This window comes from Melozone crissalis, unplaced genomic scaffold (genome assembly GCF_028551555.1).
Source record: "Melozone crissalis strain CALT ecotype California unplaced genomic scaffold, PUWL_Pcris_2 ptg000005l_1, whole genome shotgun sequence".
Taxonomy (NCBI): Eukaryota; Metazoa; Chordata; class Aves; order Passeriformes; family Passerellidae; genus Melozone; species Melozone crissalis.
In genome coordinates, this window is record NW_026535783.1 from 28,670,658 (window position 1) to 28,814,836 (window position 144,179).

Sequence of the window (144,179 nt, forward strand, 5' to 3'; positions counted from 1 at the left end):
ATTTTCTCTCTTCAAACAGGTGAAGTCTGTGCTGTAGATCTTTCTAATTCAGTCTGACTACAGAGAAGCCACTCACAGACCAGTGCAGAGAAAGAAAATTACCTGATGAGATTTCTCTATAAAGTCAGAGATCCTTGACAAATGGGTCATTGAGTTTCTCTTGCTAAGGACTTCTTTCTGCGTGCAAGGTGAATCAAAGTAGTAACCAGGAGGACATGCATTAGGTAGATATGTTGATAATATTTGCTTGTTAATTGCCAGACATTCAGGCCTTGACCATGTCTGACAGAGTACATGGATTTATCATCCAGACAGTATGTGTTTGAAATGTTGTGTAACATCAAGAATTAAGATGCAGCACCTTGATTCCATTGGGAGAATAACTGATATAAAAACCAAGAGTGATATATATCCCAAGAAGAGCAGTAAAACCAAGGAAACACAGATGATATTTTTGTCACAGCACATCAGGAAGGAAGGGATTTTCTTCAAGAAAGGCAGAAGGACTGGGATTGGAAGTGGCTTTCTTTCACAGGTATAGAGGCAGAAATAGAGCAGAGTCTCTCCTGCAGAAGGGTGATAGATATACAGCCAGCCTGATGTTTACTTATGGTCATTGGATGGAATTCAGGGCTCTTGTGGTTTTATTTTCTGTGAAAGAGTCATGTTTAAAGTACTTTGAAGGATTTGCATATGACAAAGTCTTCAAGGTATGCCTCAAAAGAACAAGAGCTGTGGTCTGGCTGGAGTTCAGAGGAATTGGCTGCCAGGACTGTACGTACACTGGCCATTAATTCCTCTAATTCTTCCAAATACATGGCACTCTAGAGAGCTGAATATTGTGGGATTGACTTCTCATCTTTAATATAGGCAATGGTTTTATCTCTAAGTGTACTTTTCTCCCACATAATTTTATCATTCGCATTCCAGCACTCAGATATATATTTAAGAATGTAGTACTTCTATGTGGGGAGGGAGCGCCCCTAGGGCCCTTCTTACAAAAAGAGACAGCAAGGCCAAATAGAGCAAAACTACTAATCTAAAACAGGTAAATGATGCCTGGATGAGCAGGAATCTGATCAAAGTACTCCAATTTCCCACTTTAGTGTTTTAATCACATAACTTTTTTGTTCAAGAGAGAACAAGACGACAAACAGAACAAGACAGAGTACAAAGATAGAAAACAGTGAGGATGTACTGAAGACTTAGTAACAACTTTGCCACATCCACTTAGAGTGTGCATATTTCCACCCTGGGTAGCACTGCTTCACAGTGAAAAAAAAGCAGTGTGAAAAAAAAATACAACAAAGGAAAAAACCAGGAAATTTTAAGAAGGCAGATAAGAGTTTTCTTTCAAATCACCATTCAGTCAGGACTGGCCAGATATGAACAATGGTGAGAAGAATAAGAAGACATAACCACCACTTAAAATGAGGCAGAAATATATTTGTACTGCTGACTGAAATAATTCTGAAATAGGAAGCCTGTAGCTATGTACCTAGGCTAGTTTTCCTAAAGCCTCAAGGCTGTTTCCTTTTGCATGATGAGTATCAGGTTCTGAAGTACATGAGCAACATCTAGTGTTAGCTGAGGCATACTGCACATCCGTGGATGGTTGAACATTGGATTATGGACAATCAATGACTATACAAGCATTTCCTTGAAAACTCTTGGCCAGGTCAAGAGGATACGTCCTAGAGATCAGACAAGTATTACCACAAAAGGCACACATCATGTGTTTGCTTCCCTTGTCCCAATGCCTGACTGCTATAAGTGGTCTGTTCTGTTGGTGTCCATTTTAGACTTACTAATAAACACTTTGGACCCTGAGAAAGCAGGTTAAAGGTACAGTACCAATTCAGAAGCGATGTGTTTTAGACCAACAAGTTTCTAATCCACAGGTTATCCCTGTATTTGCTCCCGGAGTCATCCAGCAGCCATGCTTCCTGCAAGCTATAGATCATTCACAAGCCACAACTAAGCTAAAAAAAAAAAAAAAGACGCTGTAATTTTCTTCCACTGGGCTCAGTGCAAGGTGCTGGTGGCTGCTGCTGCACCATGAGGTCAGACAAGATATTAGATCGAGGTGTCATGCTAGCCCTTTTAACTGCATAACCTACAGTTTTTCTTTCCATGCTGGATTTTCAATGATAGCAATATAATAATTTAATTATAATATAATTAAAATATAATATAATTATGCTTCTTGGGTTTAGCAACATAGAGCTGGTTTCAGCAAAGGAAGCTTTAATATGAGTTTGATACTCTCTTTGCCCTGGCCTGTACTATTCTCAACTCAAATCCAAGTTGCCAACAATAAAAATCTCTTGTCTTTTTGTCATCCTACTGGGAAAATATCTTGTGCTATAGGCATATGAAAGTAAGAGCATCTGTCCTTGATTAAGCTTAATCAAGGACCTATTCAGTGCAAAAGGGAAAATAAATGAGAGGGGAAGTGATAAGGGAGAACACTAAAAGACAAACTGGATAGACAACAGGTAAGAGAGATGATGCCAAGGATTAAAAGTTTCTAGTTACTAATTGATGGATGATTTAAAGAAACTCCCAGACCCAGCTTTGGAGATGGCCACCTTCATAACTAATAAGAAAAGGGGGAAAAAAGAGGATTGTGAGGATTTGAGATGTTCAAGGGGAGAGGTGTAGTGACTAATAAAAATTTACACAAGAATGTTTAGTGAAAGGGGACAGGGGAGAAACAAGGAAAGGGAGTAGACAGGAAGGGGTAAAAAACAGCCTGGTTTGCTGGTCACTACACTTGTCTGAACACACCCTGTGCCTGATCAATAAAGTTGCTTCTATCTTGTTTTTTAAATCTTTCCTTAAATACAGTGGGTGGTGGTCTTGGCCACCAGCCACCATGACAAGAACAGTGGGCATCCTGAAAAACAGCAGCTGTGAGGGAGAACAAAGCAGGTGAGGGGCTCAGCTCCAGCAGCTGCACTGAGACCTCAAGCCACAGGCACAGGTGCATGGCACCATTTGCCATGTGCACAAGAGGGTCTGTGTCTTCTGCCAAGCCACTGAGTGCAGATGTGGGGGGCAAACCTCAGCCTGCAGCTGTCAGCAAGCAGAAGGTGCTGGGTCCAAGCAGAGGTACCAAGTAGGCAGAGGAGCAGGGCTGGTTACCTGATGGCACCTGTGACTGTATGGGACCCGTGAGATGAGCGTGTGAGTTCTGGATCTGTTAACTGTACAAAATGGTGAGTAGGAGCCTTGTGAAGCATGCAAAAGGATTCAGGATCCTGGCGGGAGTGGTGGGTAGACAGACAGACGGATGGGCCATGCCAGTACAAGCTGATTGTGTGCAGCAAGGCAGAGGTGCTACAGAGACCTCTAACGTGCTATGGTTTACCACATACAGAACAGACATAAACACCTCCAGTTGTACAGCACACTTACTCTGCATTAAAAAAAAAAAAAAATCAGAACTGATGCATTAAGAAATGCAGTTGGCATATTGCAAACATGAAGAACTTTTAAAAGAAATCTGAGTTTTAATGAAATTAAGGCGCAAGAAATTCCATGTAAAGGCTGAACACAATAATAGAGAAGGCAGACGAGACAAAGCAGATAAATTCAGTAAAGCACTGGGCATTTGAAGAATATTCAGCTTCTTTTTAGCAGTGACCACTGAAATTTTGGAAAGGTTTTTTCGTCAATTTTTAGGCTGTAAACCAATCTCTGTACTGTACTTCATCATTGACATCCTAATTCTTAGGCAATTTATTTTGTATTCATTCACAGTGGTACACCTAAACACTTCATGGATTATCAGTTTCCATTCCTGCTGACTAGGTGATGAATTGTTAAGACATTATTTGCCAGCTCTTCTGCAAACTGCTCTACTTGCCTAATTTCCTTTATAGCTAATCAGTCCTTGGGCTCAGAAAAAAAAGGCTTTTTCAGAATTCTGAAACCCAACTGCTTTTCCTCAAATATGCGTCTCACCATGGAAAACAACTCTAACATTACAGCTTTACCTCCCAAGCAGACAATGGACAAGTATACCCACAATAATAAATAAATAAACAATGCAGTTAATTCTCCTGAGTGTAGTACTTTTAGTGTGTGTAAGCTTCCACACATCCAGACAATTTAGGCATCAAGCTTGAAAAAGCTTGAACAAATTTGAAGAGGCTCTTCTGTCAGCCCAAGATCCTTTGGCAAAATACGACTGCAACCTAGGCAATGTTTGGTGATTTCTATTGCAAAGACTCTGTATTTTCTTTTATCACTGTTAATATGAACAAACTTCACTAGAGTGACAGCGGTCCCAAGTCACCTTCTAGAGAATAAGTTCCTTTGCCAAGTAGTACTTTGATTACTATGGTCTAGTTCCACGAGTAGCAGTGCAGCCTAACAACACTGCAAAAAACCCCAGTAGCACTGTGTGGCATTTAAGGAGCTGGCACTTGTGTTGAGGGGAAAGCAGACTGTGTGCGTGCACAGGAGCCGGGGTGTGGGATGTCTGTGTAGTGATGAAGTTCCCCAGCATGGCTGGGGTGTTTGCACAGCAGCAAAGTCCTTGGAAACATTAAGTCCCCCAGGCAGACAGAGGGCTGCTGTACTTGTGTTGCACATATTTTTGCCTTCCATTCCAGGGCAGGAGACTGATATTTAAGATTATTGTTGCTTATAGCATTTCTTCTCCAGCATTTTTAATGGCCTTTGTCCATTTTATCTACTTAAGTGTGAGTTTATATCCTTGAAGCTATACTGGCAAATAATTATCCAGTTTGCTGCAAAAGTCCAGCACAAAACTTCACGTGCCTTCCACATGTAACTGACGCCCAAACCCACCATTGGAAGGTGTCAGAGAACAGTTCTGCTTGCTACCAAGCTTGGGGATGGGCCAAGTGAGTTTATACAACATTCCACTATGTTAAAACCAGACACCTGAAATCAGGCACCAAATAGCCAGGTGGAAAATCACAATGATATAATGTGTGACTACATGCAGCTGCATATCTGCTGCAATGCAACTTGAAAAGACAGTGTCCTATTTATTTTACTTCTAATCTGAACATAATCCAAATATCTGATTATTACCATTTCTTTAGAAAAGGCCACCTCCATACATAGGATGTCCTCCTAACCAACTTTTCAGCAGCAGGTAAGAGGCCACCAGGAGGAGCTCTGGCTCCAAATCGCCTCTAGCAGAGAGCTGAAAACATGTCTTGGCCAACATTTTTGTCTCAGAGCTACCTCAGAGCAAAAAGGCTCTGCTCCATTTTTTCTTGGGACTCCAGAAGCAGTTCCTCCACTGGGTGTCCATGTGTGGAAAGCTGGACTCTGACCTCCTGCTGGTACTACCCAGCGGCTACTGGGGTGGGGGGAGGCAGAGAGGACAACCAGAGGACTGGTCTGGAAGGAAAAGTAGGGACTGGAACCACTAGTTCAGTTCACAGTTATCAACCCAAGTCCATAAGACCCTCAAAAACATCTTTATTTGACTACTTTGCAGAAAGACTCCCAGGATGCAGCATCCGTAGGCACACTATCCATCACAGTTTGAGTATATTTCTATTTCTCTGACAGTCAGGCAGTTGGAAACAGGGTTCAAAATGAGTTACACCACCAGAACTGAATTATCCACAGTGTTAGTGTGGGTCTCTGTTATTTCAAAGTATTTTCAAACCATCTTTCCTCATTCCAACCTAAGAAAAACATTGATGGCTGTTTCACTCAACCCAGTTACCCCACAGAGATGAAGCTCAGGAGCCACCCTGGAGGAGAAAATAAAGAGAAAAGGCAGCCTGAGGCTGTTTTACACAGCAGCCTTGTAATGGAAAAAAGAAATGAAAACTCTGCTTCAACCACTTTCTCCCAGTGCTTGCAGTGCTCTTTCAACCTGTGCCACAGCAATGAGACAAACTCCTAAGGTCCTTTCCAAACCAAACCACCCAAACCAAACCATTCTATGATCCCATGTGCCCAATTTGTCAGGCCTGAAGTGCATTTTTGTAAGTAACCTACACTTCATACAATCTGCTCCTTTCAGGTCACATTCAGGTCAAGGAAAACAAGCTCCAGGCCTATCCAGGCATATGACCAGTGAAAGACCTACCAGAGGGAGAGACAGGGGACCCTGGCTGCTATGAAAGCCAAGGAAGACAGAATGCATTCAGGTACTCAAAGTCTTGCAGTATTACGTGTGACAAGGAATTCACAATGAGGTGGTGCTGTCTTCTACTCTAGCCCAGACACATTTAATTCCCCACAATGCTGTTGCTCACTGTGACACTTAGCCTCTCCTTTCTGTTTTCCTCAGCAAACAGAGGCTGTGTTCAGGCTCAGCCCTTCTGGAAATGGACTGAAATTTTGAGATCAAGAGATGAAAAGCCTGTTAGGAAAGCTGGAACCTTTGTTGTTCCTCCTCTGATGTTCTATAGAAAGCTATGAAAAAGATCTACTTTTTGCAATCAATGGAAAAAGCAGTGAAGTAGGTGTAAAGGCATAGGGAAAGGAAACCTGAAGGTTTTTGTCTTACTGGGGCAGATGATTACTATCTTTCCCAGTTACTAAGCTCCACACAGTGGCTCTAATTCATCCACGGGTGAAACTTCAGAGATCTTCCCAGGCAATGAAACCCTGGGGTTTCATTGATGGGGGTGAAATATTGCTCACAAATTAAGTGTGATCACAAGAGAATGTCCTGTACAAATACAGAAAATTCATCACCACTTCCAAGCTTCTTTACATTCAACAGTCAACAACACATCTACTTCACACAGACAGCAAAGGACTTAATTTGGAAAGTAATGAACTTAGTAGAAAACTTGAAAGGATTTTCTAGAATTAAGTCGTAATTGTGCAAATCACCTCTTGAGAACCTATTTTGGGGGACTCCAACATTGTGATTTGTGAAGTTCCCACAGAATTGTTTTTTTCTTAAATGTACATTAGTTTGCACTTATGACACTTGCCCAGCCACTAGAGGTTCAGGGGGACCCATCTTAAATAGCACCAAACAGAGAGCAGACACGTTCTGTTCACAAGTGTTCACTGTTTTATTCTACTGTAGGTGTTGCCATGAACCTTTATATGTAATCTGGAGCCCTAACAAGCAAGAATTAAAAGCATTACCAGTAGAGACATAAAATACCAACTCTCTTTCCCAGCTGTGCTCATAGGATCAAAATGTTCTTTTCTAATAAACAAGTCAGTGGTGTGTAAATCTTTTTACAAGGCAATGAAGGTGAAAAATATGTACTTTAGTTGGGCTCAAACAGCTAAACAACAGCTATGTTATAGCAGCATTATAATCTCCCCAAAGTATTATGGGATAACATGAAATAATTCTTCTGCAAGAGAAGGATAAATAACACTTTCATTAAAATATCTTCTCCTCTATTGGGAAGGTCAAACCAGTTAACAGAGTTAATGATCTGGACTCAAGAAAAGGAGGCAGTTTAAGAACACCCCAAAGAATAGGTGTCCCACTCATAGTCTTCTATTTCTTTTTTGCATAAACTTCTTTTTTTGATTTTTAAGGCAAGAGGCTTGCAGCTTGGATCCTCCTGTGTTTCAATGAAGCATTATCTTACACAAAGTCAAAGCCAGCAGCGGAAGGCAGAGGGAATGGGGAATCTGGTGAGCGCTGCTGGCGTCTGCGCGAGCGCGGCTGGGCCGCCCGTGGCCCCGGGGCTGGGGCTCGACCGTGATGTAGCCATTGATGATGCGGATCCGTGGAGGAGGATCAGTAGCACTGCAAGGCAAGAGAAGAACATCAGTCCTGATCCAGCCCACAGCTGCCCAACAGCCACAGAGCAGGAGGTGGTCAGACTCTGTGACCCCCTGTCAGTTTGCTGGGTCCATCCGAATGGTCTCTTGTACAAGTTACACACTGACCAAAAGTCTGTGCCTCCTAAATGGCAGAGTGCTGTTTAGTCCCTTCCTCACACATGTGGACAGCTCCCACACCAGCCCACAAGGATGAGGTGCTACCTAGCCAAACTGTGAGGTTGACATGAAGGGGAACAGTGAAGAGACTGAGGAGGGTGATGACAGCACCAAAATACTGGCCCTGTCTCAAGTCTACCCAGCCTGCTCATTGGTCCCATACAGTCAGTCGGGTGGGTAAGATGACCATATTCCTAACCTCTGTCAGCTAAGCAGAAAATAGATAAGAACAAAACAAGTGTTGATGCAGAGGAGTGTCACTGCTGGGGCACTTGTTGAGCACAGCTGGAGTGAGGCACCTGTTTTCTGAGTACATCTTCCTCAGCCATGCTCCATGCACCACACTCCATAGGGGCCCACCTTGTTCCTATACTGTATGATCTCTTCCACAGGTCAGGAATTACAAAAATATTTACATGACATACTTCAAGCAGAGAAGAATGGCTTCCAGAAACACATCCTAGATCACCACATTTCAGAGTATCTCCCAGTGGTAGTACTCTGACATCGTGATGAACAAGAACTGAATTAGAGCATACATAAGCTGTACTCCCATAGTGGTAATACATGATGGAGGAGAGAAATTTGTATGCTCCAGGCTGCTAAGGCAAACTGAACCTGATCTGGGGGAGATCACACACCACAGCAGGCCAGGAGTCAGAAGGGTCAGACACTACACAGGTTGTAGTTCTCTTTGGTAATGGACTGAAAGCAATGCTTGACACCACAGCTGTGCGACTCACATACCCCCCAGGACTGCAGGGTGCTGTGTAGAACCTGAAGACAAATCTGGAAAAAACTAAAAGCAAGTCCACCTGGCAAATACAAACCCAAGTAATTTCTTCTGCAGCCAATCCCCAGGCGCTGTGCACCATTCTTATTTCAGTCCACTAAGCAAAAATGCTTTGGGAAATTAAAGGCAATTACTATCCTTTTTTAAAACACTCTACTCTTCCTTACCCAAAGATCTGAACAATGGCCAGAGAGAAGCCAGCTGGCAGCACATCAAGGAAATACAGCCAGCAGCTGATGCATACAGGGGCACGAACCAAGGCCATTCTGACAAGTGCACTACAACACTACTAAATCACTTCAGCTGCACCTTTCACATTTTCAGGCTCACAGGAGGAATCATAGAATTATGTAGGTTGGAAATAACCTTTAAGGTCATCAAGCCCATCTGTAAACCTGAAAGCTGTGAATGGCTCATTCGTAAGAAACCCAACAGCTTTACTGGTGTCTGCACACTCTGAGCAATGTTTGGAGCGAGGGCTGAGACTCCCAGGCATACAGGCCCTGGAGCCCAGACGTGCTGGATTTCGCTGGGAAGGGATGCGTAGCCCAGCCCGGCAGCGGCACGGGCGCTGTGGCAGAGCCCAGCAGACAGCCAGGGCTTTACAGGAGCCCAGTGCACGGGTGGGGCTCCTGCCTGAGGGACAGCTGCCTTCCCTCCCTCGGCACATGGGCACAGCAATCTCCCAGGCATCCTTTGTCTTTCCGAACATTGCCATGCAACATCTCCATCTCCAGATGTTTAAGCTCCTCTCTGCTGCTAAGGAGTCACCCCTACAAAGCGTTTGTCATGTAGCACCAGGGTAAGCTTCTAGCACAAAGGACATCTTAAATAGTAGAGGAAGAAAGGAAACATAAAAAGAAGAAAAGAAAAGCAGCTTTTCCTGCTCCCATACTTATGCAAAAGTTTCCTAGACTGCCATCATTTGCTTTGCTTTTGCCTCACTACTGCCTGGCAGTACTTCAAATCTATGCAGCCCTAACATGCCTTCAATTTGGTCACAGTAGCACATCTTTTCATTTTCCCTCTTCTTCTAAAGGCTTGATACTGCAAGGGCACAGGCGTCTTAGAGTCACTGCCCTCTGACTTCCTGATCTTTGTGGGAGCAACTGCATGTGAAACACTGAACATGGCACTGTGGAGGCACAGTGGGAGATTAAGACAGACATTTGTTAGCATTTTGACTAAACAGACTATCAACATAAACTCCAAAAATCCATTCACAATCAGCTAGTATAAACTACATTAACAGGAAGTAAATAGTACACTAAGAGACAAAATCATGTGTGATCAGTATAGGATTTGTTATATTGGTGAATCTTGGACTGTGTGTAGGTCTGTCAGAGGACATGTTACATGAGCATTCGTCTCCCAAATAGCTAATATTAAGGCTGAAGGAAGGAGCAAAGAAGGAAATGTGGTCTAAAAGATCTGACAATGGCTGAATGCCTCAAAGAGAACAACTGCTGCAGCCACTTGGGGCCAGCCTGAGCCATGTATCACTCATAGCAGTGGTACAATTAGGATACAGGGACATGAAAGGAAAAGCATGGAAAGGAGAACTCTGCTATACTGAATAATGTGGGGAGCAGGAAGAAGTATTCTTCAGAGGGGAAAAAACCCAAATAATGTACAGGCTTCATTTCAAGAACTGTCAGACTTTTTCCATTACCCCCACCTGTCTGGTTGTTTATGGTATCACAAAAATTTAATGCCTTCAGGCTGAGTATAGCAGAGATACAAACACACAAAGTACAAAAGAAAGCATATTTGGGCATGTGTGTTATCTGACAGGAGGGAAACGTTAAGGTATACATTCAGTCACAGGCCTTATTATAGGTAATGAGAGAAATTGGCCTTTTTTGTTTTCCTGTGGATTGCCGTAGTTCTGGTAAGTAAGCTTTTCTGGATGAAAAGTAAGGGATATGTGTGAACATCTGCCCCACAACACACTCATTTTTTATATAAATTCTGCCATCCATTAGGCTGTCATGCTTTTTCAGACTGAAATATACAGAGACTGAAAATACCGCATGAATATTGCCCAAGTACAAGGAGAACATATGTCAGGAATGATAGTTTCCTCATATGCAGCAGCTTTTGTTTAATGGTCCAAGGCTTTGATCTGTACCATCTACCACCGGACCCAGCCTTCCATGAAAGAGAGGACTGCCATATGCTCACAATCCCTCAAGCCCAAATGGAGAATGATCTAGACAAGACTTCCACTTGTTTTATGCCTAGTTTTCCAAAAATCTAGCTATGCAAAGAAAAAAAAAAAGAAAGCTTTTTTTTTTTTTGCCACTAAACGCACAAGAAACCTCATGCAAATGCTTCAGAAAGAATCACAGCAGTGGAGAAGGTCAGATCCTGTCCACAGGATATATCTACCCCTGCAGAAGTTTGAGGGTCTGTATGAAACCATCCAAGGTAAAGCCCAGTTTGAAAAGCCATCCTCCCCCTCCCCAGCCATTAGATACCTTTCTTCAAGGCGAACCCAGAGGTCGTTAAATTGTCGCAGTTTTTGCTTCTTCTGCTGCTTTTTCTTCTTCTTTTTGTACTTCCTGTCTACTTTCATGAGCACATCAATTCTGTCAGGGAATAGCAGGTGAGGCAGGAACTCTCCCTCCTCCTCTTCCTCCTCCTTCTGGAGGTGTAGTGGGAGCTCATGGGACATGACATAGGGACTGTGTGATGATGAAAAGGCTAACAAGGTTTTGGGAGATTTTTGGCTGGAAGAAAGAGAGAACACAGATAGCATTTAAAAGGGCTTTGAGGCAAAATCCTGTATCAAGGCACATACATATAAAATAGATGTTTCTGCCTGGATGCTGATGTCTCTGCTGTGTATTCCTGCTCTCTCTTCCTTAAGCCAATATTGATTTTATCATCAAAATAGTACTCTTTAGCAAAAAAAAACCTTTGGAAAAGAGGCAGTCTGTGTCAGAGGAAAGAATGCAGTCTGGATAAGGGCGGAGTAACTCTTGGTAATAAGCGTGCACATCTAGAGACAAATCCCTTTTAAGTCAGAGTCAAACCACACTCCTCTAATCTGATGTGCTGCAGAACACAGACCAGATATTTCTTTCAACATTCCTGCCCAGAACAAACTAACCTGGGGGACAAAGGGAAGGGCAAACAACACAACTAAAGCACACCAGCTGATGAAACCAGGTCTGGATCAGCACCTCTCACTGGTGGAGAAGGTAAGAAACAAGCTAGCTCACAGACCGTGACCATGGCGACAGAAACACATCTTGAAAATTACCGCCTTTGAAGGGAAAGGCTCAGTATACCATTAACAGTAACATGGCTGCATGCTGGACCCAGAGAAGGCTGAGGTTCTCAATGACCACTATGTGTCAGTGCTCAATGGCAAGCGTTCCAGCCAAGCTGCCCAAGTCAGGAAAGGCAAATGGGAGTATCAAGGCCCTAAGAACAATGTAGGAGAGAATCAGGTTTGAGACCATCTAAAGAGCCTGAATGTGCACAAGTGAGTGGGGCCTGATGAGATTCATCTGTGGGTTCTAAGGAAGCTGGCAGATAAGTTGCTAAGCTACTACTAAATAATTTCTGAAAACTTGTGGCACTCAGGTAAAATTCCCAACACCTAGGAAAAGGGAAAAATAACCCTCATTTTTGAAAAGGAGAAAGTAAAAGTCTCACCTCTTGTGTGAGGCAAGATCATGGAGCAGATTCTCCTGAAGACAAAAACAAACATGGAAAACAAAGAGGTGATTGGAAGCAGCCAACATGGCTTTACCAAGGGCAAACAATGCCTGTTAAGTTCGATTATCTTCTCTGATGGGGCAGCAGCACTGATGGACATGGCAGAGCAACTGCCATCGTCTGCCTGGACATAGGCAAAGTATTTGACACTGTCTGACATGATATCCTTGTCTCCAAACTAGATAGACACACATTTGATGGATGGATTGCTTGGTGGATAAAGAACTGGTCAGAAGGCCGCACACAAACAATTGTGGTCAACAGCTCCTTGTCCACATGGAAATCAGTGATGAGGGGTCTCCCTCCGGGGTCAGTCCTGGCACCACTGCTGTTCAAGATCAGCGGCATGGACAGTGGGATCAAGGGCACCCTCAGCAAGTCTGGCATCAGCACCAAGATCTATGGAGCAGCTAACACACTTGGCAGGCAGCAATGCCATCCAGAGGGGCCTGGACAGGCTGGAGAGGTGGGTCTGTGCAAACCCCATGAAGTCCAACAAGGCAAAGTGCAGGGTCCTGTCCCTGGGTTGTGGCAATCCCAGACACAGCCACGTGTTGAGTGGAGATTGACAGCAGCCCTGAGGAGAAGGACTTGGGGGTGATGATTGAAGAAAACTTTAACCTGACCCAGCCATGAGCACTCATAGCCCAGAAAGGCAATGGGACCCTGGGCTGCATCCAGAGCAGCGTGGGCAGCAGGGCCAGGGAGGGGATTCTGCCCCTCTGCTCTGGTGAGACCTCACTCAGAACCCTGCATCCAGCTCTGGGGTCCTCAGCATGAGAAGGACATGGTGGAACTGCTGGATCAAGTCCAGAGGAGGCCACAACATTAATAAGAGGACTGAAGCACCTCCCTGTGAAGACAGACTGAAGAAGTTGGGCCTGTTCATCCTGGAGAAGAGAAGGCTGTATGGGGACCTCCTTGCAATTTCCCAGTATCTGAAGTGTCCTACTGGGAAGCTGGAGAGGGACTCTGTCAGGAATTGTAGTGACAGAAGTAACAAACACTCCTGTCTGTTACTGAAGAAGGGATGTATTTAGGACAGGTATTGGGAAGAAATTCTTTACTGTGAGGGTGGTGAAATACTGGAAGAGGTTGTCCAGGGAGCTTGTGGGGCCCCAACCCTGGCATTTTCCAAAGCCAGATTGCATAAGACCTTGCAATCTGGTCTAGTGGGAAGTGTCCCTGCCCATGGCAGGGGGATTAGGACTAGATGATCTTTGAAGTCCTTTCCAATCCCTTAGCATTCTATGATTCTATGATTAAAGAATCCTTTGAGCCATCTAGTCTGCATCAACTGAAAGCAGATTAATTTTGGCATCACCAAGTTCACTCTCTTCTCATTTTCTTTTTGACGAAAAGATAGTACAAAGCAGTGGATTCACAGCCTTTACAAAAGATCACATCAGAGAACATGTCTGACACATAAGAGACCAGAGCTCAGCACACAGTTGTGATATTGGCTTCTAGGGTTGAATGCAAAAGGGTGTAATGCTGTTCTGCCACTCAGATAAAGCACACCAAGGAGCATGAAATGGTGGTCTTAGTGGGTTTTATGGACAAGTATGGAGGTCTACATGAAGGGGAGGAAACTGAGAAATTGCATCTCTCATGAACAGAACTGAGCTTTGCACACATTTATAGGACGTAATGACGGAGTGGGAGTCAGACCTTAACCTCCCAGCGGCCCAGATCCTGCATTAGGCTGGTAGCACTATTGGGAATTTCAAAGGAGCTCCAGTGAGATATGTACTGAGACTTTGGGCATGTACAAACTGTCCTATACAAGACAAATCTTGGAAACCCCAAGTAGAGCTCCCAGAAAAAGCTCTCAGGGCTATGACTACTCAGCTTCCTGCAAAGATGATAAATTGAAAAAAACAACAATCAGCTTCACTATGATTACTGAAGCTGTTTCTTTATTTTTAGAGCAAGCAACATCTCATCTATACTCTAAGACAGGCAGTCTGCAGTATCCTATTCATTCATGGCTTTGCTGGGCCACATTTCTCATTGTTTAGAACAAATTTCCCTCATTACTTGTTTATGAGCATCTTGGACAAAACCACAAACTCAAACCACTCTGTGGGTACACAGAACCTAACAGGAATATCTGACTGATCTTCATGGCTACTTCATAAAGAGAAGAAATGCAATAGTCTTTTGTAACAAAAGTGCACACTGGCTCGGGCTGAAATTCAGGAAAGTAACAGGAAACCACAGACCACCGAGCAGAAACCTGCCTTTAATCAATGGAACTTCCCTAAAACTGTGTTCCTTTTTCAGCTTCCAATGACATGAAAAGGAGGTGGTCTGGAAGGAGGCATATTTCAGCATGGGTACACTTTTAAAGCTAGCCTATCACTGTATGCACACTTATTTGACAGCAAATACAGGGTAGCTCCTGGAGAAGGGGAAATGAAGTTGTGGACTAGAACATTGAGAGAGTAGATGGAAAACAAAGATAATTTGTCCTATTTGCTGCAAGGAAAATCAGAGTGATCACATGTTTTTTGAGAGAGTCTGCCGCAGAATGGACCCTAGCTATCAATCTCATTCAAAATCATTGCAGTGTCACACATTGTCACTGCCTCTGGACTGGCATCACCCTTCAGCTCTCCTCCTCAGCTGCTTCACATCATCCACTCTTTAAGCAGATTAAATCAGGTTGCTAGAAAGAGCTAATGAGAGTTCATCCACCTTGCAGAGTGATGAACTCTCATTAGCTCTCTCCAGCAACCCGATTTAATCTGTTTCAAGATCTTATGCCCACGAGTCCCTTTTCCACCATTTCTCTTCACTGTTTTGTTCCTTAACTAAGTCATAGAGCAGGTAGGACCCCACCCCTGTGGATCAGAGTGCCATGCTGCCTGCAGCCTTCCCTTCTGAGCCCATAGCCACACCATGCTGTAGCTCAGCACTGCTACAAGTAGAACATGACCTGCATACTGCATGGCCAGACATTTATTCTGATAGATGCAACCTCAGACACGTCCATATTCCAAACCTCCTTTCCAACACTTCCTGCAGGCAATTCTTCTAGAGACCACTGGAAAAGGAACAGATTCAAAAGCCCATCCTTCTTTCCCCCAGGCCAATTTCCCATCACAGCAGCTAAGAGAGAGTCAGCAAGCACCTTAATTATGGCTGTGACTGTGCTGAATATTTTACAATATATTATTATATTCTAAAATCAGGAACAAGAGTTAAAGACCAAAGTGAGTCAGAAGGAGCTTGACTAAACTTGTGGTACTATTTAGAAACTGTTCTTTGCAATACTGCCTGCTTGGGGCACCTCTTTTGCCTTCCCTGCCTGGGAGAGACCAGGGAGAAGGAACCTTTCTGTCTCCATCTAGGGACATCCACCCCATTTGCTCTGCAGATGGAAAGTACACCTCAGGCAGTCCTGCCTACTACAGGAAAATGAGCATGACTAACCTGCATCCTTATTGGTTCCTACACACAGATATCTACAACATATCTCACAAGGAACTTTTTGTTTAGCCAGAGCACAGGAAGCAGCAGACTGTGCTGCTACAGCGAAACATCATGTTGCAGGGAAAGCAGATGACTGCAGCCTTCCCCCTCCTTGTATTTGAGGATATCTCAGCTAATATACCTACTGAGTCTTGACACCAGAGCAGTCATTTAAACTCTCTGTCTCAGTTCAACCACTTGCCTTTTTACCCTGTCTCAGTCACGAAGAGTGAAATAGTCCACAGGTACTGACTGGACTGCGTGCAGCACTACACAGGACAACAGCTGGATACAGCTCCACATTTACGTGAGCAGCGCTGGGTTTGCTGTCTAGGCTGCTCTGCTATTTGCCCCTAGAACAAGCCCTGGATAGCAAATAAGTGAAATCTTCCTTCCAAGCCCTAGGACTCTGACAAACTCTTGCCACAGGTCCTTTCCCTCATCTTAAATACTCTTTTCCTTTGAACCCACATTTTTCTTAAAATGCATTTAATATTTTAAAATCTGTTTCCAAGTCATCCAGAAATGCTAACAGTGAAGTGCCATCTTGTTACTCAGGTTTAGTATCAAGTCTCCAGGGAAGATGTTCTGTCCAATAGTCCTAATAAGAGGTTTAAGATGCAACTGATGCCAAACTGAGGGCTTTCAAAGGAACAAGAGGCTGAAAAATGAACTCCCACTATGTGGTTATGGAACTGGGTGCCCAGCTACTCCAAGTAACCTTGATACCAGCCTTCCTGATAAGTGAAAACCTACCCCTCCTTTATTCAGTTGTCTGCCCTTAAATCTTTACAGAGCAGCATCAGATCTTGTTTATCCTCAGGTACCTATTAAGCTATCTTTCTTTAAGCTTTAAGAAGCTGCTGTAGCTGTTTTTAGGAATACCTAAGCTAAGAATGAAAAAAGCAACATGAAAATATCAGTGCAGGCTGTTTTGGGTTTTTCTTTGTTTGTTTGTTAGCTTTTAATCATCCTTACAAACACTGATTATCTAGCACAACTCCAGTGTCACAGAATCATTAAGTCTTGTGCTTAAGGACAGGTGCTTCTCCTTGTCAGACCACATGCCCAATGGCAGAAACAGGGTTAGGGACTGGCATTCATATAATCATGGGCTAAGTCTTGAATCAGTTTTTTTCAGTGCATGTAGAGTTAATGATGTATGTCCATATTAAGAATCATTGCAGAAACATGACTTGCCAGAATTTCAATATCATGTTTTCAGACAACAGCAAAGGTGGTATAAAGAGGAAAATGAAGCAATCAGAGCATGAGAAAAACAGCTGTTACTAACTTGCACCACACCTGTAGAGTCCTTGGCACAGACCAAGACCCAACACTGTGCCCTCTGCACAAATCCTATCAAAAGGCAGTAGTCCTGCCTGAGGGTCCCACATCAGAAATGTGGGGAAGGAGGGACAGAGATGCAAACAGGGACACTATGGCCAGCACAGAGGACAAAAGGAAAATAGTACTGTAATTGGGACCAATTTCCAATTTTCTCCTTTGCGGTTTTTAGCAGTGAAGAGCGAGTATGTCTGACAGCTACATGTTTGGTAAGAGTGTGGAGAAGGGCAAAGCAAAGATTGCAGACCCTAAGCTGGTGGCAAGAATTCCAGGAAGAGGTGAGTCAAAGCACAAGTAATTCTCAGTAGAGAGAGGAGGAGGAGATTATCTGGCATTCTCTAGTTACTGAAACCATGGAGGTGGATAAAAGCATCCAGTGCAAGATAAAAAGAAGCAGGGAGGGTATATCCCAAAGGACAGCTGCAGGATGAACCAGAACAACAAGTACCTTAGCTTAAAAATGCAGAAGAAAAGAGGGGACATGAGAGCAATCAGTCATAGAGACAGCTTGCAAAGACTCTGGGCAATCAGATTCCAGACTGGGAGAGAGTAAACAGAAATAATAAAAAATAGCAGTATAAAAGATGGGCATTATTAAAAGGCAGGGGAGTCAAACATAGAAGAGAGGAAAGAGAAACCTGGGAGTCTGTATGATACAAGACAGCATCCAGATCTGATGAACCAAGCATGCATACTCTGTGGCTGTTCATTTAAGATTTAAAAACTTACAAGGCTAGAAATTTTATTAACAGAACAATAAAAAACAAACAAAAAAATACAACCCCCCCCAAAAAAAAAAACAAACACAAAAAACCCCAAACCCACCAAAAAACCACCACAAAACCAACAACAACAAACCAACAAAGCAAAGAGCACCAACCCCAACAACAAAACCCCAAAACCAAACAAAATAAACAGACAAAACAGCCCCACCAAAACAAAACCAAATAAAATCCCCTTTCCAAACTAGCTCATGGAAGAGAAAAGCAAACTGCTGGGAAGGAGAGAAAAAGCCTAGCTCCCTCTTAGTTATAATTCCAGCTACCATTCCTACTTCATAATTGTTTACAAACTCCCACCAATGGCTGCTCAGCTAGGTAAAAGCATGCATTACTTGTTGATGGCTTGTCCAGCTGGAGTGTGTTCTACTTCATACCCTTCTCTCCTCAAAACATCAATCACTGTGTTGTTGCCCATGAAATGACCTGTAGTTAAAAGAAAAATGACATCAGAACTCACCAACCACATGGAATGAGGGAGAAAACAACAAAGTCCTTCCTCATCACAGGAGGTGTGCCACACTCAAGGTGGCAGGGCTTTATCACTCCCCATCAACATGCACCAGAAACAGAGGATCTCTAATTAGTGATTGCTGAACTTTCCCAAGGTCACTCCAATTACTACATTCTGCCTCTCCAAAATGCAGATGTGATTGCAATTACTCTGGTCCCACAGGTTGTTGCATAATGGGCTGCCCAGGGAGGTGGTGGAGTCACCATCCCTGGAAGTGTTTAAGGAAAGAGTGAATGCATCACTTAGAGCCATGGTCTAGTTGGCATGGTGGTGGTTGATCAAAGGTTGGATTTTATCATCTCAGACATTTTTTTCAACCTAACTGACTCTGTGATTATCAGGCCATTGTGGATTACTTGAGGGAATAAGAGATGAGGTTTGGACACCTCTGTTCAAGAGCAGCAGTGAGTCTACTACTGGTGGTGATGCAAAGAAGGTCAGAATCCTGCCAACACTCTCCACTCTGAAAGCCAATGACTTAGACCATCAAACGGACCAACTTCTTCATTATATGCCACTGGGGCCAGAAACTTGACCTCAGCCATGCTGATGAAAGGACTCCGTTTTAGAAGGACTTAGATAGCTCTTCCCTCATTCTGTGATTTACATCTCTACTCCATTTTCAGACAGCTGTCGTGGCTGGTCAGATTGTATTTTGGCATCATAGTGAATAAATGACTACTCAAAGACTGCAGGAGCTTTCCTGACTGTATGCTCTGATCACAGAATAGCTTCCACCATCACTCTAATCTGTCATCAGACCAGGCTGCTGAGAAGCAGAAGCAAGAGAGAACAAAGAGAGAACAAAGGCCTTGCACATGCCCTCATAGATCCAGATTTCATAAAACATTTCTTCATTTAACAGCCTACATAAATTAAAATTGGCCTTTGGGAAATTACTAATTGGAGTGATTCCTTGCTTCTGTAGATGTACACAGAGCTAAAACTGATAGGTAACTCTAGAAGAACTGTTTTCTGATAATACTGTTCATAAATTCATGGCAATAGAACCAACAGAATTATTCTAGTAGCCAGGGAAAGCAAGAAGTCATAAAGAGAATTCTAATAGAGCTGAGACTATCAGGATACTAAACATAAGGGATTAATGACTTTTCATTCCAAAAGGGGTTGAATGAACTGGAGTACTAAAATACCAGTTTGTCATGCCACAACAGGAAACTGCTTTTGATGTACCAGCTGAAGGCATGAGTTGGATGGTACCATTTGAGCACAAGATGAGCTTTCCCCTGGAGCCTAAAAGCATAAACCAATCTAGCTCAAATGAAACCTTTCAACTGAACACTGCAATGCACACCCATTGGGTACCATATTTTCTCACACAGTAAATGGATTTTGCCCCACCTCCTCAGATTAAATTTTGTCTTCAGAAGGAGCAAAGCTTATGTACTATTATGTTGACCTAACCTAGTACTGATGGTATCTGTTGCTTCAGGATGGCTCAGCTCCAGGTACAGCAAAGCAAGAATTCCACCATGTCAGCAAAAAAGACCAGGTGCAGCAGGGAACAGGAATGACTGCAATGAAATATGGTAATTGAGTAAAATTAGCTACTGTAAAACAAACATTAGGTATATAAGATGCCAGACCTAGCTTCTGTCTCTCACCTTCAACACAGAGGAGAGGTATGTGCAAAGAGAAGGGGAGAGGGATTAATTCCTCCTTCCCTACCTCCACACAGCAGATGAAGGTGTGCTTCCAAAGGATGATGCATTCTTTCAAATGACAGGCAGGTTGGTCAACTTGGACTTGTAGAGAAGTACCTCTCAACTGACAAGGATAGGGGCAGTGTATATTCCAAGTTCAGATGAGGCATTCACCTCATGCAGGCAACAATGCATGAGCCAAATCTCATCTTCAGAAGTGAAAAGCAGGGCCAAGTCTCTGAACTCATATTTTCCTAATCCAAATCTTTCAGAAGAAACGGGACAAGACATAAAGATAAGCAATCTATGGGGCAATGTATGGTCTTAAAATAATTTTCCTTGAGCCAGTTTAAGAGCTTACAGTTACATGGATTTCATGTGTGAGTGAGCTACTGAATAGCTGCTCATGCCACGCCATTAAACATTCTACTCCTCCATCAATCTTCAGTCATCCTTGCTCAGAGCAGTGATTTAGACTGGAATGTAGGAAATCACTGTAGCACATGGATGAATCCCATTTCAATAAGTCGACTTGCTTGAGTGATTTTCTGTAGCTGGGCTCTTTATTTTAAATTTAATTTAATGCAGTGATACTAATGTATTTTTTATCACAGTTATCTGTACATACAAAGGAGTGCCTTTGCTCACTGTTGCCAAGGCAATGAACTGTGTCTGCATGTGAGAGAAAAATGATGAGCTAATATTGTGCAAAAGAGAACAGACCAGTTGAATAAATATGTGTGAAAGAGATGCACACAAATACAAACAGGCATGAGATATTAGATTTTTCACAAGATATGATCAATCAGGAGCCACTTAGGATAGGAACATAAAGGGCTGGGTGATGCAGTATTCACTATCTGAAAGGTGGGCCACCCACTTTTCATGAGACAGAGCTTGTTTGTGGCCCAGAGGATCTACAGGTTCAACTGAGTGAGATGCAAGATTTGAAAAGCAGCAGAAAAGTGAGGGTTTGAGGTACAGGACTCTATCAGGAGCTTCTCTAGGCTCAGAACTTTTGACTCATTACTGGGGACCATCACAAAAAGCACTCAGTGGTGTATGAGAGATCAGATTGTCAAAAACAGCAGTAAGAAACACAAGAAAGAGTCACTCCCCAAGGTTTAAGATGAAGCAGCTATTGCTGCAAGGGAGACTTAGACGATAAGTCATATGACAGGGTGCAGGCCTCTTTCACCTGTTTTCTATTTTAGCCTAACACACTTGAATGCTCCCCAAAAAGAAAGGCCCTGGGCTCTGTCCTATCAGAAAGCTTGCTCTTTTCTTTCTGTACATAGCCCTGCATTATCCTCACACCACTAGGTGAAGAGATGCCTCCAAGAGGTCAATTTACTCTGGCAGGGGGTGGGGAGTCATGAATCTTTATTCTTCTATGTTCAAGCTCAAAGAGAAACTAAGAAGCTGTTGTGTGGACCAGCTCAGCCTTGCGCTCTACTGGAGAGTAAATAAGACCCAGGGCTTTAATCTGCACTTAAAGGAGATGGCATGCAGGGACCCCAACAGGCAATATGCTCAAAGAACAATGCAGTTGGACCAATGTGCACTTGCAGACTTGACCAGGCATTGTGTGCTTCTGACCTTCCTCAACAGCCATACTCAATCCTGCAGAACACAGGCTCCTACTGCCCCGAAACCTGTGTCTCCTGCTTGCAGCTTTTACTGTCAGCGCTTGCAGAGCTGCTTCTGTAACCATGACAGTTTGGGTAAGTTTTATCTAGATGACTGGGTTTCAGCAGAGATTGTTGAACCCAAATTTGAGCCATTGTGAGTCTGAAATATTTCTGTGTCTAGCAAAAGGAGTTAGGAAATACTGCAAAACAAAGTTTCTGTTTCTGTTAATAAATTTTAATTTTTAACCAAAACCAAGTCTGTAACACTAATGAAAACTATACTACTCTCTGAATTTCAATAAAATTGACTATTCCAAGCAGATAAATAAAGTTCTTTGACCTCTTAGAGTTGTGTAAAAGGAAATCCCCAAGTATACATAATTCTGTGTTTTCTTTAGTAGAAAGATGGCACTTCCCATCCGCCCCAAATGCATGTCAAGACCTCACCATTTACAAACATCCCAAGACAATGAATCACTGGACATACATGTAAAGACACCAAACTGTTTGTTAGGAAACCTGATCTTGACTGCTGACTTCCAAGATGTTGTGGGAACAACTAAAGCACAGAATTCTAGCACTGCAATCACAAAACAGCACAAATTAGTCCAGCCACTGGGGATATCATAAAGCGGGAAGTTTATTTGGACTACAAGCACTCGAATGGACTTTTGGGGCCAGAGACTCTATGCATCACTGAAAAAAATACTTTCAAGAAAGTTTCAGAGGTATGGATCTTCCAATTATTTAGAAACTTCCTGGAAATGCTTATGGTAATTATCATCTGCATTCATTCTTCATAACTTTGCCTTTAACATAAACACAGACTTCTTAAGTACACACTGGGATGCAGAACTTGGGAGTAATTTCAACCCAGCTAGTACAATTATGGAAGAAAAAAGCTATGCAAAGTATTTTTTATGATCCAAAGCAAAGGAAGGAAACCAGGTGATGTGATCAATTAAATTACAAATCAGTTTCCTTCATACATATGCTTTCTGTACACACTTTTCAAGAGGAAGACGCTCTTTTCAAGCATGAGTATGATACACCCAGGTGTAGCAAGCTCACACTTATCACTTCTCCCAGAATCAGGAGGAGGAAATTTTGCACAGTTGCATTAGATAATCCAAGCAACATATGGAAAACAGAGCCACCAGACAAGTGGCTGGAATTCCAAATCTGTCATGTAAGTGTATCAAATGCAAAACATGTAATACTAAATCCAGTAAATTCTTGCTTCTCACAGTATTTCCAAGTCCCGAAAAGCCCAGGTACCACAACAGAGACCAAAGGACAAAGAGCATGGTATTCTCACAAGTACTGCAGGGAGAAGGAAATGACAAAGATTGAAAGGGATGAGGTGGCACCAGTGATGCTGTAAGTCAACTTAAAGAATCCCTGAATTCACATTAGGTGTAGCAGTATAAGGATGTTGCATTAAAACACTTCTGCAGGCTTGCAGGTCAAATCTCATACAAACAGCCCTCTCATGCCTTCCTGTATTTTTCATACTGCACACCTCCAAACAAAATCCTTACTTTGATTACCTACAAGATGAAATATTAATGAAATACTACTCCATAAACTTTGAACCAAGGTTTTATCCTATTAAGGCCATGATAAGTGTTTGTCCACAAAACCATGATTTTGTGGAAATCTTTAATTACTACAAAGTCTTAGTGGATCATACTTCACTACTCTTGAACAAAACAGGAAAATCTGGTGGGTACAATTGCGGAACAGTGGTGTGTCTGTGCTCAAGAAAGTACATTCCCTAGACATGGAAGGGCTTAAATCAAGTGCCTCAAACTTAAATTCACTCAGGAGGAAAAAATATAATCTTCCATTTCTTCAAAAGTGATGTGGTTTGCTAATCAACTCATCCACATAACTTCTCAAAGTAGTAGATGTTGTGCAAGTGGCCTTGTACAACATGGCAAATACCATGGAAAAGAAGCATGAGGAGTTACAATTTGAATGAGCCAAAATGAAGGCATTTTTCTTGAGAAAGATAAGAAGATATTAATCTACCTGTTTCTGTTGAAAATTAGGCCTCTTAAATGTAAGGCGTGAGTGTTTTTTACGTCAGAGATTCCCATTTTTACCCTTAGGCAAGTCAAACACCCTAACAATCCCCCAAAAATAGTGAGAAAAAGCTTTTTCACTGATTATGAGACTGAATTTTTGGCTAAATTAACAGAGAAGGAAAGTTTACATGCCCATATTGCTTGTTTTGTTAAAAAAAACATTTAAGAGAAACAGTTTATATGCAGGCAGCCTTGGCTAGTGGGTGTCCATTCACTGAGAGTTTTCCTTAGGTCATGAGACAAGAAGACCCTTACAGAGGTGCTACGCTAGCAGCCAGCACTATGTTACCAGTAAGGGAAGGAATTACCAGTGTAATACCTGATCTACACTACTCACACGCACCTCTGCCACTGAACCTGCTCCCATTACACACCACTCCTTCCTTTCCTGCAAAAAAGTTATCAAGGACTTGAAATTCCCATAGCTCAAAACGCACATTACATGATGGAAGTTTTCCCACCTTAGTTGCCCAGTAAAGGCAGCAATGGGCAAACCCAGCACTGATAAGAAGACCATCAGTATCTGAGCAGAAACAGCACAGTATTTTGACCAGGCTGATTTTGACAGCTGTTCTAATATATTAGAACAGAGGTTACTGCCTCTAATGGAGAAATGCAAAGCTTTCTTCATTTCAGTGTCAGAGATGTCAGGCGTAGTGCCCTTCATGTGAACCCTGCGGCGCTGGATGTGGGTCCTGCCTCCACACAACATTATCTTTCCCCTTCAGGGGTTGTTGTTCTAATAAACCCTGTCATTAGCATTCTGGAGACTCAAAGAGCCTGCTAAGGAAAACAGTCTCAAAGCTGCTGGGTTGTATCTGGCATTCTCAGATTACAGAGGTACAGGCACACCTTCAGGCACTCAGCCTTTCCTCCCATCCAAGGAAGTTAAAATGCTGCTGCATTCCAGAGACAGAAGCATGCAGGCAATCAGCAAGCCCTTTGAGCCCAGGGAGAAGTGAGGTGGCCCCACAGGACTCATTTAATCTGTTTTTTAAATCTATTTTATCATTTCATTGTCTTCCTGCTCCTCCCACCAGCTTTTTTTAAACTCTTCCAGGTTCCACAAATATTCACCCTCTTACAGACTTTTCATGAACTTACTCATTAAACATTTCAAATCTTTAACATAAGGCATAAGTAAATCTACATTCCCTGTGGAGCCCATTTCTCCAATTCCAAATATACTGATGGCAGCTTCAAATTTTCCATGGTGGATTCTGAATTTCCACCAAACTTCAAAGTAATATCTCATTTCCCTGAGCAATTTTGTATTCCCATGGGAAGTTTTTGTTTGGTTTTGTTTTATGTGTATAAACACCCATAGAAGTTGGACAGACACATCCTGGACTTTTACATCATTGACTGCTTTTTGCACTCACTGCTGACAGATCCTTTCTCCCATCTTTTTTTACCCAGAGACAAAAAATCTTGGTCTTCCTGCATAATTTCACATCTAAAGATTCCAGATGGAACAGCAAACGTCAAGAAGTAAGACTGAACAACTCTACACAGAAACAGCACCACCTAACACATCACTCAGATTCAGCACACTTGCCCCTGGAATTTTTGTTTTGTTTTGGTTTTTTTGTTGTTGTTGTTGTGGGGGGTTTTTTTGTGTTTTTTTGCGTTTTGTTTTGTTGGGGTTTTTTTTGTTTGTTTTTGGTTTTTTTTCTTGTTGTTATTGGGTTTTTTTGTTTCTTTGTTTTTAGTTTTTTCTTTTTATGACATAAGGATTGATGGAAAAGAGTTTAGACAAGCCTATGTGGCACCTAAGGCTGACACAAAACTGACCTCTCATATCACAAGTATTGCCTCAAAACCTGGAGAAGCTGAAGGAAGCCATTTGGTGGACTACAGCAGACTGGGATAACCATTGGTGGTAACACATTCTGTCTGGGAAAAAAAACAGTCAGTCCCTGGAGATTTGACTCCATACAGTGACTAATGCCAAATAAACACATTTGTTATTTCCTTTAGTAATTAGAAGAAATGGTAGCTGAAGATATCGATATCCTTTTTTTATTTGTGTTAATGGTGGCTTACCAACATCCAATATACTTTAAAGCCTCAAAATGATGTTTGTTTTCAGGAGCAAGGAAAAATAGCTCTAAGGGAAAAAGGAATTTTCCAGTGTTCTCAAGATTAAGAGAACCAGCTTCTGAGGTTGTCAAATCAGCCAGCTTCTCTCACTGAAGTCAGTAATTTCTTCCATAGGGATATAAGGAATCTTAGATCCCTCTGTACTTCTTATTCATGAACTGACACTTTGGAGTTTCTCAACCGTTCAAAGAGGCAGGAGAGACTAGAGGGAATTTAAAATTGGCTCCTAGAAACCTGGCTTCAGCAGAGGTCTTGTCTGTCAAAATAAAGTCAAGATCTCAAGCCATTAAGTATGCTTCCTCCTACAAAATGAAAACCCCAACACTTTTTTTTTTTTCTGTCTTATTCTTCAGCTCCTCCAAGAGAAACCATAAGTAAGCTAAATGAATAAAATGGAATAAAATTACCATGCTGAAGAAAAATCCATCTAGATTTGAATCTGGTTAGAAACATCAAGGGGAACATGGAATGCCTCTACTGGCACGTCAGCAGTAAACTGTAGACTAGATAAATATAATCTAAGCACCGAAGGGGCAGAAGACCTGACGACAAAGAATGTGGAAAAGGCCAAGTACTAAATGTCTCTGTTACTTTATTTAGTGGTCAAACCTACCTTCAGGAATCTCAGGTTCCCATGACTAGGGTGAAAGTCTAGAGCAAAGAAGATTCACTAGGGGTGGAGAAGGATCAGGTTATGGAATATTCAAATAGACCAGCCCCTATAGGATACAAGTCTCTGTAGGACACATCCAGAGAAACTCTGTTAGCTTGCTTAATGACACTAGAGGCCACTCTTAATTACCTTCAAAAGGTCATGGCAAGTGGGGAAGGTCCCTGAGGACTCAAAGAAAGCAAGGGTAACTCTTGTCTTCAAGAAGCACAGGAAGAAGGATCTGGGGAATTAAAAACTGCTCAGCAACACCTCTGCTCCTGTGGGGGGTGGTGGGGCAGATCAGCCTGCAAATTATTTCCAAATGTGTCAGCGATAAGCAAATGGTTGGGAGGGGTCAGTATGGATTTATGATGAGAGAAAGCTCAGTTCATAAAGTTCAGCAAATCAAGTTCTGCACCTGGGCAGGAATAGCTTCAGGCACCATGACAGGCTGAGCACCAGCTGGCTGAAGACTAGTTTGGCAGAAAAGGATGTGGTGTCTTGGTGGTCATCAAGCAGGACTTAAGACAGCAAGGTGTCCTTGTGGCAAAGGCAGCCAATGGCCCCCTGGGCTGTGTGAGGGGAAGTGCTGCCAGCAGATTGAGGAGGGCGATCCTTTCCTGCTCCTCAGCCCTGGTAACACATAGCTGGGTCCATCCAGTGTCTAGATGGATGCTTCCCAGTACAAAAGAGATGAGGACATACGGGAGAGAGTGCTGCTAATGGCCACAAAGATAATGAAACAATTAGAACATAATTGTGTGTAATTCTAGGAGAGACTGAGACTATTCTGTCTGGACAAGAGAAGGCTGGGGGTCCATAACTTATGCATAAATACCTCATAGGAGGTTGCAAAACAGAGCAGAACTTTTCCCAGTAGTAATGTTCCATGAAAGGACAAGAGGCAATGGACAAAAAGTGATATTCAGGAAGTCCGACTTACACATAAGAAAAAGCATCTTCAGTGCTTAAACACTAGAAGAGATTACTCAGAGAGATTCTGGAATCTTCATCCTTGCCCATACTCCAGTCCTAGGAAAACTGTGTGCTCTATATGATCCTGCTCTGAGCACAGGGATGAATCAAACAATTTCCAGAGCTCTCTGCCAGTATCAACTATCCCTTGACTCTGGGTAGGTTTAGCGAGCATGTAGCACCCTTGTAAAACCTGGACAAGTGGTAAAACTCTCCACAGTACAGCAGGACAATGCAGTTCTCACTTTGACAGTGTTCCCTTCCTAGATAAACCAGAAACCTACAGCATTACCTGTCTGGCATTACACGGAATCATGTGTGCCATCACTCACATTGGCTTAGCATCCAGAGCCTGAACATGCCGCTCCAGAATGCAGTGAAATTAGAAATGCATTGGGAAGGAAGACTGCTGGTGAAAGATTATAGCTGGCTTGCTTGAAGAACTTGCTTCACAAGTTCTACCACTGGCAAAAGGGAGTAGGCCTGGCTCATAACCCTGCTGCTGCCATACATAAAGGCCTGTCCACAATTAAGACAAATTTTTACTGAACATAGTGGAATGCTGCTGGCATTGCCAGCCCTCTCTTCCCGGGCTTTCCTCTAATTCCCTCGAAGAGACTTACTTTGGCTTGAAACTTTCCTTGTTTGCACTCTGGCCAGAAGCAAAGTGTTTTGGATCTTTTCAGCAAAATCTGCTGGTTTTTAGTTCTCCACTTTGGTGCAAATTACTTCCAAACAAAAATAGTTCCAGAAATGAGCTCTGACTGTGAAGTATTTTTGACCAAATATAGGGAGAGTCTGCCTCATTGTTTTTTAAAAAGGCATAAAATGTAATTAATCTAATGATCAAATTGATTATGGCCCAAATTACCACAAATAATTCAATAACATAACATCTATAGTCATGCAGCTATATCAAGACCTGAAAAGGGAGAAGACTTCTTTTGCACAATTTGTTACACCTCTCTAAATCCTATCAATCCAGTTAGCATATAAAATAAATCAGTATTTTCTTATTTTCCTCTGTTTAAAATAAAAATATCAAGAGTACTTTAAATAACAAGAAAAGGTATATGTAATACCACAGTCACCCACAAACCATGACCTTGCTTGCATATAATTGATGATAAAAGTTGTTTTTTCAATGGTGTTTTGTTAATTAAAAGACTGAACTTTCCTTACAAAAAGCCTAGCTGTTTTTTTGAAAAACAATCTGTAAAGAAAAAAAATCTGTAAAGAAAACAACTGAAAGTCTTTTCTACTGACTGGGAGACCCTTAAATATCCTGCTACCATTTTAATACAACCTTGTCCTGCAGGTTATAAGCTACTGCTAGGAGATACTTTCTTCATTGGTGGTCAGAAGAAGGCAAGCCACCACGCCATCATGATTTATTTCCATTCATATAGCCTTTTTTTCTGCTTCTCTTTTCCTACTACTCATTCTAACCTGCCTTGTATGAGGACTTTTCTGGAACCTTTTCACAGTAATTAACAGCAGTAAAATTCCAAACAATGCTTAAAACTGATCACAAGATATTTGTTCATCTTCACAGCTTGCTGGCATAAAAATAACTCTTCCACATAATTATCTATCACATACAGCAATCTGCATAAGCAAACGGCTGAATTAGCTTGCTGGAAAACAATGAAAGACTGCATTCATAATTGCAATATGCACTCAGGAAACCTCAGAAATCTGTAAAAATTGATCTGCTTTCTGCAATATATCCTGTGATGCTAATTCTCGTTTAGATGCTTAATAAGAAACAAATGAAACAAATAAACAAATGAACAAAAACCCACCAAAAAACCTCATGCAGTCAAACAAGGGTGTAATCAAGAATTGTGCTGCTAAATGTGGGAGGCTGGCACTATCCTTTGAACAGAATTACTTGGAAGAGCAGATGAGAACAGAGTACAGACTGGTACCAAAGCCAGAGAGTAATTAGAGACAATTTCAAAATCAGTCCAAAGTCCCCAGAGAAGACAGGGAAGCTGTCTGGGTTCAAAAGTATGATGGAAAAGCATGAGAAGAGCACACCGGGTTTTTGGAGATCAAGCCATGTACACATAGCCAAAGATCGAGGGTGTTCATTTAGGCACAAGGCTCCTGGGAGTGCTGCAGTATAGAAATATTGGCAATCAGGACACAGAAAAGGGAACTGGGAAAATAACATTAAAAAGAAAAGCAAGATTCCAGCAAGCCTGGGAAAGGATTTTAGTACTGCCATGAAAGCTGAGAACAAGAAAGCTGAGAAATTAAGAAGGAAAGGGATCTGTCCTGCTCCTGCAGTGCTTCTGGGCTCTGAGGCAGTGCTGTGCACACCTGTGACATCGAAGACAGTCTGTGCAGAGGGGTAGGAACAGAAAGAAATTGATGGAAGGGAAAACAAATGACACAAAACCATCTAAAGAAGTGGTTTGCAGCTGCTGGGATTCAGAGAGTCTGCAGGGAGGGGAAGAAGCTCTCTCCTATCAAAGGATCTTGCTCTTGGGACATGTCAGAGCAACACATATGTCTGCTTTTGTGGGCTGCTCATCACTCAAGCTGTGATGCACTAACCAAAGCCCAAATATCAGCAACTGACCTCCTGACAGAAGAGTAGCTACCTGCAACAGATGGAACTTGGACCTGGGGCTGGTGCATGCTTTTGTCAGAAACATCAGTGCAGCAGGTGCAAATGTGGTCAGAACTTCAGCAATGGAGTGCAGCAATGCCCTGGTCTTAGCCTACAGAATATACAATACACAACCAGGGCCTGCTTCATTGCTCCTTGTCACAGCAAGTTGCACAGAGCACTGATATTGCAGGAAGACTGCAAGTTACAATCTTCACACACATCTGAACAAACATGGTCAGCTACGCTTCCTGACACCTCAGCTCTCACACATTTGGCCCTTGTTAGGGTAAATTTGTAACCACAACTCCCTGATGCCAACACAGAAATTCTCACAGACTCTGAATACAAATGCCTTTTGTGTTTAAGTAAGTATTCTCCTTGCCTGGTCTAGATCTTTCATCCTCACTAAAGCAATATGCACTGAGACTAGAAAACCACACATGGATGCTGACACCAGTCTCAGTTTTCCCTCTTTCCCAAAGGCCATATGGCTCATGGTGGAGGGGATGTGATACTTCTCTGGGAATTACCACCCATCTTTTTTAATGCTGATCCTAACATCTTCCTTTCCCTGGAGCTAGAGTAAAAGATGGGAGTCATGGCAAAACAATTGTGTTGTTCACACCCTCTACCCAGCCCTAGTCTGAAGCGTGGATGCTAGCCTTATTGAGTTGGATGTGCTGCTGGATGTGCCTGTAGAGTCCTGCTGACTGCTAAGAGGCATAAAATGGAGTAGGTTCTCCCCAGCTGAGCCTACTGTGCTGCTCCAAAATAGCAGCAGACACAACTTCCTTGTGGAAGCACGGTGAAAGAGGTAGGGAGGTGCAGGAAGAAGAGAAAGGCAAAATTGTGCCTTGCTTATTCCCTTGCATTTATTGAGTCCCTTAGATTCACACAATTTGGCATATTCGTCTTTTGAACATGTCCTGAAAGGTTAATTCAAGCACTGGTGCAGCCTCAGGTATGCAGCCTTTCATCTCAGCTCCCTATTGCTCCCACCCTCTTGCACTGCCTGCCCAGACAATAAACACGCGTGTATTTTGATGACCTCCTGTGCATGCACTGCAGTTGATTCAGTATCTTTGCCTCCTCATACAACAAATATGTCTGTAATTAAGAGATATTGCAGTAAGCACATGCACTGTGAGCTCTTTGCACACTGAAGAAAAACAGTCTCCTACACTGAAAAGGTTTTCCCACTAGGGCACAACTGCTGGGGAAAAGCTGAGTTCTGTGTCCGCCACAGTAAAAATACTGACCTCTCTTTAAACTGAGGCAAGCATTTGCAAAATGCTTCTGAATGACACAGGAAGGATGAGTTCAGGTTAATTGGCACCACACTCACATACCAGCTCCAAATGCAAAGAAGAAACTCTTGTCTGGGTGCTCTTCCAGCAGGTCCTTCACCCTCCTGCCCATTCGCTCATTTCGTTTGTAGATGAGCTCCTGCCGGAAGTAGCTGTCTATTTCTTGGGCAGTAATGCGTTCATGGGCTGGAAGTGTAGCATTAATGAAATTTGGGACCTAAGGTAGAAAAAAAAAGTCTTCATGAAAGGGGAATTTACTTCAGAGGCAGCCATTATGCACAGGCATTTTTGTTCCACACAGAGTGTAGCAACTGCCTCATCCCTCAAGGCACAGCCAGTAGGACAAAACCCAAAGCAAGCTAAAAAAATACTTAATAAACTTCTAATGATGCACGGTGCTTCATTTCTCTCAATGCATCATTTCATGAGCTAGCCAGATGGGTTCTTTTAATTGAAAGTCAACAAATACTATCATTTTGCCACATTGAAGACCCTAGACCCTGATTGTTCAGTTGAAGAAAGTAAGTATTTGCCCCTAACTGCCTTTAGCTACATACCTCTTTCTTAAATTGCCACAGGTATGACATAACTATAACGATAATTATGCTCTTCTAAGAGAATTTGACTGGTATTAGAGCCCTCAGGCTGCCAAAGAATAACCGTGCAATTTGAAGTAGCTAAAAAGAAAATATCTAAGCTTTAAGAGGGCCAGATTTTGTCAAGAAGGAACGCGTTACCACCTCCACTTGCCCTGTCCTGACGGTATCTTTTAAAATGCTGGCTTCCTCCCCTGGGGCCCCCAAGGACAGCTGTGGCTGCACACTACCCTGACCTCTTGCCAGTGGAGCGAAAATGTGGGTCTGCTATTGTTGCAGCAATCCTGGCTTCTTGACAAGTAGCTTTAGGCATTCAGTTATGGGGATGGTTAACTAAAGGGCCTGTAAGCAGTGATTTCTGGAGAGCAGACCCACTAATAAGCCAGGTGCTTTCTCATGCAAGGCTGCAGCAGATGCAGAGACTTTGGATTCCTCCAGAGACTATTACAGAATCTTTCCAAAGGGTAGTTAGCCCAGATGTAGTCATCTACTGGGCAACATGGAGTCAAATACAACTTATGGAGAAGTTCTACTTCAAACATAAACTGTCAGTGTGGCACACTATCAGTATTCAGCTCTGCTGCCAAGGAGAGTGCCCTGAGGTGGAGCCCCTCACATTCAATAAAGGACAGTTTTTCCCTTGGCAAGGTGCTGGTCTCGGAGCTGCTCTCTCCAAGGACCTAGGGGCAATGTCTGCAGTCTGTAACATCTAAACAGGAGAGTGGTGCAGCATCTGCATCCTCTTAAAATGCTGGTCTCCTCTGAGAAATGCTTTGAAACCTGTGCATGGAGTGCACGGTGTAAAAGCTAGGCAGCACTGAAGACCAGGATGCTTGCACCTGTGGGAGCGTGGGTGTGCAGGATGGGGAGGCAGCAGCACACACACAAAGCTCGGCACCAGAGAAGCAGGAGTTAGTATGGCTTTGCAGCTCTGCAGTTCTGCACTGTATGCCACAGCAAAATGGTTATTCAGCACAGAAGGCTCAGGTACCAACACCTATTCAGCACCCGAAGGACAGAGCCTGTGTTTTCACTGATGTGCATGAATTGCCAGGCAATATCTCACAAACAAGAACAGAGAGGCCCGATGTCTCAGCCTGAGGTTAGTGAATCTAACAGCCCAAATAGGCCAAATTAGTCCCTGCTGGGCATTTTCTCATGGTTTAAAGATCAGTGTTACATTCCATTGTGCTGCTTAGGAAACCATCTCCATAAACCCAAGTCTGTGAGGTCTCAGAAGGTCTCTTTTCCTTCACATTCAGTCTAAATCTATCTTTTCTTTGTTTCACTCCATTTCTCTCCTTTGGGCCTTGTCCACAGCACACAATCATACTAATAGGGAACATTAAAAAGCTTGTAACTCGCCCAGCCTTACAAAAGTGTCCAAGCCACGAGTGCATTTCTCTGTTCTTATTCACACAAGAGAGCCTGCTGCTGCTTTCTGTTGGCATTAGGTTTGCTCATACCTAAACTAGCTTAATACCACAGGATCCTTAAGAAAGTAAATTATTAACTCACAGAGCTTTGATGCTAAAGCGAACACGGCACTCATCCAAAAGGGAAAGCCAGGTGCACCTTTGCTGCTTGGGTGCAGGAGAGGGGTTGAGGTGGTGCAAACTCCTGGAACAGAAGGCTCAGGAAAGCAGATGTGCCAGGGAGCCAGAAACATGCCCCTGGCCCTCACCCAGAAAGGAGTGAGAGACGAGCACACGTGTTACAGGGGTTAGCACTACAGGGAGATGTGTGTAGTACAAGGGCTGCAGCGGCAAGACTCACTTGAGAAGTGTCATGGTTGAAGATGATGGAGCTGAGGTCCCCACAGTTGTAATGCTTGATAAGGTCTTCTGTCGTATAGGGGATCTGGAAACTGCCTGCTCGGAGGCTCTCCTGCTGCAAGAGAGTCTGATTCAAAGCAAAGACCACCTGAGGGAGGGGGAGAAGGGAGGAAAAGACAGAGTTCCTGGTAAGTTCTCTTTTCATCCCATGAGAAGGTCACAGACACACAGCCACTGGCTGAAGGCTCTCTGAAGCTGCTCCTGCTCTGAGCCTGCCAGTCTAGACATCACCAATCCATGCCTCCTACAGCGCCACAGCTACTCACACCTTGGATCCTGGCTGCTCAGGGGGAATGGACTCACCACGTTTAACTCAATGGGGTTTTGCCTGTGACTTGATGAATACAAATGAATGCAAATGAATACAAATGCTACAAATAGGCAGGCAGAAGTAGGGGCAACCTTGCTCCCTTAGATGACAGCTTGCCTGACCACCACAGAGCCCCAGGGCCCGACAGGCTTCTATCCTCATATCTCCTCAGCCACCTTCCTAAACAAAGCATGGCTTCTCCTTGTTTGCCCTTCCTTCCTCATTTGCAAGAACAGTCACAGGCTGTTGTTTCCTACTTTGTGTCTCCTCTCAGACACCACACCTATTTCGGGCAGGAATGGCTCTCTGGAGCAGGCCAGGGAAGAGTGGTGGCTGCTGGGGGACACGGGAAGCTGCTCTCCCTGCAGCTGCTCAGCACTCAGTCTCTCCCAGCTGACTGCCTCCCCAGGCAGCGTGCTGACAGCATTCCCTCCTCCTCAGCCTTCTCCTGGGAATGCAAACATTCCCATCCCCTTGGCCTCAAGGAAAACTATCTGGCTGCCCAGGGACCTCTCTGTTGCCCATAAAGAGAGAAGATCAGACAAGATCACTCTCCAGATGTGGCTGCCTTCCCACCTCCAGCACAGCCTGGCTCTCCCAAGGTGGTGGCCTCAGGGCCTGACCCAGACACTGGCGGCTGATCCAAGCATCCCCTGCCATGGGCACTGCACAGCCCATGAGGGTGGCAGCCACTAAAAGGGGACGAGAGAGCACTTTGGACCAACAGGTGTCTTTGAAGCCAAATGGATGCAAAATCTCTGTACCTCCAGCCACTGCAGACAGCACCCACCAAGCTCCAGAGAGGCAGGAAGCCAAGGAAAGACTTGGGGTGGAGCTCCCCAGGCTGAACATGGGATGCCTGTGGGCACCTTTGGTGAGGCATGGAGCTGCATACTCTCCTGCGCAGGGACCAGGCCTCTGTCACCATCTGGCAAGTAAAACACTACCATCTGTTGCGAGCACATCTCTTCATGCTTACACCGGGCTACCACTGGTTTTCACACCAAAACTGGACAACTGTAACAAGCTTTCTGACTACCTACTGCTCTGTTATTTTTATTTTTAAAGGAAGTAAGCTCAGATGTACTGCTTTGAATTTTTTCAAAAATTACTCATGAGAGTGTTATTTTGTAAGCTCTGTAAGCTCTCTGTGTAATTAACTCCTCCTGGACATTTGCCTCAAACACCATCAAAGGCACTCTAGAACTGAATGTATTTGCCAACACTATGAAACTCACACATGAGTAAGCGTACTCACTGTACTGAGACTATGTGAACCAAATTTTGGGATTACAGAGCAGATGTAGAAACAAACAGGTGCAACTTCCCCACCACAATCATCTGTCTTCTACAGAAAGGTGCAAATTCCATCAGAATTGAAATCATGCTGTCCCCACTACAGCTAGACTTACCTCTTTGGATCCAAACCACTGTGTATGTAACCCAATATGAAAGCACACAACAGAACATTAATTCTGGGAGGGCAAATAGCAACATTCACTCACATCTCATTTGGGCAAAAAGGGAAAGAATTCACTTTATTGGTACTGCACTCAACTAAAATAATAACTCCATGTAGATGCTTGGGTAAGTTACATATAACTAAGCAGTGCCTATCTTGCAAAGGACATCTGTTATATTTTAAAGTAAATTGAACAAAACCAAATTGAAACCACTTTACATTTGAACAAAGGTTTGCATGCAGGCTAGAGTTTATCAGACTCCAAAGTCATTATTTTCCATTTGTTTGGCTTCAGAGAACTCTTGGTGGATGCTGATGACCAGACAACATTCACTGAGAGACAAGCCAAATCCATCCTGAAAATATGGGACTTCTACAGCCACGACTGCTAGGTCATGCCAGGAAAATGTCACATGTACAATCAGTCCAGCCAAAAGCTGGACAAAAATAGGCCATGAGAATGGCCTATTTTTAAGCAATTGGATACCACCTGCTTGATTATTTACCATTAAAGTAGTATGTCCTTTTTCAGACTTCGAAACAATGACCAGACAGTCCCTGTCCAGACAGCAGTCAGGAAATGTAGCAGCCTCCTGAGCTGGTCAGGTAGCACTGCCTCAATGTAGACTAAGCACATCAAAGAGGCTTTGCAATCTTTACTGTTTGATTTTCATCCAAACACAAATCAGTAGAGGGTAACTTGCTTCTGGGGAGAAAATACCAGCCTGCTGGGTGAGATGTGAGAAAAAGGACAATCTTGCTCTCTCTGTTGTACTCCTGCAGCCTGTACTCCTGCTGTCACTTGCTCTGCATGCTACCCTCAGGTCCAAACAGACCTCTTCCCTTCTCCCTTGCAATGTGCTTCAGGTGAAATAGATTGTCTTGCCTCCACACAGACTGGGCCTGCACTGCAGCAGCCAGGCCGAGCCATACAGGCATCTTCCTTCCTGTGAGCACACAGTAGGCTGCAAAGAGCTACATAAATCTGCCCCAAAAACACAGCATAAATTTCAATGATGACCTACAGTTATGAGGATGACTGCACAAATAGTCACAGGAACAGAGGCAACTCACCCCCTCGTCCTCCATATCTCTAATGTTACTGCTGACATGACAAACAACTGCCCCAGTGAGGCAGCTCTGGCAGATCTATGGCCTTTGCTAAGAGTCCACCTTTCTGGTTGGGGGTGTGAGAGTTGATACCGGACATATAAAGAAATTTCAGGACGGCAGCAGCTGAAGGGCTTGCCTGCCCAAATAGGAAAGCACAAAGGACCTTTTACAATGAGATTGTTCATGTTTCATTTCAAGGAACAAAGTGTCCCAGCACACTGCTCAAGACTCCTACATCCCATTCTAACCACAACTGCCTGGGACGCCATGGCCATATTGGTGGTTTGAGTAGCAGTGCATCAGCTGCTTTTCTTCTTTTGTCATGGAGGATTACAGCTGTTCCCTGACAGCTCAGACTTCCCCACAAACAACATATTTCCCCACTTAGACCACCTGCATCTTATCACTGTACATAGTACATGAGGGGAGGTTCGCACAAGAACCACCTGAAGTCCCCCACATAGAGAGTGGACCTCCACCTTGGTGCTGTGAGGGACAGGGGTGGTCTCTGCTTCTTTGAGTACAGCAGCAGCAGCTCATGTCCTTCTGCACCAGAAGCAAGAAAATCAAGATACAACAAAGAGGCAGAAATCAAGAGAGCATCAATGTCCTTAACAATCAGCCCTCCCTAATGAGTTACGGAAATTCATGCATCAGGCTTTGCACAGCTGGAGTACAGGAAATTCTGTTGTCAAAAATACTCCCCACATCAGCTGGTCTGAACAGAATGGTGGCATCTGCTGGAGGGGGGATGATGGCACACCTACTGAACAGCTACACAGGATTACAATTTGCCATCAGTGTAAGGGTACAGCCTCTCAAAGCAATTAGATAGTTCCTCTCAATTCCTCTATCACTCCTACCTTCTTGGGGGAATTGAAAGTCCTCAGCAGAAAGAGAGGGGTAAAGGGGCAGGATCTGTTTGCGATATCAGAGGTTGCTTAAAGCTCTGCCCTAGTGAGAAGGTTATCTCCAGTAAACAGTAATGGATAAACTTTGTCAGGGTCTCAAAAAAAAAGGTCAAGATTCCTGAACCTACTGTTCTTGAAGGATTTAATTTACTGAGATGGGTCTTGCTCAGAAGTTGATAACTCATTATCTGTCATCACTTCTCAAAGAAAACATTAGACTGGGTGCAAAGTGATGCTTAAAGTAGACCACAGCCATCAAACTCTGCAAACTGGACATCAGTCTTGTTTACCAGGTGTGAAAAACTGAAGAAAGTCAACAGAGCAGAAGCAGGTACCACATCAGCAGCTGGTCTGAAATTGCTATATTTGCTAGGCATAAATACTGCTTACCTTCTAAAATCCCCATCCAATCCTGCAGTCCTTTTATTGCTAGTAATTCCAAGCAGTTAAGAAAACAGCAAATATGGAAAGGTTAAAAAGAAATTTTTGGTTTATCTTAGAAATTAAACCTAAGAATTTGGGTAGATCTGAGCTCCTCCAGTAGGTGGTACAAAAAGTATTCTTCTGTTTTGCAGATATCTCTTGCATTACTCTATTTTACTATTTTCAAGATCTTTCCTGTATTGGAATGCACAGAAATCACTCTACGTTCATCCTCCTTGCAAGACTATTCTTCCTCATTTCACACACTCTCTTGAGCAACTCCATCCTACTCTGCTCCATTAAGTGTATTCATACTAGCATCAAAGCATCTTCTGAAAAGATGCATTTGGAGAACAAAAGTAACAAGTTTATTAGAAAGGGATTTTTTTTAACTCCCACCTCCCATTTTCACTGTGATCCCTGTTTTCCCCCAACCCTCTCCCTTTTTGTACTGTGGAAAAAATCGATTAAGCTCTCCAGTATACATATTGCTGCAAACCTCATTCTCCTCCTGGAGATTTCTTCAGCTGTCAGGAGACACTTGTCCCCTTTGCTAGCATTGTTGGAGTGGCCTGCTAGGCTAAGGGGGTGGGGAAAGGGGAGTTAGAGCCTGGCAGATGCCTTTTTTGTCAAAGACAAAAGACCCCCTGCCATCCTCTCCACTTTTCAGTACTTTCATCCACATGGGATCAAAGTGCTACTCTGCATATGAAAGGAACCTGGCATTATTCGCCTCAAATTAGCCTATCGCTATCCCGCTAGCCTCCAAGTCTTCCCAACAAAAGCACCCACATCTGTTCCATCATTTGCCTCATCTTCGGGTTTTTTTTTCTTTCTACTCTCAGTTTTTGAGGGCCATTCAACCCCTTGAATTATAGTCTGGGGAGCATCTTCCTTGCTCTGGGATCGCTCAGCCAGACAATTTGCTTTTAATTGTCTTAAGGAATCATGGGCTGCTTTTGGGTCCTTCCCAGAGACAAACTGCATCCATTACAGCTTCCATTCAGCCTCTTCAGCCAATTCTTTCCTTTTTTTTCCTCCTTCTCAAAAGCACATTTCTCTGCTTGCTCTTCACCTGGAGGAGACCATTGCTTCTCTGGGCCAATGAACACTATTGCCCCAAATCAAACCAGGCCTTAAATCAAAAGCATCATGACTAAAAAGTCAATAATCCTCCTTTGTCATGGTAATGATCCAGGAGGCCAAGTGTTGAGAAGAAAGCAGGATTTCTTGCTCCAGCGTGATGCAACTCTTTAGAAGTCTGGTGAGCCTTCAACAGAAAGTTGGGACTGGCAATGCCAGTGGCTGAAGCCTGAACCCACCTACCGTGAGGAGCTCCTGCACACACAGGCGGGAGAAGCCTGATTTTGGCATGGGCTGAAAATGGCAAAAGGACGTTTAACCCACCATCTGCAGCCTTCAGAGCCGTCTAAGTCACTTGCAGAACTGTTGCTTTAGTAATGAAGAGAGAAAAATGAGGCAAATTCTCAAACTTCTGTGAGAAAGACTGGATTAAAGCCATTAGCAAAGGGAGGTGGTATGAGGGACCTGTCCAGCAGACAAGAAACAAACAGTTGAAGTCAATGAAATAAAAGGAAATGGAAACTACTTTAGGATACTTATGAGTTACGCATTTCCCATGGGCTTTGCATTATTCATATTTGGGTTTTTTCTCAAAGCCAGCATTGCAAATAGAGGAAGCACCTTTTCTGTAGCAGGATCACCCAAGTCACTTAGATGACATGCAGTTTGCCTCAAGTCAGACAAAAAAAATGCAGACACAGGTAAAGGCAGTGAAGAATTTGATCTGTCTCTGCTGACAATAAACTCACACTAACACATCTTTTGCCAAATTTTTGCAGTGTGTCTTACCAGGACCAAACAGAAGACACTGAAAGTTTTAAGTTGTTGTCTGGAATTTAATCAGGAATACACAAACCGACCCTTTTTCAATGAGGAGCTATAAAAAACAAGGCTTTAGAAGCAATTAATGAATTTTTCCTTCTCTTCTTATTGCAGAAGGATGGTTGATAATGTTGAATCAAAGGAACACTACTTACATTGCAGTGCTGGAAGAACTGCAATGCATTTACTTTAACAGACTGCACTAATACATAGCCTTTTGTCTGAGTAATTTACAGTGATTTACAGTGTAAAATGTATGTTTTATGTTTCCATGGACTGCAGCAGAAATAAATGCCCCACAATGTGCTGAATGTGGGGTAAGACCAGCAGTAGAGTAGATTGTTCCCATTTCTCAGGATGGCTTGTAATTTACATCTGGACACCTCCAAGACCTCACAGGAACTTGCTCCCATTTTCTATAGGGTTAATTATGTGACTATGAACCTGCAGCTGCCCTCATCCTGAGAAATCTCCATCTGAGCTTATTGGGATTCCTCCCTGTTCTGCAGGAATCTCCCAAGCTTTCATTCTATAGTGCATAGGAAGTGCATTCTTAGTACAGTGTAGAAAATCCTTGAACTGGTGATCCATATTTACACATTATTGGAGAAAGATTAAACTTTTTTTTTAATTCCATCTTTGTTAAAGATTTTGTAAATATTACCAAAGTTTGTTTCTAAAACCTTCACATATCAAATCTCCATCAGATACATTTTTACTTCAAGAAACAGACTAGCCCTTTGTCTAATTTCAGGTTTCTACAGTCCTGAAGCAAAGTTGAAGGCAAAAATATCCCCTTTATTTTCAACCTACTACACTTAGAATTCCTACTGTCTCCTACTCAGCATTTCTTCAGTTAGCAATGTCCAGCTTCAAAATAATTTGGAACAATGACCAAAATGAAAAGAAATTACTAGCTATCCTTATTTCTCTTATAATATACTCACTTGTCAATTTACAGATCTGTCTAACCAGTACACTAGTAGCAATAATTTCTTTCTTTTGTGCAATACTTACTTCACAAGGCACTTAACAGAACCATCTCAAGATTGTATTAAAAAAATAAGCAAGTTGCAAGGCAAAAAACCTGAAACTAGAGTTTCCTGGGCTGAGACTAGATATACTTTTAAAATTCAACATCTGCAACTGATGTTTTAGTTGGCATTTTGTTTGTTTGTTTTGAATAATCTTCTGCTAAAATAGTTGCTTTGATCCACTTCCTCTGCTTTTCTTTTCACTGGATAGTCTTAAATGCAGTTGAAACAAAACAAAAATCCTGAGGTTAACAGATTTTTTTTTTACACTTTTTAACATCCACACAGGAAAATTATCTTAGAAAGGAAAAAAAAATTGGCTTTCCAACTGTAGAAAGCATTTAAAAAATGTAGAAATTATGACACTTCACTGTGTTTGTGACTGTAAGGAGTAAACTAGTAAAATTGCTGAAGACTGCCTATCTTTCACAGCTTAAGGACAACATTTAGAAGCACTTTCTATCTTCCTGATCCACAAATACAGACACTAAACAAACTTGGTATTAATGACATGGGGTTTAGCTGCCATGTTTTTTTCACTCAGTGCTCACAGATGCTCTTTGGAATGCTGCTAGATGAAAGAAAAATTCTTACTTGCCTGCTTACCTTCAGTATTTTTTTTAATTTGTCCTCTCTACCACAGGCCATGTATAGCTTAGGACTAAACAACAAAGATTGCTTCCTTAGAAATTTAGAATACTGAACATATTCTCACCAATATTTGTACACCTTTTTTTTGGTGGAATGAAAAAATTCAGAACACATATTTTTAATTGACTGGAATGCTTCCCCATCTTTCTGCAAAATCGATGTACATTACTTGCACAATTCCTCTCTGTGTGAACAAATCAAGACTACAAGGTTGCTAGAGTAAATAACCTAACCTTGCAATGCCACAAATAGGCCCATGGTTCTGGTAACCATGCAACAAGATCTTTGGGTTTTCTTGAAGTTCTGCCAGCTAGGAAAGCATGTTCTGTATAAAACATTCAGCACTGATAAAACATTTTTCCACTCAATAGAACAATTAGGCCAGGACTCTGGCTGCTGTTCCAAACAGAACAACAGTTTTGAACTACTCTTTATGTTGTAGGCAACTATTAAGAGAAGGTTCTGGCTTCCCAAAGGAGCACAGCAGAGCTGAGATGACCTTTCCATCGGTACAGGCGTGAAAGAAAGAATTTACATTATATTTCTATGTTGTTATATAATGTTACACTTGCAACAAAAAACTTCAAACAAGAACTGCTGGAATGGTCCCTAGCTGGTTTCAAGAGGATCAAAGGCTGGAAGCTCTCAATGCAAAAGTTTTCCAAGAGGAATGACTGACAAGATTTTCAAACAGTGAGACACAGGCCTAAATCTGTGTTCTTCATAGTACCTGTGAGCTCAGCCACACAACAAAAATAGCATGTCCCAAGGTAGAATGGGAATTTACAAGCCACCAGCTGTGCAGTAAGAACCTCCTAAGATGATACCCTTGGAATGAGTCACATGGATCCACTACCAGACAGCACCTCCACTCACCTCCCTGGCTGTCCACATTAGGATACGGCCAGTTGTCCCAGTTCAGCCAATACACCAATCTAGAATATTTAGATTTTCAGACCCAGGAAAATCCATCTGCTGCCAATGCCATGAGGAAGCTGCTGTTTGGCACTTTGGAGCAAAAGGCTAGAAAGCATCTGGGTGGTTTTTGTTACATTTTTGTTTCACTCTTGGAAAGAATTGTTGCATGCCAACAAGGATCCCTCAGGAATTTTAAGTGGCTGTCTAAATTCAACTGATTTGCAACACATCTCCTGTAAGGTAAACTGTTACTGGCAAAATATGGAAGATTTTAACCTGTGGTCTTCTGAGCCAGTTTCAATGCATCCAAGCCAGAAGAAAAGAGTCTTATTTTCCTGTGCTAGCCCTGAGCAGTACTTGCTCACTACATGCCTTTATTACTCAAATTCCTCTGTTGCCTACATTTGAAAATAAAAGTGTTATATCATCAAAATGTAACTGCAGTCCATCAAGATAAGAAAGCAGAAGAATGCTAGCTCAAATTAGACAGCAGAAGCTTTATTAAAGGTCTCCTCCATCACTACCACTTGGAATGGTCAAAAAAAAAGGTACTGCAAGATTTTGTGGGGCAAAAAGCCATGAGAATATCTTTGAACTTAAACCTTCTAGACCAACTGAACAGAAATGTCTTAAACATTTCAGTGAACAAGGCAGACAACTTTTCCACCTGCTAACCCTGTCTTCTTTAGCTCTTTTGAGCCCTAGATAGTCAAATCATTTTTTTAAAGGCCAGGGCAGGTCACGTTTCCCACAGCAATTCCAGCAAATGGTCACACACACTTACTGTCAGGGTAAGTGTTCTGGATAAACATTTGCTCAAAGATCCCTGAGAAAAGCAGAGCTCTCTGCCAAGAGCTCAGAAGTTTTGCTAAGTCACCGTGATTATGTAAGTCTGACTGGCAAGATTAAAATGGTCCAAGATAAGCAGGCAGGCTCTGAGGTGTGATGAAATGAACAGAAACAAGAACAAAGGATGTCAGGATTTATCTATGGGCATGTTACACTTTGGCCTCAAAGTGAATTACTGGGCAGTTTTCCTGGGCTAGGCAGGGCAATGCTTTTCAGAAATTACATGAAAAAGCCACAGTGTAACTGGTATCAACTCAACCAGCAATTCTCTGTATGAAAAAATGCAAGAATATATTGACTTGTGGCCTGTAATATTCAGCAAAATCTCTGGTGCAAAAGACTGTAAAGGATTCAAAAACACCAAGTGACTCAACTCCATTTTTTGAACAAAAAACCCTCAAGAAGGCCTGTACAGCATAAGCACGAGACTTGTACTACAAAAAGTCTACCCTTAAAATTTGCATTTGAATGAGAACACAATGTGTACAAAGTCCTGGGTTAAATTTCACTACTGTTATCCACCCCAAAGATCTGCTGAAGTACGCCTCCCTCATGCATCATTACATTGTTAGTAATGTAGGGATCAGGGAACACCTACTGGAGCTCCTTATGCTTCTGTCTCTTAGCATCAGGGAACACCTACTGGAGCTCCTTATGCTTCTGTCTCTTCAGTCAAAATCTGAGATGCAGGCCCACAAGCCTTGTGTGTATGCAGTGTTGTGACACTGGATTTAGGATAAAAGAGTTCAGTGATTACTCTGGTATCAATCACTGATGCTATGAATTGTGATGCCGAATAAGTAACATAAAGCACATAATCAGCCCTTGCAATATTCTACATATCCCACATCATATAGCTTCTATGGGGTTTTTTAAAATATTAATACACATTAAAGGATTAAAACACTCAACACAAACTCATATGCAAGGAAAATAAAGCTGGAATTGAAAAACTTGTGTCAAAATCCATCACACAGAAGAAAGAAACTCTCATAAACCTGAACTGCTACAAATTCGTCATTTGAGCATAGGAAAAATGCCGCCCAGTTGGTACTTTTGACTCATCTGTAAACTTTCTAACTAACAATTTCTGACACAAAATTGCCTCCTAAGAACTGGACACGTGGTGTCTGAGAGCCAGTGAGGCGTCACTCCCAGGTGGGGAATCTTTTACCAGAGGCATTAACCGTGAGGGCCCCGATGGACTGGGTGGTACCGCGGCTCACAGGGAGCCCTTCCCAGCACTACACAGCATGCCACAACACACAGTGCACCCTAACGCTGTAGCTCTTACACTGCACTCTGTCACGAGTCTGTTTCCAAAGCCGTGCTTGTTTGCCCTCCAAAGCAACCCTAGCTCCAAACCTCCCCTTCCTTTCTAGCAGCTGTTTTTTTCTGAGATGCACTAGCTTGCTTTCTACTCTTGGGAGTGGTTTTGCCTCCTTACACATGAGCAGGACAGGGATTCACTGACGACAGAGAAATGTCCGTATTACTTCTTGCCTAATTTTTTCAGACACAGCAGTATTTCATCAGGGAAGAAAAGCCCACAAGAGCCCTGCTAGTGTAGGAATCTTCCTAGACATTGCCCTAAGAACACTCATCCAAAACCACCCCTCCACCAAAACCAGACTTGTGTTTCTCCCAGCCACACCAGTTGTCAGGCTCTGCACCATTCAAGATTTAATAAAACTAAACAGAAACCTAACAGGACAACAGAGGTTCCTGTGCAGAACATGCCATATTTATTTTTTTGTTCAATGCACTTGGTTCTGAAAATTAAATTCACATCAAACATCTTGTAAAGATCCAGCAAACCTTATATAGAATAACATCTGTTTGTGACAGCTCAAACATGCTGTCACATGTTTGAGCTGTCACAAACAGATGTTTGTGACAAAACTGCATTTCAAACTCTTACATAAATCCCAGAAAGCTCAGAAACATGGTCACACTTCCAGAATCTGCTGAGAGGTTTGGAATTAATGTAAAAAGGAAATGTAAGTTTTTGAAGAGATTTCAGAAGCCACTGGATACCTTGCACATCACTGTGATCTCTGTGAGTCCAAAATGCAGTGAATGCACATGTGAATTTCAAGCACAGAGAACATTAAAGCCTTTTGTCATGTGCATGCACATCCCTTTCCGAAAATTCAGCTCTAACCAGCTACATGCTTCCAGCTGAACAGTGCTCAAAATTAGGTGTAACACGTGCTAGTGTCTCACTTCATTGCTTCTACTTGCCTTCTTGCATTCAAAAAAGGATTTCACACTCTATGAGCACATTGAGATGGTTGTGATACCTGGGCTGAAGCCCTTCTTCTTGCTGCACAAACCAGAGCTCTATATAAATTCTCTTCCTTTTCCATTCCAAGCCCCCTCTTCCAGGCTTACTTGTGACCTGCTGGCATCCACTTTGACTGTGTGACTATGCAAATAGGCCACTCAGCCAATGAAAGTGCCATTGGTGGGGTGGGGACCTGACAAGTCCAGTCAGAGCTCACTCAATTCAGTGCTCCCAGTTTTCCGCTGCTCCAAAGGAGGGAAGAAAGGTAGGGTCTGCTCCCGATGGTCACATGTTAAGTGCTGTCACATTTGCTTTTTATAATGAGGCTCTCCATACCTCCTGGATGCAACAGCAAAGGGTGTCAATATGTCAGTATGACATTCGAGCTGCAAGGTGATGTATCAGATTCTCCTGACACAGCAGTATTGATTTTCTGCCTGATGACAAGAAGCACTGGGGAAGGAAGTGCTTCCACATGCACCCATAAATGGTGAGAATGAGACCACAGGGGAATAACTCACTCCCTTGGTATGTCCTCTGCTCATCATCAAAGCTTAGTGCCAAACCCAGAATCCCAATCCTCTGCAGTCTCTACTGCAATCCCTCCAGTACAATTCCATCCAGGAGACCTTTCAGATGAAGTGGACAGAACTGCTACCTGAGAACAGTCCTGCTTGTTTTGTTCACACCAGAACAGTGCAAGCTCACAAACACAAAACAGCAGCACTACTGCTCAAAAAGTGCAAACCTGAGTCATACAGCAGGATCTCAGCATGTCCAACTGCATACACATTCCTGAACAGTTCAAATCAAGTAAAACAAAACTTAAAGCCTGTACACCCTGGCAAGTAACTGCTTTATTCTCTATCCTTGGCTAGGGAAACAATCTATTCCAGCAACGGAATGTGGCATTTCTCTGAAGTCCTCTTTTTGCAAGAAGGATGGTCAGCTAAATGTCAATCCAAATCATGAATGTATTCCCAGCCTGTCTGCTAGAGATCCACAGCCTCTGCTGGGAATATATCACTCCTCTGCAGAGGCCCTCAGAAAATATCTTAGCACATTTATTTTTTATCCAGGATGGAACATAGAGACAATTTTACTCACGTTTCAATTAATCCAGGCCCATGTTTTCAGTTTACTCAGCAATCACACAACTCTGCTCCAGAGGCCCTCAAAATTTTGTCAGGACAACCTTTTATCTTAAATTACTCCATGAAACTCAAAAGCAACTGGGCCAACCCTCAGTACATTATGTCAAAGATGTGTTTGGTGCAGCACAGTGATGATTTAAATTTTGGTCAGACAGAGGAGTCATCCAGGGACACCAGGCGATTATACATGAAATGACTGCACATTTTGAAAAACTTCATCAAAAATCAAACCTAAGCAATTATGAAATAAAAATAATTCCTACTTTAAGACTTTCATAGTTTTTTTGTACTGATGGAATTGTTGCAACAGCACTACACAGAATGGTCTGCAATCTTCTACCAGCAGAAAGGCTTAATTCAATTTCAAATCAAAAATAGCTGAAAAACTGTTTTTGATAGAAGTGCTGACATGTTTGACCTTCGTAACATTTGAGAATTGTTTTAATTCAACTTTCTGCTTAACAATTTCCAGGGACAGGGCTTTTAGCTTGTTAAAGACTGTTACTACATTTGCCTAGCTTAGTTTCCTTGGATCTCATTTGTGTTCCATGAAAGTTCAAACAGGCTGCCTAGCAGTTTGTAGTACCCTGCGCTAGTTCCTTTAGAAGCCTTGGCTGCATGTGCCTGCTTCTACGGGTTTTTAAATAGTTACTTTTACCAGGTATCTTCTCACCCTCCCCTCATCAGTAAGTTTCTGATGAAACCAGTATCAGTTCTATTCTTTTCCTGATGGTCCATAATAGCACTTTTTTAAAACAAAAATATTTGCTTACTTCAGCCTTTCTGCCATGCTCAGGTAGTCCAAGGCTGTTCTTTCAAGTCCTTCTCTCCTTTCCTCTCATCTTCCTCTCCTACCTCCACAGCTTCTGCTCCCCTGCTGCAAAATGGTGCAATGAATATTTGGGCATAACAAGGGCAGACCTGCTGGTGGACAGTGCTCAAAAAAACTGGCCACCAGAAAAAATATTTTGTACATTACTTGCTTATGTCCATTCAATTTTTTTATCACACTCATTAGACTTCACAGCTTTATCTACCCTATAAGAAAACTCCTAATTTAACAAGTCAAAGAAAAGTATTAAATGACCACCAACCTGTAAGTCAATTTCCCTTATTTGGAAGGGAACCTAAATAACAAAGCATCAGCTGCATAAGTAACTGTTTTGGCTAAACCCAGACAGTCCTCTGAAACTTTTATCCTACTTTTGAAGGGCAGCTACACATTGACAGGTTACTAGAGGGGGTGGGAGTGGTTGTAGAAAGAGAGTCCTGTGGTTGCTTTCTATAAAAAGTTTTTTTACAGTCTTTCAAATTCTTAACTGCTGACACAAGAAAATATGTCTGCTTTTGTCATAAGGTTCTTAATCCTCACCCCTATTCTTTTCAGAAACAAAGCATGGGGTGTCTTTCAAAGGTGTTGGCAAGAATTACAGCTAACATACAAAAGCCTTGCAGAAAGCACACACTCTGGAGAGGAAAAAAGTCCCACAGTTAACAAACAGTCCAAGTGCTACCACCAGGTTTCCTTTTCATAGGGTGACCAGATGGTTGCACCAAGCCTGTTGAAACAGCTCACCAGGAACTACCAGAAACTTGGAGCACGGGCTCACTGCTGGCACTAAAGCTTCCAACTGCAGAAGTCCTGCTCTGCAGATGTGAAATACCACAACCTCAGACACACTGCCAAAGCTCCCAAAACATTTGCTGCTTCTCTTTCCAAGCAACGCATACCAAACATGGACTTCAGCTAGAGCACACACAGTGCCCTGTGCTACTGGGCACAGCAGTACCACAGCTGAGGAGTCTGCAGTCACACATGGCTTGGGACTCGTGCAGCACTGCAAAACACACTGCACTCAGGATCACTGCACAAACTGGCACGGCTGACTGAACTAAAACACCATAATCCTTCCACATTCCATTTTATTCTTCATATGTTCTGACATTATTTAGTAAGTATTTGATATCAAATAAATGCTTATGGGATTTACTACATTAATGAAATAAATGCACAATTACAATTAATTTGTAACATTTCTGACAAATTTGGGTTTCCAGCTTGTCATATCTCTTGAGCTTCCAAATCAAATGGGCACAGAAATCTAAGAACTTTTTAGACTTTGAAAAAGGCAGTATGCTTAGGCAAGCTAATTTATGAGTTCTTCCCAGGACAGGGGCTCTCACTGCAAACTGAATGAGCCTTTCTGTAATAGGCTAAGGAGCTAAAAATAACAAAATTGATTGTGAACTCCTGGGTGTCTGTCTCAGTACGTGAAGATTTATTACAACAAATTTTGGTGGGGTTTTGATTTGTTTTGGTTTGTTTTTTTCATTTTTGGTCAGGTTGTTTTAATTTCAAGGTCAAAAAGGTCACCAGAACGTCCTCTTTGGAGATAGCACAGTATTTCACAACAGTTATGGTAAAATGTAAGGATAATCTCAGGTGGATCAAATCAAAATGTGGGAAGCAAAAATCAGGATCAATACAAAAATAAACATGAGGAATTATTGAGAAGGTAGTCATACCATCACAGGATCTGTGGGTGGCAAGGCATTAGAAAATTTGTGAATCAACAACATGATGTTTTTGCCAAAGCAGTTTCCAGTAGTGTAATACATAACAACTGGGAGGTAATTAAGCTGTCCCATCCAGTCCTGTCAAGGCCTCTGCCAGTCTCTTGCATTCTGTTTTGTACACTACTGAGAAAGAAACAAGTTCAGAGTCCAGAGGAGAAAAGGAAGACTGTTCAGAGGTTTGCAAACATAAGCTACTGGAAAGGATGAAGATACTGACTTAACCAATTCAGGACAAAAGAAGCCTGAGGAAAGAGACAGGCATCACCACTGTTCATCCTGCCTACAGAAGACAGTTAACAAACAAAAAAGTCAGCAAATTATAGTCCACAAGAAGAAGACATCAGCTTGCAACAACCAATGTGTTGGGTATGAGGTGAAGCTAATATGGGAAGGAAAGAAGAGGAATGCATTTCCCTGCGTCACTGTACAGTTTCCAGCACTGCACTTAAGACACCATTAGCTTCATTTCCATGCATCATTTTTCTTTACTTTTACCTTGGGACAAGAAAATAAATTTAATTCAGGAAATCTTTTTAAAGGTCATAATCAAATGCTCTCATGCTATAAAGTATATGCTTCCTCAGGCATGAAGACAGCAACTCTAGGCAAATAAACTGTTAGGAAAGGCTGAGTTGCAACATCCTTGTGATAGTTCTTCAGCCTTTGATACCTAATTCATCATGTGCTTACTACTCTTGTGAAGCTTAAGGAAAGGATGCTCAAAAAAAAGGGCTCATTTCAGAAAGTAGAGTAAGTAGAATACTGTATATTACCCGTATTCAGACAAAAAAAAAAAAAAAAAAAAAGGCAAAAAGGAAACAAGTTCTGTTTTTACAAGACATACTAGAATTCATGGACAAAACCAATAAAGGTCTCTCAAATTGTCATTTCCTACAATAGCAGTATCAATTGAATTTCCCAGGTCCATCTCCACTTTGAAGTGATGTAGTACTTTGGGATTTTTGCTTTCTAAAAGGTTTGTTGCCTTATTTTCCCAGTTATCTCTGAAACATTCCTCATTTTCTAGGTCAGGCTACTTTGCCCAGAACTTTCCCGTTTCATGTGATACCAGAATACCAGATCTTACCAGCCCTGGAAAAGTGATTGCTGAAATGAAACCAAGAGCTCTATTGACTGATAGGTTGCTCCAGCCTCTAGTCTTTTTGGCAAATTTGTTCCTCCCTATTAAAAAGGTTTCAGCTGCTGCTGTAACACTGTGCTGGTTTTGGATGGGGTAGAGTTAACTTTCTTCGCAGTGTCAAGTATGGGCCTGTGTTTTGGGTTAGTGCTGCACACATGGTTAATAACATAAGAGATGTTTTTGTTATTTCTGAGCAGAGCTTACACAGAGCCAAGGCCTTTCCTGCTTTTTGTACTGCCAGGCTGGTGAGGAAGTTGGGGGATGGCTGGAAGCATGGGAGGGGACACAGCCAGTAAAGGTGACCCAAACTGACCAAAGGGATATTCCAGATCATGAGACTTCTTGCTCAGTGTCTCAGGATGAGGAGAAGAAGGAGGAATGGGGAGCATTTGGAGTGATGGAATTTGTACTCCCAAGCCACTGTGAGGCGTGAGGGGGCCCTGCTGTCCTGGAGATGCCAACCACTTGCCCGCCCATGGGAAGCAGGGAATGCGTATGGCTTTTGCTTTTCCTTTTAAAGTGTCTTTATCTGGGTTGACTATGAGTTTTCTACCTCTTACCCTTCCACTTCTCTCCCTGATCCCATTCATGTGGGAATAACCAAGCTGCTGCCTGGGGCTTGGTTGCTGAGTTGCTGGCTGGGATTAAACCACAACAACTACAAACCTGAAACTGTGTACCAAATATTGTATGCACAATAATTAAGAGCCATCTAGAGCAGTGAAAAGAAATGTATGCAGAGAGAAAGTTAGCAATCAAAATAATACGTTAGTCTTCCCAAAAATTAATATCTGAGAGGACAGACTATAAAAAGCATATGCTCCCTGGCAGTTTTGTTAAACTCCACAAATGCACAAGATATGAAATATTTCTGTTTGTTACATGACAAAACAAGTCATCTTAGAGATTATTTACATAGTGGTGGTTATACTTTTCTCGGAATCATGAGACCTGGTGATAAAAAATTCATCTACATCATATGAGCTCAGTAGCTGTCTGCAAAACAGCTTAGTCAGGAACTTTAATAACTGCCAACTGCAGGTCCTTCAATTTCAATTTTATTAAATTAAACCAGTCAGTTTATCTTATAAACCTACTTAATATACCAAGTGTCATTGTTGAATTAGCTGTTAATTTAGTTACTGAGCAGCAATTATTCATGGATACCCACAGCGCTCAGAAGCCACTCAACTCATTCCTACAGCACAGACATACTCTCAAGATATTTCTAGTAACCAGAAAAGGTTGCTGAAAGTGAGACTACAGCCAAGAGACTGCAGTAATCTCTGCCACAGATGACTCCCTTCTACAAGTCTTTATGCCAGAAGGCAAAAAATACCCAAAAATCCCACTGAAATACTAAGTCTCACAAAGAGAATTCTGATTTCCCCATACTCCAATCCTTCTTGACAAATCACGTTTCTACCAAACCCAGTCTCTCAACTCCATGTCTTTCTCAGATCCCCTTCACATGTGTCACCTCCCATCACACTGCTGCTTCAGCTTAACACGCTCATATGCACACACACACACACACACACACTTGAACAGGAATGTGTGTCACAGAATCACAGAAATCACAGATCATCCAGGCTGGAAAACACCTTTGAGATCATAAATCCAATCTATGACCAAACACCACCTTGTCAAACAGGCCACAGCACCAAGTGCCACATCTAGTCTTTTCTTAAACAGCTCCAGGGATAGTGACTCCCCCAGGCTGCTCCCTGGGCAGTGTGCACCAATGTCTGTCCAGCCTTCCTGAGAGGAAAACTTCTCCTCATTCCAACCTAAGAGAATTCACAGGTAGAGAGTTCTAGTCTTTCCCTACTGCCTTACACCGCCAGAAACTTGAAAGCCCATGAGAAATCTGCATAGAACAGCTGGATCTTTTAAAGACTGCCAAGATAGCAAGAAAACAGGCACTCTTGGAAATGCTGGGCAGAAGGAAATCAAAGCTACCAGAATTTCAGAACAAGTACAACAAGTCAGCACAATGCATATCCATCCAGCTTTCTGAAAATCAGAGTGATGTTTTTCAAAATGGGCTGTCCAAAGAGAATTAACCTATGATTGAGTTCCTGTGTGTAAGATATTGCATTTCAAAAGTCCTGTGACTCTTTCACCCCAATTCAAAATCACTGGCAGTCAGTAGGACTAAAAAAAAAATTAACTTTTACATGCAAATATAATGAGAATTAAAGTTTAAAAATTTAGAAATACAAAAATTTCAGAGTCCTTCCATGTTTCCTGTTGTCACAAAATTAAAGTCACACTGCAATTCAAAACACGGAGATCTTACCGAAACCTAGAAAATTGTAGTGGAAAAATAAACCCTTTCCCACACACTTTTACTTGCACCTTTGAAAGCCAGACCTAGAAAATATGATTCCTTGCCTTCTGGCTATGAACAATCCAGTGGGGAGGGAGAATAAGCATCAGCTACCAGCGTTGTGCTGAACGACCCTTTAAGCTACAGAACTCAAAGGACATGGTTTGTATTCCCCAAGTCAGTCTTCCTCCTGATTTATTCCCTGTGATAACAGTGCTGTATCAATGCTAATAAAAAGTGTGAGTTGTATGCGTAAAAGGTTCAAATCTCCTTTGACCTGAGTTATATCATATTTCCAAAAACGTCATCACCTGAGATCACTGAAAGATGATTGTTTGCACCTGTCTTTGTCTATCCTGCCATCTTTGCTGTAAGCATAATCCATGGAAAAGATACTCAGCAAAGGAAAGTTAGCCACAACCTCCACTCTGCTCTAGGCCAGAAAGTGTTCTGATGCCTTCCCTCAGCATCTCTGTTACATAGCAACACAGCTGAGAGCATGGCCAAACCAGCAAGAAACCATCTTCTCACCTCCAGCAATCTGAGCTGTCACATTGCACTAACAGCTGGAAAATCACTTGTTCACACTCCTTCTCCACTGATGTTGATGACGGGACTGTCACAACACATGCAAAGTAATAGTGAGGAGATTCAGACCTAACATCTTTTAACAAACAGTCTCACTGAAAAGAAATAGGACCCTTTAAATAGCTCTTTCAAAAATCCAGAACGATGCTGACTTTGGGTTATCCCAGGAAAGATTTTTAGATGCAGACTGGAATATAAGAGTTCAAATAATACTGAGACTACAAAGACTTGTTCTTGTAACCACCTGACTCTTTTCAAAATCTGCTTCAGCCAATACATATTTACTTACCTTGCAATTTGCTGGCAAACATCACATCCAGGAGCAAAGGGATGCTCTTCACACTGCAAGAAGCCTACAGGAAACTGTACATCACCCCCTGCACCAAACACAACCCCCTTAAGATGACATGTAGGCTTGAACTAAAACTTGCCATGACCCAGCTTAACTCATTTAACCATGAGAAGAAAGAGCACTCAAGAGACAAAACTCTCAAGAACATTATGTTCAGGCTGCAAAACAGCATCTGCCAACACACCCTCTTCCCCAGTTGAAAGGCACTTACCCTCCTCCTGTTTTCTTAACAGGCCCATTGGTGACAGAAATATGAAATACTGTTCCAGTCTCCAAAATAATTCATTTACAATCACCAGAGCCCTGAAAATAAGGAAATCAGGAAACAACAGCTATCCTCCCCTCCACAAAAGTATGTAAAGTCACTGGTGCAACACTATCCTCTGAAGTACTTGTGGTTTAGAATATAATCTTTCCAAACATGAAAATCTAATTCCTGCTAGAGAAACTGAGGTCTATTAAGAGGAAAAACAGAAAACACCCAGCTACTGCTGGGTCTTTGCCATACTGGGCCACTATCAATCTTAATAAAAGTCATGGTAAAATTAAACCAACATAAATAAACAAATCCACATTCACTAAATCCTTTAATAGGAAACATCATAAAGAAAAGCAGCATCACCTGAGATTAAAAGACATATTAACAGATCAGTGGAGAAAGTAAGCAAAATAACCCCATTCTGGTATTTTCTTTTGTTCTATGTAATTATTTGTCTGTTGCTTACAGGAGAGATTTTGTACCTATCCAGGAAACTGTATGTATTGTAATCTTGATGCATTCTTTCTACTTTTTTACCAAAAATACATTCTTAGCTCTTGAAATAAAATATTTGAAATCTAATTTATTACCATATCTTCACAGCATGTGAAAAACCTAGACTTCTCGGGGAACTAAATCCACCTTCATTCAAAGCAGACAGACTACCTCCCATGTCACCTCAGCTTGCTTTGCAGTAGCAACCGTGTTCTACCTCCCTAAAAGGCTACTGAAATGGCTTGTTACTAATAAGGGAGCTAGATTCTCAGGCTGGGAAAGGAACAAAAAAAAAAAAAATGAACCTAGAGTGTGAAAGCATGTGGCCAGGCTGTATTTGTTTAGGAAAGTCAACAGCAGAATCAGCATGCTACCATCCTCTGCTCCTGCAGACTCTTTTGCTACTGCTATTTCCAGTAGCACAGCAGTATTCACTGCAACATCTTCCTGACAGCTCCAGACAGCACTGTTAATCCTGATATTATACAAGGAACAGAAGGCACAGTAGAGGCAGAAATGCAAGGGCAGGTCTCAGAATGAAAGCCAGGTCTTCCTATTATAATTTCTCAGTGTGGAAACATCAGGCTCTTTTTCCATCCCATATTATCCCAATAATAATCACAGTACAGCCTTTTTCAAACTATCATCAGGATTACATTAACATGTTCATGGTTTTCTTTCAAACTTAGGCCTCTCTGGCTTTTTCACAAAACTTTTGGTAGAAAAGAGTTTCCCCCAGATCCTCAGAGCATCTCTAGTCAAAATTCCACTGCAGGACTGGCAATCAGGAATCGCAGGGCTGCCACAGAGCTGGCCGAGGACACAGGGCATAGGTGAGACATGGAGGGCACCACATTACCTGATCACCCTGGTCAAGATACACAGGAGCTTGCAGGAACACAACAGCAACAGCACACACTTCCCCTGCAGCACACACGACCTGTTTGCAGAAACTTGCCTCCAGCCGCCACTTGCAAGTAAGACTCTCCATCTCCTCCTCCTGAACACCAAAACCTGCTCCTACTCTACACCTTGTCTTGCAGGCTTTGCCCGGCATTCTTGAACACATCCTTTGGGCTCAGACTTCTTTCCTTTTCACTCAATGCCAAGTCTCTGGTATGTGTCAGAGCTGATCACTGCAGAGCACGATGGAGCAGAGGTAAGGTAAGAGAGAAGAGATCATGCAGCCAGGTGTTCTGACACCAAGAGCACATGTTTGGAGCTTCTGATTCCTGATCTCCCACGTCACATACCCAGTCCTACAACATCATCAGTGTTCTATGCTCATCTCTTCAAGAGGAGATTCATTGTGCATAAGTAGGGGACTTGCAAAACATGCTACACTGCAATGCAGGGTCCAGGCCAGCCTAGCTTATGTCATCTGAACAATTAACACGGATATTTCAGCACACTGTTCCTCTGAATCTATTACAGTGAGCTAATTATGCAATAGCATTTGTTGCAATCTGATTCACTCCTTTATGGAACCACATCTTGTTCAGCTCTCCCTCCTGGCTACAGCTGGATAAGAAGCTAGCTAGGCCTCGGAGGGATGCAGTGTAAAAGCTAGGAAACCATGACCTCAGAAGATAAAAAACCTGGAAAACATTTAAGGCCAACACTTACTAATTCAGCTGTCCTGATTAACATTCTTTGACCTGTTGGAACTGTGGGAAACAGTAAACGTAAAAATATTTCCAGAAAGCTGTAAAAGCGGGCCTTAGAAACAGAAAGAACAGAAAACTTAGAATTAGTTGCAGCTGCAAAATCTGTAAGTACAAAAAGTTACAATAGTAAAGCAAGCAAGGACATTAAACAATAGCTTGAGTTTTAGTCTTGGCTAAGATAGACCTTAAGACTGCAGAAAAATATGCCTAGCAAGATAGTAGAAGGTTTTAAGCTTAATAATGAAGTATTGTGTATTGTTAATAGGGAGCAGACAAGCAAGCACTGTGCAAAGCAAGTGTATATGTGCTTTTAGTGATTGGCTGGAACAGTTGTCTGTAAGCTTTAGCAATATGCTATTGGTTAGAAAGCTTTTAAAATGCTCTTTAACAAAGAAATCTTTGGCTGCTGCTGGCAAGATGTGAGCTATTGCCATCTTTCTATTGTTTCAACTATGTAATGAGGATGATGCTTCAATAAAAGCTCAAGGAACATATCCAAGCAGTCTCATCCTGTTCATGAAAAAAATACCAACACAGGAACAAGTAAGACTGTTTATCAGAAGGTCCAAATCAGCAGACACACAAATCACATTACAAGGTAGATGGTTGAATGGAAACTTCTCTTATAGATCCAGTCCCAAACTAGTTCCTTTTCCTGTGCTCCCTTCCCATTTCTAGGGAAGTTATCTACTTCCACTTTGAAAGATCAGTGGAGACAACAGATAAATAAGTCTGTTAATGTGTTTCATTCTCCTGTGAAAGATACAATAATTTTTTTCTATAGCATACCATTGCTAAGAGAATATCTGGTTCCTCCTCTCATCCTCTCTAATTTCCTTGCTTCTAAACGCAATTTTCTGCATGTATTTTCCACCATCCTGTGCTGTGTCCAGTCATCACTGGACCCTTCTCTGGTCTGCAAGCCATTAAGTATATGTCTTCTATGTTTTCTGAATAATCCAATCTCTAGATTTTGTAATGACAAGCTAGAATCACAATTCCTAGTTTTTACAGATAAGCAGTGAATGCAAAATTGACATTAATGAGTCAGGCTATGCTGCGATGGTGGGAACTGCTATGTTCAATCTCTGCCCAGGATTTTCATGTTTCACTGCTCACTGGAAAGAATGCAAGTGAATAAAGGATGTCTTCTTGTGCAATTTTCAGTTGTAAACTCTAGCTCAGGAGAGGATAATGGATCTACAAAGCATAACTGGAGTCCTTGTAATGTCTGATTAGATGGACCACAGAAATGCAAATTAAATTCAGTAGAGCCTTCTATGTAGCAGGCTGCACATCAGGGGCAGATTTACTAGTCATGTCAGAACAAATCAAAAGATGAAAAGGTTAGAAATACTTTTGTCAACCACACAGGAAGAGGGCTCTCCGCTATCACAGATAGCACTAATAATTACCACTAATAATTACTGATGCAGTACTAGGCAATCTTTGGTACATTTCTGCAGACAACTTGCATTACAGCATTATAAGATTGCAGTCAAACAGAAACCATAATGGGCTACAATCCAATGGGCTCCATACCTGGTTTTTCACACTCCAACCTGTCTGCTCTTCCCAGCACAAGCCTTTCTTGTGAGTCTACAAAGCCCTTGCCTAGCCCTTGCCTAGCCACAAATCAGCACCGGGATTCATGGCTGGCAAAGCCATGTGGAGTCCTCACTGTTTCACCAAGACAAGTTGTGAGACTCTCCACAGGCGTCCTCAAATGACCTGAACATCAAAAACCTGAAGTGATATATGAAAAGTGATAGAGAATATCAAGCAACTCTCTCATGAGCTGTACTTCATGTCTTTATTTCTGCAGTCAAGCATTGCTTTATGTAGCTGCCACTCCATTTGCCACCTGAAGTGATGCACAACGAGTGACTCACCCCTACATCTCAGGGGCAGAGCCTGGTGTAAGAATAACCACCTTGAAAAACCTTAGAGCCAAATTCTGCAAGGCTACACATTGCTTGAACATCAGAAAAACAGAGTAGGAGCAGATATGCATGAAATGTAAACACTCAAGAGCCACCAGACGTCTACAGGGCATGCTAAGTGCCTGCCACTGACATAGCTTGGAGAAGCAGAGGGGAAAGCAGTGATGCCAACACTAGGAGCTGTTCCATTGTGCCACTTATCATGCGCTGTCACTTACTGAATGACTGCAGTATCTCAAACTTATAGTCTCTGTCCTTGAGAAATTTCACTTCAGCGCTCTTCACTCCTGTACCAACCATTTCAAAACCCATTTTCCCACAGCTGCTCATGCTGGGCAGTTTTGAAGGCTAAACTAGCAATCCCTTTGCTGTTTGACTCATGCTGGGACAGAGCTGTTTCCTACCATGGTTCTGCCACTCTAAAATAAGACGGCATGTGACTGATGATAAAATCATCTTCCTGGTAGGAGCTGAAGCTCAGAAATGGATTGGCTTCAGTCACCATTCTCTGAGACCTAGACACTTCACCAGATTTTCATTCCTGTGAGTCTTAGCAACAAGATAGTGCCTTAATTTTCTCCTGCCACTCATATTAGAGGTCATAGCAGAGATAAGGGATGACTGCTCCTACTCAAATCACTGTACAGTTTCTGCCTTCATTAAAACTAAATGCAGTACAGCTTTCAGAAAAGTGCTTTCCCAGCTGTATTAACTCTTAGCTATGAAAGTCCATCAATAAAATCCTCTGCTGGAACTGTCTGTGGCCAGGATAAAATTCTTGCTATCAGCTAACTAATCTGCAATCACTCGCCTCTAGGGACTGAAGGGGATGGAAGAACATCTTGTCCAGGACAAATGTTATTAGAACCTGAGTAAGCTATCTACAGGATGCGTGAAAACCTCATGTAATACTTACAATACCTAATGTGAATACTCATACATTGGTGAATCTCCAGGTTTCCACTCTATGACATACAGCTAGACCTTGGATGATAAATTGACTAGTTTCTAGGATTACTAGGCTGGATTAAAACATGGTGAGAGCAGAGAGCAAAGAAGACTTCAAGCAAACCAGCAGTGCTAATGCAAACACTTGAGCTCTGACACTGTAGAGGCAGGCATTTGCAAGCAGAGATCCTGGGACTGAAGAAGATCGTGGTCAATTTGGTATGAGATTCCAGCTTCAAAGCAGATGTTCCTCCTAATTAAGCAATACTGCACCTCTGCATGGCATGGGTGACTGGGAAAAAAATGAGGGGACAAAGAGGGGAAAGAAAAAGGCTCTGAACAGAAGCACTGCACTGTGCTCTGGGACAGTGTGGCAACATGAAGAACCTCTGGTTCACTGAAAGTCCTTGAGAAAGGCAGGTGTGCATATAAAACCAGGAACCTCAGCTAGCGAGAAAATAACTGAGAAAATGCAGCAGCTCTAGAGTGAATGGCTTGTTGCCAGCCTTGAAACAAGTCACGTTTTTGTTCCCTCTGCCAGGCAGATGATGACAAATGTCTGCACAGCTCTCACCACCAGACCCTGGGAAGCTCATTAACCTTCAGTGGAATGGCACTATCTATGTACAGCACGTGCTCTGGGAAACCCACAGCATAAGCACATGCTCTGGCCTCCCCTTCCCAGCTGGAGGGAAGGAAGGGCAATCCTTTTTCCTTCTCAAGGGGCTGTCAGTGAGTGGAAACCTAAGCCTTATCCCACCCCTCCCTGCACATCTGGCTGTGCAACCTGCAGAGCATGCGGATGTACAAATCCAGCCAGGAATGCAGTCCTGCCTGGAGGCTATTTTCAAGCAGTGTGTAGCAAAGTCTTGGCAGTCAGACTGGCAGGAATCTGGGCTTCCTTCTTGCTCATCTCCTGGCACCACCTGGTGCATGCACACTGAGTCCGGGAGCACAGTGGGGAGACCTGCTGCCCTGAGCCCTGCACCCATCTGCCAGGACATCACACATACTGCCTGCAATGCTGAAGGAACAAACATTCAGCAGACACCAGCTTCCAGGAGGCCTGCTGTCACTACAACAGAGAGTTCAAACAGCAATGCTTTTGCAGGGCTGATGCCTGTCACCCAAGAGTCAGGAAAGTTTGCTTAATGGTTGCCTTTGTCTTCAACCATGAAGTAAAAGCGCTTGCTTGATTACAGTCAGAGCTCAGCCACTCACTCCACTGGCTTCCATCAGACCTATCCAACTGTGAATAACAGTGTGTATTCCAGGAAAAATACTTGAAAGGAAAAGAACAAACCAAACCAACAAAACTCTGGCCAAAGGTTGATTTTAAACTGTAAAAAGGAGCCAGGCAAGAAAGTTAAAACTCAGTTCTTGATCTGTCCCTTTGTGCTTATTCCAGAAAAGAGCAGGAGCTCAGAATTTGGCAAGGGGAAGGAAAAAAGAATTCTGCTCATCCTGAAGAGGAACAGAACTGAATTTCTGATGCCTGTGGGGTTCAGAGGCAGCAGAGAAAATTACAGCAGCAGGATTATATGGAGCATCATAGTACCAGGCAAACCAGATCTGACTTGATAGTTGCTATAAAACTAGGCCCTGGATGTGGGACAAAAGGAAGAATGACAATCTGAAGCAGAAAATGGGAGTAACTCAAATCCTGTGCTTTTACCTCTGCCCTTCTTCAGCTAGACACACACACCTTGGGGTTTGTCATTGCTGTGAATACAACCATGTGAGCATCAAGTAACATTTCATTTAACTTCTACAATCAACAGTGACATCTGCCCTAAACCACACTGCTGTTAAGATAGGGAGAGAAGAGGAAAACCCAGCTGAAGGGAAAGTAGAACTGAACTTGAGTGTTTCTATTAACACTGTGTCCAAAGTTCTTGACCACTCTGTTTCCATACTGCATGGCAAATGCCCCGACTTGGTGAGGTCTAGCACCATGCAGCAATTCTACTGACCTGCTTGAACAAACAGGCTCTCAAGAGATCTCCAGCATCTATATTAGGAGCAAGAACAGAAAAGCATACTGCACATGGGACCACAACCGTGTACACTAGGGAGATACTACTGAGTCACTCCATTACCCCACTGCACTGCCAGAGAACTTGCTTGATGCCAGCATGCAGTCCTGCACTCCCTGACAAGCCACAGCCACCAGCTCTGAGCTCAGTAAAGAGCCCAGAGGGTGGCTCCTTCCAGAGAGGTATCCCACAGGTAGGAGGATACATAGAAACAACAATCATGGATGAACATACATCTCCTAAAGACAATGGTATGTGGAAACACCTGTTTCTCCTGTCTCAGTCACACAGAATCACAGAATTAACTAGGTTGGAAAAGACCTTTGAGATCATCAAGTCCAACCTATGACCTAACATCACTTTATCAACTAAACCAGAATCTAATTCATTAAGGTTCCTGAGCTAAGGACATAATTCCTCTAAATTTTAAATGTCTGCCTAGCTGCATGTGCAATCATATATGGTAAATGGAACATGAAAGCAGTGCCACGGACTTCCCCCTGCAAGCCCATGCTCTCTGGAGGTTACAAAAACATTATGCTGCAACAACAGAGGCAACCCATCTTCCCTAATCCACCACAACAGGGAGCAGATTCACTCATGACAGGTCTTCAAAACACGATAATAGCCTTGAAACGCTACCTGTTAGAAAATTACCTGAGCAAGGCAATGTCTTTAGCCAGGTTTCCAACACTCACTGAGCATGAGGAGGACAGAAGAGATACCCCCACCTAACTACAATGCTATCTCTAACAGTGACAACATAATGACATTTTGGAAGCAGATTTGTAATCGTGGCAATGAGCTCCAACTATTCCTTTGGTAAACTGGAAATGTTAACTTTTATTGTTAAACTGGACAAGCCTAAAATAGCAATCAGATTTTGGCCAAAAGCAGATTACTCCCAGGGAATTCATTACAGTGCCACTGTGTATACATGCTGCAACTTCCTCAGACAGTATGAACCTCAGGTAGGGATGAAATACTGAGAGTATAAACAAGCAGAGTGAATGAATTCAGGTACCTACCATCACCACTGCTGCCACAATTTCCCACCTCGATGCACCACCCTGACACTGCTGCTGTGCCACTAACCTTCACAAAGCACTGCTCTGGGGACCAACTCAAGCATCTTAACAACAGCACACAGGAAAGTGTCTGGACAGCCTTGAATTAAAGGGACCTGGAAATACAGATGCTTTTTAAGTCATTCCTCATCTGTCTGGTGCTCCCTATGCTCAGTGCCACACATCAATGACAAGCTGGGGCTGTTATCACATACCACAATCCCAGTCCCCCACTTAACAGCACCAGGTATGGGAAGGGCTTTTGTGGATATGAGGGGACTAGTGTCAGACCACATGCTCACAGGGGACACTGCCCACCTGCCATGCATCCCTGCACCTGTCACACTCTGTGCCAGACAGAAACAGGCCCTTTACAGTGTCCTGGAACAGACGGAAACCATTAAGGTTAAGACAGGGCCTTAGTGAGATGAAGGTCGTGTCGAATTCCAGTGGATCATTCCTGACTAACCTGAGCAGGAATGTGGCTTCCAGGCAGCATTATGGCTCTAAGGTCCCACTTCATTCCTTGCTAAGCAGCCAAACAGAGTCCAGAAGAGATGATACCTGCTCCCTAGGGACCTTTCTCTGCAGGCACTGCAGCACTGCATGCAGACCCACAAGTCTTTTGGTTCCTGTCACACACACACACACACACACACACAGAGCTGATGCCTGAGGATATTTCTAACAAGGTAGCAAGGGCCTCCAGTACCTCAAGACCCCCTCCTATCAACTTTCATTTAAATGTTTCTAAAAGATCATCCCATTTGCAGAGGATGTGCAGCAAAGAGCACACAGCTTTGACCTGCAGATGCCACCCCATTCTTGCCTGCTTAAGTCACAGTACTTCTGCTTTAGAAAACCTTATTGTCCTATGACTCATTGTAAGAAAAATGTCTGGTTTCACATTAGCATAAAGATAGTCCCTGGCCAGATAGATCAAAATGTGCATTGATACCTTGCACAAATCAGGAGATACCTAGACACAGTTTCTGTTTCAGAGAAATATCTAGTGGCAACTTGAAGTCTAAATAATGGCAGCTCCACTAGGTCCTAAGGAAATTTGTTTAACTGGCTAATTGCCTTCAGTAGAGACCAACTATATTGAATCTGATAGTCTGTTTCCTCAACAACATCTAGGCCACTAGACATATAGCATTTCTTATATTATCCTGCTGCCTCAAATACCCAAGCAAATTTAAGGAATAATTTGTCTGTTTCTCTGGACACAACTTGTCGGATCAAGTCCAGTTTTTTGGGGTTTTTTAACTTTCCTGTTATAAAAGCATGGTCTTCAGGTCCCAGAATAATTGTGTAGCTCTCTCCTGGCCACTATCTAGCTCTTCAATGCTCTCTAAAGTGCTGACACCAGGACTAGGCAGCATTCCTGCACTAGGATCCTCAGAACATCTCTCCCCTCCTTCTGTCACTCACGTGAACACTGCAAGCTCCCTCGAAGCTGAACTACTGAGCTTGGGAGTAGTTAACTGATATCTTCCAAGCCTGCTGCACCACCAGGATATTCCAGACAAGGCCTCCAGTCTTGCTAGCTTGACGTCCGTGCCTTGCTCTAGATGTACACTGTCACACAGCACAGCTGACCTGTTGTGTGCATCCCCTCCAATCGCAGCATTCCCGCACTTGTGCCAACGCTTACGCAGCATTTGTATCACTGGCAGAGCCACTGGGTAACACAGGACCAGCAACAGACACCTTCAGTACTTCTTTACATTATTTTTTTAGCTTCCCTCCTCCCTGGTGGAGGAGACTCCCTGCAGCAGTTTCATAAGAATGCATGAATATTCTCAGCTATTTACAATAAGCCAGTTTGATTTTGTCTGGTGTGTACTCCTATATCAGAGTATCACCAGGAATAAGGTCAAAAGCTTCCAAAGCTATGTGTAATTACTCCACCAATTATTCCAAAAATCATATTCATATGAAGAAGTTGTCTGACAAAGCCAGTTTCCCATTCAGGGAAAATTAGCTAGTACCATACTGTCTTCTCTCAATTCTCCACCAGCTGGAGAGCTTATCAGACTTTCTGTGCTCTGATCAAACTGAACTTTGGGTAGTCTGGCAGGCTAGTCCCTCATTGTCCCAGAAAAATGCTCTTACAGTAGTTTTTTTCCCCCTCCCCTGAATTTTTTCAAGTGCAATTAAAGATTCAAAGAACTCCTTGGCTTAGTCTCTAAAAATTATGGACTGTAAGTTAACCATTGTTTTGAACATTAAAAACAATGACATTTAACATTTTTGCCAATTACTGGAAGCAATTTGTCAGCAGAGCAGAAAACATTCTCTTATGACCAAGCTAGGAATACAGCCTTCTCTTTTCCAAACATCACAAAATAAATAGTGATTATTTCCACCACTGCTTTTTTAGTATGCTTTTTCACTCCTGGTTAGTATGGAGCCTAGAGCACTGCTAGCATTTCAGGAATCCCTGATACATTTAAAGAATTTATTGTTCAAATCTGCTGCCCAAAAGCTCTTCCCCGGTACCCTTCAGTTTCCCCATCAATTGTCTGTCCTTGCTTGCAGATTACTTGTTTGTGTTGCTTGCTCTATTTTCTCTATTTATTGTATTTTGATGTTTTTTAATGCTTTAATCTCCTTTATTAACCAAACCAGCTTTCTTCAAAACCAAAAATTTTGTCTTTGCAAATGCAGAACCGTGGTTTATTGGGGGCCTAATTAGGATTCTTGAACAACTCCCAATTATCTCTCCTATTTTTATGCCTAAATTCTTCCTTCTACTTTATTTGGCCTATAATTCTTTCCTGTTTCAAAAATCTGACCCCCCTTAGAGCACCAATCATACATATTATTGGTTGGGACTATATATTCTCTTTCCACATAAAAATAAAGTTCAGTCATTATTATTTGTACCTAAGGAAGGATCCTTTTCAGTTCAGTGATTAATTCATTTTTTATTAACCTGGACAAGGTCTGAAATTGCATTACTCCAAGACAGCACCAATACTTCCTAGACACGTTATTCACACACGTGTTTTAGGTAAATAGCTTTCTTGGAGTGCTGAAGTACCTAAATGGGAGTATAATTTTTCTCTTGTTCTTCTCTGGTGGAGTTTCAAGGAGATGCTCACACAGGAACTGTGAAATACTGGTAACAAGTACTTCCATCCCCTGCATTACTGCCGATCAACTAAAACCTTGAGCTTTCCATGTCTTCTTCTTTTGACTTACCAACAGCTTCAAAGCAAATAAAAACATATTCAGTGTTACCTTCTCTTCCTTCTCCATTTCATCCTTCCTAGAAAACATGTCTAGCTACTTTGTTTGTGAACATTACAAAAACGCAGCTTATCTCATGGGACTCTAGCTGTGACAATAGCTCATTTATCTTTATAAACAGGCCTTATAAATTCACACAGGTGTTAAACTTGTGATCAAATTACCCTAGCATAACAAGTTACTGTACACTGGCTGAGCAACAGAGACTGTACAGGAGCTCAGACTTAGGCTGCACAGTGCAATTTATTTCATCAGAAACTTCCAACCACTCCTGATATGCCTGCATTTTACAGAGTCAAGCCATATATACAGGCTGCTGTGAAACTGGAAATGAAGTGGCCAACACTTCAACGCTTCACTTCACAAGCGTGAAAGGCACATTACCTATCTATATTAGTCACTCTGGTCTCAAGGAGAGTAAGGATACACCTCATCTCAGGATATCCGCAAGTACTTGAGTACAGACATTTCAGCCTTAAAAACTTCCGGAGATCATTTTGCCAAATATATCAACAGTGACAGTTTAGTTCCTCTCTCAAAGAACTACTGAGGAGTTTGGTATGTTTGTACTTTGGGGGATACTCTGAAACTCCAGGGGCAGGAATTGTCTCAGGCATACATGGAAGCTGGGAGAGTTCTTACAAGATTATAGGCATTGGCTATCACAGGTGGCCCTACGGTTAGCTCATTTGGTTAGAGCATGGTACTAATAACACCAAGGCTGTGGTTCAACCCTGCATGGACCATTCATTTAAAAGCTGGACTTGATACTCTGAATATTCTGTAATCTGGAAATTGTAGTTCTGTGATCAGGTGATCAAACTGCTGCACATTCCCAGCAGAATGGGCTGTTCCATCCAGGATAAGGCAGGAGCTTGAAAACTGAGCTCAGAATAGTAGCAAATCTGTCTGCCTAGCAGGGGACAAGGGCATGTCTTTCCTGCTGAGACAGCTCTAGTCTTGGCTAGCAATCACAGAGTTGCCAGAGCCTTGATTGAGATGTCTAGGGAAAGACCTGGGAAAGTTAGCTTTGTTGTTGTGTTGATCCTGTGTTGATCCTGTGCAACCATGGAAAGCTAAGCTGCTTTGGTTTTCTTTACCAATGGATTCTGACATAACTAACCTATCTTTCAGAAGACAGAGAGGTAAAAATCTGGGACGAAACCAGTGGATTTTGAGCATTTGAGTGGTTTAGCCAGCTCCCCTCTGCAAAGCAAGTCCAAATCAAGACCTGCTTTTTACCCACATTCTTTAGGTGTATGCAGGAGCCAGGACTCAAAGATTTGCAGTTGGAGAGGCAGGAAGATGTTTAGGACAATGTCTAGATGAAATTTTCTCAGCGGTTAGGATCTTTAAGAAGTTAATCCAGCATCCAAAACAAAGGTAAAGCTTTTACCTGAGAGAACTAAAAAATTGGCCTACATTCCTGAATCAGGCAAACTGCAGTGTCAGTACTAGAGTCCTCAACAGCACTTTGTGCTGGGATACCTCCAGCAGCACACCAGAGCAGGGCTGCAGCTCTCCTGCTAGTGTAGAGCATCTGACATTATTTATACAATATGTTCCCATGAGAAACACAAACACTTCCCCTGAGCTTGGAGGAAGCTCTTAAAAATGCCAAAAGATGATGGAAGAGCAAAGCCAAGGAACTGCATGATCCCATCCTGTGCTGACTTCTCTCAAGCAGAAGTGAAAAAAAGGCTTGTGCAGGCTCCCCACTCAGCCAAGTGAAGCACACCATGAAACTCATGTCCTTGGTGGCAGCAGGATGGCTCAGCCTGTGTGACATCCCAATGAGCCCGCTGAAAGGCAGAGGGGCTAACATTACATGGGGCACTCTCAAGACAGCAACAAGGCATTATATTCTCCCCACAAACCATGTCTCAGTGGGGTCTCTCCCTACAGCTATTAGAAGTGGCCACTGTGACCATACCTGTCCACCAGACATACCCAGCAAAGGCAGCCAGAATCTCAGCTTTTATTTCGGAGAGAATAAGATAATGCTTGCTCTCTGCATCAAGTAGCACCTGGAAGAACTGATTTCTGTGGACTGAATTCAGCCAGATTTGATGCACAGTTGCAAACCCAGTTAATTTGAGGTTTGACAGCCTGATGGTCCTAAAATATGCTTAAATATTTTTCACATGTGGTGCTATCTGGGTAATATGGAGGGAGTGGGATACACTGATGGTCCATATAGAAATGAAGGTTTGACTGCATAAGATGCAAATCAGTCTTTAACACTATGTGTTACTAATGAACACACTCAAAAAGCAGAACGGGTCACACAAAAACACATAAAATCTGCCATTAAAAATTTGAAATTTTATTTGCTACAGCAGTCTTGTAATGCATTTACCAGACCGGACTTTGTGGAAGTCAAGTGAGTGTATCTATTTTTGTCAAAGATTAATCTGAGTTCCAGCTGAAGCTAGCAATCCTGCTAATCTTGTTAGGAACAAAGAGATTGAGAAATGCACAAGGCCACTTGCCTAAATCTTCCCTCAAACAGTAATAGAACAGGATTGACATCATAGTTAATTGCAGACTAAACACTGTTACACATTTGGTCTTAATTGGCAGGACTGTTCTCAAGATCCATGAATAAACCTTCCTAAACCTCTCCCTGGCTTCAGAATTCAGTGAACTGCTCCCCACATACTCAACTGTTCACATGTGACCTCTGCATGCTCAAGAGAGATAAGTTTTGTGAAAAGGGAGAACATGTGGGCATCTGAATGCTCCAGCAGGGACACTGCCAAACCTACTGCAGCTGACCCATTCCATATCAGCTTCCAAGCCCGTCTCATTTCCATATTGGGAACAAACTGTCCACATCTGTGCAGGAGTGCAGAAGCCCACAACCTCCAGGACAACTCCTCCACTCACATCTGCCCTCAGTTCAAGTTTCAGGAGCTGAGAGATGTCTTGAGCCAGAGACGGCCTTGGGACATGTATGAGTTTCCCTGGTGTGACTACCCTTCATCCATCGGTCTAATCCCTTTGAAACTGCTCACACATCTCGGTATCTGAGCATCTTTCATCCAGGCATGCTGTAAATGGATGATGTCTGGTGTGCATATAGCTGCTAAGCTTGCTGGATTATAAGAATTTTATTGAAGAATCCAATATTTTCTCTATCATCAACAAAAAATGAAGAATTGTTCCTACTCTTTCCTTTATGCCTTAGGTCAGAAAAAGAAACAGTTATCTTAAAACTTATCTTATTTTCAGCCTCATCCTACTTACAATCAATCTTTCAAATTATCTAATAAAAGCCTTCATGAAGATTATTGCAAATAATTATAGGATATAAACACTTTAAGTCAATAAGTGTAATGGAAACCATACCCTTTCCAAAAACCTTGATAGTGTTTTGCAAGTTTTCTGCAGTAAGACAACAGAATCAATGAATAGTTTTCTCAAGAGATTGTATGGCAGTAGGAATTTAGAAAAATACAAAACACTTCAAATACTGAAGACATGGGGAACAGAAACAGTACTTAGAAGACCTAAAAATACAGATGAGAAAAAATATGTAAGTTGGTTTGCATGCTCACCTTGACCAGGGAGCAGACAGGGACTGGACCAACAACAACAGTAACACTTTTTCTTCTCTGGGAAGCAGTGTGAGTAAAAAGGACTTTGACAGTCCCAAGCATGAGTGCTCAGAAAACTGCTGTGCCTGAAAGAACCACAGCCAAACACAGATGCATAAACAAGGAAAGATGGGGACAGTGACAATACCACTGCACCCAGCACACAAATGACTGCCATGTCATAAGACAGATGCTGCTAGGCCTGGGAGTAGCTGAGTCAACAGTTAACAAATAGAAAATATGCCCTTCTGGAACAGGCTCAACAAATAGCACATTAAAGGACAAACTGGTTACAGCTGAAATGCTCACACAAGTACACAAGAGGCTCTTCAGTGGAACACAAACCCTCACAAAATCAAACAGATGAAAACTAAAGCTGGGCTTTATTTTTCATCTGAATTTGTTGATGAAAATTAAAAATCAGTCTTCAGAACCACTGCCATGAGTCATGTCAGCTGGGATGCAGAAGCTGACACGGATCCCCACGGATCTTGCAATCCAGTCTGGGCCAGTCTCCCCTGGGCCTCCGCATGACTAAAAAAACCCAGCTACCTCAGCAACTCCTCATAAGGCAAGTTTCCTAGGCCCTTCACAAGCCTTGTTGCCCTGCACTGGCCACATTCCAGCACCTCAATATCCTTAATTCCAAATACCAACCTTCATATTTGTTATTAAGGATATTGAGGTGCTGGAGTGTGTCCAGTGGTACCAGAAGTACCATCTCACCAGTACTGGACAGGAGGGTTAGCACTGGATAGGAGTGCAGTCCAGATCTTAGATATGAAAGGAAGCTGTCTTCCACAACTTCCACAGGCATGTACCTTTAAGGTGTCCGGACCAGCTGCAACCCCTGTCCAAGGGAAAACTGGCAGCCAGTCCCATGCTTTGAGTTCTCTAATGGCAATTAGTGAGCTCTTGGGATCTGCAATCTGACAGAGCCATAGCATCAGACCACTGTAATTCTATCAGAACTTGAGAACATGCAGAACAAAGCTTCATGCAGGGGACACTCAACTCCTGAACAGCTGACTAAGCCAAGGCCATATCTCTGCCCTGCTCCACAATCCTCAGTTTTGCCTGAGCTGTGCCAAAAAGCATTCTGCTCTGTGTGCTAGCTTGAGTGGCCATGATGCCTGGCAGCCCTCAGCCTGCTGACAGGGCTGTGTCCCTCTGCAGCAACAGTGCCCTCACCCAAAGCTGGAGGATCTCCAGTGACACACAGTGCACCTGCCAACCAGCCCATCAGGTTAGCACTACTTGTCAGAGGACAGCAGGATAACCCAGCCTAGTGCACTTGTCAGTAGTTGGCATGATAACCCAGTCACAAGAGCTCTCAGAGCAGTGCACACATTTCATTGCCCTGCCCTTGCTCACTGAGTGAAAAGGAAAGTGCACTGGCATGCTCACACTGTAAAACTGCCAGCCAGACACTCACAAGGAACCTCCTTGGGAGCAGCAACGGCAAGATAAGAAGAAGCCATGTTTGCCACCTGACATCTTCTGTTTCTGCTGTGTAATATGCTTAGCTAAGGGCATTTTTAATGGGAAAATCCAGATAGGCAAATGGAGTGCAAGTGCAAGGAGCAAAGTTCTGGGATTTCAAAGGCCTACCACCGAGTCCCGGCTGTTTGAAACAAACTCCCCACCCTTTTGAATGCAGAGGCAGCATATCACCACTGAACACCACTTTCACTGGGGGAAGAGCCCTAAAATCCCCAGACAGTTAAAAAAATCTTAATTAAACTGTAATTATTTCATTACATAGGCAAAGCCTTAGTTATTTTGGTTCCCACCAGCCAGCCCATTCCCCATCCCTGATGTCTAGACATGGAGTCTGCAGGTTTATTTACACACAAACTGAAAACAAAAACAAATCTAGGTCACAGACTCCAGAAGCTAAAGATGCACACAGGATCAATTAATTTGTTCCAGCTCCAATTCATGTGCACAAAACCCTGATGTTCCCATCACCTGAGGAAATCATCACAGGAAGTTACACCTGTGGGGCAGCAGATGCAACCAGGTTACTGCAAGCAGTGTCCCATCCAACAGGTTTAGCAATAAAATGCTCTGCTCCTCTGTCTGCTCCTTCATCAAGAAACTGCTTTTTGCCTTGCTCTGCTCCAAATCTCAACCTAAACCACAGAATCTAATCTATTCTTTGCAGATTTTTTACTGTGTGCCCTTCCTGCTTTTTTCTTTCTTTGAGATTCTCCATCACTGTTCTTGTCAAAGATGAGCCCAAACCAAGGTTTTGTGAATGGAAACACTGCCAAATCTGGCCTCATCATTTCGGAAATTAAAGACAACTATTATAACTGGCCAATCACGTACAGCAAGAACCCCCTTTACCCAAAATGAGAAGACTAGCACAAATCCCACCAATTTAATATTAGATACTTTGTGCCTAATTTCAAGGCATCACTTCTAACTCCCTGAGAACACGAAAAAAATCCAACCAGCAAATCATGTAACGCTTGTTAACAAAGCAATGGTATCTTTGCTTCCTACTTTCCCCACAAATACAGGCTTTTTTTACATAATAACTTTATACAATGGGTTATCAAGGGTGGCCCTTTCACCCAAGTGGGTGCACAGATTAAACAGCAAAAATGATGTTGCTGTCATGTCAGAAGGGCTGTATTTGCTAAGCAGCAGCCTACAGTTCTCACAGTCACGTTAGTAATCCAGGACCTGGAAATGCTGGGAAAAGCAAGAATCTCTCAGCACTCTGCTGCTTGCAAAGGCTGTTTTTTTGAGTAGAAACATAAACAAATAATGTCCTAATTATACAAAATGGTCAAGGTAGAAAATTTTGCTTCCTTTTCTATCTGCAATGAGCTATATGAGAGACTGGCTGGAAGATGGAAATGACAGGACTTTCAAGCCCTCCGTGCCAGAGTTGGAGCCTGAGGAGCTCCCAAGGCCCAGCCTGGCCAGTGAGCCAGCCTTAGCCGGGATCAAAGCTAGGCCGTGGGAAGCAACATCCTAAGTTCAGGGACATTGTTTCCAGTTAGGGAGAGTTAAAGTTTGTTCAAAGAGGATCATGGGAATTACTTTGTTAAATGGGTTTCGTTGCCAGTTGTTATTGGTCAGAATGTTGCTAGAATGTTCTGTGTTAGTGTATGTAAGTTGGGCTCACCCCTTGCTTCTGGTCTTAGTGTTTGGCTGTGTTCCGGAGTGCTCCTGTTACTCTGGCAGAAGAATAAAGGACTGTCAGATTTTTCCACCTAAGACCCGTGACCTGCTTTTCTTCCGCACCGACCTGTCACAACAATTTTCTGTCCTTGCGGGCATGGATGGAGCGACGCGACAAGTGGTGCCTGAACAGGGACCTCTCCAGTTTCACAGATGATCCGGCTGTTTGGGAAATCAGCTATCAGGCAGCAGCGCTTAGCTGATTCGGTCGGCAAGGCCCCTGGGAATTCTGGAGTGCTGCAAGAAGCAGGCACTTGGAACGGCTGGAAGAAAAAGCATCCAGATCCAACTACGCATCTGCAGCGAGAGTGCAGGTGAGCCTGTGGGGAATTACCATAGGACAAGGAATGTTTGTGGAACAGGGGGGCATATATGGATGTTTTAAGGCACTTCCAATTGAGCAGGGCAAACAATTGCCAAAGAGGAAAGAGGACAATGAAGTGGATTTTCCACAGTTTTCCCGATGGTATGACTTTAATGATCATTACTGTTGATTTTTGGGATTCTGTGAGCATTAAACTTTATAATATAGCTACTAGGAGAGACCCTGAAGCACCCCGTATGCTGCCTGCATTTCACCTTATTTTGGAAATCTTTAGAAAATTAGAAGTTTAATGGCTCTGGTACTTCTGTTACCCCAATCCCACCCAAGGCAGCGCAGTTCTCTCTGCTCCTTGCCCTTTGGCCCCTGTGAGTAGGTTACAAGATGGAACCCTCCAAGAGGTGTGGATGAGATGCCATCCTTGTCTCCTCCTCCTCCAGCCCAAGATGGTGGTGGCCAAAACATCTTGGACCCTCCCCTTCCCGCTGCTCCACCTCTTCCTCTCTCCTCCTCTTCTTCCAGCCACCATTTTCCTGCATCCTCCAAGCCACCATCTTGCCCCAGGGCCCCTGCCATGACTCTGCCCTCTCCATGGGCCACACCCCCTCTGTGGAATCAGAAACCAGAACTGGAACCTTGGCTCTGGAAGCCACCATCTTGTCACACAGCCTACCACCCTCCTCCACTACGGCTAAACATCACTGCCATAGCCTTTCTAAGAATAAAGCTACTTTTATTTTAAGTTATTCTTCCTTGGAAGAAGACCTGGACCCTCCTTGATCTGAGGAACTTCCACCACATCCCCCAGGTTCTTTTCCCACCATTGGGAAAAGATCCAAAAAGCTGTGATTAAAGAAAGGAATATAGAAGTGGCAGCAAAATTTATTGTGGCACTGGGACAGTATGAAGCAAATCCACAATGGGAGCCACTGACTTATGGGGAAATAAAGGAACTACAGAAAGCATCTAAGGACTATGGGAGGGAATCACCATTTTTTAATAACTTATTTCATGCAACCATCACAGCTGATGTTTAACCCCTTATGATATCAAGTATTTAATGACAATGCTGGTATCACCAACACAGTATACCTTATGGGAGTGAGGACTGAAAAGGCTATTAAATCAATTGTTGGTGGACTCCCTGGGTAATCAAGCTTTGGCAGCACTGACTACAGATCATCTTGCCAGTGAAGGAGCACACAAACAACCTGAGGACCAGCCAGCAAACCTCCTGAGGCAAGCCTTAGATGACATTAAAAATGCAGCAAGAAAGGCACTTACGCAAGTGCCCAATGGCAATATGCCTACTCTAGACTTCGTAGAAATAAAGCAAGGGCCTAATGAGCCCTACATTGATCACCAAAGGCAAGCCCTAGAGAGACAAGTTACACACAAAAGGGCAAGAGATTAACTGGTAAAGAAATTGGCTGTATCTAATGCAAATTCAGTGTAAAAAGGTATCACGTGCCCTTTCACCAGAGCCTGAACAATGCAAATGGTCAAGGGTTGTAATCGCCTTGGGACATCAGAGCACTCTGTAGCTCTTCATGTACAAGCTGTAGGCCAAGGGCTTGCTGAAGCTTTAACAGCAATCCGAGCCATTCCAAAATGGCTGCAGCAGCAAGGTCCTGGCCCATGTCATGGGTGTGGCAAGCAAGGGCACATTAAAACAGACTGTTATAAATCTAAAGCTCTTAATATATGCTCCAGATGTAAGAGAAGTGGTCATCGCCCTAGCCAATGCTAGTCAAAATATGTTGTTGACAGCAAGCTACCACCAGGAAACCTCAAGGGGAGCACAGGGCGGCCCGTGCAATGACAAAAATGCCCCAGCTGCCTATGCCCACAACCACCAGAGGCCCAGCAGCCCAGAGCTTCAGTACCTTATCTCAGAGCTACCAGCAACCTTGGAACCTTAGGAGCTAGAGCTCAGTTAGGTTCAGTTAGAATGGACTATTGTGTAAAGTTTAATTATTCAAGCTGGAGTTTAACAAAAGATCAGTCAGCTCTGTGAGATGTTTCCCCTTACCACCCTGTCTATAATAATGAAAACCTTTGATGCAATAATGCATCACCCACACCTTCATGATCCAGCAACAGACCCCTTCAGTTGCCACTAGGAATATTAGGAATGTTTTTCATTTGTGGGGATAGGGCCTGGCCTGCCCTTCCGTCGCACATTAAAGGTGGACCATGTAGCCTGGGTAGACTTACTCTACTAACACCCAACGTCACACTAAATCACAATAGAGAAACTCAAGAAAAAAGATTCATCCATCAATTTGAATCAGAATGTAAAGATGAGGTTATTTATTGGAACAAAGAAAAAAAAAAGAGCTGCAGCATCCATATTGACATCTTGGGTTAATGCAGCAAAAGCACTAAAACAATTGGATAGTTTGGGGTGTTGGCTGAGTAAGCAAACCAATGCTACATCTCTTGCACTAAGTGGTCCATTAACAGATATCAGTAGTGTTAGGCATGCCACTCTATGTAACAGGGTTGCTTTCTACTATAAAAGGGGACTTTCTGCTGCCGGCATAAGGACATGGTTGCCAAGACTTTGAAGGACTATGCTGCATGAATCTGTCTGACCATAGTGAGTCGATACACTGGAACATCCATTAAAGGAAGGAGTCAAGAAACTACAAATGGAAAATGTTATAAACTGGTTAAACAGACTGTTTAAAGGTTGTGGCTTATCAGGTTGGTTGTTATCTCTAGTTAAGACACAATTGTTAGTTCTTGCAATAGTTGTTGTGTTGATGTTATTACAACATTTAGTGAAACGTTTACAGAAGATTTTACAAAAATCGTTGTAAAGAATTTTTATTAAATTCTCAACAGAAAGGGGGAGATGTGGGAGTTGGACTGTCAGGGACAGACCATGAATTTGCTTAGGCTGACTATGCAGAAGGTATCAACCTAAAAACCATGGGATGCAAAGTGCTGAAGAGAGAGAATGTCTAGACACAGTATGGAAAGTTGTGTGGGTACCATCAAAATCGATACTGTTGTTGAGCTAAAGAGCCTGCCAGTTTAGGCATGACATAATATTATAGGTTGATTAAATATAAAGATGAATAAGCTAAGGTAAAGTGTGTTATTTAAGTAGCTTGTTAAGGGGGTTTGCATAGAGGATTGTGGGATTGTTATGTTAATAAAGACTATGTTATAGTTTCATATAAGGTAACATTGTTAGTGACTGGTAAGCTATGCTTCCATATAAGGTTGTAAAATTGTTGATTAGTTGGATAGGACACAGAAGAACTATAGTCAAGGGTATATATTAGCATGTCTTCTGCATTATCTTGTCTTCTGCGGTTGCCCTTCCTAAATGCAATTATGTCTGATGCTCTAATAAATCAGCTTCTAATCAACCCTCAATCGTTCCTGCCTCTTTCATTGCTGACAATAGTTGGTGTCCCCACAGACAGGCAACGTAAAGGGTTAATTGTCATCCCACGGCCGGAACAGGGTCAGCAGGAGCCAGAATTTCATGATCAGTCAGCCCTTAGTGGCTCCCGGCTTCCTACTGCATCCCAAGTAGCTCTGAAGACTGTGTCTGAATATGCAGCAATGTAATCGGATGCTCAAGTGCTCAGATAGGAAGAATGCTGTGACAAGGTATAACCACAGCAAAGTCATGTGGGGAAACAATTCTCAAATTAAGATCAGGTACAAGAATCTTCTACCAAGGGTCCCAGTATTGAAAAAGCCAAACTGGCCAGGGTCGTGGCTAGGAAGTAGTGATGGCTGGACAGTGTTTACACTCTTAACCATGGGTCCACACAAAGAGCAGACATAAGGCCAACCTCCTTGTGTTCAAGCAGGGACAAGTTTGTGAGGAATACAGCCTGGACACCACCTTAGTGTACCAAAGCAAGCACAGTACAAGGGCCAACACTTGCTCCTCTTGTGAGCCAGTACTAAGCTGGTGTTTGTGACACTACTGAAGCCAACAGCAAAGCTGGTTTGGGCTGGAGCACTGATGCCTGCAATATGGCAAACATGTAAGCACATGCATAACTGTAAAGGAAGAGTTGAGAGGGACTGACTCCATGCTGGAAGTCAGCAGTGGCAGATCATACATAGCTACAAAGCCCAGACACAGCTAGGAATGAGACCCATGCAGGGTATTGCAACAAGAGAGGCACTACCCAGCCAAGACGGTGGAGTGGGAGAACAAGTCTGTAAGACAAACTAGGATGGGAACAGCATGAAAGAGGAAAAATAAACACCATGGCCCTGGCATGGAGACAAACTAATCTTTCCATACTCCTGAAGCTGCACAGAACTTGGAACAAGAGAGAGAGACTGAGAAGGCAGTAAAGTATTTCACAGATTGTGTACACATCATTGTGTACTGAACAAAAATGATACTTTTATGATTTGGCAATATGGGCAGGCAGACTGAGCTGAGCATGAACAGAGAGATTTGGCAGGTAAAATAAGAGAGTCATAAACCAAGAGTCTTTGGAACAAAAGCCCAAAGAAAAAGAGCCCCTTGACAGGCACTCTTGGCTGTTGTATGTGGGTTTTATTTGGGTTTTTTTTTTTCATTTTTACTGTTTTCTCTTCACAAGGAGAAGAGTGTTGTTAATTTGGGTTTGTCTGTACTTTGCAGTTACTGAGCATTGTGCCCAGGGAGACAAGAATAAACTGTTCCAGACCTTCACCTGCAATAACATACACCATCAAGGCCTTACTCAATATAATGGATCAAAACAGGGACCTAGCTAGTAACAGTGTATAGTTTGGAAGTGGCTTGGGAGTCTGCCTTACCACCAGAAGAATAATTTTGGATGTGAAAGAAAAAGCAAACCCTATGCAGAAACAAACTGAAAATACTGAACTTGCTTTTCTGCTAAGTAAATAATTTCTCTGTCATTTGGCTGTAAGAAAAAAAGCATCTCCCTAGATGACATCCAGAGAGACCTGGACAAATTTGACAAGTGGGTCCACGGGAATGTCATGCAGTTTAATAAGACTAAGTGCATGGTGCTGCATCTGGGCCAGGACCATCCCCAGAATCAGCACAGGCTGGGCATGAGCAGATGGAGAGCGGCCCTGTGAGAAGGACTTGGGGGTGCTGGTGGGTGAGAGGCTGGACATGACCCAGCCATGGGCACTCCCAGCCCAGAGAGCCAAACGTGTCCTGGGCTGCATCCAGAGCAGCGTGGGCAGCAGGGCAGGGAGGGGATTCTGCCCCTCTGCTCTGGGGAGAGCCCACCTGGAACCTGCATCCAGCTCTGGGCTCCCAGCACCATGGATGTGTTGGAGTAGGTCCAGAGCAGGCCACCAAGATGGATTAGAAGAAAGGAGCACCTCTCCTATAGGAAAAGGCTGAGACAATTGGAATTGTTCAGCCTGGAAAAGGGAAGGCTTTGGAGTGACCTATAATGCACCTTCCAGTAAGGGAAGGAAGCCTACAAGAAAGATTTTTTACAAGGGACAAGGGGGAATGGCTTCAGAGTGAAAGAGTGGGTTCAGATTAGATATTAGGAAGAAATTATTTACTGTGAGAGTGGTAAGGCACTGGCACAGATTGCCCAGAGAAGCCGGGGATGCCCCATCCCCGGAAGTGTTTGAGACGAAGTTGGATGGGGCTCTGAGCAACCCGGTCTTAGTGAAGGATGTCCCTTCCCATGGTGGAGGGGATGGAACTAAGTGATCTTTGAGGTCCCTTCAAAGTCAGACCATTCTGTGATTCTATATTTCTTCTACAGTGTTAGACTGTTCCTTATGGGTTTTGTTCCATTTTCCCCAACAGAAATTTCTAAGTTGTGTCTGTGTGTTTGCACAGAAGTGGCCCAATACTGGGGTTTTCCAAACAGCAGCACACTAAAGAAAGTATTTTCCAAAGAGCCTACTTCAAACCCTTTGTTTGGTTTCTATTAAACACGTAATTAACTCTACTGTCTGAACAAACTGACAAGAAAGCTCTGAAATCAAAGCCTTACACAATTGCCAACCATGAAAGTTCACAAGTCAGTTTCTGAAACAGCCATGAAATTGGCTTAGAAGCAATTTCAACAATCATCTGCCTCTGGTTTTCCTTTTCCTTGAGCTGCCTGTATTGGAAATTTAGTAGTGGGCAGCAGTGGAGGTATGAATTTGCAGTGCAGTAGCTGCTCCAGACCTGTTCCCTCAAGGGATAGGGTGCTCCTTCCCTGGGAAGTGAGCAGGGAGGGAAGGAGGTGCAGCCTTCCTGATGCAAATGCACACCTCCACTCACCATGGGGCAACCAAGGGGTATGATTTTCCCAACTAGAGGATCGATTCTCCTGCAAATTTTGTCTCTCTGGCCTTCTCAGAAGGCTGGGCAATTCTGGATATTGTGTCCCTTGCCCATGCAGCTTCTTGGATCACTTGGTATTTATCCCATCTGCTAAACAACACAAAACCACCTGCTCTTTGAAGAAAGCTGTGAAGGTCTAAGAGTCAATATTTACATGAGTTTAGCAGGGACATCATTTGCAGTTAATATATCTCAGTCTCCCTACTACTTTCTTACAAGGCAGTGGATAAAAATGCCCTCGCCTCAACTTCTATCATGATAAACTATAGAGGCAATGCCCAACAAAAGAAAAACATGGGCAATAATGCTTATAAATTCTCAGCCAGGTAAGAGATGGAAAAGGAGAGACTTCTTCTTCCAGCCTATTCCCAGGTTAGCTGGAAGGAAACAGCAACAGCATAAGGATTCAAAGCACTGTGTTAAGCAAAAGACGAGATGCAAATGAGGTTGCCCAGCTCCAGACAATGGAAAAGAGAAGTGCAGAAGGCCTTCCCGCAGTTAAGGACTGCTCAAGTCAACAGCCTGGGCTGTAATGCACCATGGTCCCCACACCAACACTGTCTGGGATAGCAGCTCTTCAGACATTTGTCCTGGGCTGCTGCCCCTGCCCTTGCTGTGCTGCACTCGTCTTCTGCTCTTTCCCTTCCAAACCGTGCATCACTGACAGCACAGGCTTCAGGATGCAGGGGAGGAAGGTCAGGCATCAAACTCCCCAGCTCTAAAGGTCCTCCCATCTTGTGCTACTAGGGCATATTGCAAAATGCAAGTCTTGATTATTCCTAAGCAAATGCCACTCAACTCCCCAAACTAGCACCACCCTGCAGCAAAGGTACCCCACATCAGAGAGCAGTGTTATGCCTGTGATCCCATTGGGCAGAGACAACAACAGACACCACTGCTTGGTGTATTTGGTTCAGAGAGGAGCACCTCATCCAACACATGGACAACACAGAGGTCATTCTGCTGCATGAAGAGCAGTGCTGAACTCCAACAGGTTTGCAAACACAAAGGCATTTGCACCAGGGCCTATACTAGTCTGTGCTGTGCTGACCCTCACCTGGTAACAAAGGAAAGGAAAAAAACCCCAAAAAACAAAAAATACTATTCTCATTGCAAGTGATGGGCCCCTATTTCTGAGGGCATCAAAATATTCACTGTGATGCTTTCCAACCAGCAATTACTTCTCAGCACTACTCACAGCACCCCTGCTTTCCCCAAGTAATCACTTCTTTCTTTTAAACTTGCTATTACAAAAACAAGTTTGGAGACTGAGCCCCAGCCTGTCCTGAGCTCCTGCAGGTCAGCCCAGTCAGAGTTAGAGAGCACACATCCAAAGGTCCGGTGTCTCTGAGGGTAGAACATGGCCAAGGAAGAGAGCAGGTTACCCAAGAAATAGAGTAGGCCAGGCCTGGATGAATTCAGCTCTGGCCTGATCCTCCTGAGGATGCAGGCAAAGGCACGGGCTGCAGGGAGCAGACACAAGTCTCTGGGTAGAAAGCACTTACCCCGCGCCCCAGCCCATGCTGTTTCTGCTGCGATATCCAGCTCAGGAGCTAGCCTGGCACCCTGCACACCACTCCACCTCACCTGGGAGAAGTTCAGCCCGTTGAGTGGGTGGCACTGCTCTTCTACTTTCTCCACAGCGCCCGTTTGCTTCCTCAGCCGCTCCGCTTCCTGGGCCAGGAACAGATCCAGGACAGGCACGCCTCGTGACTTGATGTCTACCTCTGTCAGGGAGTTCACCATCAGCATCACCCACACTGGCCTCTTCTGCTCCCAGTTGCCAGCAATGGCATTGAAGAGGTAGTCTGCATACAGCCCTTTGCCCCGTTGGTCTGGGGTCATCCAGGACGGCATCATAAGCTTGACATACTCCAGGTGCCGCTTCAGCCGGCGGTAGAGGTCTCGGGGCAGCACATCTTGGAGGTTCTTCCCCTGTGGCAGGAGTTGGCAGCTGGTGAGAGCTGAGATGGTGTAGGGGTCAGTGAGATCCAGCTCAAAGTACACAATGTGGCTCTGCTGGAAGGCTTTCTTGGAGTTCTCTGGGATAAAATCCCAGACACGCGTGTATGGGACATGGATGGTGCCAAAGAAATAAGATGGGGGATCTCTCTTGATTGTCCACAGGAAGGAGTTCAGCTCATTTTGCTGGGAGAGAGGGAGACACAGCTGAGTAAGTACACAGGTTTACCCCAGGCCACTGCAGCATAGGGCTTAAGGAAAACATGGTGCCAAGCCAGGAGGTCACCTGGCTCAGCAGCTGGCCAGCATGGACTTTCCCTAAAGTGACTTTGCTCACATAAAGTCCTCTTTGACCATTGTTTTTCTCAGGTCCTGAGGTAAAAATTCCATTTTTATGAAATAAAAACATAAGAATATTGGCCTGGGCTTTCTCTTCCTGAAGGGTAACACTGCGTCTTCTCAACAGTAGGATCACCTGATACATCATCTGGGTATCTAAAGCAGCAGCAGAGCACAGCCCTAGCGCACCATGATTCAGGCACAACACTTACCCAACTTGTGCCTTTCATCAAGTCAAAAATTGGCACCACTTGCTGTAGCAAAGCAGGATAGCAGGATTTCTATCACTTTCACCTCTCACTTCAGCACAGCAAGGCACCTTTCATCAAACAAACTGCTGTGATGCTTAGTCAGAAGGTGGTGCAGCATCATGGGTGAACTTCCCATTTGACTGCACTGGTTTTGCTTGGGGTGGAGTTCATTTTCTTCACAGTGGCTGGTATGGGTCTGAGTTTTGGATTTGTGCTCAAAACAGTGCTGATATTATAGAGATGTTTTTGTTAGTGCTGAGCAGTGCTTGCACAGAGCCAAGGCCTTTTCTCCCTGTCTTATGACTGTGAGCATGCATGCTGAGAGTGCACAAGATGTTGGGAGGGGATACAGCCAGGACAGCTGACCCTAACTGACCAAAGCAATATTCCGTACCATATGGCATCACACTCAGCACAAAAAGCCAGGGAGGTGGGGGAAGAGGAGAGAGGACATTCAGAATGATGGGGTTTGTCTTCTCAAGTCACTGCTATGTGTGATGGAGCCTGCTTTCCTGGGGACAGCTGAACACCTGCCTGCCCTGGGAAGTGGTGCATGAATGTCTTGTTTTGCTTTGCTTGTGTGCATGACTTTTGCTTTAGCTATTAAGTTGTCATTATCTGAACCAAACAATTCACCCTTCCAGCACTCTCCTGCAACCTCTCTTGCATGGAATGGGAATTTAATGAGTGTGGTGCTTGGTTGACAGCTGGGATTATAACACAACAGCAAGACACCAAGAAAATGAGTAACACAAAACACAGCTGGCAGGCAGACCTGCTGGAACAGGCAGAAATAAAAAATTTTGCTTATGGCAGACAGACACCCAGTAAAGACCCCTCATGGCCCAGTACTCTTTCTTGAGTAGCAGAGAAGAGCATGAAATACCTTGGAAAATAAATGAAAAAAAATTTCTGCAGGCCAAACTCGGCCCATGATTTCCCACTTGTAAACACAGAGGGATTAAAAAAACCCATCTTTTTTAAAATTAGCTTTTAAAACCTTTTAAAACTCACAGCCATCCAGAAGTCAGAATCGGATTTAAATTTGTTCTGTTGGAAAATACACGTCACAGCATCACCTGAGATACCTCAATACAGGGTTGTGGTGTTTCCACGGGACAGAAGAGCAGATGGGACAACATGGATCCTGCTTGAATTTGAATCCTTTCAATGCGCTTTACACCAGCAGCAGGCACACCCTTCATCACTGGTGCCACAGTACTCACTGGAACAATGGATACAAGTGGTGTCTGTCTGCACAGACAGGAAGAGGTAGCCTTCGCATGTCTAAGTAAGAGAACAGGCTTCCAGATGCACTCAAACATCTGGTCAGTCCTGAGCCAGCAGATAACTCTAACTTCAGCACTGGGGCTAACTGTGCATGTGTGCTGACCTAAGAAGCCTGTCTGACTGCCAAAAGCAGAACAGGCTGCTTGCAGGAATTTACTGGAAGCACATTGCCTATAAACTTCTGACACTAAAGACTCAGGGTCAGAAAGGTTAATCTTAAAGACTGCTCTGCAATGGCTCATCCCAGACAACCTTCTCCAGCAGCTCCATGCATCAGAACCGGGCCACAGATCCAGCAGCACTTCAGCAAAGTGCTGCCACCAGTCCTCTTCACCTGCATGGACTATGGAATATAAAATATCCTGAGCTGAAAGGGACACACAGGGATCATTGAAGTCCAACTCCTGGAGCTGCATGGGAGAGCCTCAAGAACTGCACCATGTGCCCAAGAACATTGTACAAACCAAATATATTCCAAAGGGCTTTTCAGACTGTTCTGCAGCATATCAAGAGTCTGAAAGATACCTCAGAACCTGGCAACCCCATCCTACAACTCCAAATCCTACAGTCCTGGAATGCACACCTGAATTACAGAGCACAAAAACTCTCCTCAAGACCATAGGAAGAAGGGCTAAGAAATAGGAACAGCCCCAGGGGGTACCAAAGATACAGCACAACGGGTAAATAAAAATCTAACACAGACCAGGGAAGAATACAGAAGAATGAATATGCAAAGTAAAACAAAAGGGGAAATGAGAGAGGATTCTCCCCCAATGTTTTCAGAAGGGGCAAATGAAAGGGCATGCCACTGGTGAGAAATGAACTGGAAGTAGTGGTCAGGCAGCAAGGAGGAAGGACCAGAAGTGCTGCTTTCCATCTACTGCAAGTATAAAGACAGAGGAGGCACCTGGGACAGGCATGAGGTTAGGAGGTCAGTACTTCTTCTCTTCACACAGGCCTGATCGTGTAGGTGGGAGTGCACAAAACCAGCCACAACTGCAGGGAATCATACAGAACAAGCGGTCACCAGCTGGCTTTTCAGCTCCTCAATAAATCCAGCAAGAAGGCTCAAGCCCAGATAACTGGAACCAGACTTTAACACGATCATTAGCACTGCTCTGGACTACTGCACACAGCCCAGCTAGAAAGGCTTTTGGCATTATACTCTTTTTTTTTTTCTTTGCTTATTCCCACAACTTTCATAATCGGATACTGAAAGCAGGGTAATACTGCCTGGTACCAGTCGTACCTCTGAAGAAAAACAGACCATCAGGCACAGAGTACATGAAGTCTTCCTTTAAAGACCCTGTAGCACAGGCAGAAGGAGAGCAGGTTGAGACACAGCAAAAATTTTCACACAGTTCTCGAGACCCTGACATTACTAAGCAAAGCAGCTGAGCACTCTTGCTGGCACTTGCATGTCAAAACGAGTAGACGAGTAGTCATGAACTTGAGACATCACCCTAAGCACCACTCAGATCTCCACAGAAAGCTTGGAGCCAGCATGAGAGGACAGAAAACCTCAGTGTGCCACCACTGATGGGAAGCTCCCTGGACCCTGCAGAATCAGTTTCTGGGCACCAGCAGTTGTTGTCATCACCAAGTGATGGTACACAGGAAGCTCCCAAAGCTCACTCTCCCTCTCAAGGTGGCACGGCAGCTGCTCCAGACATGCTAGCGCCTCACACACCTTTGGCATGTCCTTTTCCTTCCAAAGTGGAGACTGGGATCCCAGCAGTGCTCTGCCTCTGTGCCAGACCCCTGCAAACAGCCCCCTGTTACTGCTCTGTGCGAGTGGGCAAGGGGCAAAGCCCTCGGTGTGCCTGAGCAGGCCTGCCTTCTTCCCCTGCTGTACCTTCAGGCACTCCCACCTCCCTGCAGACCTCCTGGAGCTCTTGCATGTCTCAGTGCAGCTTCAGAGAGGGAAAAGCAAGGATATAATCTCACCCCACCACCACAAAAGGGCAGCTGTTGAACAGCGCTCTAGGTAGCCATGAAATAGCACAGGAGCAGTGCCCAGCCTTGCTCAGCATCACACCATACACCATCACCGCAGCACCTCCCCTCCCTGCGAGCATGCAGGAGACAGAAGTGCTACAGCCCAATTTTCATTTGCAGTAAGATCCTTTAACACTGTTTAAAGCAACAAAAAAAGTTGCTTTAAAACAAACAAATTACAGTCAAACTGTTGTCCTGGAGGCTTATGGCAGCTGGGTTGTGCAGCTTGAGGAATTTCAGTTTCAGCAGCGTAACAACAAAAAGGTTCTTGAGTAGCTCAAGATGCTTAGATACATATTTCTGTCTCCACTCTACAATTTACAGGCGGTAGTCAATGCATTACTCATCACAGGAAAAACCCTGAACAAGGGGAAAGAGCAGCAGTCTCACAAGAGAACACAGGTCTCCTCCCAACTTGCTGCCACACAAAGGTCCAAGGAATCATCAGATCAAGGTATTTCTGAATGCTCAGCAATACAGCATGGTGCCTTCTCCTCTGCCTTACCTCCCCAGGTGAAAAAACTTGCATAGTCACAGAGAACGCACTGGGACTTGTGGGATCCACTCCCTACCACAAGACTTGGAAAGCCTCCTTCCCAACCAAGGCTGCACAGGGGACGAACTCCTCTGTCCACTGAGGTGCAATGGGGACACACAGGGACAGACACCACTTCCCCAGTATGACAGGACAACAGTGTCAGTCACTGCAAAAATTCTGCAAATGCATGGGTAGTTCCTTGGAAGCTGAGGTTCCTTCTTTTTAATTAAAAAACCCCAAGCCTCAGATTTTATTCATTTTAACTAGCACCAACAGCTTGCTTTTCCAGCACTATTTAGAGATCCATTATAGGATGCAACCTGTAGTCTTAAAATACACAAATACTACTGCATTTGTCAGATATCACACATCACTTCAAGTGAGGCAACAATGATTCTTCTGGAAGAGAAATGCCAAAGAAAATCAGAGAAAGTGTCTTTTTTTTTCTCCTCTCACAGAAACTATCTCAAATTGGGCTGAATTACATACTAACAAGAGTAAAAATGGCAAATACCCAGAAAACAATCCAGAAAAACACCAGGAGGAACAAAGAATTGATCTGGTGACAGCCCTCCAAACATCTAGAAAAGCATGAGAGTATAAAAAACTAAACAGAAAAACATAGACAGAAGGCTGTCTATGCAGGGAATGAAGACTCAGAGGGAAAGGAAAACAGTCTAGAGACTGAAGAACTGGATGAGAACTCCAGACATGGTCAACCTACACTTGGTCTGCTTCCTTCTACATGAGCTGCTTGCTTCCATCTTCTATCTCATCTATGTAGACGATGCATTTCAAAGCACAAAGTGTATACCTCTCTGTGCAGGTAGGTGCCCTCTGTGGCTTCACTTCTTTCAGGACCCCTAATATTCACCACGTGACCTCACAACCACACCTTCCAAACCTCAGCCCAGAACTGGCCTGTTTCTCAATCCACAATATTCTCGTGCTAGCTTCAGAAGCCAAAGCACATGGCATACAATATTTCACCCAGGCAGGCAGCCCTATAACCCTACCTATTATGGCCTTCTCCCTCTCTCTTATCTATCCTGGCATCCTATCTTGTCATGTCCCTTTATACCTAATTGGGGCAAAGATTTTACTCACCACATTACATGCCTATGCAACTATGGTAATGCACACAAAAATGTTAGCGCATTTTTAATAGTACTGATATTGAGCTTTTGCCCACCTGCATTACTGACACTCTCAAACCCAGTTTAAGACTGAAAGTAGAACTCACTTGAGGGATAAACACTGCACTGGGTACAGCTACTAATAGAACACATCCAAAGTCCCAGGAATGAAAAATAAAGTTTTTAACTAAAAAGCCTCAGGTTAAGAACAGACATAAGACTTGCTCTGCTGAAGGGCATACATGGGGAAAAGCAGCCATATAAATTAATTGGCCCTCTGTCAGGAACAACACATCATAAAATGCTAACCAACTACAAGTATTCCACAATTAATCTCTGATTTCTGGCTTTGATTTTTCCAATACACTCCAATGCTAAGCAAAAATAAAGCAGTACCAGACCACATTACTTAGTATCGGGATACAACCCAAAAATATTCCAGCATACCTTATTTTAAATTAATTGTTTTCAATATCTTTCTTTCAATTTTTTTTTGAGGGGGGGAGGATGATTAGGTTTGTAGCTCTAACTATAATTTTGAGTAATGATGAGAAAGCCTTCTGAAATACTGTAGGTTTGCTCTTTAAAATAGAAGCTTTTCAGGCAACAACACACATACTCCTCTTATGGCAGAGACTGAGGCAACCTAACAAAAAGAACAAAGTTAGACCTGTCTAAGAGAGGCGAGAAAAGGAATCCTATAAAAAGCTAAAGTAAATTAAAAACCCATCCGTGGTGATGCAGGAACAAGACAGTATATTTTCCCTAAGGAGTTCATGTAAATATTCATAAGGATAAACTCAAGAGTTTTGTAAATAAGGCAGACACTGCCATTCCTAGACAGTGTGGTTATTACCACTGTCCTAAATGACCCTCGGAAACGGCCTGCCGATTCTAGAACTACAGGTGGTCTCACATTTTAATGACAGCGTAATCAGCAGATAATTACCTACCATTAACACATTTCACCTCCAGTCTTGCTAGCAACTGGCAGAAGACCAGTCAATTGTTTCTGAAAAAAACTTCCTGCATGTCCCACCAATCTGTGAAGTTATCCATTTCCACAAGTTTGACTTCTGCTCAGGAGCTGTCCTCTTTGTACTTGCTCTCACTAGCTCCTTGCAGTAGTTTCATACCGGCCCACATCTTTTACACCTCATGCCCTCAAGGAGAAGGGGGTACACCACTCCAAAGGGTTGACCTGGCTTTATGGCAGTGTCACAGCTGGCCACCTACAAATCCAGTTGACAAACTGGTTCCAAGCAAATTGGAAAGACACCCTCCCACAAGGTAGGGCCAGGCTCTGTTTAACTCAAGCTCAGGCAGCAAAGCACATGTAGCTTGGCATACGGCTGATTCCATAATGCCCCAAATCCTAGGAGAAGACATCCTGGGGAACCAGCATGCCCACAGAGGCAGGAAGGCCCCCAAGAACAAGGACTACATGTAGGTGCAGGACTAGGTGACAGAGCGGAGTAAAGTCACAGAGCAGACCTTCTTCAGTTGCAGAACTTTCTCACGCCTACCCTGCAGTGAGCCTGCTGTGGCCTTGGCACCCCCCCCAGCACAGCAGCAGGTCTGCACCTACTTCTAAGGGCTTCCACAATCACGTCAGGTCCAAGGAGATGCCAACAGACAGCACGGATGGCCTGTTAACACAAAGTAAGTTCGAGAAGGCTTTTCCTACAAGATTTTTGGTAATTTTGTATCAGAAGCTTCAAGCTTCAATAAGAATGATTTTTTCTGATCTTTCATGGAAATGACAGACATCGCCTGCACCAGCTTCACAGCAGCTGTAACATCAGCCCTAACTTTCAGCAGGGATCCTCTGCTGTGCTAACTACCCACTGGAGCTAAATCAGCACATGCTGCTCCCGGCTACTGCAGTCAAGCTGCTAACTTCAGGAGACAAGCAAAACCTAACATAACGTGTGACCGCGTTTTCACGCCAAATGGCCATCTGCTGGTCCGAACCTGTTCCAGCATGCTCGGCGTTCTGAAGCGGGACTAGGCGGTAACCCTGCGCGGAACGGTGTTAGTAAGTCACTCTCGGCCAGTCTGTCTTCTGGCGAGCAGCGCAGCTCGCCCTACTCGCTGCAGGGTAAAGATCCTGCTGGGGCTCACCCCCGGCTCCTCCTGCCCCATGCTCGCTCCCAGCACCCTGCCCCGCAGTGCCGCCAAGCCGCTGCTGAGCGCTTGCCGCCCGAGCTGGGCTTAGCGCGCCCGCCTGGCAGAGGGGGCTCAGCCGCGGCCGGGGCCCCGCACGCCGCCCCGTCCCGTCACCGCAGCCCGAGGGGGGCAGACCCGCGTCCCCCGCGCTGCCGGGGCGGGCCAGGGCCGGGGCCGGGGCCGGGCGGACGGCAGCGCCGCCGGGCAGGAGGGCACCCCGAGGCAGGAGGGCACCCCGAGGCAGGAGGGCACCGCGGGCGGCGCTTACCTTTCTGCGGAGGGGGCAGGCGGCGGCGCGGCCGTGCGGGGCTGTGGCCAGCAGGAGGAGGGAGCCCTGCAGCAGCAGCAGCACCAGCAGCAGCAGCAGCAGCGACGGGCGGCCCAGCCCGCCGGGGCGCACCATCCCCGCGCTGCGCGCAGCCTGCGGACCGAGTCCCCCTGCGGTTCTTGTTTTGTTCCCCCACCTTTCCGTGCTTCCACACCTCCTATTTTATTTATTTCTTTTCTTTCTTGCTTTTCTTTTTTTCTTTTCTTTTTTTTTTTTTCGGACGTCTTTTGCCCTCCCCCCTTTTTTTTTTCTTCCTCCTCCCTGATAGTTTTCGGTTTTGGCCGTCCGGTTCAATCCCAGAGCTCTCGCAGGAGCAGCCCCGTCCCCCGGCCAAGCCCTCCAGCCTCTGCCCCCTCCTCTTAAAAGGTCCCTGCGGGGCGGGGGGAGGAAGGGGAGGGCGCGGGGCCCGTGGCAGCGGAGGCGGGCGGGGGGGCGGCAGCGGGGGCGTCCCGCAGCCTCCGGCCGGGCCGTGCCACACCGGGACCTCTCCGGGCCCCGTCCCGCAGCCCGCGGCTCTGTCCGCCCTGGGCCGGCCCGCCCGTGCCCCTGCCCTTCCCACCGCGCTCCTTAGGAGAATGTAAAATGGAATATTGTGATTCTTCATAAGAGCAGACCAGCGTCTACATTGCCCGTTGGCTTGAATTATTTTGACTCATTCTTGTTTCATGGGCGGCCATTCCAAAGTTGTGCGCCGGTGTGCTCTGCATAAGCAGTGTTCACAGCATCACCAGAATATTCTGAATACATATATATATGTATATGTAATATTCAGAACATTCCAATTTTTCCGAGAATGGCCCATACAGGGATCGAGCCTGTGACCTTGGTATTATTAGTACCGTGCTCCAAGTGTGATCCTTACATGATCAAAAATGCGCTGAAGAATTTATCAGTCTCTAATAGTGAAATTCAGCTGTCCCAGCCAAGGAGGCTAGTGTTTAAATCTTCACAAAAGTACCCCTTGCTGCTAATACAGTCTTAAAAGTATTGAGAAAATCCAGAAATGCACCAGATTTTAATCCAGTGCAAATTAAAAGAATGGGCTTTCATAGCGCTCAAAATATTCAGTAGTCTCCTGATAATTTTATTACAGCATGTGTAAATAATTAATATATAGCAAAACTGTTACCACTTTTAAGGCTTAAACTGGGTAAACTTTTAAAGTTAAAATCCTAACAATCTGTGGCTCACTAAGGTGTGTGGCATTATTGTATGGAACAATCCTTCTTGCTCATTCTTACTTGTTTAATTAAATACTTCCCAACAACAAAGCCAAAATCTATTGAAGCCTTAAATAACAAGACAATAGAGGACAAATGAAAGGTAAAAGGCATGTCAGTCTATGAAGCAGTATATTTTTGTTTAAGTAGAAGAATAAGGTATTACTTTTATGCCACTCATTCTCTATGATGAATTTTTCTATATTTTGTCAGCATAATTATATATAATTATATTAAATATATATATAATTGTAATATATATTATAGTATAATTTTATTAGTAATATAATACTAATTATATTAGTAATATATGCTATTATATTTGCAATATTTATAATATTAATATATTAGTCATATATACTATCCAGTAATTTTTACAATTTCTACCTTAGTAGTGACCATTATGCTCACTGTCCTGAGGGGCTTTCTTCTGATTTGGTTTTTCAGTTTTTTTTAATTGCTGGTGGTCCTGACCTACCCTTGGGATTAGTACACAGAGTAAATAAAGATGGTCTTAAAAGACCACTGTAATTTCTTTATTAATGTGGGCCCTTCCTTCCAAAGCTGTGTATGTGAAAAAACAATGCACAAAGCAACACAAGAAACCATTTCTGGCTGTTTGCAGACTCAGATAGTCACTGTCTCTTTAGCTTTTCTGTGTTCTTACTTCTAAGCACATCTTTTTCTACCCCTGACATCCAGATATCTGTCCCAAGGTAAAATTCCGGTTTAGAGTTGATGAAAAATTTCCCATCAGCTCAAAGAAAGAAAAGGTACCATTCTTTACTTTTGTCTGCTTTTTTGGGTGCAAATTAACTGCCTCCAGAAGAAAGTAGGCAGAGCCAAAACCCTTAATTGTTTTTCCTTCTTTTCTGTGCATTGCTATATATCTGAATCTTGTGGATTTTGATGATGCAAATTTTTCTGGAGTAATACATGAAATGCATCTTCTTTTGTTAGGTCATGCCAACCATTCAGAGCAAAGAGCATTATATGACCAAGGATATTTTAATTATTACTTTTTGTTTTTCTTTCAGCAGGGAAAAATACAACTAGCATTTTGCCAGCCATTCAGGTACTCCTGTAACCATCAGAGCAAGAAGTGCAGGTGGTACCTCTTTCTTTATCTGCCCTCCAAAAAAGAGCCCTGACTCAACACTGGAGCATCAAATAGTGAGTTTTCCCACCAGTCACAGATAGTCAAGCATTCATACAATACCCTGATCAATTTAGAGAGAATAAATTTTTCATGGCAGAGAGATGTGCTGGCAGACCAATTAGGTATCTTCTGTGTGACCATTTGGTTTGCTTTTTGTTTTAAAGTAGCCAAATATGTAACAGTGCTTTCTGAAATACAGCACATGGCAGTTGCAGGCTATGCAGATTAACATGCTGCTTGGCCTTATTTTCGAATTATTGGGAAATGCATTCTTTGTGGTGAATTGCTAATGAAAAATAGAGAATGAGGAAAGACAAAGGCCGTGTCTTAAAAAGACTTCCAAAGTAATTTTTACTTGCACTGTGACATTTCAGTGAAAGCCACACCCTAGCTCTATTAGCAGAAATGTAAGAGATAAACACAACATTTTTATTTAACAAATTTCTCTCTGGAAAAATTGGATTTGTTTATCCCAGTCGCTTGCAAAATTATTTCAATAGGCCTTCAAAATGTCCTTACATCTAAGCATATGCTTATGAACATTGTACAGAAAGGGTAAACAAGCACGCATTTAAATGCTTTTCTGGATCAGGGCCTTAGACCACAGAGTGTCTGTGCCCTGAGTTGTCACTAGATGGTTCTTAATTCAAGGTAACTGGAGGAGCTGTGTCCGCTACAGCAGCACAGTTTGAGCAGCTAGTTGAAGCAGCTGGCATGCAAAAGCACTTTAGTTATGGCGGCTAGGTGGGGCCAGGAGATCACCTGGGCTGTGTGCAAAAACAGACTGTGTCTTTCTCTTTTTTTTTTTTTTTTTTTTTTTTTTTTTTTTTTTTTTTTTTTTTTGTACCTCAGCTGATGCCTAACTTCAGTTAGTTTCCCAGGCCATAAGAGCATTTATGTGGAAATGGCTGACAGGCTGTCAGAGGCACAAGTCTCCTCAAGTGGATGTTACTGGTGACAGATCTGCAGAGCATCACAGTCCAAAACTCCTGCACGTGCTAACTGGGATGGTGTGCATCCGTGTGTACATGTGACACACATGCTCGGGAGATATCCCGATTATGCATGTGCCTTTGTTACCTAACATTAACCTGCAGAGGGAAAGAAAGCCACCCCGTACAGGCAAACACAGTAAGCCTTGAGTGAAAGAAGCTGCCACAAAAGAGGTTTGCACAGAGTTCAGGACAGAAGTATATTCACAGTCCTTTAACAGGAAGGTCAGCTGTGATTCACCCACTGTTGAACATGAATGCAAAACTGATTTTAAAGACCATGAAATTTAAGCATGAGTATTTCTCACCGTTTAAAATTATGAAACATATCATAAAGCACATATAAAAGGAGCAAAGGAGCTTTTTTCATCGAGTTGAGAAAAAGTACTCTATCTGCATTTGAAAGGAAGTTTGCTTAGAAGGATTGATGTGGACTTCAGAGATTCACGAACACAGAATCCCAATTATGCCTCCAGATAAAAAAAGGTTAGTGAACTTTGTAGTATGTTACTGTATGAAAGTGTTAGGTCAGCTGGAAGGGAAATATGGGGAATATATTACAAAGTGAAGTGGTTACTTGTAATTATCAGGCATAGTTTGCTAAAAGCCAAAAATAAACAGGAAAGAGTAAGAGAACAGAATTCTGCTCTCCAAATGCATCTTAATAATAGTAATCTCAATTTGAATGGAGATAGAAAACTAAACAAAAATAAATCTCTTTGACATTAAAAGGAGGTGAAGAGAAAGTACATGACCATAACAGGGAGCTCTGAATTGTGCTAGACCCCAGCACTCTTGAAATTAAGGAGAGGATCATTTGAAGCCAGGCTGGAAGATGTTAAATGACAGTTTACAAACCGCTTTCCCCAATCTGAAAGTATTTTTATAAGAGTGCAATAAAAGCCCAAACTATTTAAATGTGAGAATAAAGTTCTAACAAAATAGTAAAAAGTAGTGTAAGTCAGTTAGTATTTCATAATGTTGGAAGGAAAAATGCAAAGGGCTGGAAAAAATGAATGTGATGATTGCATGATTTTATTAAATTCCGTAAATAGGGCTTTAGTCCCTCTCTCTTTGTGGGAACTGTAGCCCCACTGCTAGCCCATATATAGCCCTCAGCCCTCCTGGCAGAAAAACAGCTGCTTAGACCTTGGAAAGGAGGGGTGCCGCAGCCCCTCTTCTCTTTGCGCTCCCTTCTCAAGCCCTTCACTGAGCTGGGGAAGATACAAGAGAAATCAGTCCTGAAAACTCCAGCAAACCCTAGTGCTGTGCACATAAGCATCCATCTGGGAAGCAGCTGGAAAGACTGGGACCCTCCAGAAGGCTCCAAAATTTGTAAAATCTTTAGTTCACATAGGTATATTTGTGATGTCATCTAGAAAATATCAGGACAGCTTTGCTTTGGAACAACTGAAGGAAATTTAAACCACTTAGATATCGTTGAATTCAGTTTATCCATTAAACTAGCTTTTTTTTTTCCAGGATGTTTTTTGGGGGGAAAATATATCCTCATTTTTTAGCAACTGTAATTAAGGGTTTTCTACAAAGCAGAGAGAGGTTTTCCAAGAGATAAACTTATTTTCTCTCTGTTTTTGTAACTTGCTCTAAAAATATGAGCAAGCATGTCAGAGTTGAAGACAATATGCAAGCAACAGTAACTTGTTACAAAATGTTGTCTTAACAGTATATAAGGTGCCTTTTTTTTTTTTTTAACCATATAAATACACTGTGAATGCTGCTTGCATTTACTGAGGCAGTGAGAGAGCCACAGAGTGCATAATGGGAGTGCAGCTCTGCATAAGGGTCTAGCTCTGCATAAGGGAAAAACAGTTTTGGTGTTTTTCAGGATACTGACTTCAGTGGGGTGGAATTTTTCTTTGGGGTGGTGAAGGTCAGATCAGTCATTTGTGGCACCAAAGAGTTGCCATGTGTTTTCCAACCCTTTCAGACCTGCCTTCTGAGAAGCACTTGAATGTGTCCTTGCTCGGCAGCGAGCCACTGCTTATCCTGCTGGGTTATTTGCTATGCAGGCGTGCACAGCTAATGGCCATCCCTACCTCAAAGCATTTAAAGCTCAGGTCTTGTGAAGAGTTACTTAGACAGTTTGCTTCACTGACTGCAAAATGTGCCAGGAAAATTAAAGAAACAGCATACTGAGAAAGTTTCATGGAATTCTGGATTAGCCTTGAGCTCTTCCATAAGACCGCATAGCTGGATATGAGCCTGTCAGTGATTATCCTTTACTTGACTGTAAAGATTCTTGTTTCTTGTCAGCCCATCAAGTGTAGCAGAGCTGAAATTAAGTTTTTATTCTAGGTCTACTTTAATGGGTAATTTTCTTTTAGTCAGCACTTGCTTTGCTTTCTGTCAGTTGGGAATTTTCTTTCTCTTCACTAAATACTGAAGAAAATGCCTTCACTTCTTCCTCAGGATTAAAGAAGATAAATTTAAAAGAGCCATAAATATGCTTTCTACTTATTCCAAGAAATGGCACAACTCTAGCCTGACCATTCTAAATGCTGAATTTATTTGCTGAAACAGCATTTTTGGATGGGGAGGGGAATAATGTCTGCCTTTAGCCGCAGCTGTTGCATCTCACTTTGCCAAGCAGGTGATCTTGAAGAGCTGAAACATTGTCCAAACTTTTATCAGGCATGATGAACATTTCTACTGGAAATGCTGTGTAACTTTTTTAGCCAGTCTGGATCTGATTTTCACTCTCTCCACTGACAGCTCTGTCCAGGATTTCAGTGACCACAGGATTACTCCCTAAATGCCTTGTTAAAGATGTGCTACACAAACAGGCTAAATTACCTCCTCTGCACCCACTATGATGACTTAAAACAAATTATTTTCATCGTTGTCGTGTCTTTCAAGTGAGTGAGTTGCCAGGGACATGAAAGCAGCAGGACCATGTTCATCCAAACCAGGAGGGTTCTTGGAAGCATGCTTACCTTGATGCAGATGGACTGTACCACAGCTGAACTGGATCTCCACTTGAGGCTGAAATCTGGTCAAATGCTCTGTTGTGCAGAAAACAAACCCAAAGCAGAACAATCAAAGAAATGCAACCCTCCACTGGTCTGTGTGTTTAGTAATGAATACTTGTAAAAACATTTAGGAGGGTAGTTCTCTCCTAAGGATATCTCCTCACCATGTGAAGATTAAAGAGTTGGTACTGAGCCATATGTGCCAAACCATGAGCAAGACAACCCATTCTTCCCTGATTCAGGCACATGCACAGAAGCTACTTCACCCTGCTTATTTGCCTTCTGGTAGTGGACAGCACTTCTACTTACTGTGACTATCTGCAACTATTTTAAACCAAAGTCTCATTTTTTAAGCTTTAGAGGCATTTGCTAGAATTAGCTTTGACATCTCATGAGGCCTGTAGCCTTTCTTCAGACAGACAGTGGCACCTAAGCCTGAATTTTCACTAGAAGTCCTGCTTTGGATCTTGAATTTTCTAGTGAAAATACAAGATCCAAAACAGGACTTGCGTGAATCTCTCAGGTCACTTCATCTCCACACCTGAGAAGCAGTCAAGCCAGCTGCTTGGTATGTTCTCCTGAGGCCATGGGGTTAGCTTTTATCAGTAACAGAAGCTCATAGGCTCATCTCAGCTGCTTTTTTGAATCTGCACACAAAGGACCAGGGCTACTTTCCCAGCCCAGACTGTACAGGATTGCAGCCCACGTGCACACCCATTCACAGATGGGATCTGCACCAGGGTTACTGTGGTAAGATACTGTGCAGACAGGGTTTTGAGCAGCGCTCATCATTGACTCCAATCTATTTTCTCTGCAGATGAAGGAATTTGGGATTTATTGTTGTTTTCTTCTCCTCTTCTTCTGGTCCACGAAGACATTCTGACCAGAAGATGGCATTATGATTTCTATGGATTCGTCCTAAAGCATAACATGGTACATTTCCTAGGATGCTCTCTTTCCCCTTACCCATCTTCTAGAGATTCTTCTCACTGTGGGAGGCTTCAGGCCTCAATACCTGTTAGACATCATGAACCATCTGCCTTTGGGTCCTTCTGCTCAACAGCTGCCAACATCACAGCCCAAGGGCAGGGCAATGTCTAGACTCCACACAGAGAGTGCAGACTGGGTGCTGCCAAGCATCCAGTGCCATTGCAAACCAGCTCTCACAGCTCTGCATAGAAGTCAAGAGGACCATATGCTCGAATAAAATCATCTAGGTTCAGCACAGGAAACAACTTTGACTAGTTCTACTACAAGAAATAAGGGACGTCCTATTTTTTTCTGTAATCTATCGTCTTGGTCCTATTTAACATTTTTAAATCCAGTTAAAGAATGTTAGAATGTTTCTTTCCTCTGCTGTCTTCTTGATTGTGCCTCTTTCTATTATCAAGCAGTAGGACTATAAACTAAGAAAAATCAGTGTCTAGATGTGTCAGTCTGTCTTTGCACAGTGCAGCAGTGAGATGGAGTGGCAGTCAAACAACTGAAGTGGACAGAAAATGTTTTAACATCAACAATCCAGAGACTGTGTCCTAAAGATATGAAAATCTGGGGGAGAAGTGCTATCAATGACAATAGCATTTCCTGTCTAAAAATGTATTAAAGCTTTGTCAGATGAATACCAAGTCTTATAGGATATATCCTGGTCACTGTCAGGTCAGAAGAAAGGATAGATGTGGAAATTAAGGCAGGAAGAGGTAGTGTTGTTTCTCAAAATGTTTGACAGTGAATTAATTGTTAAAATGGAACAAAATTTTCATTACTAGTATTACTAGAACAAAATTTTCATTGTCATTGTGTATTTTAGGATTAGGGCACAAGAATTTTTCTTCTTGTCACAAAACCTGTGGTGCCAGAGCTTGGCTTTGTTCACCGCCTGTTTTACCCCCAGAACACTGCAAACCAGCTCAGCAGCCTTGCTGCATCTACTGCTCATTCAGTCTTTGCATTGCCTTTTTATCTTTTGCATCACCCATAAGATTGCTTTCCTGGCCTTGCCTAGGAAAGGAGAAGTTTTCTGTCTTTTTGCACTTGGCACATCTTCAAGGTGCTCTGCTAGTAGGGATTTCTTTTCCCCAGCCTCTTGCGCCTTCATTCTGCTTGGCACTGCTGCCAGAATAACACTTCAGACTTGGCTTGTGATTTTGGGCTCAGTGTCTTGGACACAGGCAAAATAACTAGTCCCAGGCTTGGGGCCTCCTGAAGTGACTATGGCATGATAGGGCTTAGCTGCTGATCAATGAATAAATGGCTGAATGAATGGAAGTGGATACCAGAGCATCAGTTATGATATGGTGAAATATGAAAGGGATTTTCTTTACAGTAAGCTTACATCAAACCAGCCTTTCCACCTGAGATAATCACTTTAAAAAATCATCATCACTTAAAGAATAGAACTCTGTGGTAACAATTCTGTGGCTGTGCAAAATATCATCCTGGAAGAACACTCCCTCCAGTTGCTCATCAGGGACCAGCTAATATGCCTATAGTGGAGACCATGACAAGATGCAGTGTGCCAGGACACTTTCTTCCTGTGCTGGCACAGGACATGTCCCTGTCAGTTCTAAAAATGGCCTTCAGGCTGTAACCCTAAACGGAAGGAGGAGATTGCACTTCCTCAAAAAGTATGCCTCCAGATATCCATAAATTACAGAGACACCCCCAGTAAAGACTGAAGGATGGACTATTTTTTTCCTGGAGAGCCTGGGCCAGTGTTGATTCATGACACTTGCTCAGAAGTGCTCTTTCAGCACATTTGCATGAGACAGCAGCAGTGTGGGGGCCCTTACAGACACTAAAAGCACTGTAGGACCTCTCCTAGGCAAACAAAGGTGTTAAATTCTTGGCTAGACCCCAGTGGAGGAAACCAGATCATTTACACCCGACTTCCTGGGATTCTCCCCATCACTCCTGGACACACAATGAAAACTGTCACTCCTTGCCTGGGATTCGAATCCTTCTGGCTTTAATGCACCATTTTTGCTCACCAGCACATACCAAGAGGTCAGTTTATTGACAGACTCCAGCAGATTTCTATGAGATTGCTCTGATTCCCTTCAAGAAAATTTGCAATGGAGGGATGGAGACCTAGTGTGCGTTTGCCCCTTGTTGTCTAATTTTAAGGCCGTGTTTGTCACCCCAGAACAGGGTCTGGCCTCCAAAACATTTTCACAATAACTTTTCCTGCCTGTCTGTTCTCACACACCTCCATAGGCAGATCTTGTTGCAGATATGGAAATGCTGGGAGAATTCATATTTGCAAACTGCCTGCTGTGTCAGAAGAGTCTCTCTGCTGTGCTAGAAGAGTCTAACTTTTGGGATTGGTCACCTCACTCTAACCAACAGAAGACACCCTGTGAAAGAAAACTCATATTTTTACAGTTTGTATTTCAGAAAATTTGAGGAATACAGTTTGACAGCCAGGTATTCAAGTTTGCTTGGAAGTATACAGGGGTCCTTGATAGACAGTGGGATGAATGTCAAATAAACACATAGTGTTGTGCTGAGATAACAAAGCTAGTTCAGTGGCTGGTAGGGTTGCACAATTCTATAGGGCAGCAATATGCAGGGGCCAGGCATCTGTTGTAGTGGACATGGTCCTGTAGTGGACATGGTCCACCTGAGTGAGGATGAAAAGTGTCCCAAAGGGAAGCAGTCAAACCTCTTGATACATCTGTGGCAGCCAGCACTGTCACGGTCATTATCTACTGCTGGTGTAAGCAAAACCAAGAGTTTAGAAAACACATTTTTAATAGAAAAAAATGGCTGATTAGATAACTGTAACTCTATAACTCTAATATATAGTTATATGTGATGTCTATAATAAGAAAAAGTTTTCAATCTCACAAAAAACTGTGGCTGCACCTTTGCTAGTGTGAACAGCACAGATGAGTTCAGCAGACATCAATTGCCACAGAAGCCACTGGAAAATGGGACATCCATGCTGCAGTAGTATGCTGAGCAGTAAGAGGGCTTTTCTTCACCACACCAATCCATGAGCACATTTGCTTGTCTTCTAGCCACAAAACCTCTGCTAACTCTGAACACAGTTATATTAAAGGTACTCTGTAAGTAAGAACATAGGTCCCAGTGTCTTATTATGCCACTGATTATGCACAGGCTAGGTTGATCCTGGCACCAGAATTCCAAACTAACTCTGCCATAATATCAGAAGGGCAAAACCCCCTGCAAAATGGCATTGATATCTCACATAGCTGGTGCTCTGAGACAAAAAAAACCATTGTATCAGCTTCAGAAGCTTCATGTTTTAAATGCTTAACTACGTTTTTTCCCAGTGCTTGTGTTCTTCCTCAAGAGAAGATTATTGCTGTGGCAAAGATCCCAAAAATTCTCAGTCAAGGCTGCTTTCCACAGACAGCAAACTATCTCAGCAGTAATGTTGCTCTTCTGCATTTCCAGTGCTGCATGCTCAGAACCATGGTTTAGGTCTTAAACCAGGCAGTCACTTGAAAATTTTCAATATATCTATCAGTACCTTCAGAGAATACATCACTCAACATTAGGGCTGATTTTGGGTCTTGTCTCTGAAAATTGCCCCAAAAGAAGCACAGTAAGAGGCATCTCTGAGGTCTGGGTTACAGCATTCCATTTATTATTTCTACCTACCCAGTCTATGAACATTTTGTCACTATTTTTTCTTAAAATCAGTTAGAGGCATAATTTCAAAATCCATCGAGTCCATGACACTGCTGCTTGTTACCAATGGATTGCAAGCATCTGGAGCATATTTCCCCCACACAGTGGAAGAGAAATGTTCTTGTTGGCTTTTATTTAATTCATACCACAGAATTACTTAGTTCTGAAACAAAACTGACCAAATCTTTGCCTGTGTTTCAAGTTTAGTAGATTGTAAAATGTTTTGCGTCTGCTGATTATTCAGAGACACTTCCCATTCTGTTCCTCTTCTACTCTTATGTGGTTTATTAGATCTGAGCAGGGCACACTTGCTGCAAACTCACTTTTGTCAGTTACCAGTTAAATTGCCCCCATTGAGCATAATGGACAGAAGCAAAAGGAAATGTCACAGAGTTTTTGTAGGAGAAAAAGCTGGAATGCATTGCTTCTTTTATTCCCTAGGATAACATTGTGTAACCAGCTCACACACTAACTAGTGTTGCCTAGTGCATTGGCCTCTGGATCTGTCTTACACCTAAACAACCTCATATCAACTTTCCAGAGCCTCATTTTCCCATGGTTGTGAAATGTGGGTCCTTGTTAATGTGCTTCTGTATCTGCAACAGAGAGAAGCTGCACAAGAGGAAGCACTGCTACTAACAGCTGATCATGGCTAAGGCATTTCACTGCCATGTGCCACTGAGCTGGTGGACTCCCGTTACCTGGGTGAAGACCATGGTCACATTAGACTAGTCTGAAGAGATGCCCTGACTCATTGTCACAGAATCACTCCCAAAGTCCAGCAAAGCCACTTAGAGCCAGTTGCTCAGGACTGAGTCCAGTTGACTTTTGAATATCTCAAGGACAGAGATCTACCACCTCTCTGGCCAATCTGCACCATTGCTTGGTCACCCTCACAGTAAAAAAATGTTTCCTGGTGTTCAGAGAAAACTTCTTGTGCTTCAATTTGTGCCCATTGCCTCTGGTCCCATTGCCCAGCATCACTTGAAATAGAGTAGCTGAAACATGTTTGCAAACTTTTTCAGGTATTTACACAGTTATAAGATCCATGCTTTTCTCCCCATTTGTGATTTTCTGCTTGTTTCTTTTGATGCAGAAAGACCTTTCCTCCACCCAAGGAACAGCCTTCAAGGAGAAGATATCTTTTCTCATGTAGACATCTGTAATCTCACACAGGGATGCCTACAGAAGAGGGGATTCTTCTGCTAGGCCAGTCAGCTGCTCAATGACTGCTCTGCTCCTACCAGGAATAAAATACATCTGCAAAGCACTTACCCAAGCATTACATCAAACTGGGAAGTTTGAACTACTGTGCTAACAAGCTACCCTTGAATGGCAGAGGGAAGATCATTTAACAGGCTGGCTGATGGCTGTGATTTTAAACTCTGTGGCAGATCCCCTCTGTCAGCTATAATAGTCACAGAGTCCCACAAGGCTACTAAAGCAAGCCTTCATCTCTGCCTGTCTCAGAAATAGGGTTTTACCAGTACTGCCTGCACAGAGACACTCTACACTCATTGCTCTGAGAGCAGCATAAAAAAACTAGAGCGTGACATGATCTCAGCACAGGATTTGTTTGCTGGCTGTCCAGATGTGGCACATCAACAGCAGTTAGAATCAGAAAGATGTCTGTAAAAAGGAGTCACTTTCTAACTCTGCACCTGCTGCCTGTATCACGTCTGTGTGGTCACATCTCCCTGCAAACCTCACAGCTTCATGCTGCTATCACTTCCCATGACGGTGCAACGTAGGGCTAAGTGAGACAGAGTTTCATTTTCTCCTCTCAGGCACTGTTCAGAGCCCTGCTACTCAAGTGATAATTGCTGAATCCTTCTCTAATTGCTGGAAGGGGAATGCAAGCCCCAGGTCTAGGCTGATTTTGCGGCACTGAGGGATATTGTATTTGCTGCAACAGATGCAGTCATAAACCAGGCCACATCCCCCTGCACACCACATTAAAAAACTAAAAATTAAACTCTCCTTAATCATCACCATGCATGTCTGCAGTTCCAGAAGTTAATAAAGAAGCAGACAGAAGAGCAAGAACTGCATGTCCATGTGCTATAGGAAGCGGGCAGTATGAAGCAATGAGGAATGGTGGTGGCAATCAGGGATTAGGAAGACAGGAAATAAGACTTCAGCTTTAAATAACAATCTCCAGTGTCACAACTGCATTTGAATAAACCTGATTTAAAAACTAAAAGAGAAGACACCCAAAAATGTTAAAATCCCTCTAACAGAATCTGAATGCTACCCTCCGTATTCCCACTGAGATCCCAAAGCAGTTTCTGGAAGATTTCGTGATATTAATTTATGATTTTGGTGATGGCTGTCACAGATAAAGTTATTTTTGCCAAGAACAGATGTGTTTCCACATTTTTGAGATGGGGCTTTCATTCCCTTATCCATACTCAACCCAATAACTTCACCACGTAGGAAAAACAACTGCAAAGACATAAACAGTGGAACTATATAGAGTTGAAAGAAGGAAGGGCAGGGGGAACAACTCTCACTGTGCCATGTACTGCTTGGTTATCTTTTCCTACTGCTTGGTTATCTAGCCCTATCAAGCTCAAATCAATCAACTGATGTCTGATGTGTTTTGCAGATGGATCAGCAATGATGCATATCTCATGCACAGATGTTTCAACTTGGATTTGCTAGCTATCCAGCAATCAGACAGAATCTTGATCATTCACAGATGTTGCAAAAAAAGACAGAAACTCATCTGTCCAAATAAATGTTATAATTTATGCATTTTGCTTTTGGTCAGCCAGTGCAGCAGTTTCTTGTGAAAACCAAAGTGGGACTCTCGGCTAGGATGGTGAGATTTTGCAGTTGGCTGCATTGTAGGTGTTGCTCCTATGAAAGGAAGATCTCTAAAGCCATTGCTTAAGCACATGAAACTGTTATGGCTGTTCAAAAGGCACTTTCGACTATTAGCCAATAGTGAGAGCTGTGTTTGAAATCAGAGTCACAGCTGCTTAACTGGCTTGTTCTTTCAGTGGGGAGGTTCGGCCAGCCTGTTGAGGAGCATGTCTGTGGGGCTATGTGGGCCTGCTACAGCTACAGCCAGGGATGTCGCTGGGGTGTGAAAAACATCAGCAGTGATGAAGTCTTTAGCTCAGCACCAAAAATATCTGTGCCATCAATCTAGTTCCTGAGAAATCGTGAAGTAGGCCTGAAAATATCAAATAGAAAATAAATACAGGTGGAATTTGTTTTCTATGTTTTTTTAGCACTTGATGAATCAAGCTTTCACATTTTTCTTCATGATCACAACTCTTATCAGAGCCTGCTCTATGAAAACTGGTTGTCACCAAGAGTTCTGGACTTTTCACCGGTTACTTATTTACCTCCATGGGAGTTAAAAAATCCTGCACCAAAAAAACTTCCAAAGACAGAAAAAACCTCATCAAAACTATTTGTCTGTGGCAGGCAACTGTGATACTAGCTACAGGAGTCCCAAAGAGCAAGTGTCCTACACCACATGCAGTATCCAAGTGCTAGGCTGATGGCCTTCGCCACACCCACAACACTCCCACAGCAGAACCAGACAATGTAAATTCAACTCTTGCCCTGCCTGACTCGTAAGGGTTGAAAGCAGACAGCACAGGTCCTCCCTGTGATGGCCAGTGTGTTACCCAGAGAAGTGATCTGTCTTGCACTTTCTCCTTGAAACATGCAGTATATAGATTTTAGACAGATATCCAAGACAAACCTGCCCTTCCTGACACAACCAGGCATAGCCAAAGGTCACCACTGACAAAGTTACGCTAGTCTGCCCTGTACAACCATTCATGCCACCATGAAATTAAATATTGCAGAGAACTTTCATCAAGGACCAAGTCATCTGATGTCTTTTTCCTGAACTTCTTCATAGTATTTGAACACTTTCTGATCGTCAGAAATCACCTGTTCATCATAAAGATGCTCCAGACAATCAGCTAAAGTACTCAAATACCTTCCTTAGAAAACACAATCAATGCATGGTGTTGTGCAGCCAGGCCTCTAACACTGGTCCCTTCCATGCAATTCCTGCTTAGTGATTTGTGTTTAGAGCAGCCCCAGCTGCCAGGCTGATGATATGCCTCAGCCCTGAGTGTAGCTGCACCTTCACTGCAGAGCCCCTTGGACATGCTCCCCAAGTCCTGGCTGTGACAATGTATCCACAGAGATAAAGATCACGAAAATGAGGAAGTGAAGGCACTTGGGGCCAGAGTGGACAGGGACTTAAAGAAGAGATCTCATAGTTCCAGTGGTTTCCTTACACACCCAGGATGTCAGAGCAGGAGGTGAGAACACCAAAGCCATGCGTGCACTGTGTGGTGCTCTCAGCTTGACAAACTCATGAGAGTGCATGCCTGCAGTGTTATCCCCTCCAGGTCCTTCCATCTTATGCCACTTCTGCAGACCTCTACAGAAGTCACAAAGTAAGTTTTACTGTCTGATGAATGTTACCTCCACAGTAAGTGTTAAAATAGACCTGTTTCCAAGATGTTGTGCCTGGTAGCAAAAAGCTGATGGCATTAATGCATCTACAGGCATGACACTGTCATCCCAGAAAGGGAAATGGACGCTATCCATCATGCTGGAAAGTACAGATAACCCTTTTGGTTTGATCTGGCCTTGCCCTCATTCCCTGCAGTCCTTAAATATACAGAGTAGCCAACAAGAGTTCTCACATGCTGAAAATCTAGAGATCTAGACATCTAGAAAATCTAGACATGGGCACCATTGCTTTGTTGAGGCAGAGCTGGAAGCCTAGCCCTCTGATACTGCAGTCTCACATTACTGGGTTGCTCAGGACTCCTACAACCAACCTAGGCTTCTACACCCCATAGGGATAGCAAGGGAACAAGGGCAAGCACCTCTTTTGCCATGTTTAAGACACAGTGCACACAGGGAAAGTCTTTCCCAGAAAATAGAGATGCTGGTAGGTGCTAATAGCTGCAGGAAGGAGACATGGAACATGTCAGGGCCTGGGCCCTTCACAGCACAATCAACACATTGGCAGCACACAGCTGGGTGTGCAGAGGCAGGCAAGCTACTCTCACTTCCAAAGAAAGAGTCTGGGAAAGACCCTTGGAAGCCATTTTGCAATTACAAAAGGAAGTTACTTCATCCTTACAGCTGTGTCTAGCTCCCCCTAGCCCCCAGTGACACTGGTGGACCACCAGCTGGCCTGAAGATGGGAGAAGTGGCAGAGACATTGGTGCATAGGGAGAACTACCAGGATCAAGCCCCCAGTGGAAGAGGAGAGGCTTCACGTGAAGGGGCAGTTTCATAGCTGGGCATCTTCACAGCTGAAGGAGACTATAAGCCACTGAATTCAAAACACAGCTTGTTTGTCACTTAAATACAATATTCACAAATGTGTCCTACAATGTTGCTAACCTGAATTCCGGTTTCAGTTCATTGATTTCTACCAGAAATCACATTCCATGGTCTCTAGAATACCCTGAGCATGGCCATCTGGAGAGTGGGCACCACCATGTGTGGCTACACCAAAAAGTATCATGTGCAGAAGAAGGGGCAGGGAAGGTTTTAGGCTGGGATCTCCCCACTTTCCTTTACATTATGCAAATATTTACTGTGCGAAGGTACTAGAAGTCAAAGCAAAATTTTCAGGTACAACATGAAAATGTTGCTAGTCTGACACAGCTTTACATAGGCTTGCTGAATGGTGTTTGGTGGTTACAGGAAATATTAAGGAGAACATTAAGGTGTTTCCTACTGGAGAAGGAAAGCAGATATATGTCAGCACCCTCCCTACCCCTCTGCTGTGCCATATCCAGAAGAGTTACTCACCCCCTGAAAGCAGATCACTTCCGAGGAGTGTATTATGTTACTGCTCCTGTGATCCCTCAAGTCCTGCATGTCCTTTTCTGTGTGACTCAAATATAGCAGTCATGTTGTTGTTGTTGCTGTTGTACTCTCTCTGCATCACACGCTCCCCAGAGTTTTGCCAGCAGTAAGCCTGTTCCAGAGAAGCCTTGTCTGTCAAAGGGGGTACAGGCACCACTCAGAGTCATAAGCAGGAGGGATTGTGTGCAACCTGTGACATCATTTGCCATGACAAAGCACATTGTTGAAATAGAGGGTCATTCACTCACAGCTCTCCACTTGATAACACTTGTCCACCACGTGTGAAGGCCTCAGTGCCTCTTGGTGACTCCCATGCATGTTGGAGCAAACCTCACTCTTCAACAATGCCACCTTTAGCAAAATCCTTCTCGAAAGGACATGAGTCACATCTCAGGCAGAGTCAGGAGAGGTAAGGGAAGTGAATACTCTGCTCCCAGAGCAGGCAGCACTAGCCTGTGAAGGCACATGGTCCACGTGGCCACCAGAGACACAGAGTTAATCATTCACTGGAGTCGGGGCACAAGGTCTTTGTTAGCACATATTGATAACCAGGCTGTTGCTGAAAAGTGGTGTTGCCAGCTGTGCTGGCAGGGCTTCAGCACATGTGCACAATTCAGCCTGAACTGGGCTGGATTATGTGCTTGTCCCAAAAGCACTTGAAAGCAGTAGGAGTCTCTTCTTTGTTCCTAATATTCCCTACCATTCAAAACAGATCCACTCCCGCCTAGCAATTTTTAGTAAAAGTTGTTCCTCACAGGGGCCAAGGAGACAACATTCCCCCTTGCCCCAAGCAAGTACTCCAGGGATGCATTGGAACAAATCAATATCAATATTACCACTGCTTCTGTGAGGCAGCTCAGACAAGACCTGCTCTACTCTCCTTGGATCACAAGAAGAGGAAAAAAAATCTAAGCTGCTTATTCCATCTGGTGCTGGAGGAAAGTTTGACTTCCCCCTCCCAAAGCACTATTTCAAGGACTATTTGTAAAGAAAGCTCCAAGGTTATAAATCTCCCTTGAGCCTCTCGCACGCATAGCCTTCATGTTAATGTACCATGACAATCTTTTCCCTTTCCTTTTAGCAAATGAAGGGTGAAGGTGTATAAACTGGAGTTTCTGAGGTCACTGGCTTACAGGGCAAGGGATGTGACATACGCTTTACACTGCTTTAAGCTCCAGCTCTGAAGCTTGTGGAGACATTTTTGTTCACCACTGGATTTACTCCTGCTCCTCCCTCTAAATCTTTTTACTGTTCTTTGGCTGGAATGCTGGACATGGGTGCAAATCGGGAGCAAAGCTGTTAGGGCCAGTGAAAGCATTTTCATGAATGTGAAAGCTGCGTAAACAAGAATGGCATCAGGCCTCAGAGTTTGAAAATAAACCTCTTCTAGCAGACAAAAAAACTCAACAACTTTTTTTTTTTTTCTGAGTCTGCTTCTCCTCTTGAAAGAAGGCACACATACTATTCAGACATGTTTTCACTTAAAATTCTATCTGAAGAGGATTTGTGACACACAGATTAACATTATGGTTAAGCAGCAAATAATTTAAAGTGTCCTGTCCCCACTTGCCCTTCCCAGCCTTCTCAGCCTGTTAACTTTCACTCACCCCTGTTCCCTCTCTCTCTTACACATTACTTTCAGAAGAGCACTATATTTCCATTTACTAAGGCTGGTAGCGTTATATTTCTCTCCCAAATAAAGATTTTTCCCAGCTCTTCCTTTTAAGGATACACTGAAACCCTCTCAAAGTCAAGGATTAAGAAATGGAGAACATTAAGGTGTTTGTCCACACGGAGCTGTGCATTTGGGTGCTTCTAAGAGGTAGACTACAAGTCTCCCTTTCAGGATTTGAGGAAAACCAGTCTCAGGTATAAAAACCCTTGAAGCTCTCAGAGCACCCTTGCAGCACAGTAATTGGGAGAATATTGCCATTCACATCAAACAGTAGCACAAGAGATCCAAAGGCAATTTCCCTACAGATTCTTTTGACTTCTCCCAGGAATACAAGTACTTCAGGTTGGGATTTTGAGGTTAGGGCTTTTGAAAGGGCTTTTCTCTCCCCTACACATTAAAAAGTTACAACACTGAAAGATTTACAGAGCAGGGAGCTGCTCAGTTTTTATTGTGGTATGTCTCAGACAGAATTAAAATCTCTTGGAGTCAGTTTTGGGTTTGGTTAGGTTTTTTTTCCCTACCCAAATACAAGACAGCCCCTATTCTAGGCACATATTAGAGCATCAAGGATAGAGTAGTTGGATTAAAAAAACAAATAAAAATTAAAGTCTAGCAAATCCTGCAAAACAGAGAAGAGAAGGGTGGATGATCCATCTCTAAACAGGAGCCCATCAGTGAGAAAAGCCAGCTCCAAAGTCCTGTTCTGTTGCAGCCTGCCCATCCTAGCTCACAGCAGAGCACGTTGGAAAGGGCTGCTCTCAAGTACCTCCACTAAGTGTGTTTCATTTAAAGAGAAATTTGCTAGATTAGGATTTGAAGTGAACCTTCATGCAGTCATCTGCCTTGCAGTCCAAGTCAGGATCCAAACCATGTGTTAACTTGTTTCTCTGAAACTGTCTCAGGTCTGCTTCTCAGGGCATTAAAGCATTGATGAATTTCTGTTCCTAGGCCAACATAATGAAATTGTGATGATTTTAGAAAGCAAAACAGGGGCCTGCAGCTCTAGTACAGCAAATAGCTCATCTAAAATAACTGCTGGATACAGCATTTAAAATATTGGTACTTAATTGGCTTTTGCTTGTTAAACAATATATATTAGCAATAAATTGAGACAAGGAGGGAGGCTTCAAACATTACAAAGAGAAATTTGCACTTCAGAAGGGATTTTTCTGAGACAGTCATGATAGATAATTTCCCTATAGAAATCAGAGATGAAACACCCACTGAATCAAATGTGGACAGACTTAGGCCAGCAGCAAATGCTTATTGATGGTTTAGCTCTGCTTTGGGATGTGACAAAATGACACCACACCACAGCAAAACCTGACTCAGTGTTTGGCTATGACTACTATGAACAAGAAGGTGTTTTACTGAGCAGCAAAGAGAAACTGCTGCTCCAAATGACACAGGAGTTGCTGAGCAGTCTGAACCCCATGCTATTTTGTAATCAAAGCTCTGGCCAAATCCAGTAATACAAGTGTCTAGAAAAGGGGGCTGCAAAACATCTCTTCCCAGGCCCCAGAGTTCTCTGGTTCTTGGATACTTGAGGTACTGAGGCAAAGGTTAGTGACAAACTTATATCCTGTTTTATAAGGGTGTTCTATATAAATTTTTGGGAAACAGCTTTGGCAAAAGCAGAAGAGAGAATCTCTCCAAGACTCTTTTGAAAGCTCAACACCTTCCTCTCCTATGAGACCTCCAAGACAACCCATATCTGTCTGTCACAGCTGCAGGGCATTTAATCCCCACTTTACCACAACGGCATGAACATATTCTCCTCCCAGGTGCAAAGGCCAGTAGCAGTTTTCTTGGCCCTTCCATGTGCTCTTACACTAGTATTTTGTGGGAGGGAAGTGCCCCATAGAAATTTCTAAACAGACAGATTTGGATTCTGAGTTTCAGCCGTGCCAATGGGGTGTCCATAAACATCATGCTGCAAAAGAATCAGATAAGCCTGGAGAGAGTCTAACTGATTGCATCAGATCAGTCCACGGTCTTGTCTGTAAAAGTCTCAATTCCCAGTAGATGGCACCATCCGTTTCACTGATGTTTTTCTCCCGGTTCGTGCAACAGACTCTGAGCCTTCAGAGGGAGAGTTCAGTGATCCCAGAAACCAGCGTGAGAGCACAAACCACCCGTGGTCAGCACAGGGACACCACACCGCTGAAAGAATGAAGATGCAGCAGCTTTGAAGTCAGCACAGCCATGAAGGAGATGACAGCGAGTGGCGGCTGCTGTGCTCCGTGCGCCGCGGGGATCGCTGCGTGGGCAGGGCTCTGTCCCGCGCCCTCCGAACCCATTCCCTTCACATCTGTTCCTTGCCTGGGGGCACCGTGCCCTGGATCGCCCCTGCCTATGAGGGGATGACATTACAGCCCCAGGCAGCACAAGACATCATCTCTCCTGCAAGGTGGTGGAGTAATGAGTGATGCCAGCAAGGCACTTGCAGCCCTGTTTCTCACTTTTGGAACTCCAGTGCCCATTCAGAGCTGCCACGTCTCATCTTCCCTGAGGAGGTGTTGAGTTAATAGTATGTAAAACACATAAAAACTGTAATGGTTATTTTTCATAAGGATTTAGAAGTTCAGCATAGTTATTCTAGCAATTTATTCAAGAGATTTATAGTTGTCGAAACACACAGTAGGCTGAGAAATATGTATTTTCTCTCAGAGAATAAATTATTCCTTGATAATTAACTATAGGGGAATGGGAACGTGCCTTACTGTTTAAGCAGAGAAAATCCAGGTTAAGGATAGCAGGAAGGCTGGTACTGTGGGGATGTGGTGTCCCAGGGGACTAGGGCACCATTTTCTGCTCAGACACACGTGTGACCTTGGGCAAAGCACACAGCCTCTCTGAGGCTTCTGTCAGTGCCATTTTACAGCACAGGGGTCAGAGGTGGGGTACATGGCATGTCACAGCCTGTCTCTGCATGAGCTGATTCCCATATGCTGTGTATGGTGCCTCCCAAGCAGTTCCAACAGCCTGGCCTCAGCTTCCCTTTTCTTTAAGCAGGCCTAAAGTTGTGAATGGCTGGAGACCATCTCCTTAACAGAACTGGACAAAGTAATTATACATTGGCTCCTCTCTTGACACAAAATCCAAGTCAGAATCTCTGTCCCCCTACTTAAAATGCTCCTCAAAATTAATTTTTAAGAGACTAAAAAGCTCCCTTCATAAGCCAGTTTGATCTGTGAAGGGGAAACCCTAATTGTAACTGCTTAGTAGTGGAAATTTGTGACCAAAGTATGATGTGGCATGGAGGAAAAGAAGGCCCATCTGGAAGGTGTTAATCTGACTGCAAGCAGGAATGGCAGATTTTGTGAAGGCTGTGAAGTTTCCCTTCACGAAGCGATGAGAAAATCAACAGCCTCAGCACTTTCTTGTAGCCATCCTAGAATGGGATCCAAGAGGAGCCCAAACTCAGGGAACACCCATGGACAGCAGAACTAGGCTGGGGAATAGACTCACAGCTGGGCTGAGGTGTCCCATGCTCTTGGGATCAGTGCTGCTGCGAGCATATGTAAAAAGTTTACTTGACATGAAACTTTTCAGAGTCTATGCAGAACTTTTTGTTGCTGGAGGATTTTGCTCAGGGCACTGTTCATTAAGCTTTTCTTTTATCTTTAAAAAAATGTCTGTTTAATTTAACTCAAAATATACCTTAAAAATTCCCTATCATCTACCATGCTAATTCCTTTTCCAACAAATTTTGCAATCCTGACTTACCAGAAATAAAAGGCAGCAAGACTGATGGCAAGTTCTGGACAAACATGCAAAACACACGTTTTATGACTAAAAAGTCACCTTGATTGACTGGAAAGAATTAGTGTCTTATTTGGCTGTGGCAGAACAACCGTTGATTTCTGTAAGCACAGAAGTGTATCTTGTCAAGTCGAGCTCTTGTCTGACTTTCTCTCTCGAACTTGGAAACTTTAAAGCCTCTCTTAGGAAGCTCTAACAGGACAACATGACATGAAGTAATTCCCTTTCTCACCTGTGGTGATCACAGGACCTCCAAGCACATGGTCAAGACTAGTGAGTACCATACTGGGCAGCAGATGTACAACACATGATTGTTCTATTTTATTGCTGTAAAAACCCAGAGGAGTTTCATTGAGCAATAGCATTTTTCTTAGAGGCTAGAATATAGCTGATTTATTTCAAGAACCGTGTAATCTCATTTTAATGCCCATGAGAGTTGATGAGTCCCAAACCTGCTCTGCTGTACTATTCAATTACCCTCACAGCCAGATGCCGCTGAGAGCAGTGCCTGCTTCCTGTCTGCTGAGGAGAGGATCCTGACTGGGGAAAGACTTCTGGCAGAAATGTAATTTTCAGGAAACAAGTCAAAAACATACTTTTTGAAAAATAACCTGGCTTTATTTGCATCATTTTTGCTGAAGTCATTGGAGCAGTTATTGGGCTCCCCCCACTTTGTTTCTAATGGTGGAAGCTATATTGGTATCAACAGTCCACATTTGGGTTTATTGAATATTTGCAGATGTCTCTGTTGTACTCAGAATCCTTCTCATGTACCCAGCAGTTAATTCTCTATTTTCACAGCTTGTGTGGAGACAGATGAACGTTTGCTGGAGCTGAGACTGCAATTTATGCAGTGCTGGCTTCACAGAAAGTAAGACTGCTGTGCTTTTCCACCTGCTTTCCCCTTGTTCAGAAACAGTGAATTCAGTCCTTGTACTTTTAGTTTTGTATTTATGTCTGCTCAGGGACTGGTGTCTTTTCCATTTACATTAGCTGGTGCCAATCCCCATGGTTACTCATATGCTTTTTAAAATATCCTTCCTTCAACTGGCAAGGCAGACTCCTTTTTGTAGGAGACACCACTGCTCTCTAGTGGAAATCCACCCATCTCATCTAGCTACCAAGTTAGCATCAAAATTTTGACTTGGATGAACAATGATAGGCCTGAGCCCAGATCTCTGCTAGAGGAACATAGTCAGTCCCCAGATCCTATTTGATCTTAGGATACATTCTGTAAACAGGACAGCTTTTACTGACTCAGCTCTGATGAGGAAAAAATGAGAGGCAAGAGGATGGTAAGAACATTTTGGTAAAAGCTGGGAATGAAATTGTTCCCAGCATCTTCTGTCTTCTAAGCTTGTATATCCTCTCTGCAGCAGCTAGCAGAACCAGAGTTTTCCCGGACCTGTGTGTTTCAAGAGGCAGATTTAACCCCTTCCCTGTTATTGGAGTGGCCTACAATTTCTATCCTAATGCACCTCTGCCCCTTTGTATCACAGCTGTTTCAGACCAACCTTCACTAGCCATGCTCCATTTCGGGGTGATCTGTCCTTTTGTGTCCAGAAGGCCTGTATCACATCACCTAACAAGGGCTGTCTAAAGAGTGAACAGCAGACAGCCCTGCGGCAGCTGCTGAAGTTTGCTTGTTGCATGCTAGTTCCAGCAGGCATTGCCATTTCTTGCTCCTCAGTTTATGCCTTGCTTTGCTAAGATTATGTCATTCTCATGGGCTTCATACTAAGGGCTGGTTCTTTCCCTCCTCATTTACATCTTCCTTTCTCCTTCTGCACCCATGGTCATCTTCTACTTGATGACAGAGAGGATCTTTTCGTGTCTGTTTAGTCTATACACTTATCATATCTTTCCTTCTGACTGCACAGTACCCACATGCTATCACTTCTACCCTTCCTAATTTTTAAACCCTCATGGAGTTCTGGGCTTGAGCTTGATATAGCCCCATCACCACCAGGCAAAGCCTTACCTCCTCTGCAACTACAACAGGTCTAAGTGACCAAGACTGCTCTCACTAGAAAAGGAGAAAGGAAAATTCAGGGTAGCAAAGGGCCTTGTAAGCCCTGAAGTACAATCACAGTGGTGGAGAAGGACTGGGCTTCCTGGAACAGGAAAAACTGGTCTGGTCCTTCTTTTTAGTTATACAAACTTTGTAAGTATGTAATTCCACTGAGTTTAGCTATGAATTGTCTCAAGTGAGACAAATAAGAGTCTTATCCATGCCCATGACTTCATCTCTCCAAAGATCAATTATGCTGTGCCACAAGCCTCCTGTCTCCTGATTTTGCTTAATGGGTATGCCCCAGATGACAAGACAGAGTCATCCCTTTCATTCCTTTTGATTATGTTTGATTACCTTCCCAGAAGATGAGGAAGTTACACATACTCTGGAGGATAGGTCAGAGCTGAGATTATATGGAACTTGGCTTCAGAAAGAAGAGGTCACTCCTTAAGTTTTAATTATTAGTCCCAGCATTTAATGGGCCTTCTGTCATGTGATGAGGATGCAGAAGGGAGGACAAACTTAATTCTTTCCAAAAATTGCTGCAGTAAAATATATAAGGAAAGGGGAAAATGAAATAATAAAAACTATCAAAAGAGTTCAGTTTTGGGGTGGGACAGGCACCAGTAAAATTGCAACAAAGAAAAGCAAACCTTCAGCATAAATTAAAAAAAAAACCAAATAAACCCCAAAATCAGTCAAAATTGAGGCTCCCTTACTCATTAAAGGAATACAGCCCTCTTAGCATTGTTTCTTGCAGGGAACAAGGTTCCACCAAAGGAGAGTCCAGCACCAACAAAAAAGAAAAAGAAGGAACATATGGAAATATGGAAAAATACTCTGTCAAGGAGTCTGCTGTCTAAAAGCCGAGGATCAATATGGGATTTTTATCTGTGTTTTGCAGACAAGAAACTGAAGCATTGAGGAACTATGTGATTGGACCAAGATGATGCAGGGAAAACATCTATGGTCATAAAATAAATCATTTAAATGTTTAAATGTTCAAAATGCCGTTTTGAGATAAAGAGAAGGTTTGAGAATTGTGAAGCTATGCAAATGGAAACCATGAAAATAACTGCAAAACGCCAGCGTACAACTTGTGTCCTCACACTATTTTCAGCTAATGCAGATGTTAAGATCCCATTATTTCTTAATGTTAAGATAGTGTAGGCTTATAGTGACACTTCCTTTCTCTGGAGAGGCTTTGAAATCACTAAGCCATCTGTCTGCTGCCATCTGTTGTTACTTTGGAAATGAATTTGTCAGGTCACTTGGAAACAGGTTTCAAATAAACCACTGCTCTGAAAGATAATGTACAATTTCTGTTGGTGGTGTCACCCTTCCATCACAGTGCAACTGATTCCCAGGAACTCCCAGCTGGTGCCTGTTTAGTCAGTGGGGAGGGCACCCTCCTTCTCCAGGAGAATCTCTGGTGCTTATGCACATCTTCTCCTTGTGGTGGGGTTGCTTGGCACACGTGGGTGTGCTATGGGTGCCACCCACACACACTTCCATGTGGCCTTCTCCCCACCATGGCACAGAGGTGACACTTGAGCACATCCTCACTCCAACCCTGCGTGCAAAGGCCAGGTCACTCCCTCCAGCTGCCTGTCAGACGACAGGCAGATACCCTTCCACTGGCAGAGTGGAGTCTCCCTAGCTGAGGGAGATCAGAAAGGAAACCAGAAAGCCAGAGCTGGCATGGGAGTGCCTTTTTTCCTCAGTGTATACAGCTGTGTACTTAGAGCAGAGTTACAGTGTCAGCTCTGCTCAGGACAGGGATTCAGCCTGTGTGAGATAGTTTTGGGTGCATTATACCTCTGTTTATCAATGTAAATAAAGAACAGTATATTTAGATAACCTGGTGCTCACAGAGGATGTGAAAATCTGCTTGGGAAAATGTGTAGGCTGGAATGGGTTCCCTCAAGGCTTCACCAGACAGATCTCAGACCTCTGACCGCAGCAGTCACACTACCTCAGGTATTACACAAATATAAGCCTGAAGACAAGCTCTGCACACCCTTGCTGTGTAAAACTGCCTGTACTATTCAAATTCCCTTGCTGTTGAGGGGCAGGACCAATTTGTTATCACAACAAGATAAGAAAGTTGGAATCATGCGTGAGCTAAGCCTTGAGATATGAGCCCTTTATTGTATTTGCATGACCATACCAAATGTTTCTTCTGTATATACAGACTTTTCAAGGGTGATCTGTCCCATAGCTATTGCAGCTTTTTTCATATGATGGTTAGATTCACAAAAATGAGCAGCAGAAAAGGAAACTTTCCATATTTCTTCTGAGCACAGAACAGATTATACACAGAAAGTCTGAATTTGAAGGTAGCTTTAGGGAAATTTATAAACATACAGCAGCTGGTAAGCAGCCACTTCTTGGAAAATGGGTAATTGCTGGTCCTTTCTTGTCTGTTGCATTGCTTCACTGTTCTGTAGCAAAAATCCAATGCACTTGGCCTCTGCTACTCTGACAATTCAGGAAGACAAAGAGGAGCCGAGCCACTCTTTGTGCCTCTGTCTGTGCCATCTCTTCCTCCCCACATGCAGCAAGGAGACAGGAATCTTCCCTATATAGCCTTTGCCTGGATGTGGGATCTGAGCATAAAAGATGGTGGGGCTGATCGGGGTGGACACATGTTACTGTTTTGCACAGAAGCCAAGTCCTGTGCACAATTCCACCATGCCACAAATGCCGAGGGGCTCTCATAGGTGATAATTTTAAAATTATTAACTGAGTATTTCCTGCAGAGGGTAACAGAATTAAGAAGATGATTCCTAATGAACAATGTGAGCAAAGTATTTTCTGGAACTACACACTACCCGAGCTGCAGCCTGCTTCCCCAGTACTGGCAGGCAACATTCCCAGGGGAGAGTCACTTTTCTACAGGAAAGTCTGGAAAGAAGACACTGTATTCAATGAAGAACTAGAACAACTTAAAACAGCAATTCTATGCCTTTATTTACCCTTATAGATCAAAATTCTTCACTTCTCTCCCCCAAGTGCACACCAAATACATGAGCTCCTTAGGGGAAGAGCAGGAATAGGACTGAGCAGTAACTAATGGACAAAGGCAGTGCTTGGTCAGAATCCCACTCACAGTGGAAATCCAGAGCAGCAAAAAGTGCCCAGGTGTCTTTCAGGTAATTCTCCCAGTGCTCTCTGCTTGATGGTTCACACCCTCTGCTCTGCGGGACAGCCTCCAAAGCTTCCATACCTGCATATTGTGCTCTTTTCAAGAATTACATACTGTTTGACTCAGTGCTGAAGAGCCAGAGATCATTATGCTCCTCCATTGTGTGACCTTGAAGTTTTTGGTAAAGAAAATTTATTTTATTTCTGAAAGAGGAGGTAAGCTAATTTTAAAAAGTTCCACTAGGTAGAAGTCATGCTTATGCTGCTGTTACCCAGAGGACAGTGAGTATTTATAAAGCAAAAATGGGAATGCTACCCAGTTGAAGCCATTTCTTGATACTGACAAAGAGCTCACTGATGAAGCTTTGTGAGAGCGAGTGTAACAGCACCAGTTTCACACCCACTGCCAACACAGTTAAGCATCTCTTTATCTCAAACTTTATTACTCGTCTCATTCTTCAAAAAAAAATAGTCTTCTACCCCTGCAGAACACCCCTGCTCTCTTACTGAGTTACCCTGTATCGTCTCTGGCTTGCCATGGCTCCTTCTTTGAACACACCACTCAGTTGCTTCCCTTTCTTTCTGGCTTCATTTACTATCGACACAAGACCCCGATATTTCTTGATGCTTTGCCACTTCCAAACCACTGCCCTGCCGTGCTAAGTATGGCTGAATGCCTTTCTTTTTCCTGGGTCTTTTGTTTGTATTCTTCCCCTGAGATGCCTCTTTAAAGCATCTTCTTTACAAGCCATTCCGAGTGTGGAAAATCCATCTTCCAGAGAAAGGCTTAAGAAGCTCTTGTGGTTTAGCTTACACAAGAGAAGACAGAGTGACTCAGTTGCAGTCACAGGCAACATACTTAGGGACCAGACTCCTGGATCTGAGGTCTTGTTAATCCAACCTGACCCCTACAAAGCCCCTCCCATCCCCAAACTCCAAACAACAAGTTCTCACAGCCTCTCTTTTCCCAGCCCCCCTCGGTAATTTTGAATATGGATTCAGGGAAAATTCATAACTGCTGTGCCAAGTCATTAAAATGATGCCTCTCTGATATAGAAGAGACTGTTTCAATGATTTTAAGAAAAAGTGGAGTTCAGAATTTCAATTTGCACCCAATCGGGCAGGAGATGAGGCCTTCCTATGGGATTTCCAAGATGCACTTTTGTGACCTGAGGTGCACAAGTCCAAGAGACAAAAAGATCAGTCCATTACAGTGGCTTGATATCTACACTTTTGCCTTCAATGACATTTGTTACTCTGGCTATGGAGACCCAACATCACAAAGTCCACTGTCCTTGCTCTTAGAGCTTTATACTTTGAACCTTCTCCCTTGGTGCAGGCAGCTCCTGTTATCAGAGCAGGCTGGGCATGAGCAGATGGAGAGCAGCCCTGTGAGAAGGACTTGGGGGTGCTGGTGGGTGAGAGGCTGGACATGACCCAGCCATGGCACTCCCAGCCCAGAGAGCCAAATGTGTCCTGGGCTGCATCCAGAGCAGCGTGGGCAGCAGGGCAGGGAGGGGATTCTGCCCCTCTGCTCTGCTCTGCTCTGGGGAGAGCCCACCTGGAACCTGCATCCAGCTCTGGGCTCCCAGCACAGGAGGGACATTGGGAGACCACCACGTTGACTAGGGGGGTGGAGCAGCTCTTCTCTGAGGAAAGGCTGAGAGAAAGGTTTTTTTCAGCCTGGAAAACAGAAGGCTTTGGGGTGATCTAATTGCAGCCTTCCAGTACGTGGAGGGAGCCTACAAAAAAGATGGAGCAGACAAAGGGGAATGTCTTCAAACTGAGAGACAGTAGGTTTAGATTAGATATTTGGAAGAAATTCTTTCCTGTGAGAATAGTGAGGCACAGGAACAGGTTGCCCAGAGAAGTTGTGGATGTCCCATCCCTGGAAGTGTGTAAGACCAGGTTGTATGAGGCTCTGAGCAATGCAGGGTATTGAAAGGTGTCGCTGTCCTTGGCAGGGGTATTGGAAGCAGGCAATCTTTAAGGTCCCATCCAACCTAGACCATTCTGTGATTCACACAGTAAAGCAAAAAGGCTTTTTTTGTTGACTAGGTGGTAACTAAAGTGTCCCTCACCCAAATGTGATTGATTGAAGGTGGCTGACAGCATCAGTAAGGCCAGCACAAGTATCCCAGCTCTCAAACAATTACCCATCTGCAGTTACACACTTCAGGAGGAATTTCAACTGAGACATGTTTTATTGTAGTTTTTTTATTCCTCAATTTTCAATGTCAATTGAAAGCCAGAGATGACAGAAATGTTGGTCTGAACAGCTCAGAGTTATAATTGGATATTGAATGAGAAATTGTTTTGATGTAAAAGAATATCTCAGCCGCATGCCCTCATATACTTACTGCTTTCACCTTCTCCCCAGATCACTTCATCATTGCCTTTTATGGAAGAGCTGAATCAGAGCTCCATCTTCTTTATTGTGTTTGGGCACTGATTGCTTTGATCATGTTGAAGTGCAGTATTGCACTAATGATCACTAAACCCACCTTTGATGTTGCTGTGAATGTGCTGCTTTGCCAGTGGAGAGAATGTAAATGCTTTTGTTTTCTGATTATTGTCTGTCATGTTTAGAGACAACAACAGCAAGACAGGGGAAGAAAGTGTGAATTCTTAATGGAATGAAAATTTTGACTGCTGCTTTGCTCCCTGCATCTCTGCATTCTGCAGAGACAGAGCTGAACGCCTGGCTCCGTGCTGAGTTGTGTGGGAAGAGCGGAACCCAGCTACATGCAACATTGCCCCTGGGGGCCAGTACACTGGTGTGGAAGACCACTGCAAAGGCAAAGCACAGCAAGTCCACCCTGGGTGCAGCCTGACCTGGGGCACTGATGGGTGTGAAAAGAGTCAGGAGCTATGGGTTTCCCTCACTGCTTCCTATCACATCTATGCAGTGCCTGGCCAAGGTCCAGCCCATTCTAAATTTTCTGTTTTGCTGTAATCTCTCTTGGCATTTACACTATGCTTAACCCCATTGTATCCAACTGCTTTACAGTATAAGAAAGTCCATTCTGTGACAAGATTTGTCAACAGTGAAAAATGGCATTGTTACAGGAATACGCTTTGCTTCCAAATACTTAATCCTGATAGATGAATGTCGGGAAGGGATAGCAGCACCTTCATCAGGTCATCCAAAACTAGTGAAGTCTATGCACTGTGAATGGCTGCCTACTGTGGCTTTCATTTGGTTACTAGCCCAACAGTTTACTGATTGCATTTACAGTGGCTGCTGTCTGGCCTGAATCTCAGTTTCTCCTATGCCCTGTGGTCCTGGAGTCTTTGTAGGTTAGTCCCAAATAGTCTCTCCACAAGGAGAAATAGTGATTTAGATGCTGACAACTCATGTTCTGTGTGTCATGGTCAAGCCATTCCAACAGCCCTAGACAGCTAAAAAAGCTCAATATCTCACCTGAAGACACAGGTTTATGAAATAGGAGCCCAACCTCCTGTTTGCACCAGGAGACTGCTCCATCATCTTCCTGCAGTAGATGAGACTACTTACATTGAAAGGATAATTTAAACAGTTGCATCCATTTCTGACAGGTCTCTCAAGTTAACCAATATGCAGACTATTCCTGCCACCATCCAGCTGTTTCTTACACTGGGGGAAGCATGTGTGTTACAGAATCCAACACAGTCGAACTCAGCAGTCAGTCTCCTTAGAGAAAGCAGAGCCTTGTCATATGAAGGTGCAGTGAAGCAACAGTAACAACAAGTGAGGGATCTAGTCTGCCTGACAGCTCCATTACACGCTGCAGTAAATTCTTTCTACACTTTTAAATGGCTTCACCTCATTTAGTTATTTTGTTTTCCTGAGTCCTGTCATATAGATTTGCCATCTCAAATAACCTATTTCAAAGGCATCTTGATGATGAGCAGTACTGGTATTCCCATATGCCTGTACATATTTAAGATTAGAAAACTGTAACTTTTTGCTAAAGATAACTTTTGAGAGACATTGGCAATGTCTGGGTTCTTCTCTATCTATTTTCAGGACAGTAGCATTGCTTCATTAATATATTTAGAGCATGAAATATGAAGAGTGGTTTCTTTGCTATCCCCTACTTGGTATGACTTTCATCATGTACTTCAAAGCAATATATATATATTACATGTGTGGTGTGCTCATAACACAGCGGTCTGAACCTTTCAGGCAGAATTTTCCTTAACATCATGGCAACATAGTTATCAAAAGGTAAATATTTCCAGAAGAGAAACGGTGATTTCAGTGACACTGAGTCATCCAGAATCACAGTCTGGCTGAAACTGGAAGGGACCCTTGGAGAGCATCTACTCCAGCATGACCATCAGGACCCACTTGCCCAGGACAATATCTAGACAGCTTTTGAATACCAGCAATGAGGGAAACTCCACCATCTATCTGAGCAACCTGTGCAGTGCTTGGTCACCCTCACAGTGGAAAAGGGCTCAGAAGGAACCTCCCACGTTTCAGGGCTGTCTCTTGTCCTGGCACTGGGCACCAAAGCAAAGTGGCTGAATACAGCAGCTGTGTGTATGTTTCTCTTGGTGTCAGCAATGCAGTGAGAGGGCCTGACAAGAAGAGGAAAAGTACAAGATATGCAAGGACTCTGAAGTTGCAAAACAACCATTCTGTGCATTAAAATAGTGATGGCAAAAAGGTTTACCTGTGAAGGCAGCTGGTCACAAGGGCCAGGTATGGGAAGCATGGTCTTGAGGCAGGAAAGGATAGTGCTCCAATTAACTGGAAGACTCCCCACCTTTGTGGTGCAGTGAGTGAATTTTCACAGAATCATAGAATGGCTTGGCTTGGTAGGGACGTTAAAGATCATCTTGTTTCAACCTGCCCCACCATGGGCAGGGACACTCTCCACTAGACCAGATTACTCAAAGTTCCATCCAATCTGGCCTCTGACAGGGAATTCTGACAGGTATGGGACATCCACAACTTCTCTGTGACTCTCAATAATATCACTCATGTCAACAAAATTGAAAGTTCATGGATGCTCTAGAAAAGTTACCTGCTGCTTGGAAAAGACTGGCATGAGGAAACCATGTTACTCTCAAAGCTGAGTAGTGTGCTTAGAAGTTTGAGGCACGTAGACTCAGCCAATGTTATTCCACGAGCAGGAGTTGTGGACTTCTGGAATTTATTCCAACTTCTGTCCCAAAAGAAAGCACTGCTATTGAAGTTACAGCTACAGGCATGACTTTTCCTCAGGAGACAAGTCACGTGTTTTCAACCATCCTCTAAGACTGATGCGTTGTAGTGAAGTTGCAGCATAGGGAATATTACTTTGTCTGCATTTGTAGGGGGTATTAAGTGCAAAATAAATACTTGTATAAGGAGTATAATCTCTGCTGTGAGGGGAAGATTATTTCCTATCTGGCAAAGGAAGAGATAAAATAAGACTTGCCAAAGGTATCCCTGCCCACCTCCAAAAAAATATTAACAGTATAGCAAAAAAAAAATTTAAAAATCTTGATTTCCAGAGGCTGTCTTCCCCAAGGAAACAATCACAATATTCATGTTGCTCTTGCAGTCTTCTGCAAAAAGAGCCTGTAATCTCTCTTAAGTGCAAAAGGGTACAAGTGAAAAGAGCACAGGAACAAATTCAGGAAGCACTGTTTCCAGAAGAACAACATTTAGCTGCAGAGATTTCTCAGAAATAAGAAATCTCAGAACAATTAGAAATTTAGAAGCATTAACATAAGAGACTCCTGGGGCATAAAGGGAGAGAGAGATTGATCTACACACTCAAAATGCATCCATGGGAAATTTGATCATAGCAGGGTCACTGAGCTGGCAGCAGCATAGACATAGAGGTCCCTTGGGCAGTGCAAGCTGAATTGAGATAAATTTGAACCAGAAATGTGATGCAGTTTCAATAGAGAACAGATATCACAGTCATTAGGAAGGCCCAGAAAAGCATGTGCTATTGTTTAAGCAAAGGTACTGCAGGCAGGAATGAAATCAGGTAAGGCCTGGTATGACAAACAAAATCAAGTGACCCATTTTCATTGTTCAACACAGGCAAAATATATTTGCAGCTCTTTTTCTTCCATGAGACTAGAGATGTAAAGCTGGTATTCTGAAAGCTTGTTTTTCAGTTCAAGCTTGTTTTTCAGTTCAAGTGATCCCTAATAACACTGGAGTTCCTACCAAGGCTAACTTTTCCCTGTGTTACCTTGAGCCGGCTTTAAACTGCTTGTTTACTGGCAGGTGAAAGTAACAGTGTAACAGTGGTAATGTTTTTCAGGTAAACTCTGCAAAATTAGTTTCTTTAATGCCACTTTCTGGAAGAGCCACTCTTGTACTGACTCACCTAATGAACCTTGATGCATGAAAAGTTACTTTAGAGGATATGGATTTCCATTGAAGCATTTCGCTAGGTCATATTTTCAACACTAAAAAAAAATGTTTACCTCTTTTGCCTTCTCTTTCTCCCCAATGAACTTTGTTAGAATTGCTTAGTTCTGATGAAGTGGAATTTTCAGCTAGAGCAGGCAGGTCTGTTGAAGACCATTCACATAAAATGTGAGGCAAAATCTAAGATGAAAGGGTGAGCAGGTATGCCCAGTCAGTGTTATCAGCAGGAATTCAGAATGTGTGGACGCAGATGTCCAAGGAGATCTTCAGAAGTCCAAGGACTCTCTGCAGTTTTATGAACTTGCAGGCCAGCCCTGTTCAACTTGAGACAAATTGCCTAAAACAGATGGATACTCAGAAAAAGGCTTTTATGAACTGATTGCAGCAGTGCTGTGGTGACCCATCAAAAGATCTTATCCTGCGGTGTATTAGAGTTGCTTTTGTAATGCACCTGCTACCAATAGTAGGGAAAAAGAAGAAAAACAAATGGCTCTGGGTTTCTTCGTCTTTCTCATTTCCAGAGCATTGTCACTATGGGCAGTGTGACATACAGCCACCACCACGCAGAAAGACATGAAATCACACCAACTAACATGAGGAATGTTGACATTTTCATGGAAGCAGTCCATAGACTTCCTCAGGCATATCTTGCATCTCAGTAGGCCATGATAAATTGACTTAATAAATTAAGAACAAATGGACCAAACATCCTCAGGCGAAGTGGGAACCTCAGAATTGCACAGGAGAAGACTTCAGTCACTAAGGGTTAGTTGGACATACATCTTTAACCTTGACCATGAAACTGATGTATTTTGCCTGAAAGACCTGAATTATGATGTGTCTGAATCTTGTGATGTATCCAATATATACATGGACTTCCAGAGGTGTGACTCATGGTGTTTGATAGAGGCCCGCCCCTCATCTAATCAGCTGCTCTAAGTCACATGAGCAGAGGCGGAGAGAAGGACTGGGGTGCATGTCTGCAGGACACAGCTGGAGCAGCAGTATGATCAGCACCCTGGTACGATTCTGTGATCTTTATCAGTCTTTGCCAGCTAGTAGGCTGGGTGACACCACAGATTTGACAGTTCATTAGTGCACCGGGATTGCCATCCAATTTTCACTGTAACAAAATGATTTTCACAAAAACACCCCACATTTCACAATGTGCACTGCCTGATTATTTTTTTTTATTTTTATTTTTTTTTTAGGTGTGAAATACCACTTGCATCAGGAAACTTGCACAACTGTATAGACTGCAGAAGTGTCTTCAAGCTACTCATACTGGACAAGCCTTTGGTCTGCAACGCTTTCAGTGCTGCAGGCACTGTTCTTGTGCACAGCAATGATGTGCTAAATCACTTGGTCAACACAGGAAGGGAGATTAGCAGGACATCTAGGATAGAACTCCAGCAGCTTGTTTTTCAGACTAACATGTGGCATGCTTGCTTTTTGAGGGATCAATTCCCACCTTAGCAGTGCAGAAATGTCTCATCCTCCCACCTGCCACTGTTCTTTCATCTGAAACCAGAAGCCTTTGCACTGTTACCCTTTTTATGTCCTAGGATAGCATACACCTTTTTTACTGGTGATATGTTGTTTGGGTTGAACAGCACTTTCCCCTCTGCATATTTCCCATGCTTTCTCTGAGACTTCATCTTGTTGGGTAGGGCAAGCCAAGCATTCCTTGATAGATACTTCCAAAAAAATGCAGCAGGAAAAGTCAGCTTTTCCAAATGCTGAGTTTGATGCACTTTATGGATGATACTTCACCTGTCACTTGTATGGTAGTATATGTGTTTCTCCAAGATGCCTGGAAGTTACTTTATTGGTGGACGAAACACTGAGCAGAATTATTGAGGGTAGTGACATGCATGACATAAAAGTGTGAGAGTTGATAAGCTTTCCTGTTTCTATGGCATTGTCTACTGAGTCATGTCTCCTAGGAGGCCTTAACCCCCAGATTTTACATCCTCAGGGCTGACACTGGGCAAGTTTTTCTGTGCTGCAGCATGACCAGAGCCCTGAAGGCCACCCAGGCTGCTCCTTCCCCCCACCCTACCCCCAGGCCCCTACCCCTTACACACAGGTGCATCTGACTTCAGTGGGATTGAATCTGTCACATCTTCCCAAACCCCTGGAAGACAGAGAATGCATGACAAGGCTCCCAAAAGATGAGGAAGACTCTCAGCAGGGACACAGTCAGAGTGCTGTGAGATTCGGAACTTATGGAGACTGGTACTCATTTCAGTCCATGGAGTAGCTTGGTGATGGTAAAAATAAATGCCAATGTCTGAAAATCAATGTCATCAGTAAAAGTCGGATGAACTTGTGCGAAAAGTCTTTGTGCTTCAAAGGAGGAATGACATTATTGCAGAGAGTAGGCTGGATGAAGTGATTCAGGGGAAGGTTTATTCATTGAGCCAGGCACCAGGCAAAGGAGCTTCAGCTCCCTGCTCCTTCAAAAGTGTCAGCAAGTGCAAACTGTGTGCAATTCCAGCAGCTGTGGACAAATCAAAAAGCCTGTGCAACAAAATCATCCTGTCCCTACCTTTTGGAGTCATGAGGAGTGAGTCTATTTGCTGTAATATACACAAAGTCTGAACAAACATCTTCTAAAAACTTAAAACAGTAGAGCCCTGAATTCTTTTGAAGAACAAAATAGTTATGTTTCCTTCTGAATAGTTGTGAAAAAATGCTAGATTTTTGGATTCATCCTGGTGCTACTAGGGTAACACACTTCCATACCTAATGAACAATAGGTGGTATTGTCCGTATCTGCTTTTAGAAATTATCAAGAGTGAGGATTTGATTTATTAAAAAAAACTCAAAAACCAACAAGTTTAGTCTTTGCCTGAAAAATATGAGAGCTTCTACATGCACTTAAAGTGAATACTGTCTAACTGTTTCCTACTGATGAAAATTCCCAAGCTTTTAGGAAGTCTGGAAATTCAGCCTTCAAGATTTAAAACAGCAGGTCCACTTAACCTTATAATTTTTATTTTGACCCCATTTTAATTGTATGAGTTTTTATTATTTTTAAAACAGCTTTAGGAGGGAGTGCAGTGTTAGGTGCTTTCAACAGTGCTAACTTTTTGGCATGTTGCTGTTCATATGAACATCTGACTGATCTGTGATCTGTTAGTCCATTCAGCCTAGTTTAGCTGTAGCAGAGATGCAAATGTGTGGTCCTGTGGTTCCTGTGCTAAGTCATCAATAAATACACCAGTTACCCCTTTTTTTGATGGCCTCCTTGACTGTTAGAAATATTTTGTTCCATCTCTGTGAATAAAATTAGATAATCTGGTGTAATGTCATAAAGCCACATGGATGATTTCAAACACAAACCAGGGCTCATGAAAAGTAAAACAGGCTGAAATAATTGTGTGGTCCCTGATGCCCAGCAAATGTTACAGAGAATGGTTTTTGCCACGTAGTGCTAAGATCACCACCTGCATCTATGCATGAATAGAAGCAAATATCCAAGCACAAAGTGACTAGAGTGTGGATATGAGGAGAAAGTCAGATTGTGCACATCTGCGTGGATTCTGTTCCTATTTCAGCCAAAAAACTGGGTTATTCAGCATCCTAATTATCCTTCTGACAGGTGGAAGCAGATTTGGTAACACAGCTTTTCTTCAGACCCCACTATATAATGCAGGACTAACTGGAGAACGCTGACCAGTTGTACCTATGCATGTCTCATGCCAGACTGAAGGTTTGTAACGTGGCTGGTCCAGAAGCAATGAGGGCAGCAGGCACTTCCTAGTCTGTAGCAATTTTCACCTTGTTAAGGTGCTGAGGTAAGTTTAAGGCAAAACACAATGTGCTCCTGAAGACACCCACGGTGCCCATAGGTCCTGAGTGTCTTTTCAAGAGCCTGTAAGATTTCAAGGCTGTCATTTTCTCACGTACATAGTCTACCTTATTACATGGTAGCCGGGGAAATGTAGTAAGGTTGTTTAAATTAGTTTAAATTGTCCAAACGTGTAATAATTGCTCCTAAGTGTTTGTTCTGTTCAACACAAACTCCTGTATTTTCAAAACCCCGTTTTTCCTGCAGCAGTGATCTCCATTATAAAGCCTTTGTTACATGCAAATCTAGCTGCTTCAAACCTGCCAGCATTTAAAGTCTTCAAAGACGTGCAGAAGCTTTTGCTCCTCCTTGTGCAATCACCACTTTTACCTCCGCAAGTGTCAAGAGGCTGGACTGAAGAGCAGCGCCGCACTGGGATTTCTTTACCTGGAAAAGGCCAAAACCTGCACGTCCTAGGGGAGGCCGGGCTCTTGCCGGGAGGAATCGGAGAGACGGGCTCAGAACCGTGTGGGACCGGCGCGGCTGCTGCAAAAGTGAAACAAGACCGCCCTCGAGTGCCGGGAGGGAAAAACCACAGCGCGGCTGGCTGGGAGTGCGGCAGGGAAGGGAAGGGAAGGTTCCGGGAAGGTTCCGGGAAGGGAAGGTTCCGGGAAGGGAAGGGAAGGTTCCGGGAAGGTTCCGGGAAGGTTCCGGGAAGGTTCGGGAAAGGAAGGGAAGGGAAGGTTCGGGAAGGGAAGGGAAGGGAAGGTTCGGGAAGGGAAGGTTCGGGAAGGGAAGGGAAGGGAAGGGAAGGGAAGGGAAGGGAAGGGAAGGGAAGGGAAGGGAAGGGAAGGGAAGGGAAGGGAAGGGAAGGGAAGGGCTCTCCTTGGCTTCACAAGCTAACCTTGTGTTGGTCAAAACTTGGCACCACAGTGATCTCTTCCCAGAGGTCAAAGTTTTTGCAGTACTACATGTATATAGAAACAAATGGTCACAGACTTTACTTCCTGCCTACATTTATTTTGCTCAGCCCAGGAAGAAGCCTTTGGGCTACCCAGTGGCTGGTACATCAGAGTTTATGCATAAAGTGGATTGTCTGTCACCTTGAGGTCAGCAGAGACCACCCCGACAGAACTTTGTTAAAATGTTTCTTTGTTTTGATGTTGGCTTGCAGGAACAGTATGGCACAGCGGAGTTTAAGAGCTAAGTTGTACAAACCAAGAACAGTGCAGGAAATTCATTGGAAAAATGCTATTGCCAAAAAAAAAAAAAAATTAGCAGAGCACTTGTAATGGACTGTGTAGCCTTTTCTTGTGGGACCCTCTCACAGTCAGCCCCTGTTGCTCCCTGCATGTCCCAGTGAGCTAGGGCATAGATGGGGACATCCTGAGTGAGTAACAAATTACAAAAAGGAAGAAATTGTTATAGTTTATCAAAGTTTCTCTGGGTTTTGGTTGTTTCTTTTGTTGGTGGTTTTTTTTTTGGGGGGGGGGGGGTGTTTATTTGGTTTGGTTTGGTTTGGTTTGGTTTTCTGACTGAATCTTACCCACACTGTACAGCTCTCATGAATTTGTATAATTGTGCAGTGGGGATTTAGTTGGTTGTCTTCAAGCAAACATAAAGGGACATGTGACAGGTCAGGCTACGAGTAAGATGGAACATGCAGAAAAAATTAATGAGCTAGCCTTGACCCGCAATGCATTCAAAGCACATCTGGATGGCAAAGATTATTCACATGCTGTCTTCTACCAAATAGAGTCAAGGATCAGGCAGAGATGGGCCAAGGTGAGTATTTAAGACTTGGAGTCTTGTTTCAATGTTACCAGCATTAATGAACCTTTTTCCAGGGCAGCTGTCTGAAAAAGAGTCAGAAGTCAGACACAGAATTTTCGTAACTCTTTCCTCTATCCACTGGGAGTGAATGCAAAAGTGTAGATACCAGGAAGCTCTTGGTTACCTTCACTGAGATGGAACTTCCTTCTCATTGCTTTTTAGCTGGAAATGAAAAAAGATGATCAAACAACCACTGAAGGGGTTGCACATGTGCTAGATGCAGCCTTGCTGCCTAAGTCATGCATTACAGAACCCTGACACTCAGATCAGTCTGCAGAAGAAGGTGTGAAGTACTGAGAACAAAGAAGATGAGGGAAGAAGGGAGAGGCAGTCTGAACAAAACTATAAGTGCCCGCATTACTGAGCAAAAGTCCACTGAGGAAGGGGGAAAAGAGCAAAATTCCAACTCATCATGAAGGAAGAGTCCCAAAACATTTATGAACTGTTGTAAACTTGAGACTTTGTATCTTTCACTCTGCAGATACTCTCAGCAAAACTTCAGGGTTTGGGGGCTCTGTTGTCCTTGACTGTCTTGGATTCTCAAAGGGTGGATGCCATTCATTTTGTTCCATTTCATAACAGAAGAATAGGACATCAATTTTTCAACTTGTGTAATTGCTTAGCTTATATTACTGCGGAAATGAAGCCAAACAGTTTCACCTACAGATGGTTTCAGACAGATGTTTTCTCAATTAATGTATAACGTGTGCTTTGTCAGAGAATATTTTAAGAGAAAACATATGCTCTTTCAAAATTGTTTTCTGTTGTTATGGGAGCTACGACTGTTCACTTGACCACTGTATTCACAAAGAAATAAAAAGGGCATTTAGTCTGTCTCAGTGCTAATCACAAAATAGGCCTATTTTTTCTCTGTTATCATGCTGCAACACAAAGTCAACTTCAAAACAGCCAAATTCTGTTACTATAGATTACCAGTTCTTCCACAGAATCTGCTCTGTCACATTAATGTTCGTTAGCTGAGGCATAGTATCTCACAAGCAATTAAAAGTATCATTTACAAAGGAAAAACTATCATCTGGGGATGAAATAGCAGGTCACACAGGCAATTGCAGCACCCGTCCATGCTTTTAAAATTCCATCTTCATGAAGAGGTTTTAGAACACAGCCATCACCATCCCATTTTTCTTTTTATTAAAGAATGGAATTTTCAGAAGAGCTCAGTATGGGCCTAATTCTCCTTCTACTGATCCCAAGGGTAAAACACTCAGTGATTTCAGTGGCAGAAGGGTAAAGCAATTTCCTGTGCTTTTGAAATTCCACTTACTGATACTGTCTCAAGGGAAAAATGCAGACTCAAGGGATAAAAGTCTTTATTCGTTAGCAGTGAAACAGCGCAGGCTTTAGAAATGCAAGGATCCTCAGGCTGTTTCCCTGAGGATACAGTCCAAACCAGACCTGGAACATCCATGTGTCAGAGCAGAGTTTCTCTTCTGTCCTTCCCAGTTGTCTATGGCTGATTATAGTCCTTTCTGCTGAGGGTTTCCCACAGAATGAAGATCAGATTTTGCCATGAAGAGATACAAGAAGACAAATACCCCATGTATCTGTAGTGAGATTTAAAACACATCTGTACCATATTTGCAGTTCTAAGATAACTAACTTTTCAGGGAGACAGTGCTATCAGATAATGAAGAAAAATCTAGAAGAAAAGACGTAGAAATCTTCATAATGGACTGTGTGGATGTCTGAAAACATAAACCACCCTGCTTTTAGCAGAAACACAAGTTTCATCCCCAGCTTTGCTAATGCAGAGGCACTTGTATCTCATCTGGCCAGGTAATACGATGTACATGGAAATGCTGCACTGTTCTCTGCTGGACAGGCAAAAGCCTGTGGATAAATACAGACCTGTGAAGGAAGTCCAAGATAGGAAGAAGGAGAAGCTGAGCTCACTGAATAGGTCAGAGGTACCTGAAAACCTCCACAAAGCACAACCTGGCTATATCACATGGAGAAGGGGCCATGGTGTCAGCCACAGAGACGGGAGCATGAGACAGTCAATAGTACTCTCACACTGTAGCTGAAGGCTCTGATGTTTGGAAAGCTCTTGAAAGAAGAACAGATTGCAGAAGAATTCAGATATTTGAAACCCATAGTCAGTCCAGACCAACCCTGGGTGAACCATGGCAGTCAGCACTCTTCACAAAAAAGCCCGTGCAGAGTGGCCATCCCATCAGAAAACTTCTGGTCTACAGCACCAAGGCTGGGCCTAAGCTGCTCTGGGTGCACCTCTGCTGGTACAGAGCAGTAAAGACACAAGTCACCTAACATGTTCTTCACCCACATTTTATTCTGCTGTAGGCTATAGAACACAGGGGACTTTAAAAGAGCATGGGAAACCAGCAGAAAACAGAAGTTGAACTTTGTAACAAAACCCAAACTACAGGAGATCCTGTATCTCATATGTTTACAGCTCAAAGTAAATAGAATCTGTCATACCTATTTTAGTAGAAGTTCTCTCTGACACTAAAGAGTCCCATGGCACCTCACACTCCTGAATATCTCTGCTATTCAAAGTTACTTCCTCATGAAGGCAAAAATGGTCAAATGGTAGCAATGCTAGTGAAAGCCAGTATCATTAAGGTATCTACATCTTCTTCTCCTCCTTTGGCTGTCTTTCCACCTTGTCTAACAGCAGCATTTTCCCTACCTTGGCCGGTAAAAAGTGCAGAAACAATTAGACTTGGACATTCAAAGCCATCCAAGACTTTTCTGGCCACCACCATTGACAGTCTGGCCACTGATACCACATTACTGCTGCAGCGCTGTTGTGCTGGCCTCCTCATTTTCTAAAGTAATCCCAGTCACATCCACCCTTTCTCAAAACAAATTAATCTTTAAATTACTTTTCTTCCCTGTGTTCCCAGTGTTTAAAATCTATTGCAAGGATTTCTAAAAGCAGGGGCAAAATGCCAAAACTTGTAACTGCGAGGGGTTTCAGGTTTAGTTGATTATGTGGTTTAGAAATCTCAAAATAGGTCAGACAATTACTTGAACTTCCAGTTAGCAGAAGCATGTGTCAAAAGAATGTCCCTGGGGCCATGGTACACAAACTCAAAGGAAAGCACAAAGACACAACTCAGTGGCACGCAGAACAGTTCACTGGGACCCAATCACCAGTCATCTCATCCTGTTTTGTTGGAAAGACATAACTAACAAATCAGTGTAACCAGACAATGTCTCCTGCCATCCCAAATCAAATAACTCTTGCTTCTAAGACAAAACTTTTGAATTTTGATATGTATATCACAACAACTGTGAAAGTCATTGTGGTGGTTTGACAGGAAATGGGTCTTCTGGGATGCTGTAGTCAGGCCAATGGGTGCTCAGATTTTAATATTGGCACCTGGTTTGGCCACTGGGGCATTGGATCCGCCTCTGAGAACACAGGGTTAAAAGCAGGGCTCCCGCTGGGAGGCTCTGTTTGGATTTCCATCGAGGGTAGCAGGTCAGACCTCCCCTGCCCAGCTCTCCACTGCTGGGCGGGGGAGAGGAAAGCCATGTGGCCCGGGAGAGGTAGGCCTGGCCCCCCTGAGGGTGGAAGGGTGGAAGAAAGAAGTACTGGCTTATTAGAAGAGAGATAAGCGTAGAGGATGAAGAAGGAAATGGGCAAGTGATGAAGGTCTGGGCCAGAGAGAGAGATGTTGGAGGAATAGAGAAGATGGAGTGGCATTTTTCTGGACTTTTTTTTGTATAGCCATGGACTGTTTCCTTGTGATACAGAGACTGCATTTAGGGTGAGGCAGTACCTCAGAACCAGGAGGGCTCAGTGTGGGTACCCCTCAGCCCCAGGGGGTGCAAAAAATGTGGGGGGAGGGGGGGCAGGTGTCCCAAAGGAGAGACTGTGCCCTTGTTTGGAATGAGACAAGGCATCCTTAAAAGGCAACCCTAGAAGCAGCTCTGGTCCATGCACGGTGGTGAGAGCACTGGACATGAAGGAAGAGGTCACCATTGGCACAAAAAGGACTCCTTCTCCTCTTGTTGAACTGAGGATTGATTGTTTGAAATGTGGTGCCGGACCGAGAGTCAGTGATTTGGGGGAATGTGTTGTATTGGGAATTTGGTGGGGAGGAAGAGGAGATGTATTTGTGAAGTTTTCATTTTCCTTGTGTGTTTCTTTTTTTTCTTTCCCTTGTAGTTTAGTTAATGAATTCTTCTTTATTCCTAAGTGGGAGCCTGCTTTGCTTATTCCTGGTCACATCTCACAGCAGACACCAGGGAGAGGGTATTCTCATGGGGGCACTGGCTTTGTGCCAGTGTCAAACCATGAGAGTCATCCATTCATTTATTGCTGTGAATGCTAGCCCATATCTTTCAGAATAGTCAACTGGATTACTAAGGCTGCAAAGCCTCCATCAACGGCTGACATTTTTTTGCTTCCTGCAATGAGAGTCACAATAAGAGTAACACTGAAAGGAAAAATAGTCACAAAACTTGACCTAACACATGCTTTGGAATTGAAAAAATAGTAGAAGGTATTCAAATGATTATATATTCAATGCATTGCTTCCTTCAGGAAGGTAATACAAATGAGTTCAGGATTTGCACAGCTAGTGTAACTGGGAAAAATACACCAGGGAAAAGAGCTTCGGAGGCTCATTAGGAAGTGAGTTAGAAAAGGCTTCAATGTGTTGGTGTTCCTTGCACACATAAATGATTAAGGTTTACTGTTTAGACATTGCTTCGTAAATTAATAACTTTATTAAAGCGCACCATGTGTAGACATGTACATATTTTTTCATTTGACAATTAAAAATGAAGTAACGAAGTGAGTTCATTCCTGCTGAGGAACAGGCAAATTACCTTTTTCCTCAACTGCCACCACAATGTTTTTGAGCAGGGTGGTTTGGTTTAGCTTAGTTCTGTTTTCTCAGACACTAAAAACTGTGTGTCACCTGGAAATGCAGGTGCAGAACTATTTTATTTCCCTAGGTTTACCATGCCTTACTTATGGTTTGGAATGAACGTAACAGCTTCCAGCAAACATGTCAGAACTGAAGCTTTCCTCAACACCCTCTAACTCTGTTTCTCAGGTAATAAAAGATCTGGACACAGCGGAAGCCCAGGACCAGTTAATGGCTGAAAATGAGCTGTCAGATCCTGAAGCTTGCAACAAGAAAAATAAAGGGATGCCTGTCAGAACTCAAATGTCACCTTCACAAGCACTTCCCTGAAATAAGCAACAGGAATGGCTACCTATGGAAACTATTAGTGGAGATGACAATTCTGGCTTCAAACTGACAGCTGAGCAATTGTTTCAGTGATCCAGTGATGAGGGATTCAATCTTGAATTCATAATCCAAACATGCTTCTCTGAATGTTAACTTTCAGCCACTCTGTCTAATGGAGAGTCCTGTTACGGATCCTGAAGACAACCAGTGACTGAAACTGTCTGTAAGGCAACTCAGGGAATTTCAGAAAAGCAATCTCAGCCATTTTTTTGACAAACCAAATCCAAAAATACCAAACATTTAAATTCAGAACAGTTACTGGGAATTTATATCATCAAGAGATTGAAGTTAGTTGCAAATTGGTTGAAATACGTGAAATTTCAAAAAATGATAACTTTCACTAGAAAGTGAGAGCTTTGTGAAACAAAAGGGAAAAAAAAGAAAAGTGACTTAGAGGGTTTTGACATTTAATTCCAACTGAAATAAATGTCTGCTAATGCATGCCAAGGAGTAAACTGACAAATGAGTCCTCCAACAAAATAAAATAAAATGGGTGGCTGAAAAGCCTGAAAAAAATGAAAAGATATCTTTGCAAGAAGGGAGACGACTGGAAAATTATGCTAAGACTATGGAGAGCAGAAGCTGAGAGGAGGTTTACTGTTGAGAAAGGTGACGAGGGAGTTTGTGTCAACATTTTCTCTGTTTGTTGCATGCCTTTGAATGTTTCTATCACATATCACAATTTTCTCCCCATTCTTCATGGCCATATTGCCTGGAGCAAGGGAGAAGGAAAGGCCTGTCCCCCATTTCTTTCCTCTGTTTGCTGTGCACTAAGAAGTGAAGACCACATTGGCAACTTGAGAAAGCTGAGACAAAACTTTGAAGGCAAGTGGTGGTTGTACTTCAGGAATGGTATTCTCCAGTTTAGTATTACCACTGAAGAACATGTTGAGATAAGACTATTTACTTAAAATAGCAATGACATAAGTACAATAGCAATGACAATAAGAACAACAGCAACAATATCAGTTACAAAAGGTATAAGGAAAGATACAAAAAATCCTCATAATAGACAAAGCCAGACAGCTCCCTTCACCACTTTTTCTCTGCCAGACAGAACCGCCTCTCCCCAGAAAAGAGTCCTTTTGCCCCAGTAATGATGTGAAGTGGTGTAGATAACCTCAATGCCCCAGCCATGCCTCCTCCCAGCTACTGGCCTATTCTGGCTAGAACCAGGACTCTGGTGTGGTCTGCAGGTCCTTTGATGGTAGTTTTCTCCACTAGCCCTGCATTCTGTTATCATCATCGTCATCATTGCCTCCACCCCACCCCCATTAGTGCTGCTTGGAAAGTAGTGACACTCTTTTGACTCCAGATCTTTCTCAATGTCCCAGAATAATTTTTCCTAAACTTCTTCTCTTCAGTCAGGTTTTGTATTCCCCTTTTCTTGTTATTTTCTGAGTTTTGTCAATTTGTGCTTCTGAGCCTTCAGCTCAGCCTATTAGAAAAAGACAGTCAGTGGAGCAAGTAATTTAGCTGGCGGAAATCAGTCTGCCTTCTGATTTGTACCTCCTGCAGACCAAAATACCTTATCCATTATCCTATATTGCTAATATGAATTTTTCTGTATTAAATAAAGAAATTTTATACATTTCAGAACTGACAAAGAATTACATGGGGATTAGCTGCATAGTTAAATCACTACAATGATTCAAAAATGCTTTTAAAACCCTACAGGAAGATTAATGGAACTCTTTTAAGCTATATCAAAATAAACTATTCATCTCCCCATAGCTCATTTCATCCAGAGGTAAGCTATGGAAAAACACTTGTTTTTCCACCTAGTGGGTGGAAGTCCCTGAAAGCCCAGTATGGAAATAACCTGTGTATGATGGAGCGAAAGCACACACTTTTATAAGCACACATGTTTATGAATATGTACTTTCAGAGCACAACTGAAGAAACTATCTATAGCAAGGGCCAAAGAGGTCAAAAGTGGGTGGGAGAAAAAAGACTTCACCTCTCACTTGTGTTACTTAGTGGAGGAAAAAAAAGTAAGTCAGCACCATCTTTAGGCAGCAGGATGCTTTGCCAGAGCAGAAGGCAGAGACTGACGCTCAGCAGGCCACCTGGAAATGTACAAACTATGACAGGCTACTCTCTTTTCACAGTATTATGCTGTTCTTATAAATAATGATCATTGTACAGCAACCCAGATTATTAGCTCAACATGCAGATAGTTGTCTGGCTTATGTCAAACATGTTTCTACCCACTGTCCCCTCACCTGGGAAGCACTTTCACTTTATCAGACTCTATCTGCAATTGACATAAACTGAAGTCAATGTTTTTGTTCAGTCAGTTCTCACCATTGTGTATTCATTGTCTAGGCTTTGCTGTGAGAAAAAACAGCCCAGCTCACTGAGGTGCAGAGAAGAGGATTATGATGGGAGAGCAGAAGTTTTCAAAACATTCAAGGGAGGAAGACTGAAAAACAGGAAAGCATCTTTTGAAAAATGCCCTTTGCAAAATATCCCTTAACTTTTGGCCAAGAGTAACAGATAGTAACACTTGCAGCAAAGCCAGACCTGCAGTGCAGAGTATAATAAGGAGAAAAATTAAATATTGATCATATCTTGTGTTAAAGAGAGAAACAAAGACACAGAAGAAAGAAATCAAATGAAGAGGGAACATTTTCTACATGGCTGAAATCTTCCTGCACCTGCAATGTGATGCTCAAAATCAGTTTCTCAGACAGAGAAGGGATGCAGGTCAGATCGTCTGTCAGCCTTACATGGTTCAGGGCCAGGGCCACAAGAGCTCTGCTGGACTGGATTAGACCAGGAACTCCTTCTTTCAACTCCAGACACGTTTGCTATCCTATTGTGAGAGTATGGAGACCTTGAACAAATCATGCCACCAGCTTGCAAGCAGCACCCACTTTCTGACCTCCAAAACAGTGTGCAGTGCATGGTGAGGCTGCTCTCTCACTCTCTGCCTACAGTGGATGGACCACCTCAGCAGGTGCAGTCCTGCCTGCTCCTGTGAGCAAAGACAGTCTGCCAGACACCTTCAGTGGGAGCACAATTAGGGACAACGCAGGAAAAAAAAATCTAGTGAATTCTGTGTGGTTCCCAGAGACAGCAACATTTTTGGAAACTCCTCTTGCTCCCAGTGGGATACTGATGAATAGAGGAGAGTGCTGAACCTGTAGCAAAGTAACAAAGCTTTTCAGCTCTCAGCTTTTTACCTCAAAAAAATAAGGGGAGAACATACATTCTCATGTTGAGAGCGTATTCTGCATGTCACAAGGCCCCTGGTCTCTGGCTTGTCTCCACATTGAGATGTGTTTCCCTGGGCACTGGGAAGAGACCAGCTGTGTGCCCAGCTGGTGTAAAGTGACACAGCTTCTCCAGCAGAGCTGTCGTGTCCAGTCCTCAGCCAGCATCACCATCACCAGCCTGGCACTGGGTTCAAGCAGGGTTTGACCCATGCCTTCTCCAGAGCTGCTCAGCCAGACTGCAGGGGATGGGCACTGATTTATAGTAGCTGAGGGCATGTCCTACTCCTTAAGGAAAGTCCTTGAAGTGCAAAGAGCCTTGTCAGACAGTTTGCTCCTTCTGCCAAAATGTAACTCATATGGGGACGTAAACACATGTTTGTATATGGGTAAACAGACAGACAGGAAATTTTCAAAAATAATACATCTCACCCGCATTCAAGCTTATGAGAGCTGACCAGGAGCTGAACTCAAACCGATGTGGTCTCAAATTCCACATGAAGACCATGGGATCATACCAAAGTTGTGTGTTATCAATCTGACTAAAATTATCAAAGTTTGGACTCAGCATGGATTTCTAGAGTTTCTCAGTGAATGTCACTGTTGATTAAGCAGAAGTGAAAGAGACATTCAAGCAGTAAATCTTGACACTGTATAAGAATGTAAAACACCGTGTAACATTATTATACTGTCTTCTTAGCAAGAGGAAGCAGTTCTTTCTCAGGAACCCTACCTTACTGTTTTCAGCAATTTCCAATAAATAGACAATGTCCACAAAACCTTGTGGGAATGGGTCTTAAATGTAACAAACTGAAGGAACTAAATTAGGGTAGATTTGCAACCTTTAAGTCACCTGAGATAAATGCTTCTGAACCTTGCTATATTTAATGCTTCCTCTTTCATCATATAGGCCAGGGTTTTCCAAACTGTAAGCACTTTAGGCAGCTTGCAGGAGCAAGCCAGATTAGGAAGAAGGAGACACATATCTTTATCATGCTCTTGTTTCAGGCATAGAGTCACAGAAAGACCTCCAGAGAACGGGATTAGAAAACAGACCGGTACGCAGTAGTAGCATAACTATCTGCTACGTAACAGGAGAGACAGTCCAGTGATATTCTAAGTCTCACTTCCAGTTACCCCAGAGCATCCTCCTGTTGCTGCTGCTGAACATTGTGCTGGCACGATATCTCCGCTATGCTCTCAGAAATGCACACTGAGAGCCATACCTGATCAATGAGATGCAGACTTCAGTTTCACAGCAGGGCTCAATGACAGCTTGCAAATGCCAGCCTCTCATGTGGATCCAGACTCCATCCCTCATCTGTGCTGCTGCTTGCATCCTCTCCAGCAGTGGCTGCTTGTGCTTGTCGTCTGTCGGGGGTGGAGAGGCTTAAGCTATAGGAAAGAGAGCTGTGCTTAGCATCCACAAAGCATACAATTGCATTTAAATCAGAGTCAGGAGACTTGGCCTGTCAGACAACCCTCTGTCATCTGTCTCCAGACATGACAAATTGCATTTCTTCTCCCTCCCCCAGCCTCACAGGATGGGGGCTAGGAAAAAAGGACAGTGTTTCTCTCTTCCCTGGTTAATAGCTGGTGATTTACATCCTAACTCCTTGGTCACAGCAATTTCACTTCCCCTCTTTCAAGGTCCCCTCTGTACGAGCTGGAAACAATTTCCTACCTGAGATTTCTCTAGGCCAGACCTTCCAAGCCTTTTTACAAAGTTTGGCTCCATCCTATAGTTCTCTTTTCTGGAACTCATAGATTTTACAGTCCAAACAGCTTCAGCAATCTACTGGCATGCACTGTTCGTTGTATCCCTTGTGGGACTTCCGACCTCTCAGCTGACAGCAGGATTTTAGTTGCTGTACTGAAGTGTCCTTTGTGACAGTGTTTCTTAACTGTTTCACTGCTAACCAGCCAACGGGGCTGACCTATGGATGTACCATCAACAGACTAACTGGTGGTCACACTCTCAGTGCTGTGAAAACTCCCTTGTCCCGGGCTGTCATTGGCAACAGGCCTTTCCACACAGAAAAATTACTTCCCAGGACTTACCAGAGCTACCTGTACCACATAGCAGTATTCATTGCAAGTAAATTACTTGAGTCTTTTCCTGAGTAGAAAGAAAGCTTTTTACAAAGTCTATTTTGATTTCTGGCCACTGTAGTAATGGCCAACTGTTGCTTTTGCAGCCTGTCCTTGGAGCCATCCCACAAGTCAAATGCTTCAGGAGTTTTTTAAGGTGCTTTTGATGTTCTTTCTAGTCTTAAAAAAAAGAAAAGAAAAAAAGTTTTTAAAAAATTCAATGTCCATTCCCTTCAGGGTTGTTTCACTTTTACTGTATTATCTCTGCAGTAACATTGTTAACCTGACAGTTAACATTCTGCCCCAACATTCCTCAAAGAGGTGCAGAATTTGGTCTTTGGTAACTTAAAAATCTTTTGTGACTAAGGAATAAAATTTCTTCTGAATTTTCCTCCCTAGAGGAAAAGATAGATGTCCAAAGGTGTTCTTGACCTAATGTTCCTCATATCAGATATCCAAAGTCTAAAGCTTTCAGACATGGACAATTTTTTTGGGATCAACATCAAAGCCACCACTAGGTACAGAGAAATGTATCATAGCTCAAAAACATGATGCAGTGAATGACAGCTCCAATTACATTAGGTCATGTGAGACATGGAGAGAGAGGAAGATCTCCAGGCCAACTTTCTCAGCTTCTGATTAACAGTCAGCTCCTGAGGATGTGATTTTTTTCTTTTTTCTTTTTTTTTTTTTTTTTTTTGTCTTTTAGAAGACTAGGAGTAGATATCCTCCACCATTGCTCTAGATTAGTGAGTACCAAACACGAAGCAGCAACGCAATTTCCTAATTAAGACTCATTTTGCCTGTTCAGAAATACATGCCAAACACTATGAGAAATAAGTCTTCAAATTGAATATGGTTTTCTATTGATGGAAGATTTGTATCACACCCTGAACCTTGAATGTCATGCAGATCCTAAAAAAGTCTCACAAGGATATTGGTACTGTAGTGAGCTATACATCTCAGATGATAAAAGATTAGGAAAATATGAAGAAAGAATACTTTTAAGTACCTAACATAATTTGTCATCTATTTTAAGAAGATATATTCATTCCTCTAGATGTAGACAAAGTCATACCATAAAAACATTTCTATATGATAAATTTCTATATAGCAGTGATGTATAGTGCATTTCAAAATATTTGAATGAATAACAGCATAAATATGTCATTACTGGTGCTGAGCATGCAAAAAGAGGTAAATTGTGTATAATTTTATCATCTGTAGTTGTTGCAGCTAATGACCATGGTGAGCAGAGGGATACTAAATGCCATGCTTTAATACTTAAACCCATCTCACCACAAGTGGTTAAGATGAGCCTTGTGCCAGGCAGACTATCCAAGAATGTCACAGTGCAAAGCCCTACACTTCACATCTTCTTCACATCTTACAGCAGGGACAGCTGATGCCATGAAAATCCAAGGCAAGCTGGACTGTCTGTTGACAGTAAGCTTGGAAATTTTTGCTTTCCAGATCCTTGACAGTGAGCTACAGCAGTCTTGCATGACTGCTCCTCAGTGCTGAGCACAAAGTGCTGAGGAAGCGGACATCTGCCGCACCTGTAACTGTATTTCTGGAGCCACTGTGTGTGCAAATGGCAGAAGAACACAATTTTCCCCACTCTGTAAGTGCACCATGTCACCTTCAGTGTCCCCACAGAATGAATTATCATATACAAAGGTAAGCTGTGGGTATGATGGACATGTCCTGCTGTCCACAGGCATGACAGGAAAAGGTATCAAGGGTCCCTTTGGGTTTCTCTGCATGGAGAACACGTGTGGCCAGCTTACCCAAGTAGCCCTCTGGAGAGACCAACCTTTTCCCTTCTGTCATTCAAACCATTCACTAGATTCCCTTCTAAAAACAAGGCACAAAGTTTAAGGAATTGCATGGAATACAGTGTGGGATCTTAATTCCTGCCCCTCACCATTTTACCTTGTTTGAAATGATGTGCTGAGCTCAGCTTAAAGATGTGATTGTTGAACTTTTGCTTCTATAAATATCAGGCTTCCAATTTTTTTTCCAGCTGTGCATATAAAAAGATAGCCAGTCATAATGGACTATTTCTCGTATAAGCAAGTTGGTTTACTATATTTACAGACAGTTCATAGACCTGTTGTACCCACTGTCCAAGTGAATTGTTTTAGCATGCGTCACTCAGAAATAATACCAAAGATTCATTTAGAAAAACTCATGAATATGTGAAATAATTAGGATGAGTCCTCTAAAGCAGAAGTATGTATGGGGAAGAGATGGTAAATAATTCTTGCATATTCTCCTGCCATCATGCATTTCATAATCTAAATGGTTTTTTGGTCTCCCCCTTGGGATGAGCCAGTTATTATGATGTGATAAAGTGCTGGTCTATCCCTTACTTACATAGGAATTTCACAAACTGAAGAGACCTAGAAGGAATAGTTTGCAGTGAGTACAATGTTATGTCCAGAGCTGACCCACTTCAAGGAAAGAGAGATACTCCTGCTGCTCCCTGAAATTAGTCTGCTAACAACAACAAAGCAAAGGCAGAGAGAGTGTGTTTCCACACAAAACTAATGTGCTGACCTCAGAAAAATGCATCTTTGTTTTACGGTGGGAATTTGCAAGTACAAAGAAATGGAAGAAAGTAAACTGCCTCATTCATTTTACTCACCTGCCTCTATAAAAGAAGAGCTGTGAGCAAATTTGGGATCTAGTCCTTGCCCTCTGGCCCAGGGAAGTGTCCATTGGGACATCACTTAAACACTGGGTCAACACCCCTGAAGTAACAGCCATTTATGGCAACAAAGACCAGGCAGAGACATTGCAATTCATGTAATTTCAGACAGTCACCACCCTTGAATTCTGGTATTAGGGGGGCTCCTGGGCACCTCCCTGCTTACATTGGGATACTAGCAGCAGCACAAGAACTGATGACACGTGTCCACAGAGGGGCCTGAAGCCCATCCAGGAAGCCCCAGAGGTGCCCACACTGCAGAAATAGAAAAGGAAGAATGTCTGTTCACCAGTGGTGTACAATTATAGAAAAGTTGGGTCCAGCAAAATATTTTGCTCTCTGCATGGTGGGTTGATATCCAGTTCCCACTGCTTCACTCAGCTGTTTTCTCTGATCTCTGGAAAGGTTGCCTACCCCTTGAGCAAAGGTTTTATTATACCTTGGAAAGCACTGCCCTTCAAGGAGCTGGACCAGCCTCTTGGAGTCCTTTGACAATGAGACCTTGGAAAAAAGGCTGTTGATGTTTCAAGGCAGTAAGATTATGTTATTCACACACAGGGTCAGTTTGGGCATGGATAGTGTTGACATTCACTGTTTTTGCTGCATCCCTTAGCAAGGACCATTTCACACAACCTTAAGGCTAGAGTTTTGCTGCATTTACCCCTCTGCCCCCTCAGACAGAAACTTGCCTCCCTACTAATTAGCCCTTCCAAAAAAGTAGAGTGCTTCCTCCCTTCTGGGGAGAGTGGGGGCAGGATACAAGGGACCAGGGCATGTTTGTGTCTTTCCGTTTTTAGAAGGAGGGAATGATGGTTTGTGCTGTGTCCTGAAACCATGCATGTCTGGACAGCACTCTATTTATAAGGAAGGGTGAACAATAGCTGTCCCCTCCTCTTCTAAATCTGAGAGAACCCACCCAAGAATGCTTCCCATGCATGTGAAGTATACTATGTTTATTCAGCAGAAGGCTATGTTGCAGGCCCTGGGCAGTGAATGCAGGCCCTGCCACCAGCTGCAAGGGGTTTGTGGGCCTCTGGCTCCATCTTTCCCTTTTAAATTTCTCAGTTAGGATGAGACCTTACTGAAGGTATTTTGCTCCAGTTTTGTCTTAATCAAAGCTGTTTAGTTTTTTCAGATCAGGTAAAGAACTAACTGCCCAAAAGTTCTCCCAGCAACAAAGTATGAGAACAAGTGCTTTCTGCAATAGCTATCTTATTAACAGCAGGAGCACCACTTTGGCTGCCATCCTCACACTTTAAAGCATTTTACAAAATCAAGAATTTGAATGGACTAGCAACTGTGCTTTGCATTTCCTGGAAAGGCTTTGACTAGAATTGGCAATTCAGTGCACTTAGCTGAACTAGTTGGAATAATGTAACTTAAGTCATGGGTGTACTGAGAGGGAGTAAGCACACACAAAACAAGGCAAAGCACCAAGCTCCCTCCTGAACTCCCTGCCACTGAAGATCATCCAGTCAGCAGGGAGAACCTGTGGTTAGTAGATGATGTTCATCACATCTCTCAACAGCTTGCAGTATAAATATATAATGGGCACAACGGGGACCAAAGATTTGGAGAGGTATTTGAAATAACTAAAATAATTTAACAAAACTGCATCTTTCCAGGAGCCAAGGACATAACTCCTATGTGTCACTTGACCAGAATGCCAAATCCTATAAGTGCTTGCACTGCTCACCAACTTTTCTTATGCCTATCTGAATGCAGATGTAGTATAAATTGCAATATATCTTTCAGTTTAAAAGAGACTCTTGTAGAAATATGTAAGCTTTGTTTTTACTTTCAAGTACCAACACATAGTTAGAAGCATATGTTATTTGCTTAATAGGTATGGGTTTTGCTGCATGCACACTGACAGGAGAGCTCTTGTTTATGTAGGAGCTGTTCCATGGCAAATACCTCCCAGTCAGGTACAATCTGCTCTAGCAAGTTCCAGGATTTTTTTTTAATAAGATTTTCCTGATGAAGAAGCCAAGTTGCCACAATTATTTTGATTCTCTTCAGCTTTTACTTTGACTTTTAATCAGAGTCTTTCTTCTCAAGAAAAGCCATTTCTGACTCAGGCTTACTTACCATTCTCTTGCTCTCTGCAGGTCTGACCTACCTACTCTTAAAATGCACAATCACTTCTTTGAAGCAAACCACTTATATCGCCATGAAAACCTATTATTGCTGTGAAAATAGAGATGTGCCTGTTGTGCCTGTTGATTGAAATGACAATATTTCATTTTCATCATTTATTAACATCTAGTATTT

At 43.2% G+C, this 144,179-nt stretch overlaps 1 protein-coding gene across 1 annotated transcript; it reads right to left on the reverse strand.

The window, feature by feature from the left end:
• Window positions 1-7,548: 7,548 nt before the first annotated feature.
• TRABD2A (TraB domain containing 2A) lies at window positions 7,549-89,227 on the reverse strand. The gene is made up of 7 exons (XM_054281918.1): window positions 89,093-89,227; window positions 80,729-81,289; window positions 33,980-34,126; window positions 31,650-31,824; window positions 18,384-18,474; window positions 11,197-11,448; window positions 7,549-7,729 (listed from the first exon to the last, which is right to left on the reverse strand). The coding sequence occupies exons 1-7, from the start codon at window positions 89,225-89,227 to the stop codon at window positions 7,549-7,551; spliced, it is 1,542 nt and encodes a 513-aa protein (XP_054137893.1).
• Window positions 89,228-144,179: the final 54,952 nt, after the last annotated feature.

Excerpts from the sequence above, each read along its gene's own strand:
- TRABD2A (XM_054281918.1), bottom strand. The coding sequence starts at position 89,227 with ATGGTGCGCCCCGGCGGGCTGGGCCGCCCGTCGCTGCTGCTGCTGCTG. Across the intron at positions 81,290-89,092 it reads CCTGCCCCCTCCGCAGAAAG|CAAAATGAGCTGAACTCCTT; the intron begins GTAAGCGCCGCC and ends CCTCTCTCCCAG. Across the intron at positions 31,825-33,979 it reads TCAACCATGACACTTCTCAA|GTCCCAAATTTCATTAATGC; the intron begins GTGAGTCTTGCC and ends TTTCTACCTTAG.